Below are 121,896 nucleotides of genomic sequence, written 5' to 3'. Positions count from 1 at the left end.
AAAGAATCTGCCTGCAATGCCGAAGACGTGGGCCCGATCCCTGGGCAACCCACTCCAGTATTCTTGCCTGGAGAATTCCACGGGCTGAGCCTAGCGGGCTACAGTCCACGGGGTTGCAGAGTCGGATGCGACTTTCACATTGACTTTCCACTAAGGAGAAGGAGGATTTAGCTTTCTTCGCTACCCTGTCTTCATTAGACACTGGCATTCAGCCTGCTTGCATATCTTTCCCCAGGGGGCCTCCCTAAAGCCGTTTTAAAAGGCTCTCGGGCGGCAGGTCACAGCAAGCTTCCCGGCATCTCACCTAGGCTGTGAAGCTCCACGCCGGGTGAAGCCACAAGGCCCCCGGAAGCTAGCCGGGCCGGGGGCGTTCCCTCTCCATCCTCCACCCACTACGCCTTTCCAGCGTTCCGGCCTCTACGGCTAGGCCAGAAAAGAGGCGGAACTCCCTGATCTGGAGGCGGTTTCCTCGCCGGATTGAAAAGCGGCGTGCACCAAGTGTCGCGGGAGCAGCACCTCGGTCCCCTGCTCCCGCGACATGGCCTTCAACTTTGGTACTCCGTCTGGCACTTCAGGTACCGCTGCAGCCACCGCGGCTCCCGCGGGTGAGTGACTGCCCCGGACTTCTCCCGGCGAGGAGGGGAGGTCTTCGGTCCGGCCCTTCCGTCCGAGAGACTCTTCGGTTTGGGAATCCTGGGGTCTCTTGCCCGCGCGGAGACTTTGGGGGCTTCGGAAAAGGGCGGGCGGCAGCCGAGCGGGCGACGGCGGCTCCTGAGGAGGCCGCGGGAGGAAAGGGGGCCCAACCCGGTGCTCGCGCGCGCGGGTGGGGCCCCGCAGGCCCCTCTCCTCCTAGGGTTCGTTTCCCGCCATCCGGTAGTCGGGCTCGGAGAGACCCGAGGCGGCTTCTCTCACTCTTTGCCAGAGACCCGTCCTCCCTCCCCTCCCCGCCGCAGCCTCCGGGACTTGCGCGAACTCGTCGCGGGTTTCCCGCTGCTGGGTTCGGCGAGGATCCGGCTGGGGAGCGTGAAGCGCTGCCCTGCGGCTCCCTCGGCCCTGGCCCTTTAGCTCCTCGCTGCGGGACTGCAGGCTCCTGCCCCTTCCTCCTATCCCCGCCTCCTCGGCTTTCTTAACTCAGGTTGGAACAAAGTCAGGGTTTGTCTTTGTTCACTTCTGTGAAACCTCCTGCAGACTCTTCTAATCCTTATCTTGCTTTCTTTTTCTTCTTTTTTCTTCCCTCTCTCTCCCTTTAAAATTGTTTGTTTCTTTGCCTGCACGCCTATCAGGATTTGGTGGGCTTGAGACTGCCAACTCCACCGCCAGTGGGTTTAATTTTGGGGGTTTCGGATTAACTGCTAATCCTGCAGTGAACTTTAATATTGGGAATTTCGGTGTTTCTACCACCTCGGCGACTCCGTTCAATTTTGGTAACAGTCTGGCAAGTGCAGGTAGATATGCGGGTCGTCTGTGTAACGAATGTTGGGAGCTGGAGTCCAAGAATATTTTATGGTTCCAGAGTTTGAGAAAGAACAGCGACTTGTCTAATAAGGAAAGGAAAATCATTTCCTAACGTCGAATAAAAAACATTTGTATTAAGTTTTGACTCGTAAAAGATTTGGTTTGGGGAAGTCTTGCAAGTTATTATATAATATTCCTTTGTTAAATTTGCATTTGATTGAGTAGAATGTACCTTCCGAGTGATATGAAATTGGAGTGGATTTTTATTCTGAGTGGAATACGTCTTCCAAATTATTAAGTATCTCTTTTCAAAATATAAGTTCAACAGTCAGGCCCGTTTTCCTGGAATTCTTGGACTCCAGCAGTCATTTTTTTCCCATTTTTCCTGCATCTTTCATTGGAATTTCATTTGTCACTGTGTTTCCTGAGAGAAACAAATCTTATACGAACAGCAGCAACCTGTCTTGGTTTTTAATCTGTATAATAATAATAATGTCTTTCTTTAATAAACTAAGGAGATTAGGATACATTTCTGTAAGGTAATGTAATTATAGTAACAGTCCCCAGTTCTTTACTGGATTTTTTGAGAAAGGACCAGAGCAGTTTATTTTCACATAGCACTGACTTCTAAAATGTAGGCTAGACATCTTTGCACTAAGAAAGATAATTTTGAAGATTTTGTATCTATATGGATCATTTGAAGCTCATTGAAACTTCTGCAAAACACAAACTTTGTGTGTCTATATATATGAAAAAATTTTAAGTAGGTCTCTGTACCTTGCATACAATGACTCTATAGAAAAGTCTTATTCTTCAGCTGCTCGTATATGAATTTATTGTTCATATTCTCTAACATATGCCACTTATGCCCATGCCAATTATATGCATTTGGTAATCATGATTTATTCCCTAAGACCTATTTGGAAGTCTGGCATTTTGTGCAGTCACTTGTTACTGCAATGTGAATATGACCTTGGCATTTGATTTGAAAACATTTTGAAGAATACTTGAGTATTCCAAAGATTAAACAATCCGTTATCATTAAGGTGTATTTAAAGTGATCACATATCATTGTTGTTTGGTATGTTTACTTTTCCTTCTTTGCTTAAAATTGGCACTGGGTAAAACAGAAACATTATTCTGAAATTTGTGTTTCCGAACAAATCCACCCAGCTCGTAACTCAACAGCAATGAATAAACCAGTTGGTATTTGCTTGATTTCATGTTCATTTGGAGTTGTCACTGTTAAATTTTGAGTTGTGATAACTGGTTTAACTATTTTTACATACGTTCATTAACTTAGTCTTCAGCAAAGGATTGATTGAAATTCTTGTTTACTTTTTAAATTTTATGTCCTGGCAGATCCATTATTATTAATAAATATTTTTCATATTATGGAGCATGTTAAGATACCAGTGCTTTTATCGTATAGCCAATTCAGACTATATCTTAGTTTTTCTGTGACACTTAGAAGTAATGAAAAAGATTAGGAACAATATTTAGTATTTTAGGTGATTTTTATCAAAATGTTTGCAGTTTGCAGTACCACAGTAGAATCTACAAGTAAATAGAGTATTTGGTTGTGCCTGGATGCAACATGTAGTCTACTCTTCAATAATTTTCCCAGTCGGAATCATATGATGACTATCAATGAGCTGTGGGTTTTTTTCCTTTTTGTATCTCTTATATTACAATATTAATGAATCTCTGCTCTTATGCCAGAAATATATGAGATTGAATATTAGAATCCCAGAAAGTCTGCAGTATAACTCAGAGAGGACTAATGGTTCAAACATCTGTCTTAAAAGTCTTTTCCGGCATCTCACTGGTAATCAAAGACTGACAGTAAGGGGAGAAAAAGCAATTTTAGATTGGCTAGCATTTCACTCCACTCATATGTCAAGTTGCATCGGTAAAGATTAATTTTGTCTTTAGATTTATCTGAAAATGAAATTTGTGTATCTGTCAGTTCCCAAACTGTGGTGCAGGGTCTGGTGATGGCTCTGTTCTCCTTTGAAGCCACTACCGCCTTTGATTTTTTTTTCCCTTATTTCTTCAAGAAGTAACATTCTTGTATAAAAGTCATTATATTGGTATATTTAATTTGAAAAGTTGATTAGTCTTGATGGAGACCAAGTAGAAATGTAAGTTAGAATATAAATTAATCCACCAAAACCAAGGTTGCAAACTGGCAACACAGTCTACCGATACGATGTTTATCACACTGTCTTAAAAATATTTGAATTAGTTGCAAAAAAATCAGTTGAATCTGGGTTTAAAATTATGTAAATTTCACATTAAAAAATTAAAATTTTCTATTTCTCTTGGGGAAAATGGGAATATATAACACTACTCAACTACCATTCTCCTGTAGCAGTCATCTGCTGAAATTTAGGAACTGCTGCCATTTAAAAAAAACTGTACACCTTGATCACTTCCACCAGTCAGTAAACACTCAGCCTATTTCATTAATATTAACAACCTGTGTCTTGTCGACATTTGAATTTGCAACCCCTGCTCTAAAAGTACATAGTCATTTTAGTGTGTACACAAACACTAACTAAATAGGCTTAACATGTTTTCTTAGCCATAACTTAATCTCCTCTGTAGTTGAAAGGTATATATTACATTGTGGCAAATACTTACATAATTTGGAAAGGAAATTACCTCGTATGTATTCAAAAATTCTTCATTTCTATTTTATTTATGCTTTTTTAATTAGGTGGGTTTGGAGGATTTGGGACAACGTCTACCACAGCGGGTTCTGCATTCAGCTTTTCTACTCCAGCTAACACAGGCACTACTGGTAAGAAGATATCTTATATCATTTGTAGAAGAAAATGAGCTACAGATCAGATATCTTTTTTAACTTGAAATTGCTAATTTTTCATTCAAAGGATTCTTTGGTAGTACTCAGAACAAAGGTTTTGGATTTGGGACTGGTTTTGGCACGACAACTGGAACTAGTACTGGCTTAGGTACTGGTCTGGGGACTGGACTTGGATTTGGAGGATTTAATACGCAGCAGCAGCAACAGCAGCAACAGACTAGTAAGTACAGGAGGTTTTCATTTTCAGATATGAAACCATAACAATGTAGATGATATTATTTAGTGCACTGTTCAAAACATTTGAGTAGATAACCTTTTTGGGGGGAGGAGTTATAAATATCGTATTCCACAGGATTCCAAAAGTTTCTTCTCATGTTCAAATATAATGATAGCAACTGAGGAAAAGACAGATTGGCCTGATTATGATTGTAAGACCTCTGTGTTTAGTGTCATTCTATTAAAGTTTTTGTTGTTGGTAAAAATAACACAGGTATGTAAAGCTGCACAGAAATAGAGCTTCATGAATTGTTTATAAGATGAATGACCTTTGTAACCACTGCCCATGTCAGGAGATGGACCCTAACCAGCCACTTCAGAAACCTTCCACATTCTTCTCCTAGTCATTTCCCCATCAAAGGAAATAGCTTTGCCTTTTATGTTGATCACTTCTTTACTTTTCTTTATGGTTTTGTTACTCAAGTGTGTGAACAGTATTGTTCACTTTGATTTGTCTTAAATCTCTGTAAGTCCTCCTTTTTAGTTTTCTTTTTTATTTTTCAATTTGTTGATGAAATCAGATCATTTGTCCTATAGAGGTTGACAGGACTTTATGATTGCATTCCTTTTGTATAGTTAACATACCTTTATCCTTTGTATTTCTTGTAAATTGGGTTGGATCTAAGGGATTATTTATATTGATCATTCAGTTTTTTATTTTTTTGCAAGACTACTTTATAAATAGTATTGTATTATTTTATCAAGAGGCATATAATGTCTGATTGTCTCTATTTTTTGTGATATTACCAGCAGCCATTGGTGATGATTACCAAGATCCATTAATTCGTTAGGGGTTGCCAAATGGTATTATTCCAACTGTGTGCTTCCTTTTCCATTTATTTGTTGAAATACTCCTGTAAAGAGAAACTTCTCCTCATCTACTATTTGAATAATTATTTCCCTTTATTCCTAACTTTCAAAATAAAGATTTGGTTCCCTATCCTTCTCCAAAGGTAACCTTTTTTTTTAATGTCAGGAACTGAAGTATTTAAATTATTTGATATTTTTCAGTCCATTGCTGTTTTCTGTTTTGATGTTTAAATTGTTCCATCTTTAGCCGGTGTAAGCCTCGTCAGGTTGGTTCCCAAGTCATGTTGGTACACAAGTGTAGCATTAGTCTTTGATAGCTTCCTTACTAGCTGGCATGGCAGTATGTTCCAGGGTTATCTTGTATGTATGTATGTATGGTTATATGCTTAGTCGCTCAGTTGTGTCTGACTCTTTGCAACCCTATGGACTGTAGCCCACCAGGCTCCTCTGTATGTGAAATTCTCCAAGCAAGGATACTGGAGTGGGTAGCCATTCCTTTCTCCAGGAAATCTTCTCCTGCATTGTAGGCAGATTCTTTACAACTGAGCCACCAGGGAAGCCCTTTGTCTTGTATGGATTAGTATATTTAATTATCACAAGAACTCTATGAAATAGAACTCTAGATCCAGAGAGGTAACTGAGAGAATTGTGCCTTGTCCATACGTCTTCTGAGATGTTGTACCGGAAAACAGATTCAGATTTCTTGACTTCCTCTCTAATGCTCTGTTTGCTTTTCTGAAGTTCGCTACCTCCTAAAATCACTTCTATTTCATTTTTCTTAGGTGACTCCATTGATTGGCTAGAATTCGCCCTACTCAGTCATTGAAGCTTAGTAACTTATTAAACATGAATTTTAAGAATTATTAACCAATAAAATGAAGAAAATAGAATTTTTTATTCTTATGTTACAAGAAAGTAATATACCTTTCTTACTCTCCTCCTGCAATAATAGAAAGTTAGATGGAAATCCAGATAGTTAAGAAGAAAGGGAAGATGAAGTTTTTTCTTTGTTTCTTGGCATGAAGTCTCTTCAACTATGTTATTATAGTTACGCTTATTTGTCTTTGGAAAAATGGGAGTTTGAATCTGGTGCTGTTTATTTTCAGAATGGAAAGGGCTCATTCTCCTCTACGTGTGTGTTGTTATTTCAAGACTCTGGGTATATAACGTATATATACTGGGTTTATAAGGTTGCTCATAGTCTATAAGGAGAGAGAATAACAAACTTTCAATTAGATTGTCTAATAAACATTCAGTTATAAAAAAGTATATGTGTGAAAGCAGTAAAATACACCATACACAGTGCTTTGGAATGTAAAGGAATAGTCTACTCTTAAGGGACTTAGATGGTTGGTCAGAAAAGGGTATTCTAGGCAGAGGGACTAACATTGACAAAGGCATGAATGCCTGGCACAGTGTGGTGAGTTTGGGACCTGCTGTTGTAAGAAGTTTGAGTTTACTCTGCAAAGACTGTGAAACTTTTGCGTCATTTTTAAAAACTCCTGTTTGTACGAGGCGCTTGGTGTCTGATTATGCTGTCTCTGATATGCCTAATCTCAGTTATCTGCTGAGTTCCTGGACAGTACTTCTTATTCATTGAGCACTTTGGCAGCTGGCTCTGAGTTTTGCTGCTCAGTCAGTAAAGCATCTGCCTGCAGTGCAGGAGACCTGGATTCAATTCCTGGATAGGAAAGTTCCCCTGGAGAAGGAAATGGCAACTCACTCCAGTGTTCTTGCCTGGAGAATCCCAGGGACAGGGGCACAGGCTATAATTTATGGGATCTCAAGAGTTGGACACCACTTAGCTCTATCTTCTGAGTTTTGCTTTTCGACTTGTGCTGTCAATCTGAGTTATTTTAGCATTCACATACCTATGTACTCAGGCAGTCATACCAACTTTTTATTCCGAAGACCTCCATTTCACTTTAGCCACAATTCTTACCTTGGACTTTGGCAACATCTGAAACTGTTCTAGTTCCATAATTCACTAATGTAAACATCCCACAACCTTTGCTCTTTAGGCCTACCTTGTCAGGTACTTTCAACATAGCTGTTCTTGGACCTTGTTTTGATTTTTAGACCTCTGACACTTTCTGCACTTCAATCAGCTCCTTCACTGTTCTTTCTAACTAGCTTGAGTCCTTGTCCTTCCATTTCAGTCACTCTTACCAAGATGCTAAACTTCCTTATCCTTGTATCACGTTTCCCTGAAAGAACAACCTGAAGCCTGTGTAAGCCCAGTATCTATGTAGATAACCTCTTGAGAAAATCATACAGTACAGGAAATGGAATAGTACCTCTGAATTCTTAATCACCAACCCAAGTTGGGCCCTCAACATTCCTTGGTAATCCTGTGAGGTTTCTATTTTCAGATTATTCTCCTGCTTTCCATAAGTTATTTTCAACCTTAATTCTCTTCAAATCTCAAATTCTCTGTTTTCACTTATAGCAGATGGCCTTGACCTCTACTTCAAAGAGAAAACAGAAGCCCTCATTGTAATTCCTTCAGCTGCCCATTGCCAGAGCTAGTCTATCTATCTCCCTCTGTATCCATTCTTTTCTCTTTTCGCCTGTGGATCTCATATCCTCCCACCTTCTGGGGCCCCTTGTGCTGTGGATTATTTTTCCCAGCAGCCCCTTGTCCCATTCCACCTCTTACTCCCCACCAAAAAAAAGTCTTCAGCTTCTCTATCCAAGGATTATTCTCATCCACATTTAAACAGTCTGAAATTTCTTTTTTTTCTTTTAACAGTGAAAACAAAACAACTTTTATTTCACATCTCACTTCAGCTATTGCTGCCTATCACTCTCTTCTCTCCTTCATAATCTACTTGGAACAGATGTGAAAGAATGGGATCCCCTGCTGCTATCTTCTGTTACCTCTTAGACTATACTGTTTGGTTTCTAAATTCTTTCTTTACCCAGTCAAGTGTGTGTGTTAGTTGATGAGTTGTGTCTGACTCTTTGCAACCTCCTGGACTGTAACCCACCAGGTTCCTCTGTCCATGGAATTCTTCAGGCAGTAATACTGGAGTGGGTATTATATCCCCTTCTTCAGGGGACCTTCCTGACCCAGCAGTCGAACCCTGGTCTCCCACATTGCAGGCAGATTCTTTGCCATCTGAGCCATCAGGGAAGCACAGTCAAGTAATTAAGGTCACTAACCTCTCAAATCCACTGAACATCCACTGTTCTTAAATTGTGAAAAAGTCTAACATACAAAAATAGAATAGTAAAATGACCCCATGGTCTACCAAATAGATTGAACAAAAATCAGAATCTACCACATTTGCTTTCTCTGTCTCCTCTCTCCTCGTCTGTTTTTTTTTTTTTTAATTGCTGAAGTACTTTAAAGCAAACCACAAACATATCATTTCACCCTTATTTTACTGCATTACTGTACTTTTCTCTTTAAAACCGTGGAGTCATTCCAACTCACAACTCCTTTGTATCATCTAATACCCAGGCCTTAATCAGATTTCCCCTTATGTCTCAGTAAAGGTTTCTTCAGTTAGCTTGTTGAAATCATGATCCAAAGTCACACATTTACTTTCTTGTTATGTCTGTTAGTATAGAGAATTCTTCTTAGTATAGTTTCTTACTTAAGATTTCTTTCTTTTTTTTTTTTAACCTGGCTCATGAATTGTTGAAGAAATTGAACCAGTTGTGCTGTGAAATATCCCCTATTCTAGATTTCTTTGTTTCCTTGTAGACTCATTTAACTTTATGCCCCATATTTCTGGTGAATGAAGTTAGCTTTTAAGTAATAAAGAGTTAAGTTTGACTTTTTAGCATGAATACTCTGCAGGTGGTGCTGTGTGCCTCCTGTTAAGTGGCTGTCTCCTTTAGAGATGCTGAGATTGACCAGTTGGTTCAGGTGGTGAGAGCTAATCTATAAAGTTCCCCATCAGTCTTTAACCTAATTGTTTCATTAACTGATGGTCATTACCTCAATCAGTTACTTTATTAGGAGTTGCAGAATGGTGACTTTCTAATTCTGCCCTGTCTTCCACACTGAAATTCTTCTGTACTGAAATTCTTCTGTAAAAGGAGTTTTTCTTCATCCCTTTCCCCCCCAAGACTGCTTGGTCACCCTGAAATAGAATTTGTATAGGAAAGGCATAATAAAGTTTTAATTGATAGTATTTGTAAGAAGTCGTTGGTTCTTGATTATTTTCAGTGGTGTCCAAGGAGTTGAGAGTTTTCTAAATTTTTTACTTTTACTTTTAAAAATTATCATTTTGAATGCATGAGATTAATAAATTGAATATGTTTGAGTGGGTTACATTCATTATTCTTTTTGATGCTAAGATTGTCACATTTTTGGCCTCTGTGAGCCCTCAGCTTCAGTGGGAGTCTGGTCTTTTTTTCCTCCTACCTTGTTGTTTAGTAGTCCATATTCATTTTGCCAGCTCATCTTGCCCTCTTCTTTGACACATAGGTTGCGCATGCTGTTATTCCTTGCTGCTACCCCTGGCCTGGCTGACTACTTCTTTTAGACCTCAGCTGAAGTTCTAATGGAATAGCCTTCTCTTGACCCTCCTGCCCCAGGCTTGATTAGCTGCCTCATTAGGATTCTCAGAGCCTCTACTTCTTTGAGGCATTTATCACAACTGTGAATATTTGTTTGATATGCTCAGTTTGTTTAAAGAACCAGTCTTGTTTACCACCATATCCTTAGTTTCTGCCTCTCTGTCTGACACTTAGGAAGTATTCAATAAATATTTGTTGAATGAATACATGGTGCAAGAATAAATGAATGTATTAACATATATGTATGATATATAAAACCAGGAGACTGTATTGTCAGGAAATCTAAGGGAGAATAGTTTTTCAAGGAGGATATGTATTCCATGAAAGCTGAAGGTTTTCAATAGCATGAGGGCCCTGCCCTGAAAAGATAGAATGGTGTGAGAAGTCTATTATGGTAAGGCTTTGAAAGAATCTATTAGATATTGTTATTTGTGTTTCTCAAATGCCTGCTCGCTAGTGCACTCTGAGTAGACTAGTATGGTTGGAATCCAATGTAAAGTGTAGATTAGTACAGATGATAGTTTGCTAATCTTACTCAAAAACTGAGGATGATAAAGCCTGGGAATTTTTTGTTGGAGGTTATAGTAAATCAGTATTCAAGTCTTCTGGCTTCTAGTCCATTTCGTAACCATTTTCATAAATGCCTATTTGGGAATTAATAATACTCATGTGGAAAGTAACAGCAGCCTCTTTAGCCCTGTAGAAGCCCCATTGGCCTTGTGGTACTTACAATCTTTAGAGCTGAAAGAAAACTTAAATGTCATCCAATATAGTGGTCCTAAAACTTGGGTCATTTTGGTATTCATGATTTTTCGTTTATCTACTTACTATTTGTATTATTGTTAAATAATTTTCTTTAAATCAGTTTACTTTTACACATTAAATGTGTTTATTTTCAAAGAAAAGTTAATACTACTGCTATAAATGGAAAACCAGTATCACTTGATATAAAGAAACAATAATTGAACTTAAGTCCACAGGAAATATAATAGTTTAATTCTAGCTTGATACCTTTGCTTAAGCTCTTGAGTCTTAGATTTGTTCTCCCCTTTGTTAAAAAGTGAGATAAGCAGATGATATGAGATGACAGTTTATATATATAATTAATTAAAGAAGTTTTTGTTGTATGATTTACTGCATTTAGTGATTCCACTATTGCTTGACATCTATAGTTTCATGTACCAAGGTTATTTACTTATCTAGCACTCTGGAAATACTGATCTAACAACTCAGCCCTTCTTTAAATTGTAACACGGGGTAAGTGACTTGTCTAAAGTTACCCAGCCAGCTAAAGCTTTAGCTTAGGATTTGTCCATTTGTTGATTTTTTTTCCACTATATATTTCTTTGCATTAAGAAAAGGAAATTGTTTATTAAGCTGATATTACATAATATTGATATAATTATTCTTTTTGCTTATTTTGTGTCCTCCAATTTGTATATATTGTATAAATATAACAGTAAATGTCATTTAAAAAATAATTCTGCAACTTCACAGACTTTAACCTTTTTTGGTGTGGGTCTAGTAATATCATGAATCTAATTTGTGTCTAATGGAACTGGTTGCATTAAGATGATATTAGACATGCCAGTTTGACATTATAAAGATTGTCCTAGTATATTAGTTTTCTATTATTGCCGTAGCTAAATGTCACAAGCTTTGTAACTTAAAACATACTACTTACAGTTCTGGAGATCAGAAAACCAGAAATAAGCTTCCCTGAGCTAAAATCAAGGCACTGAGAAGACTACATTACTTCTGGAGGCTCTAGGAGAGAATCCATTCCCTTGCCTTGTCCAGCTTCTGGAGTCCACATTCCTTGGCTCATAGCTCCTTTCCCCATTTTCAAAGGTAGCAGCATAGCATCTGCAAATCTCACTTTGACTCTGACCTTCCTCTCCCTTTTAAGGATGCTTACATTATGTTGAACTCACTGATAATCCAGGATGGTCTCAGCTTAATTAATTGAATCATATCTGCAAAGTCCCTTTCTCTGTGCAAGGTAACATATTTACAGGTTCTGGGGATTAAGATGTGGATCTTTTGGGGCAAGGTGGTAGGGTTTATTTTGCTAACTATATCTAGGATCTGAATTGATTGATTTAAAAAACTAATTTGGGGGTAAATTTTTAGCGTTAGGTGGTCTCTTCAGTCAGCCTACACAAGCTCCTGCTCAGTCCAACCAGCTGATAAATACCGCAAGTGCCCTTTCTGCTCCAACACTACTGGGAGATGAGAGAGATGCTATTTTGGCAAAATGGAATCAACTACAAGCCTTCTGGGGAACAGGAAAAGGATATTTCAACAATAACATTCCACCCGTGGAATTCACACTAGAAAATCCCTTTTGCCGGTTTAAGGTATCGATACTGCTTTTGATCATCACTTGAAGAGTGTATGAGAGAATGTGATATTTGGATTAAAATAGTACTAAGGAAACAATTGCTTGGTTTTTAGTACTTGTTGAACATGGTACAGTAACACTTTTGTTTTAAAAGTACAGAAATATGAAATTGAGTAATTTCTTATGTATGTGTGATTGAGATGACTAGGATATGACTGAAGAAAAGTGTGACTAGAGTGTCGTTTATAACAGGAAAAAATGTTAAATGGTCTGGTTGGCACCTATAAAGGGGAGACCCAAAACTAGAAGTTAGCTGGATGTGAAAGCCGTTACAACAATATGGTCCATTTTCTTTGTTCTGATTCCATGCCTATCAAACAACTTTCTTGTTTGAATTTAACTTCTTAGACATTCTGCTCATCAGTGAGAGTATTTAGGTCAGCTTGGTGATGTATTTTTCCATAAAAAATTAACATATTACAATTCAGTTTATGTGGCAATCTGAGGAAATTTTAATTTCACTCTCTAGGTTAATGTTGTTCCTGGGTAAGAAAGTTTTTCTTTATAATGGGATGGGAGAGCCTGGTGGGCTGCTGTCTATGGAGTTGCATAGAGTTGGACACGACTGAAGCGACTTAGCGGCAGCAGCAGCAGAGCACAGATTGGTGGAAAGAATCATTACATATTTCCATTTTCTTCAAGTTTTGTTGGCCTGTGTCAGCCTCTTAAACCTAATCATTGTGTATATACGCTGGTGTTTGGAATTGCAAGGCTGAAAATTAGACCTTTGAACATGGCTAAACAACAAAAAGGGACCAACCTATCTTGTTAGAGAATATCTCTGTCTCATCACTCTGCAAAAAGAAAGTATGTCTTTGGAGTGTATATTGAAATTTTAATACTAAGAGGTACGTAGTAGACATAGGTTGAATATAACAATTTGATTTTTTTCTTTGATAATTGCTATATTAATATACATATGGTAAAATGCATAATGAAGTAATCTAAAGTGAGTTTAGATTCTTTTTTAAAAATTGCATTATAAATGACAAAAGAGAAAGACTTCTGTCTAAAAGAATAATCTTTAAAAAAGTATAGTTTGTCATATTTAATAAATTATATAAACAGCTAACCTGTTCTATATTACATGAAACCATAAAATAATGTAGACATTCTTTGTAGCATTTATAAGTTGATGGTGTTATTATGGTACTTTAAAAGTATTTATTTAGTAAACCATTTCTTTATATATCTTTAAACTTTGCTTAAAATTCCATTAGTCAGATAGTAAAAAGTAAGTTACATTTTGATCCATGACTTTGGCAGTCATTTTTATGGCATGCACAGTTGTTTCCACAGTGTTCAGAAACACCCAACAATGGGTATCAGTTTTTCAGAGGAGAAAGCTATTTAGTTACTCTGTAGGAGAGAAAACCTTAATTTCATTCTCTATGTTATTCTTGGGTAAGAAAGTTTCTCTTTGTAATCTTGTGACCTCCTAGGGCACAGAGTGGTGGAAAGAATCATTACATAGTTCCTTCATTACCAGACATTAAGCTATTTTTCCCATTTTAGCTGATAGTAAGCTGTTAATATTAAACATGAGATCTGTACATGTTTTTGATATTGTTTTGTCATTCCACAGGCTGTAGGTTATAGTTGCATGCCCAATAATAAAGATGAAGATGGGCTAGTGGTTTTAGTTTTCAACAAAAAAGAAACAGATATTCGAAGCCAGCAACAGCAATTGGTAGAATCATTGCATAAAGTTTTGGGAGGAAACCAGACCCTTACTGTAAACGTAGAGGGTATTAAAACATTGCCAGATGATCAGTAAGTATACATTAAATGTTCTGTATGTTTCTGTGTACCTTGGTTCAAAGAGAGTGATCAACACAACAGAAAGTGTTTTTGTTGTTAAAGCACAAATTAAATCTCAAAGCAGAATGTTATTTCTCAGCTAGTGATTCTTCAGTATTTATAGAACCATTTATTTAAAAGTCTTTTTCTTAATCTTGGGTTTCTTATTAGATGCTGATAATTTCTTAGATTTTTCATTTAGAAACAGGAGGAAACATTAATCGTGGCTGTGTGCAAATCAGGGGCCACAAAGATGTTACTGCAATGTTTTAACTGATTACTGTTCATATTCATTCATGGATAAATGTTATTAACTTCCCTTGTCCTATGTATAATTGTCATACTTAGTGGCAAGACATTTGCTTTAGAATATTTTGGGTTAGAAGAATTATTAGTGAGATATAATAACTGAAATCAGACTTTGCTTTTTGTTCTATAAGTTGCAATAAAGCAAGTTTCAACAGAATTTCCAAAGTACTTCTTGATTTTGGTGAGGAAAAAAAATTAAAATAGAACTTGCAGCTAAACATACCTTTACAGATAATATCTTATTTGTCTGTCTCATTTCTGAATTCAGCTAGCACCCTTCTAAAATCACATACTGCATTAATATTTGTGGCTGTGAGTTATATGCTCCATATTTTATAACTTGGTTATCTTTCCCCCAGGACAGAAGTTGTCATTTATGTTGTTGAGCGTTCTCCAAATGGTACTTCAAGAAGAGTTCCAGCTACAACACTATATGCCCATTTTGAACAAACCAATATTAAAACACAATTGCAGCAACTTGGTGTAACCCTTTCTATGACTAGAACAGAGCTTTCTCCTGCACAGATCAAACAGCTTTTACAGAATCCTCCTGCTGGTATGTCTCCAGAGTCATGGGGTTGAGGAAATGAAAAGTTTAGAAATTCATGCTTCCTCTATTTTGGAAGCTGTTGCTTGGTTATTAATGTTGATGAAACCAGTGTCAGCCTATCATGTCTTGCTTATTTGGGACATAGATTTAAATGTTCTTATTGTACTTATTTATTTAATTTTTTGTATTGTATAGCTAATTGTGTTTGTTAGAAATTTTGTTGGGCAGTGATGAACTAAAGAAAAATAGCCCATAATCCATCTACCCAAAGGTAATTCAGTCTTAATATTTTATTTTTGTCTCAGTCAGTTCAGTTCAGTTACTCAGTCGTGTCTGACTCTTTGCGACCCCATGAATCGCAGCATGCCAGGCCTCCCTGTCCATCACCAACTCCTGGAGTTCATTCAGACTCACATCCATCGAGTCAGTGATGCCATCCAGCCATCTCATCCTCTGTCGTCCCCTTCTCCTCCTGCCCTCAATCCCTCCCAGCATCAGAGTCTTTTTCAATGAGTCAGCTCTTCGCATGAGGTGGCCAAAGTATTGGAGTTTCAGCTTTAGCATCATTCCTTCCAAAGAACACAGAGGGCTGATCTTTATGAACTGGTTGGATCTCCTTACAGTCCAAAGGAGTATTTTTGTCTAGCTTCTCTCTTATTTTAACTGAGTATTCAAGTAAAACCTGAATTTGTTTTCACTGTAAAAGATTCTAGATGGCATATCTCAATTAACTGAGTGACAGATCTTTACCTCTCTTCCGCAGAAGTAACTACTATTAATAATTTATTGAACTTTATCAATCCTTTGTCTGTGATTTTAATGTAAGCATTTATGATATTTATATATAAAGTCCTTGAAAAAGGAATTCTGAACTACACATTTATTACAACCTGCCTTTCTGCTTATAGTATTCCTTAATGCTTTCCATGTCAGTACATAAAGATAAATCTTACTCTTTTTTAAAAACTGCGTGTAATACTGTGGATATACCTTACTGTATTTAACCTCTAGGCTATTTCTACCTTTGCACTATTATAAACTATGTAACAGTTAACCTCCTTGTATACTTGTCTTAAAATGCACAGGAATGTATTTTCTTTTAGAATAGATTGCTGGTAGTGAAATTTTCAAGTTAAGATTATGCGTACAGTCAGCCCTCTGTGTCCAGGGGCTCCACATCTGCAGGTTCCACATCTGCACCTTCAACTAACCACAGGTCCAAAACAGCAAATACATTTTAGGAAGTTCCAAAAAACAAAACTTGAATTGCCATACCTTGGCAGCTATTTTCATAGCATTTCATTGTATTAGGTATTGTAAGTAACCCACAAGTGATTTGAAGTGTATGGTAGGATGGGTATAGGTTATATGCAAATGTTATTAATACTGTACTCTTTCTTACCAGGGACTTGAGCATTCCCAGGGAGTGGGGTGGGTCCTGAACGCCACCCTCTGCAGATATCAGAGGGTCGGCAGTACTTCATGTATTGTTGTTAGGTACTGCGAAATTGCCCTCCAGAGCAAGATCAGCCATTTACATTCATAATAGGAATGTGTTACTTTTCCTCACATTTTTTATTTTTCTAATGTTTTCTCATTCTCCTCTATTTTTGCCAACAATGGAGATAATCAGTCTTTTTAATTTTTCCACTCTTGGCAACAAGTTAATACTTACTTTCATTTGCATTTCCCTATTATTAAAGTTGACCAGCTTTTTGTATATTAGCCACATTTATAATATTTGTGAATTACCTATTCATGTTCTTTGCCCATTTTCTATTAAATTTTTTGTCTTTGTGATTTAGAGGATCCCTTCCTATATTCTGGAGATTAATCTATTATTCTATTATAGATACTTGCTTTTGAGGTACTTTTTTTTTTTAAGCTGTATCCTACAAAACAATTTTTTATTCTTGTTATGGTCATATTTGACAATCATTTTTCATTATAGATTTTAGGTTTTGTGTCTCCCTTTAGGAGGGCCTTTCCCATACAAATATTATAAAAATGGGAAATAGTTCCTTTTAGAAAAAATATATCTTTTTTCTGGTAGGTGTTGATCCTATTATCTGGGAACAAGCCAAAGTGGATAACCCTGATTCTGAAAAGTAAGTGTATCTTCATCTTGTTTTTATATACAAACTAATATTTACTACCAGGGAAGCAGATGCAAGCTGTTAACTATAATTCTTACATTTAAAGTGAGTTTATAAAAAAAATTAAAAAGTGAGTTTATCTTCCTTTTCATTCTTTTTTAAAGAATTTTGATTATAATTAGGATGCATTGTGTGGTGAAAAGATTAAAATCTGAGTCATAATGCCCTAATTATATATTTGCATTTAATACTGCAGTTTTTGACCACGCTGTATTTCTTCACTCATAAAATTAAGTTGGATGAAATCTCTGTGGTGTAACACTTGATTTCATAGTCATAGATCTGCCTTTTAACTCTAGAAATGTGAATTACAGGAATGTTATTATGAAAACCTTACTGTGTATTTTGTAATAATATAGGCTTTGGTCTGAAAATTGACCATTTGTGTTTCTTCAGGTTAATTCCTGTGCCAATGGTGGGTTTCAAAGAACTTCTTCGAAGACTGAAGGTTCAAGATCAGATGACTAAGCAACATCAGACCAGATTAGATGTAAGAATCTAGCTTCCTTCTCTGGCCCTAGGAGTGGTAGAGGGGTTACAGACCCTTGTTCTTACCATGTGTTTTAGTTACTGTTTTGTCTTATGAGAAACATTATAGTGTATACTACGAATTAACAATTATACTTTTACACAACTTATTTATTTATAGAGCCTCCAAAAATCATGTAAATCTGATTTAACAGTGAGTTTAGAATTGTTGACTTTAGCAAATAAATTAGACATGGATTCTTTGGCTGGAATTGAAAAGATTATTTTATTGAACACTTTTATTTATGGGGCCTTATCAAAATCAGGGCTACAATTAAGATTGTATTGTCATAGTACATTATAATAATAGGTTAATGAAGTAAATTTTAAATTAATGAATGCTTAAATCTTAACATTTTTAAAGTACACTTTTGTAATCAAATGCCTAAAGGTTATAGAGGTCACTTCCAAGTCCTCTTATGTGGAACTCCTAATTAGATATTCATTCAGACTGTATTTGAGTAATGAAGTGCTTCTGTTTTATGAAGCAATCCATTTTTTGTAGCTCGCTCTGATTGATGCTGGTTCTCTTTCTTACATTGATTTAAAATCTGTCTTACTATAATTTATATCCATTTTCTCAGGCATGCTTTGTAGGTAACCACTATGTTCCTATGACATCCCTAAGATGTCATTCCTAAAATCCCTTAGTATTTTCTCTGGCTAAAGATTCCAACATGGTTTTTGAATGATACATGATACCCAGGCCATATTTTAGACTCAGTCAGTTCAGTTCAGTCGCTCAGTCCTGTCCAACTCTTTGCAACCCCATGAATCACAGCATGCCAGGCCTGCCTATACCAACTCCCGGAGTTCACCCAAACTCATGTGCATCAAGTCGGTGATGCCATCCAGCCATCTCATCCTCTGTTATCCCCTTCTCCTCCTGCCCTGAATCCCTCCCAGCATCAGAGTCTTTTCCAATGAGTCAACTCTTCGCATGAGGTTACCAAAGTATTGGAGTTTCAGCCTCAGCATCAGTCCTTCCAGTGAACACCCAGGACTAGTATCCTAACTTTAGGATGGACTGGTTGGATCTCCTTGCAGTCCAAGGGATTCTCAAGAGTCTTCTCCAACACCACAGTACAAAAGCATCAATTCTTCAGCACTCAGCTTTCTTCACAGTCCAACTCTCACATCCATGCATGACCACTGGAAAAACCAGAGCCTTGACTAGACTGACCTTTGTTGGCAAAATAATATCTCTGCTTTTGAATATGCTATCTAGGTTGGTCATAACTTTTCTTCCAAGGAGTAAGTGTCTTTTAATTTTATGGCTGCAGTCACCATCTGCAGTGATTTTGGAGCCCCCAAAAATAAAGTCTGACACTGTTTCCACTGTTTCCCCTTCTATTTCCCATGAAGTGATGTGACCAGATGCCATGATCTTCATTTTCTGAATGTTGAGCTTTAAACCAACTTTTTTACTCTCCTCTTCAGTTTCTGCCATAAGGGTGGCGTCATCTGCATATCTGAGGTTACTGATATTTCTCCCAGCAATCTTGATTCCACCTTGTGCTTCATCCAGCCTGGCATTTCTCATGATGTACTCTCCATATAAGTTAAATAAGCAGGGTGACAATATACAGCCTTGACGTACTCCTTTTTCCTATTTGGAACCAGTCTGTTGTTCCATGTCCAGTTCTAACTGTTGCTTCCTGACCTGCATATAGGTTTCTCAAGAGGCAGGTCAGGTGGTCTGGTATTCCCATCTCTTTCAGAATTTTCCACAGTTTATTGTGATCCACACAGTCAAAGGCTTTGGATAAAGCAGAAATAGATGTTTTTCTGGAACTCTCACTTTTTTGATGATCCAGCGGATGTCGGCAATTTGATCTCTGGTTCCTCTGCCTTTTCTAAAACCAGCTTGAACATCTGGAAGTTCACGGTTCACGTATTGCTGAAGCCTGGACAATTTTGAGCACTACTTTGCTCGCGTGTGAGATGAGTGCAATTGTGCGGTAGTTTGAGCATTCTTTGGCATTGCCTTTCTTTGGGATTGGAATAAAAACGGACCTTTTCCAGTCCTGTGGCCCCTGCTGAGTTTTCCAAATTTGCTGGCATATTGGGTGCAGCACTTTCACAGCATCATCTTTCAGGATTTGAAATAGCTCCACTGGAATTCCATCACCTCCACTAGCTTTGTTCGTAGTGATGCTTTCTAAGGCCCACTTGACTTCACATTCCAGGATGTCTGGCTCTAGCTGAGTGATCACACCATTGTGATTATCTTGGTCGTGAAGATCATTTTTGTACAGTTAACTTCTGTGTATTCTTGCCACCTTTTCTTAATACCTTGTGTTTCTGTTAGGTCCATACCATTTCTGTCCTTTATCGAGCCCATCTTTGCATGAAATATTCCCTTGGTATCTCTAGTTTTCTTGAAGAGATCTCTAGTCTTTCCCATTGTGTTGTTTTCCTCTATTTCTTTGCATTGATCGCTGAGGAAGGCTTTCTTATCTCTTCTTGCTATTCTTTGGAACTCTGCATTCAAATGGGAATATCTTTCCTTTTCTCCTTTGCTTTTTGCTTGTCTTCATTTCATAGCTATTTTTAAGGCCTCCTCAGACAGCCATTTTGCTTTTTTGCATTTCTTTTCCATGGGATGGTCTTGATCCCTGTCTCCTGTACAATGTCACGAACCTCCATCTGTAGTTCATCAGGCACTCTCAGATCTAGTCCCTTAAATCTATTTCTCACTTCCACTGTATAATCATAAAGGATTTGATTTAGGTCATACCTGAATGGTCTAGTGGTTTTCCCTACTTTCTTCAATTTAAGTCTGAATTTGGCAACAGGGAGTTCATGATCTGAGCCACAGTCAGCTCCCAGTCTTGTTTTTGCTGATTGTATAGAGCTTCTTCATCTTTGGCTGGAGAAGGGAATGGCAAACCAATTCAGTATTCTTGCCTTGAGAACCCCATGAACAGTATGAAAAGGCAAAATGATAGGATACTGAAAAGGGAACTCCCCAGGTCGGTAGGTGCCCAATACGCTATAGGAGATCAGTGGAGAAATAACTCCAGAAAGAATGAAGGGATAGAGCCAAAGCAAAAACAGTACCCAGTTGTGGATGTGACTGGTGATAGAAGCAAAGTCCAGTGCTTTAAAGAGCAATATTGCATACGATCCTGGAATGTCAGGTCCATGAATCAAGGCAAATTGGAAGTGGTCAAACAGGAGATGGCAAGAGCGAATGTTGACTTTCTAGGAATCAGCCAATTAAAATGGACTGGAATGGGTGAATTTAACTCAGATGACCATTATATCCACTACTGCGGGCAGGACTCCCTTAGAAGAAATGGAGTAGCCATCATGGTCAACAAAAGAGTCTGAAATGCAGTACTCGGATGCAATCTCAAAAACGACAGAATGATCTCTGTTCATTTCCAAGGCAAACCATTCAATATCACAGTGATCCAAGTCTATGCCCCAACCAGTAATGCTGAAGAAGCTGAAGTTGAATGGTTCTATGAAGACCTACAAGACTTTTTAGAACTAACACCCAAAAAAGATGTCCTTTTCATTATAGGGGTCTGGAATGCAAAAGTAGGAAGTCAAGAAACACCTGGGGTAACAGGCAAATTTGGCCGTGGAGTACAGAATGAAGCAGGGCAAAGGCTAATAGAGTTTTGCCAAGAGAATGCACTGGTCATAGCAAACACCCTCTTCCATCAACACAAGAGAAGACTCTACACATGGACATCACCAGATGGTCACCACTAGAAATCAGATTATCTTAGACTAGGTACACTGAATTTATTGGCATCACTTTTAAAATGAGTTGTGCATAGTACTATAAATGGGGTGTGACCAAAGTTCTTGAAAGTAAGGACAGAGAAGCTATTATTTGTGCTTATTTTTGTCAGTTTTGCTAGAAGTTTATCAACTTTATTCATCTTTTCAAAGAACAAGTTCTTCGTTTTATTGATTTTTTTTCTAGTTTTCTGTTTACTAATAGTAATAAATTTATAAATTTTTGGTTTTATAAATGTTGGCTCTTAACCATTTCCTTTATTCTACTTGCTTTGGGTTTATTTTTCTCTTCTTTTGCTACTTTCTTAAGGTAGCAGCTTAGGGTATTGAGACTTTTACTAAAGGCATTTGATGATATTAATTTTCTTCTAAGTACTGCTTTACCTGAATCCCCCAAAATTTGATAATGTTGTATTTGTCATCTTTGATTCATTAAAAAAAATTTTTATTCTGTTATCTAGTCTAACTCTGTTATGGTCGGAGAACTTTTATATCATTTCAGTTCTTTTAACTTTGTAAAGGTTTTAATCCATAGGCCTATGAAAAGAATGTGTGTTCTGCTATTCTTGAAGTCTTCTGTTGGTGTCAGTGAGATCCATTTGATAGATTGCTCAGTTCTTCTAAGTTCTTATTGATTTTTCTACTAAATGTTTATTTTTTAATTAATCTGTTTATTTTTGGTTGTGCTGAGTCTTCACTGCTGCATGGGCTTCCCCAGTTGTAGAGAGCACGGGCTACTCTCTAGTTTTGCAGTATGTGGACTTCTCATTGCAGTGGCTTCTCTTGTGGGGCACAGGCTTAACAGTTGTGGGGCACAGGCTTGGTTGCTCCATGGAATGTGGGCTTTTTTCAGATCAGGGATCAAACCCATGTCTCCTGCATTGGCAAGCCGATTCTTAACCACTGCACCACCAGGGAAGCCCTACAAGTTCAGTTTGAAGAGGAGCGTTGAAGTCTCCAGCTCTAGTTATGGATATGTCTTTTCTCCTTTCACACATTTTAGAAGGTTTGCTGTTAGGTACATATGTATCTAGGATTGTTAAATTTTCTTGGCATATACCATAATGTTCCTCTTTATGCTGAGCAATTATCTTTGCTTGTAAGTCAGCTTTCTCTGCTATTAAATAAAGCCACTCTAGCTTTCTTTTGACTAGTGATCTTGTATCTTTTCCATCCTTTTACTTTTAACTTACCTTTATCATGTTTGAAGTAAGTTTTTTGTAGATAGCATAAAATTTAGATTTAGGCCTACAATCTTACTGTTAACTGTTCGCTCTGTTTTTCTTTCCTCTTTCGTCTTTTTTGTTTTGTTCTGGGTTATTTGGACATTTTTTAGTATTCTGTTTTAATGTATTGTCATTTCACCTATTATTTGTTTTAGTCATTGGTTGAGTGTAGATCTCATTGGGGTGTGTGGTGATGATTTTGTCCCCCAGGACACATTTGGCAGTATCCAGAGACATGTTCGGTTGTTACAGCTGGGCGAGGGTGGTGGTTGTGGTCGTGATGGTGGTGTGTGCTACAGTTACCTAGCAGGTAGAAGCCAGGATTCTGGTAAACATCCTACAGTGTACAGAACAGTACCACTGCAATGAAGAATTATCTGGCCCAAATTAATAGTGTTAAAAGTGAGAAACTCTTCTCTGTATACCATAATGTATCTCCTTGCACCAGAGGTATGGGTTTTTCTTGGAGTTATCAGCATGATGCCCACTTCTAGGTTTTAGCCTGTGTTGAAACCAAACTGAGGGCAAAATAATGGTAAACTCATCACTAGTTCAGTGGTACTTCAAATTCAGAGTCCTCAGATGGTTGCCCGTGCGTTCTGTTCATTTTACATCTATTTTCAACAGGAAAGAGAGAGCGGCACCTATCTAGTCATTTGGTCTAGAATCAAAATTGTTCATATCATTTGTCAGTTTTTCTGATGGACTGCATATCTTTTCTTTTTGAATTTCAAGAGTTCATCTTTTATTCCAGATTTTAATCCGTCGTCTAACATTTTAAAAATCTCCTACTTTTCTTATTTCTCTGCTAATTCTGTCTGTAGTGTCCATAGTTGAAGACTTTTATTTTGTTGTTATTTACAATGCTGTGTTCTCCTGTACAGCAAAGTGATTCAGTTTTTTAAAATATATATTTATATATATATTCTTTTTCATATTCTTTTCCATTTTGGTGTATCGCAGGATATTAAATATAGTTCCCTGTGCCATAAGTAGGGTCTTGTTGTTTATGAAAATCTTAATTTTAATGTAATGATAGCCTTTTTTTTTGGCCTTGTGTTTTCTTTTTTGGGGAATTTTCTTAAGAAATCATTCCTCATCCAAGGTCATTAGAGTCTGCAGTTTTTTTCCTATTATTGTAGAGTTTAACCTTTCACAGTTAAGTCTTCTGTCCTCATGGAATTCACTTTATATATACTATATGATATGAACTTGCTCTAAATAGTAGCTTATTTTTTCCAGTGTTATCCACAGAACACAGATACTTTCCTCAATGATTTATCAAAGCATTTACCAAACCAGGTTCCCATATATATGTGATATAGTCCGTTCTTAAATCAGTTTCACGTTTTTTCTACTCTTACAGGTTTGCAAAATATTTTAAAGATATGTGGTGGAGTGAATCTCTAGCCTTTGTTCTTTTCACACTTTTAAAGCTCTTTATGGATCTTAATTCTTCTATAACTGTTTTAAAATTGAGTGTCAAAATGCTAGAATTTTAGTTGGAATTGCATTAAATATATAATTGAATCTTAGTAATATTGTTATTCCATTATGAACATGTTCCGTTTCTCATTGAAGTCTCTTGTGTCTTGTAATAGTTTTAAAATAAATTTTAAAAAGCATAGGCATTTTTTCTTGGTTAATTTCTAGATTGTTTTAGTGTTTGTCAATAAATACTGTGAGTGGTAACATTTCTGTTTTTTCTTACTATTGCTGCTATAGAATAATAATTACTCTTGTTGTCTAGAAGCCCTGCAAACTTTTCAAAATTGGGATGGAGAGGGTACCTGGGTTACATAATACACAATTTGGTTACCTAATTGTGTCCCTTCCACATGGCCTGGCATTGAAGTTTCCTTAAAAGGTGACATGTGTAGGTAAACTTGCTAAAATATGTCTTGTACAGTCTTCTTACACTCTTACTTATAACATCTCAATATAAGCCAGTGTCACAGAATGATTATGATAGGAACAATCATAATGGGGTTAATTTTGATCGGGAAGCTTTAATGAACTAGGATTTTAACTAATTCTGTAAGGTTAAGACTTTCATAAGGTAGAACAGTAGGATTTTAGGCCAAGCAAAGAACAAATTAACTATCTGCAGAGACATAAAAATGTCTCAGTTGTGTGATTAATATCCTTCCTTTCTCCCTCCACCCTGAGCGTCTCTCTCCATAGTATTCTGTTAAACTTACTCTTGGACCGTGTACTATACAGGGCTTCCTTGGTGGTTCATACAGTAAAGAATCCACCTGCAATGCAGGAGACTTCGGTTTGATCCCTGGGTTGGGAAGATGCCCTGGAGGAGGGCATGGCAACTCACTCCAGTATGCTTGCCTGGAGAATCCCCATGGACAGAGGTGCCTGGCGGGCTACAGTCTGCAGCGTTGCAAACAGTCAGACAGGACCGAGCAACTAAGCACAGTGTATACTATCCTGTCTTCAAGTAATTAGATTTAATTGTCTCTTAAGGCTCCTGCATGTTACTTTATAGATCTCAACTTTTATACTTTCATGGCCTGGTTGTTTGCTCTATTCCATAATATTCAAATTCCTTAATTACTTCCGAAGAATATGTTTTATTATTCTGTACACTTTGCCTCATCACTAAAGTTCCTGGAGCTCTAAAGAAATTTTTGAATGGTATGTTTTAACTTCTGGATGTACAAAAGTGGAAGAAATACAAAAGTAGGTTTAAAAGAGTTTATATTTTGAGAGATGAATCTCAGGCTCATCTTTTGCATGTAGTGAACGTAATAAATAGTTGTGATACTTTACCTTAAAAAATTGTTTTAAACAGATAATATCTGAAGATATTGGTGAATTACAGAAGAATCAAACTACAACCATGGCCAAAATTGCACAATATAAGAGGAAACTTATGGACCTTTCCCACAGAACTTTACAGGTAGTGATTTGGATTTTTTTTCTCCCAATATTTATAAGACTATATACATGATGGAAGTGCTAAATATGGATTTTTGCAATAGGCAAAAAAGACTAAAAGGAAATAATAATAGTCTGAAAGTACCTAACTTTCTCATTAAAACTTAGAACTCTGAGGTGAGATCTCCGGAGAGGATTGGGTGAAGAGAGGGAAAATATTCTAAAACTTGCATTTTATTGAGAGGGTGGGAGGAAAGCAGTGAAAACATGAGTCATCTTTATGAGGTAGCAAAAGTATGCATCAGATCATTAATATCTAGTTTTCATAAAAATAACAAGTATAACCATTAATGAATGAAAAGCAACAAAAGAACTTGGAAATTAACAAGGAAATAAAAGAATGAATTACCAGCTTGAAATTTATCATGAAATTGAAATTATCATGAAAACAAACATATAGCAGAAATTTGGACGAAAATTTAAAGCCTTAAAGAACTTCATTTTTTAAAGATACAAGATGCAAAAAGTAGAGAACTTAGTACTCAAGAAAAAATATTATCTAGATAAGCCAAAAGGAACCAGTAAGAGGGGAATAAAGATGACGTGGGATGAGTGAAGCAGAAAAAAATAAATCATAGTAGAAAGAATAAGTTGAAGAGCTGTTTCTTTAAAAAGAAATGGCTAAATTAGCAGTACAGTTTAAAATGGCTAAATATGAATCTGAAGAAGGAAAAAAAGACTCATCTCATGAGCCTAAAGACAGAAAAGAAAAATTAGAAGTAAGAAAGGAGATAATACCACATATATACACAAGAAAATAAGAAAATACTACAGTGGAATTCAGGGCAATAAATTTAGATGTTAGATGATTTTTTAGCAAAATGGAAATTATTAAAATTGACCTGCAGAAAAAAAATCTTAAATAGACAAACACCATAGAAGCAATTAGGGAAGTTTTAAAGATCCAACAGTGGAAAAAGCACAAAGGTCAAATAGATTCGTTTGTCTAAACATTAATGAGCTAATTCTAAAGTTACTTTATTTCAGACAAAAAGAAAAATATGGCTGTTTTTTTCAAGTTTGAGATATAATTCATATACCATACAATTCACCTATTTGATTTTTAGTATATTCACAACTTTGTACAACCATCACCACAATCAAGTTTTAGAACATCTGCATCACTTTAAATTAAAAATGCCATACCCATAAGCAGCAACTCCCCATTTCATCCTAAACCCCCTAGCTGTAGGCAACAACTTTGCATTTCTATTGATTTGCCTATTTTTGAACACTTCTTGTAAATGAAATCATAAAATATGTGGTGTTTTTTGACTGGCTTCCTCAGCATAATATTTTCAGTGTTCATTCATGTTGTAGCATGTAACAGTACTTCCTTTTTATTGCTGAATAATATTTCCATTATATGATCAACAGATTTTATCTCTTCATCAATCGATGAACATTTTGGTTGTTTAAACTTTTTGGCTATTCTGAATAATGTTCCTATTAACACTTGTGTACAAGTGTTTGTGTGGATGTATGCTTTTGTTTCTCTTGGGATGCATAAACCGAGGATGGCAATTGCTTGGTAATGTGTACCTCTGTGTTCAGCCTTTTCAATAACCAAATTATTTTTCCAGAGCAGCTGCAGCATTTTATATCAGTTTTTAGTATCCCAAAATAAAAATTTATAAACAGATCATTCTAATATAGGTACAGATTATGCTAAGTAAAACAAACCAGACTGAAAGGCTATATATAATTCCATTTATATGATACAATGCAAAAGGCACAGTGAGAGGTATGTAATAGATCAGTAGTTGCTAGGAGCAGGCGGTAAGGGAGAGGAGACTACAAGGAGCAGGAGGGAACTTTTTGGGCGATAGAAGTGTTCTATAACTTGATTGTGGTGATGGTAACCTGTGTTCATCAAAATACATAGAACTGTACTGCTAAGAAGAGTGAATTTTGTTGTATGTGAATTATAACTCAGTAAATGTGACGAAAGAAAACAAGTGCAGAAAACCTAAGTGAAATATAAGAGAATCCAGCTATTATCAAATTCTAAAGGAGTGTAATTTTTTTCTTAAAGGAATATAATATACTTTGACTAAGGTTAATTTCAGGAATGGGAGGTTGGTTCTGTAACAGGATCTATGAACATGATTTATTCTAGCAACACATGGAAAGAAAATACGTAAGTTTTTGTAAATAAGCAGGGTAATTAAACTAGTATAAAACAATGAAAAGAGATCATCTCTTTGCTGATGATATGACTGTGTATCTAGAAAACCCAAGGAAATAAACAATAGAATTAATGTGGTAAGATGGCTAAATATGAGATTTTTAGTGTTTCTTTATACTAAATCAGTGTCAGTGTTTTAAAAATCAATGTTTCTTTATACTATTAAGGGAAATGAGTATTCCTTTCATTATCATGAAAAAACTGTAAAGTACTTAGGAATAAATTTGTGAGGAAAGTATACAATCTGAATTAAAGTTTTCACAGATTAAACCATATTCTTAGATGAGAAAATACCTACTTTATAAATTGTAAGAGTGAATTACAGCTTTAAAAAAACTGATTAAAATCTTTACGTACATAAGGATAACTTTTGAGAATAGATTCAGGAAAACAAAAAAATACTGTAGCGGACTTGGCTTTATCAAATTTTAGAAACTATTTTAAAGTTCTTGTAATCAAATTAGCATGAGCTTGGTGTAAGATTGGACATGAAGATCCACAGAACAGAATAGAGAATCCAGAAATAGGTGCATGTTGTATCTTAATATGAAAAAGGTGATATTTCAATTCAGTGGGTTTAGTTAATAAATAATGCTAGAGTAATTGTCCATCCATCTGGAAAATTTGACCACTGTATCACACCATGTACCAATTAGCTCCAGGTTCTTCTGTCCACGAGGATTCTTCAGACAAGAATACTGGAGTGTATTGCTATCCCGTCCTCCAAGGGATCTTCCCAACCCAGGGATCAAACTTGGGTCTTCCGCATTGCAGGCAGATTCTTTACCATCTGAGCCACCAGGGAAGCCCATATACAAAAACAAAGTATTAAAGACTTAACTCTTAAGAAATTTATGAAGCTACATGAACAACCTAGGGATTGAAGAGACATGCAGCCAGAAAGCCAGAAGCTGTAAAAAAACAAAATTGACTTAACAAAAATATTGTATAGCAAAAGAAAACAGAAGCCATTTGTCAGTGGTCAAGTGATTTTAGAAAAAGAAAATTGTGAATTTGCAAACAGCACTGATTTTAGTTGTAAATATTTGTATCTTACAAAGTGCTACATTTTGACCCCTAAAGCCCCAATTGAAATACAGGCAAATGTGTAAAGACAATTCACAGAAGGGCAGATGTGAAATAGTTCTTAACTGATGGATGATGGTCCTTCAGCATTCAAGGTGGGGGTGGAATCCCCTGGTGGTCCAGTGGTTAAAGCTCCCCACTTCCCCTGCAGGGAATCTGGGTTCAATCCCTGGTCAAGGAACTAAGATCCTAACTGATCCCAGAAGTCAAGTGGCCAAGAAAGAAAAAGCAATCAACGGGATGCAGACTTTAAAAAAGAAAAACCGTGTGATGCTTCAGTGCTCGCTCTCCCATCAGATGGGAGAGAATTCAGATGTCGTTACCTGTTGCTGACAGGAATGTGTGGAAAAGGGTAGTCTTATGTGTCTTATGAATATTTAAGTTACTAGGATATTTGGGAAAGCAATTTAGCAGCTTCTGAAGACTGAATACACCTACCTTTAAACCCAGCAATCTCGAATTCATGGCAGTCTATACCAGTAAATAAAGATATATACACAGACAAAACTGTTTATTATAGCATTGTTCAGAGTGTCAAAACTAGAAACTATATATCCCCCTCGATATAAGAATACTTAAGTAAATTATTGGCTAATCATGAAAATTATGTAGTCATTGAAAGTAAATTCACGTAACTTGCCTAATAAGAATGGGCAAACAATTCAAATCTTGAACTGTTATGATTCTAACTATTCTTAGTGTATTTAGCTAATTTCTTCCAACAGTTGATGTGTAATAAAATTACCTGCATAAATGAAAAGAGATAATTCTATTGTTTTTGTTGGGCTTTCTTTGTGTAGGTCCTAATCAAACAGGAAATTCAGAGGAAGAGTGGGTATGCCATCCAAGCTGATGAAGAGCAGTTGCGAGTTCAGCTAGATACAATTCAGGGTGAACTAAATGCCCCTACTCAGTTTAAGGTAAGACTATAAAGCTAGAATTTGTTTCAGGTGGCTCAGAAGAGAAATGTTACTTGTTCTTTAAGTACGTGTTTTTTTTTTAATTAAAACTTGCTTTCTAAAGTAGACTCTTAATCATGATGTTCTGGGTGTGTATTAATTCTATGATTGTATTAATGTTTCAAATAAGGTACAAAAGGAGAATTGAAACACCTTTAATTAGAGTAGTATCCATCCTTTTAAAACATTCTCTTAGAAATGGTTGCTGTTGTGAGCAGTTCTAATTCAACTCAGTATTATTTTTAAGGGCCGACTAAATGAACTGATGTCCCAAATCAGGATGCAGAATCACTTTGGAGCAGTCAAATCTGAAGAAAGATATTACATAGATGCAGATCTGTTACGAGAAATCAAGCAGGTAAGTTTTCCACTAGAGTGCACTTTTTAAAAGGTGAATTCACATCCATAAGGATGGCTATTATCCAAAACAAAACACCCTCCAGAGAATAACACGTGTAGAGGATGTAAAGAAAATGGAACTGTCATGCATTGCTAGTGGCAATGTAAAATGATATACACAGGCACTGTGAAAAATGCTTCCTTAAAATATTAAATATAGAATTACAATACAGTCCCGCAATTCTGCTTCTGGGTTATGTACCTGTAAGAATTGAACGTAGTGACTCAGATATTTGCATGCCCATGTTCATAGCAGTATTATTCTCAGTAGCCAGAGTGGAAGCAATCCAGGTGTCCACAGATGGATAAGTAGACAAAATATGGTATATGTATGTATACAATGGAATATTAGCCTTAAAAAGGCAGGCAGTTTATACACACACACATCCACATCATGGATGAACTTTGAAGACATTATGTGAAATAAGCCAGTTATTTGAAAGGACAAAAGTTGTGTGATTCCATTTATTTGGTGTACCCAAGAGTAGAATGGTAGTTGCTGAAGGGGGTGTTACTGATCCTATCAGCCTTCAGGGGACCTGGGTGGAGGCTGCAGGAGCCAAGACCTCAGACCACTTGTCTAAGCCTCACTTCTATGAAAACGTTAGGAAGTACTACTCTAGCTTACTTTCATTAGTATAAATACAGATTGGTTTAATCAAAGCTGTCCATCCATCCAGCAACTGTCTAAAAACATATATTAAGATGGCAAACTTTGTGGAACATATTAGATAGGACTAATTGGCATGGCCTGAGGATTTTAGGTAGTTATAAATGTCCTTATTTATCTAATTTTATTATGTGTTTTAGAATGAATATTGCTGTTTTATGCAACTAGAAACTAGTTTGGCTCCTGGGTTCTCAAAGAGTATCAGTTCAGTCGCTCAGTCGTGTCCAGTTCTTTGCGACCTATCAACTGCAGCACGCCAGGCCTCCCTGTCCATCACCAACTCCCAGAGTTTACCCAAACTCATGTCCACTGAGTCAGTGATGCCATCCAGCCATCTCATCCTCTGTCGTCCCCTTCTCCTCCTGCCCTCAATCTTTCCCAACATCAAGGTCTTTTCAAATGAGTCAGCTCTTCGCATGAGGTGGCCAAAGTACTGGAGTTTCAGCTTCAACATCAGTCTTTTCAATGAACACTCAGGACTGATCTCTTTCAGGATGGACTGGTTGGATCTCCGTGCAGTCCAAGGGACTCTCAAGAGTCTTCTCCAACACAATTCAAAAGCATCAATTCTTCGGTGCTCAGCTTTCTTTATAGTCCAACTCTCACATCCATAACATGACCACTGGAAAAACCATAGCCTTGACTAGACGGACGTTTGTTGGCAAAGTAATGTCTCTGCTTTTTAATATGCTGTCTAGGTTGGTCATAACTTTCCTTCCAAGGAGTAAGCATCTTTTAATTTATACATATACCTGATTATATTCATATTTACAATTAACTGAGAACAATTCCAACATATTAGAATAACTATGAGTTTATGTATGCAATAAAATTGCGAATAATATAAACACCTGAATTGTTAGCAATAGTAGTTATCACCGTTATCATCCGTTTATACTTTGTACTTAAAAACATGGAAATTCTCAGAATGATTATTTTGTTAATCTATATTTGAGTACCTTCTTGCATTGTTTTAATATAACTGGTTTTCTATCAAAGGTTGATAAATCTAAAAATCTGCATCTTTTGTAAAATGTTATATTTATTACATATTTGATTTTGTTTTTCACAGTATTTAACTGTATTTAAAAGTGTTAGCAAAAGATACAGTGCAGATTTTTAAAATATGCATATGAGAGCGACTGAGTCCTGTATTGCTAGTAAAATAATGAAAAATAGCCTTTTTCTTGTAAGCAGCTTGCAATTTAATAGAGAAATACATTGATATTTTTTTGATTCTTTCTAGCATTTGAAACAACAACAGGAAGGCCTTAGCCACTTGATCAGCATCATAAAAGATGACTTAGAAGATATCAAGTTGGTAGAACATGGATTGAATGAAACCATCCACATCAGAGGTGGTATCTTCAGTTGACAGCTCACAAACTTGTGTTAAAGGTTTGTGAAATACATCTTCCTGTTACATCAGGCCTTCTTTAAAAATGAAACTGACCACATGGGGCGTGGGGGGAACAATCCTCTCTCCTGACTTGGTTTTGGAGAAGGTTACTGAAAAATTATTATTCATCAAATCTGAAATAACAGTCACCTCACTGCTCTTCAGAGCTAGCCTTTGAAAGATTTATATCTAAAAGCTGTAATTACTTTAAAAGAGAAATACATAATTACCAAAAATATTTACTATTGTACGTTTTTACAACAGCATTGTTCTTAGAAATAATCAATGTTTAATGATTATTCTCCATTGAGCCTGTACTCTGCTTTCCATAGCAAGTAAATATGAAATGTCTACTTTGCACATAACAAAATAAACTGTATAATTACTTGGCTGCTGGAGATTTGTACTTCAGAATGTAAATGTCAGTTTTTATATTTGTGAATTCATCTGTGGGAGGAGTAAAAAAAATCCAAGAGTATTTAATGATTAATGTGGTTTTCTTTTCATTCTATAAAGATTGAATATATATTTTTATATTATTTTACTTGTTTGGAATTTACAGAACACACATAAGCAATTAGGATATAACAGAAGAATTACATTTTATCATTTTTGCACTGTTTTTTGTTTTTTAAACCTCTTTATTTCTAAAAAATATGAAAACAAATAAATTCTTGATTATAATTACTTTTTATATAATTCTGTCTGGTGCTTTATTTGGTTCTGGGAGAAAGATGATTCGTGTTCATACAAGTATTAAATCATAATCACAACTCAGGTATTTCAGTTTTAACCTGGTTTTAAGTCTGACTTCACCTTCAAAGTGAAGGGCTTCCCTTGTGGCTCAGCTGGTAAAGAATCTGCCTGCAATGTGGGACACCTGGGTTTGATCCCTGGGTTGGGAAGGTCCCCTGGAGAAGGGAAAGGCTACCCACTCCAGTATTCTGGCCTGGAGAATTCCAAGGACTACAGTCCATGGGGTTGCCAAAGAGTTGGACACAACTTGAGACTTTCACTTCACCCTCAATACTGATGTATTTTGACCAGGGTACAGCAAATAGAAATTACTTCATATATCATCTAGGATAAAGAATTCTCTAATACATCATTAGTATCTGAAAACACTGGAAAATCTAAATTAGACATGGTAATATGCAATAGTGATTCTTTAAAACCAGGTAATTTAAGCAATTTCTCTGACTACACATGGCATATCTCACTGCATCATGTTAGCCCCTCTTGGAATGCTTTCACTCTGCATTTCTGCATCATGCTTTGGGTTATGATGAGAGGTGTCATAAACAGCCTATGAACCCTGCCACTGTGTTACTATGAGGATGGCGAGGAGTGTGGTGTGCTGTGTATCCAGAGGCCCCCTCTGAGATACCACTGGAGGAATCTGTCCAGATGCAGACTAGCTAACAGTTGTGTAGGAGACACAAACAAGGCTCGTGGGCTGTTTCTTCTAACACCTCTTTCTCATCCTTGTAGCCAAAGGTGAAAGGAGTTTGCCCCTCTGCACGCCCTCTTACTGTAGAAGAACTGGTGATTTAACAAATGAGAATTGCTCCTCAGTGAGCAACATCTCTGTTGGGACAGATGGCTAACCATGCTCACCTCTCTAGCCTTTAGTTTTCTGTGCTGTCATATTCTTAATTTCTAATTTTACAAGCCCTAAACAGGGCTCAGGGTCTGTGTTGTAAAGACAGGTCCAGTTAGCCTCCCAAGTTTGGATTCCGCTGGTGACTGCATGTGTAAGGCAGGCTACAGGCCTTGTTCATGCAGCTGGTTAGCTAGATAAGCAGCCCTGGTCTGTACCTGACTTGTGCTCCAAGCAAATAATCAAGTTCTAGATTTGGATGGAAATCAGACTAACTTTGGCCTCGGGACTAAGTTGTGCTCTCCAGCACAATTTATATAAGTTCTGTGAACTGCATAATGGTTCTTGTGGATAGTTCACTCAAAATTCTCAACATGAAAACCCTTAACACCTAGTTTAGACTTCATGACGTTTTTCTGTATCTCTGAAAATGGCCTAAGTTCTTTCTGAAACATTGGTACTGTAAACAAGTGTCACTTATCAAAGCCCATGCCTAAATCTGTTACCATTCAACCACTCTTTTTCTTGGGGAAAAGAGCACCTTACTGTTCTTACCTCATCCTCCTTTCTTAGCCCACATATTCATTTAGTACTGTCTGCCTTCCTAGGTTAATATGAGGTTCAAGTTAGGGACTACGTATGTGAAATACTTAGTAAACTGTTGTGTTTGTAAAAATATAAAGTGTTCATATATAGAAGGAAAATGAGACTGAAAGAATATACTATTTGAAGTCAAAGTCTGATCCTTTAAAGATGAGTAAAACACCTTTAAAATTCTAATTCAGGAATTAAATTCATGTTAACCACTAGCATTATTGATATTTTAGTATTGAGAGAGTCATTTCATAGGCAGGTTGCTAAGTCTAGGGGTCCCCAAGGAGAGAGGGGTCTGGAATTCTCAAGGAGGAAGAAAGAACAAACTTTTTTTCCCTCTACATTCTTTAGGATTATATAACAATAATGTATCCTGCCTGAGGACAGTCTCTGGATCAAACCTGACTAAACCTGTTATCTTAAAATGTAAATTATCGGAGTAGGTCTGGTGAGGTCTTTACAACCTCCAGACATTCTTTTGATTCACTGGAGAGTATATAACTCCATTTAACACTAGCAAGCGGGTACTCTTTCTGCCCCCTTCTGATGCCTATGTCAGAAGCTTTCTCTATCTCCTTTATACTTTAATAAAACTTTATTACACAAAAGCTCTGAGCGATCAAGCCTTGTTTCTGGCCCCAGATTGAATTCTTCTCCTCTGGAGGCCAAGAATCCCGGTGTCTTTTCGCGGTTTAGCAACAACCTTTCAATATCTGGCAATTCTACTGAAATTAAAGGTCTTTTATTGAATTAAAAGTATACAGTTTTTTTACAATCATAAAATTAATACAGAAATAAGTAAAAAACTAATTTTATGATATCTCGGTTTACTACCAGATTGCTAAGTGAATAACATTCACATTTTATCAACTGAATGTTGACCAACAAGTGAAAAATACATCATTCCTTTTGATGATTTCTGTGGGATGCCTGTAGTTGTATTTCAAGTACAACGTAAAGTACAAGTAAAGAATGTATCAGACTACAGAGCGACCGAGATTTATACTGATGAAAATGATGAATGTCCCACACTGGGGAAGGAGCATTTTGCCAGAAGATGCAGAAGGATGGCTTTTGGGACCTGGAACTGGAACTGCTGGAGCTGGAGCTGTTAATGAGAACACACAGTCACTGACACAACGTCATTTTGAGTATCACATTTCATCCACTGACACCATATTTCCTGAATATATGAACAGACAAGTTAGATTAGAAACATACATGAAGTACTTCTAACCAGGACAGCTTTAAATACAGTTCATTACAAACTGGGGGATATATTTTCATATATATCATCAAGGTGTGTTGATCTAAGTTTTATCCAGGTTTCCACAGCCTTTTTAGTATTTAAGTAGACAAAAGTAATTTTTCGTTGTTCAAGTTCACTAGGATTTCTTGGCAATTGAAAAATTTCATTTTCTGTATATAAAAGATAAAATTTAATGCTGTGTCTTACCTATTTTGAGTAAAATGGTATATTTCATATGTATATTCTACCAGTATACAATGGAATATAGCTGCATTTTTTAAAACACTAAGCCCTGCAAGCTGATTTAAAGAAAAAAAAAAAAAAAACTTTTCCCTTTATACATAAAACACTACTCTGGAGAAAACCACTTCCCTTCCATCTGAACTAGCAGAGAGAGGTTCAGTAGAGTCCAGCCATCCGGGATGGTCTGATTCACACTGCCCTTAATGCAGACATCTGACTTTTGACTGTGTTCTGGTTTAGACTACCAGGGAAGACTGGAAATACCCAGATGGGCTCACCATTCACATTTCATAAGTGAAACCGTGGAAATATTATAAAACCTTCAAATCATAAATGTATTTGCTTGCCATAATCATAAACATGCAGTTATGGGAAAATGGACAGGCAGATGCACTCCCGCATTAGTTTGTTACTAGAGAGCAGTGGTTCTCAAGGGCCTACTAAGGCAGTCTGCAAGCTTGTCAGGATATTTTTTGATTATCACAGCAGTGGGGTATAGAAGTAGAAGACCAGTATCCATGCTGTGGACAGTCTTGCACAATGAAAAACTGACCCACTCCACATAAATTTCAAATGCACTGCTAGACATATATGTAAATTAAAAATGTATTTATATCCAGGACCTGTTTTACATATAAGCAAAATATATTCGGATAGTTTTAAGAAACATTAGTTTCTATATAATAAGTTTAGATTATTAGTTTAGTATCTAATTAGTTTCTACCTAATAAGCCTACAGTATTTCTTCACTTTCATTTTTCTTATATAGAATAGCTTCCAGGTTTCTCTTAAATCCAAATTTATTTGTGTAATTAAATACAATCGTATGACTACTTCATTATGTAGAATAATCTAGGCATTTATTTACATACTGAAATGTTTATAATTTTGTTATATCATTAGGACATTACTTGATTTTTTTTATGGGTGCAAGTGGGTCTTATCTAAGAATTTTATTTCAGAATACCTTTATAAAATATTTGTTCTAAAAGAACTGGGTTGATAGAGTTGAGAACCATTGCTTGAAAAAGCAGTCTCTATATACAGTTGAAAATCACTGCTTAAGAAACAAAATCAAGTTGCCCCCACCATTTGCACATACAAGTATTTGGATGCGACATATTCTGTTAGGATGCTTTAAACTCGAGATTGGTGTCTTTTTTTAAAAAAACTTTCTCAGTTTTTGTATATTGCAGAAACAGACATTATCAACTAAGGAAAAGAAATATTTCTTACTAGGCTGGTTGATATCTTGGCTTTTGTCTTCTAAAATAGAAACAGGGGTTCAGTTAATTGCATTGTACACCAAAGAGAAAAAAATTTCATTCAATGATTAAGCAAACTTGGTTATCTCTGGGTATGGGACTAAAGGGCAGGATAGACTTACAGGTATTGGGGGAGGGTCTAAGTTTACTCATTTGCATGCTTTGAAATTTTTTTACAATGTTTGTGTGTTTCCATTTTAAAAAGTTAAAATCTTGTTTATAGAAAAGTCTTTTTTACATATTAACCTCAGATTCCCAAGTGCAACTATAGCACCTACCATTTACTGAATGCTTACTGTGTCACACACTGACAAAATACTTAACGTACATTAACGCTTTTACTTCTTACAGCCCTAGTAGGTAGTAGAGTTATCCATATTATACAGATTTCCCCAAAAGTTGCATAAAATCACAACTTTTATGCTTGGTAATCAATGGGAGCAATACCTGCTTTCAAAGCCTCTGCTCTTAATTACTATGCTATTCCAACTCCGAGTGTGTTAAAATATTGCAATATTGCCATATTTTGATGGCTCTGAAGCCAAATGCCAATTCTAGAAGCTCAGATTAGAGGTGTATTTTCTGTAACTACATCCAGCTGGGAGACAAGTGTCATGCAACAGAAAATGAACAAAACTTGAGAAGTTTGGGTCTTGATTGTCTCGTTCTAGCCTTTTACAGGTTCCTTAACTTCCCTATATTCCATGTTTTCATCTCTGAAATGGTGACAGTACTTCTCTTATTGGATTATATGAGATTCTGTGTAAATGTTTTGACATCACCTTTTAAAAAGCCTGCACTATAACAGTTTTCTAAGAAAGGGCACAATACAAAACAGTCCTAGCAAAACTGAGCGGCTTATTGCTGGAGGGCATGGAGAGTGCAGTAAGGAGGGCAGAAAGCATGTCCCACGCTGTGCAGGGCTCACATACCCCTACTCAATGCTGCCATTCCTGTGACTACAGATTCCCTCAGTAGCCTGCTCACCTGGAGAAACCTGCCCCTTCTGGAATGGACAGGCGCAGATGGAGGTCCACTGCCCCAGCTTCAGGTCAGCTGCCTTTGTCTCTGCCTGACCCAGGGAGCCCTAAGAGCAGTCCACTGCTCACACTGAAAGGAGTCCTCAGCGCCTCCCCTGTGGCTTGCAGACTGGATGTCAAGCTGTACAGCTCAAGTGTCCAGACCCCTTAAGATGGAGCTCAGTGAGCGATTACAGTAAAGGACTCAGAACCCCATGGTGCCTCCACCCCCACATACATAAAAGAATTTTATAAAAAGAATTTACCAGGTTTTTCATCCGGTTGTAACGTTTTTATTCCTAAATGAGAAAAAGATTTATTATTCAGATAATAATAAAGGCAACTACCATTTACTATTTTAACCCACCATTTGTTTTATCAGTGCTTTATCTCATTAGGACTTTAATCCTAAGTTAGGACTTTAGTCCTGCAAGACAGAAGCTTTCCTTGTTTTACAGATGCAGAAGCAGAGGTCCAGAAAAGTGAAATAACTTATACAAAGTTACCAAGAGGAAAATGGCAGAGGAGAGACTTCATGAAGTTGGGTCTGTCTACACAGACCATGTGCATCCCCAAACCTTGCTAAGCAACTGCCTTTCAAAACCTAATGTGCCAAGTAAGGTGCCAATGAGAGTACTATGCAAACTCAGGTCCAGCGAGCTGAAGAGATGTAAACAAAGTGTGCCATCAATGTCATTAAAGGTTCACTTCAAAGCTGTGGCCAAGTAAGTTCAATCATTCAAATCTGGGTGAATATAAAAGTGTTGCTGGAACCTCTCTCTCTGGGTCACAGTGAACTGAATGGCTGGTTCCTGCCCACAGCATGCAGTACCCAAAGGCAGCAATGTTAAGCAAAGCTCAGTGCTGTGTGGATGGATGCCATTTAGCAGATGCCAGAAATCTAATTTCCTTAACAGATGATCATTCCGTAATAACAAAACCTACCAAAAATTATTTTCAAAACACCTTATGAATTCAAAAGAAAGGATTTATAAGCACTGGATAGGGGCTTGCACCCTGAGATTCTGTGTTTTCATAGGCCTTACAGGTATCTCCATAAGGCAACATATGTGTGTTAGTCACATTTGAAAGATGACAATTCTTAGGCATACAGAAGTTTTGTTATGTCCGTAGTTCTCTGGTAAAATACTAGATCATGTCTTTATTTTTTTTAAACCTTTTCCTTGTCTTCTCCTTGTCTCAGAGATAAAAATTAAGTTTGAGAGCCTTTTAATATTTTTTCCTCCCCTATCAGCATAAGTTCTGAGGTCCTTCTGACTTGACAGGAGTTACACTGTTCAGTTTCTCCGGCCATAGATACTCAAGGCCCCTCACAAGCCTTGCGTTCAGCAATAGCCTCACACTTTTTAATATACTTGTTTTCATGGTTATATCTTAAAGGTAGGTTAAATATGCATGATAAATATAATGGAAAAACACTTGAGGAACCATACATTTTAAGAAACTGGTTCTTGGTCATAGCAGCTTTCCTGGTGGCTCAGACAGTAAAGAATCTGCCTGTAATGCAGGAGACTGGGGTTCGGTCCCTGGGCCAGAAAGATTCACTGGAGAAGGGAATGGCTACCCACTTGAGACTCCCACGGACTGCAAGGAAATCAAACCAGTCAATCCTAAAGGAAATCAACTCTGAACATTCACTGGAAGGACTGATGCTGAAGCTGAAGCTCCAATACTCTGGCTACCTGATACGGAGCCAACTCACTGGAAAAGACCCTGATGCTGGGAAAGATTAAGAGCAGGAGGAGAAGGGGTGACAGCATCACCAACTTGATGGACGTTGAGTTTGAGCAAACTCCGGGAAAGAGTGAAGGACAGAGCAGCCTGGCACACTGTAGTTCACAGGGCCACAAAGAGCAGGACATGACTTAGCGACTGAACAACAATTTGGTTATAAGAACCTAAATCTTTCGCTCATGTGATCTTGCGCAAAGTACTTAGCCTCCCTGCATATGTAATGGTGACAATTATATCTATACTTCCCAGACTGGCAGTCTCCTCTCCAGCATGCCTAACATTGCTTACCAGGTAGTGAAAAAGATTCTGGAATTTTCATTCCTAAATGAGAAAGAAATTTTCAGTGACTTGCAGATTGTTCCAGTAAGTACAATTTTCAAACTCCTTCTTGTCTCATGAACTCAAGTGATACATGCACCAGAGAGCCCACCTGCACTGTAGTTTCTGGCTTTTACTTACAAAGCTCTGGCTACATGGACCCTCACTGTGCAAATCTATGCCAGACTCAGAAAAGCCTTCTGTCATGGTGCCTCACTAAGTCTGCCTCTGTGCCAGGAGAATACTATGCTTAGTTACCTGCAGATCCTAGGTGCCGAGATGCTTTTATTAACAGCCAAAGCTAACAATCAGCTTTTGCATAAAGTCGAAGTTTCTACTAAATACCTTTAGCTTTGGAATCTAAGGCTGGACTGCATGCATCCAGGTTGTAGCAGCCTGCCTTCTGCCTGCCCCCAACAGAGCTAACTGTCCTGCTCTGAGAATGCACACACACTAGGGAGGAAAGGCACTTTCCTACTCTCTTCTCCAGCTAAAATTTTGTAGAAAGACAGGCAGGAAGGAGGCTGTAAGGGAAATATTAATGACTAGTTGTCTCATGACAATATTCTCTTTAATACCCAGAGGAATCCTTCTCTTCTCATACTTGGACCAAGAGTGTAAATAAAGCTGTCTTACCAGGTATCTGGGTGGCTTCCTGGCTTTTCGTACCTGAAGACAGAAATGAATACTGGTTAATGTTAATCAACTATCTTGCGTTGTTAATACTCCCTTTTGGGTATACCAGCCCCCATCTCCAAGACTTAAAAAGCGGGGGGTGGGGGTGGGAAACAGTAACAATAAAAACTCCTTTTAATTGCTCTTCATTCTCAGACTGGACAAAGCCCAAACTCCTGATGCGGGACTTCAAGGACTTCACGATCTAGCCAACCTTGTCTTCATAAGGCAATCTGAGTACACCAGCTTTTGAATGAAACAGTACTGGGTCTAAGACTCTGCTTGGTTTAGTTCTATTGTCATTACAGTTATTAGCTCTCTGACTGGGCAGGCTTAATCTCTGACTGGGCAGGCTTAATAAATCCCTGACCTTCAGTTCCTTATTTATGCAAAAGAAACACCTTGCACGTTTGTAGTAAGTGATGATTATAAAAGTGCTAAATACATTATTACATGGAACATAAGCAGCTCTCAATAACTAGAGTTCCTCTGTTGTGGCTTAACTTATTCCTCAAACTCTACATGTCCAGTAATGTCCTTAATTCTAGGAGTCCTCGTATCTCCTTCTAACCTTGCAGCTAGTCTCAGAGAGTAAATAAAAGATCACTTACCAGGAAAGACAGTGGATGCCTGGCTTTTCACTTCTAAAGATGAGAATAGGAACTATGTAATGATAAATGCAGTAAGCTTGAAAATTAACCTTATATAACTATTCACAAGTGAGAGATGACCCATTCCCAAAGTTTTAAGAGTTTTCGGTAAAAACGAAGGAGATTTAGCACACTGGTGCCTAACTTACAGAGAGAATTATGGCCAGTGATCCAGGCACTTTCTAGATAAAGTGAAATCTCTCTTATTGATTTATATTTTTTAGACTCTGACCTATATTTGTCATGATTAATTTTTTAAATAAAATTTCTTGATTATATAAGTAATATAATTATAGATAATTTAGAAAAATATAGGAGTTTATTAAAAATTACTCATAATCCCAGATATCAGAGCTGCTGCTGCTTAGCTGCTTCAGTCGTGTCTGACTCTGTGCAACCCCATAGACGGCAGCCCACCAGCCTCCCCCGTCCCTGGGATTCCCTAGGCAAGAACACTGGAGTGGGTTGCCATTTCCTTCTCCAGATATCAGAGCTATTCATTCTTAATACTGGTACATTTCCTTCTTGTCTCTTTGCTATAATATATGTATATGTGTATATGCTACATACATTTTCATTACTTTTTCATCAATTTTACTGAGATATAACTGACATAAAACACTGTATAAGTTTAAGGTGTGCAACATAATGGCCTGAGTTACATACATTGTGGCATGATTACCACAATAAGTTTAACATCCAGCATCTCATATAAATACCAAAAAAGAAATTTTTTTTCCCTTGTGACAAGAACTCTTAGGATCTACTCTTTTAACAACTTTCAAATACACTACACAGCTGTTAACTATAATCATGTTGTACATTATATTCCTTGTACTTATTTATCTTATAAATGGAAGTTTGTTCGACACTGTAAAATAAATTTGACATTATATTCCATATGCTGTTTTTATCCTTTTTTAAAATTTTTATTGGAGTATAACTGACTTATTAGCTTCAGAAGTACAGTGAAGTGAATCTGTTATACATACACCTATGTCCACTCTTTCTTAGATTATTTTCCCATTAAGGCCATTACACAGTATTGAATATAGAGTTTGTTTTTATCCTGTGATTTTTACTGTCACTGTATTGTGAGTACTTTCTCTTATCTTTAGGCTTCTCTGGTGGCACAGTGGTAAAGAATCTGCCTACTAAGGCAGGAGATATGAGTTCGATCCCCTGAAAAAAGAAATGACAACCCACTCCACGTATTCTTGCTTGAGAAATCCCATGGACAGAGGTGGGCTGCAGTCCATGGAGTGACAAAGAGTCGGACACAACTCAGGGATTAAACAACAGCAACATATCTTCAGATATTTTTTGAAAACATGATTTTTAAATTGGTTAGTGTTTCATAATAAGAATGTAAATTATTTAACAATGTCCAACTGTTGGATACTAAGTTTATTTATAAGTTTTTGCTACTATAACACTGTACAAACATGTCTATACATATTTTGTACACAAACTTTTATGTTTATTTCCTTAGGACAAATATCTAAAAGTGTTACAGCTAGGTTAAAACGTATGGACATTTTTTAAGACTAGTGATACAAATTATTGGAATTGTCCTCCAGAGAAGTTTGAATTTATAATCTCACCAGTAATTTATGAGCATGGTTGTGTCCCAGGATCGTTGAAGAATATTATTTTTAAAAAGACCAAAAAACTTGGGAATGAGTCATACTTTAGAATTTACTAAATATCAAATGGATACAGCTAATAGCAACTATATATATATATAAATGATTATATACACACACATATATATATTTTGGCATATATTTACATATGTGTGTGTATGTATATATATAATCATTTTAATTTAGGAAAAAATGTCATTTTTATGCCCCTGATGAACACCCTAGGTTACAAGAGTTTGTGAAACAATTAATCACACCTTCCTCTATCCATGTAACAGCTAGTACAAAGCAAAAAATAATAGGTTCTCTAGAACTCATTCCACATGTGCCGTCTCTAGCTGTCCTACTGGGATGCCCTACAGATTGACAGCAGCAGACAGAGAGCTGCTGCACCATCCTTATCAAGAAGGGCACCTGGAGCTCAGGAGGGGCTCTGATACATCAAACTCATAAGCTAAAGGTGGGTTCTGCCTTCTTCCCACTTTTCCTTACCATTCTATGCCCACCTGCTCCCACCCCTAAGGAAGTTGGCCTGCAAATCTAAGTAAGTTCCCAGAGTTTATGAAAATGTCTTACCAGGGTTTTCCAGCTTCTGGTTTTCCTCACCTAAGTTACAAAAAGAAACTCATCAGTTTCAAAAATAGACCAAAGTAACTGGGAGTTATCACAGTTACAGCACAAATACTTTAAAGTAAAATGGCCATAAAGATCCACTTGATATCCAGTAAACTAATGCTACTAAATTTAAGAGTCAGCTACAAACTAAACACAGTTGGCTAATAGGACTGGAACAGTCCTCTGGCCCCTTCTACCAAGAAAAACTGTTACATACAGCAAGTCTTCTAGCAATCTCCACAAGGCAGAAAAACGTCTGTCTTGAAGAGGTAGCTGAAGTCCCTGTGAAGGGACCAGTAAAACCTGTGGCTGCCTGAGCCAATAAGAAGTGTTACTAAGCAAGTCCTCAGATGCATTGAAATGCTTCACTCAAGGACAGGAAGTACTTTCCAAACGTCAAGTAACCTGCATACTTAAGCAACGACTAGAAACTTTTCTCTCTTCACACGGTAGCCACATGGGCCAAACATGTCATAAAGGAACTTAGATACAAAGAAGTGACCTGAGCCATATCACCATAAGTGGAAACTTAGCGGGGGACGGGGCGGGCGGCGGGGGGGGAGGGGAGTGGCGCATCTACACCCAGACGTTTTAGTCAAATGATGCCAAACACTAGCTTATTTAAGAAAGGCAAAAACACTAACTTTTTATACTTTCATCTGGATGTCTGGTGTCACACAGGCTAACCTCAATGACTTAATATAGAGCTCTATCTATTAAGAGACCTTGGACCTGTCAAGAGTGCCTAGCTCTTTGGGTCCCACCAACCTCACTCCCACATTGTTCAGATCTCCAGAGAACCCACCCTCTCATTTGAAGGGAGGTAAATTTCCCCAGAATAGATTATCTTCCCCACTTCAAACCTGCCAAGTTACTCCTTCATAGGTGCAAAGAACTCCTTTTCTTCAGCTAAGAACTGAATTTGCTGAACAGGAAAGAGCTATTAAACACCCATGTATGGGTTATTTTTAAAAATTAGAGCATACTTACCAGGGTTGTAGACAGGTTGAAAATAGTCTAAAATACAAACATGCTTTCATTACATAGTACTATACTCAGAAGTGAATGTCAGGTTCAGTCTATTTTTACATGCTTATTAATTATAAAGATTTGAGTTGGCTTACATTCAAGACACAAAATATGGCAATATGAGAAATATAAAATTTCAATCTTGGAAACAAATGGTTACAGATTCATTTTAATTATGTGAAGAAGAATCCACAGAAAAACTAGCCAGGAAGATAGGCAGAAATGGACCCTTATTTTTCAAACTTTTTAAACAAAGAAATCTTCAAATAGGATCCATCCAAAGTATGTACCAGCCCAAGGCATTTTCTGGCAACTTCAGTTAAAATCTGTTGAGTCTAATTTGATGATGTTGTTCCTGAACATTCTTAGAATTTCTATTTACCTTTCCAAATCTTTCCCATGGTCCTCTAAGAAAGATTATTTTTGTTATATTCTCCTATTTTCCTCTGAGAAAGCAGACCAAGTTGCCATTTTGTCCCCCCGTGTCTTTCCCCCTGAGCCATATTCACTCCATTCCTTCTTCAGTCTCCCAAATATTACTTCCCAAGATGCCAAAACATAGGAACATGAGTCTAACTGTGCATAGGAGTCATGTAGGGGTTTTCAGGAGCCTTAAGCTCCTGTGATGGACTAGGGTCAGAGCTGGCAGAGTCCTGGCATGCCCAAGGCAAATGCAGTGTTTGAGAGAACAGCCACAGGCAAAGCTGGGGTAGGGTTAAGGTGGATCCCTGCACCCTCCCCCTGAGAAGGTAAGAGAGGCAGCACAACTCTGCCTTGAGAGAGCAAAGGCTGACAGCGTGACAGTATAGTGGGGTGGCTCTGACCTATTCAGGGAGAAATAACACTGATAAAATTCCCATTACAGAGATAACACTTTAAAACATATCTTACCCATGTTCTCAACACAACTTTCAGTTTTTAGTCCTGAAACACAAAGATAAAGTTTTATTAGTTAGACACAATCTACCCTATTAAAAACTTCAAATTGGTCTGTTGCTACTGTAATCTAATCTGTCAGCTCCGAGTCTATCAGACTTATAACTTAGTGGGAAGTAAATTACATTTTTGTTTCACAGTATAGTCACTAAAGAGCAGTAGATCCAGATACAACACCTATCTTTTCTGGAATTCAGTTTCCTCATTTATGTCTTTTTTGGGAGACTGCTTCAAATAACCTCCAGAATCCCATCCAAAGGTAATAATAACACTGATTAGTCTGAAAAAATTAGCAGAAAATTTATCTGTTTAACCCTCTCTTCTGGGATTTCTTTGGAAGGAATGATGCTAAAGCTGAAACTCCGGTACTTTGGCCACCTCATGCGAATAGTTGACTCATTGGAAAAGACTTTGATGCTGGGAGGGATTGGGGGCAGGAGGAGGAGGGGACGACAGAGGATGAGATGGCTGGATGGCATCACTGACTTGATGGACGTGAATCTGAGTGAACTCCAGGAGTTGGTGATGGACAGGGAGGCCTGGCGTGCTGCGATTCATGGGGTCGCAAAGAGTTGGACACGACTGAGCAACTGAACTCAACTGAACCCTCTCTTCAGATACTAAATAGCCTCAACAGTTAACCTATCCCTTTACTATGACAATTTGTACCCAGTGGAGAAAAAGAATCTCAATCAGAGCTCCAGATCCTGGAATGTATGAACAGACATCCTGTGCATTCACATAGACAGATGCAGTTGATGTGCCCCAGAACAGTGATCCTCGCGTGAGGAAATGCGCCATCTTCTGGAGAGCAGGAACATGAAATCGAATGGTACGTGTGGATAGGCCCGCGAGCCTCTTGCTCATGATGCCCTAGAAAGAGTCACCAGCAAGTGCTACACTGACTCCTCTGAGACTTGACATGAAGGGGGAATCTGCCAGCTTGCCCAACAAAGGCTAAGCCAAGAAATTCAGCGAAAGGGTGTTTAGTTTTAGTGCCAGCATGAGTCATGGAAGGCTTCCCAGACACCACAAGAAGGTCTAGATGTCATATGTTCTCTTAGTCTGGTTAGCTCACACACCTCATCTGGAACTTCAACTCCCTGAGGATGAACCTCTCAATCTAAGATGCGGGTGTGAAACACCTGGCTTCACTATGAGACATGATCACTGATAACTGCTCTCAGATCCTGCTCCATTTATGGAGTTTCAACAAGAATCCAGGTGGCTTGGTCCAGTTTCTACCGGCCCAGGAAATCTATAAGAATCTGGATGGTACCCTGAGGCCAACCTTGGTGTTTGGCTATACAAGAAACTTTTTTCTATGTAGAGGATCGTGTCATCTGCAAACAGTGAGAGTTTTACTTCTTCTTTTCTAATTTGGATTCTTCTTCTTTCTTTTTCTGCTTTAATTGCTGTGGCCAAAACTTCCAAAACTATGTTGAATAGTAGTGGTGAAAGTGGGCACCTGTGTCTTGTTCCTGACTTTAGGGGAAATGCTTTCAATTTTTCACCATTGAGGATAATGTTTGCTGTGGGTTTGTCATATATAGCTTTTATTATGTTGAGGTATGTTCCCTCTATTCCTGCTTTCTGAAGAGTTTTTATCATAAATGGATGCTGAATTTTGTCAAAGGCTTTCTCTGCATCTATTGAGATAATCATATGGCTTTTATTTTTCAATTTGTTAATGTGGTGAATTACATTGATTGATTTGTGGATATTGAAGAATCCTTGTATCCCTGGGATAAAGCCAACTTGGTCATGGTGTATGATCTTTTTAATGTGTTGTTGGATTCTGATTGCTAGAATTTTGTTAAGGATTTTTTGCATCTATGTTCATCAGTGATATTGGCCTGTAGTTTTCTTTTTTTGTGGCATCTTTGTCAGGTTTTGGTATTGGGGTGATGGTGGCTTCATAGAATGAGTTTGGAAGTTTCCCTTCCTCTGCAATTTTCTGGAAGAGTTTGAGTAGGATAGGTGTTAGCTATTCTATAAATTTTTGGTAGAATTCAGCTGTGAAGCAATCTGGACCTGGGCTTTTGTTTGCTGAAGATTTCTGATTACAGTTTCAATTTCCGTGCTTGTGATGGGTCTGTTAAGATTTTCTATTTCTCCCTGGTTCAGTTTTGGAAAGTTGTACTTTTCTAAGAATTTTTCCATTTCTTCCAAGTTGTCCACTTTATTAGCATATAATTGCTGATAGTAGTCTCTTATGATCCTTTGTATTTCTGTGTTGTCTGTTGTGATCTCTCCATTTTCATTTCTAATTTTATTGATTTTATTTTTCTCCCTGTGTTTCTTGATGGTCTGGCTAATGGTCTGTCAGTTTTATTTATCCTCTCAAAGAACCAGCTTTTAGCTTTGTTGATTTTTGCTATGGTCTCTTTTATTTCCTTTGCATTTATTTCTGCCCTAATTTTTAAGATTTCTTTCCTTCTACTAACCCTGGGGTTCTTCATTTCTTCCTTTTCTAGTTGCTTTAAGTGTAGAGTTAGGTTATTTATTTGACTTTTTTCTTGTTTCTTGAGGTATGCCTGTATTGCTGAACTTTCCCCTTAGCACTGCTTTTACAGTATCCCACAGGTTTTGGGTTGTTTTTTCATTTTCATTCATTTCTATGCATATTTTGATTTCTTTTTTGATTTCTTCTGTGATTTGTTGGTTATTCAGCAGCGTGTTGTTCAGCCTCCATATGTTGGAATTTTTAATAGTTTGTCTCCTGTAATTGAGATCTAATCTTACTGCACTGTGGTCAGAAAAGATGCTTGGAATGATTTTAATTGTTTTGAATTTACCAAGGCTAGATTTATGGCCCAGGATATGATCTATCCTGGAGAAGGTTCCATGTGTGCTTGAGAAAAAGATGAAATTCATTGTTTTGGGGTGAAATGTCCTATAGATATCAATTAGGTCTAACTGGTCTAATGTATCATTTAAAGTTTGCGTTTCTTTGTTGATTTTCTGTTTAGTTGATCTGTCCATAGGTGTGAGTAGGACATTAAAGTCTCCCACTATTATTGTGTTATTGTTAATTTCCCCTTTCATACTTGTTAGCATTTGTCTTACATATTGTGGTGCTCCTATGTTGGATGCATATATATTTATAATTGTTATATCTTCTTCTTGGACTGACCCTTTGATCATTATGTAGTGTCCTTCTTTTTTCACAGCCTTTGTTTTAAAGTCTATTTTATCTGATATGAGTATTGCTACTCCTGCTTTCTTTTGGTCTCTATTTGCGTGGAATATCTTTTTCCAGCCCTTCACTTTCAGCCTGTATGTGTCCCCTGTTTTGAGGTGGGTCTCTTATAGACAACATATATAGGGGTCTTGTTTTTGTATCCATTCAGCCAGTCTTTGTCTTTTGGTTGAGGCATTCAACCCATTTACGTTTAAGGTAATTATTAATAAGTATGATCCCGCTGCCATTTACTTTATTGCTTTGGGTTTGAGTTTATACACCCTTTTTGTGTTTCCTGTCTAGAGAAGATCCTTTAGCATTTGCTGGAGAGCTGGTTTGGTGGTGCTGAATTCTCTTAGCTTTTGCTTGTCTGTAAAGCTTTTGATTTCTCCTTCATATTTGAATGAGTAATCAATGAATATAGTAAAGTTGCAGGATATAAAATCAACACACAGAAATCCCTTGCATTCCTATACACTAATAATGAGAAAATAGAAAGAGAAATTAAAGAAACAATTCCATTCACCATTGCAACAAAAAGAATTAAATACTTAGGAATATATCTACCTAAAGAAACTAAAGACCTAGAAAACTATAAAACACTGGTGAAAGAAATCAAAGAGGACACTAATAGATGGAGAAATATACCATGTTCATGGATCGGAAGAATCAATATAGTGAAAATGAGTATAAAAGTAATCTATAGATTCAATGCAATCCCTATCAAGCTACCAATGGTATTTTTCACAGAGCTAGAACAAATAATTTCACAATTTGTATGGAAATACAAAAAACCTTGAATAGCCAAAGCAATCTTGAGAAAGAAGAATGGAACTGGAGGAATCAACCTGCCTGACTTCAGGCTCTATTACAAAGCCACAATCATGAAGACAGTATGGTACTGGCACAAAGACAGAAATATAGATCAATAGAACAAAACAGAAAGCCCAGAGATAAATCCACACACCTATGGACACCTTATCTTTGACAAAGGAGGTAAGAATATACAACAGAGAAAAGAATCTCTTTAACAAGTGGTGCTGGGAAAACTGGTCAACCACTTGTAAAAGAATGAAACTAGAACACTTTCTAACACCATACACAAAAATAAACTCAAAATGGATTAAAGATCTAAACGTAAGACCAGAAACTATAAAACTCTTAGAAGAGAACATAGGCAAAACACTCTCTAATATAAATCACAGTAGGATCCTCTATGACCCACCTCCCAGAATATTGGAAATAAAAGCAAAAATAAACAAATGGGACCTAATTAAAATTAAAAGCTTCTGCACAACAAAGGAAACAATAAGCAAGGTGAAAAGACAGCCTTCAGAATGGCAGAAAATAATAGCAAATGAAGCAACTGACAAACAACTAATCTCAAAAATATACAAGCAACTCCTGCAGCTCAATTCCAGAAAAATAAATGACCCAATCAAAAAATGGGCCAAAGAACTAAACAGACATTTCTCCAAAGAAGACATACAGCTGGTTAACAAACACATGAAAAGATGCTCAACATCACTCATTATCAGAGAAATGCAAATCAAAACCACAATGAGGTACCATTTCACACCAGTCAGAATGGCTGCGATCCAAAAGTCTACAAGCAATAAATGCTGGAGAGGGCGTGGAGAAAAGGGAACCCTCTTACACTGTTGGTGGAAATGCAAACTAGTAGAGCCACTATGGAGAACAGTGTGGAGATTCCTTAAAAAACTGGAAATAGAACTGCCTTATGACCCAGCAATCCCACTGCTGGGCATACACACCGAGGAAACCAGAACTGAAAGAGACACATGTACCCCAATGTTCATCACAGCACTGTTTATAATAGCCAGGACATGGAAGCAACCTAGATGTCCATCAGCAGATGAATGGATAAGAAAGCCGTGGTACATATACACAATGGAGTATTACTCAGCCATTAAAAAGAATACATTTGAATCAGTTCTAATGAGGTGGATGAAACTGGAGCCTATTATAGAGAGTGAAGTAAGCCAGAAAGAAAAACACCAATATAGTATACTAACACATATATATGGAATTTAGAAAGACGGTAACAATAACCCTGTATGTGAGACAGCAAAAGAGACACAGATGTATAGAACAGTCTTTTAGACTCTGTGGGAGAGGAAGAGGGTGGGATGATTTGGGAGAATGGCATTGAAACATGTATAATATCATATATGAAACGAATTGCCAGTCCAAGTTTGATGCATGATACTGGATGCTTGGGGCTGGTGCACTGAGACAACCCAGAGGGATGGTACAGGGAGGGAAGAGGGAGTGGGGTTCAGGATGGGGAACAAGTGTATACCTGTGGCGGATTCATGTTCATGTATGGCAAAAACCAATACAATATTGTAATTAACCTCCAATTAAATAAATTTATATTTTAAAAAAATCTGGATAGCTCCTTCCCCTTTTTGATGGCTTAGCATAGAGATGGCTCAACAAGTCCAAGAATGCTCAACAAAACAGACTAACGCCAGCCACTGGAGTCCCGAGGCTCTTCCTTTCTAACAAAGTTACTTTTCGAGTCAGAGAATGTTGACATTCCTTGCCCTGATTGCTCTATTAACACATAGAGTATATTTATATATTTAGTCTGGTCCCTTGCTATAGAAACACTGTCCAAAATGCCAGATGATCTATGATCAGCCTGTTCAGTAAAACAATGAGAGTTCAGAGGATGATGTATGCACTACTACTTCTCTTATTAGTTTTCTTCCAGTAAATCATATTATACCTACACTGTAAGGTACATGAAATCTCAAAGCTATGACTTCCTACCAGGAATTTATTAATTAAGTTTCTTTTATTCATTTATTCACTGCTTACTGATCTCTGAATGGGTGCCAGGGCCAGACACCTTTCTAGACTCTTGGGGTAGGTCTTAGGTCAGTGAAGGAAAAAGTAAAAAAACAACAACAACAAAAACACTGCTCTTTAGACGTTTTCATTCAAGTAGCAGAATCATATATAATCCTAAGTATCATATATATAAGTATAAGTATCATATAAGTATCATATATAATCCACAGGTGAATTTGCCGCTACTGCCTCACTCCCCTTGTGAGCTGCCAGTCTGCTTCTAAAGGTGCTGGACCACAATCTTTTCTGTTGTCTCTGATGATACCTTCTTCCAAGCTGCAATTTTTTCCTCAGTCCTGTTCAAATGCAACAAATAGGCTCTTTTGGCCACACAATTCATACCAATTGCTATCTCTAAACTTTATTTATATGTGAATTCTCTATCATGAAATACATACACACACACTCATTCAGATTTAGCATTGCTGAGGTATTTATGGATGTGCAGTGATCTAGTTTAGGGGTGCCAGCTTCTTTCTGCTTAATGGTTAAGTTCTCCCAAGTAGATAATTTATTCCAGAGTCATCTTGTCATAACTATTCTACATCAAATTTACGTTTCTCTGCTCACACTCAGAACATGTTGAGCTTCTTGCTCACATCAGTCCACGCTGGTGCAGCATTTTCCAGTCTGTTCCTCATTAGTCTCAGAGACAGACCACGAGAAAAGTATTCTGTAATCAAATAGTTTAGGAAAAGTCACATTCTACATCACCTACTTAGAAATTCACATTGTAGTAGGTTGGTACAAAAGTAATTGCAGTTTTGGATTGTGAATTTTCAATCATTATTACTAGGCTCAAAGACATTTTTGTTAATCAAAATAGCAACCATTACAATAACATTTTTGCCAACGAGAAATAAGTTTGTCTATTACTGCAGCATAAAAATCCACACTTCTGGATTCAGTAAACTCTTCTGCCTCTTTTTGGTTGTGGAAGTGCTTTGCCTGCAAAATGTTGTTGAGATGCGTGAAGAAGTGGTGGTCAGTTGGCGAGAGGGCAGGTGAATATGGCAGATGAATATGGCAGATGAGGCAAGACTACATAGCGCAACTCATTCAACTTTTGAAGCACTGACTGTGCGACACTTGGTCAGGCATTGTCATGGAGAAGAACTGAGCCCTTTCTGTCGACCAGTTCTGGCTGCAGGCGCTGCAGTTTTCAGTGCATCTCATCAATTTGCTGAGTCTACTTCTCAGTTATAGTGGTTTTGCCAGGATTGAGAAAGCGGTAGTGGATCATACTGGCAGCAGACCATGAACAGTGACCATGACCTTTTTTTGGTGCAAGTTTGGCTTTGGGCAGTGTTTTGGAGCTTCTTAGTCCAACCACTGAGTTGGCTGTCACCGGCTGTCATATAAAGTCTACTTTACATCACACGTCACAACCCGATTGAGAAACGGTTCGTTGTTGCATAGAATAAGAGAAGACAACACCTCAAAATTACAATATTTTGATTTGCGGTCAGCTCATGACTCAACCACTTATCGAGCTTTTTTACCTTTCCAGTTTGCTTTAAATGCCAAATGACTGTAAGATGGTCATTGAATTCTTCTGCAACTTCTCATGTAGCTGTTAAAAGGATCAGCTTCAATGATTGCTCTCAATTGGTCGTTGTCAACTTCTGATGGCTGGCCATTACACTCATCTTCAAGGCTCTCCTTTGCAAAACTTCTTGAACCACCACTGCACTGTATGTTCGTTAGCAGTTCCTGGACCAAATGCATTGCTGAAGTTGCAAACTGTCTCTGCTGCTTTACGACCCATTTTGAACTTGAATAAAAAAATCACTCAAATTTGCATCTTGTCTAACATCATTTCCCTACTCTAAAATAAATATAAAACAAGCAGCAAATAATAAGTCATTAGCAAAAAAACATAAAGTGAGAAATGTGCATTAAAATGATGTATAACATAACCACATTTATTTACATATTTCAACATCAAATGTTCAACAATGTAAAACCACAATTACTTTTGCATCAACCTAAAACATCATCTGAGAAATCTCACAGTAATAAACTGTTTAACTCTGTTCACTCTGCATGTCCGACACTTACTTCACCATAAAACAGAAATTTGCTAACATTCTACAGAACCAGTGTTTCAGAGCTCAGCTTTGGACAAATGCTGAGTGTGTTGATAGCCTCATAGGCAAGAAATCCAGAAAAATGTGTTCCAATGTTGAGGCTGACTTTGTTAGTGTAACCTCAGGCAAGGCATCTAACCTCTCAATTTCTAGATTTCCCATTGGTAAATGCTGGTAATTACAGGCTCTCCTAGGCTTGCTTTAGGTTTCTCTCAGTATCTCTAAGTATAAAACGTGAATGAAAGCACTCTGTACAAGCTTAAATAATACAGTTTTAAATCTTACTTTTGGTGTCTCTTCAAGCATTTAATTTCCATCTCATGCATATTCTTAAATAATATTTATTCTTAAATAGTAATTTTATGGCCAAGTTCCTCTTATCTACAGTCTAATTTGTACTGTGATCCACAGCTAAGTGTCAACTATCTCCCCTCCTGTAGGAAGTTATCCTCAATTTGGCCTTCTCTCATTTCTCCTCTCTTTACTCCTTTGGTCATTTGTTGGGAAATTCTGCCGCTCCTCTGGTATGCAGTTCTCCAAGGGCACAGACCTTATCTTCAGTACCTGGCCCATAGCAAGAATTCAGTTTAAAACTGAGCTGAATCCTAGATTGTTCCATTTTTAAGAATTAGATCATCCTGTTTTCAGTTATAGTACCCACAAAACTGGGGGAGCCTACCACATATTTATCCCTGGCGAAGGAATTGGCAACCCACTCCAGTAATCTTGCCTGGAAAATTCCATGGACAGACGAGCCCGGTGGGGTACAGTCTATGGAGTTGAAAAAAGTCAGACACGACTAAGCAACTGAACACACATACCCCACGTGTTTATAATTCATCTACAGTCCTCTCAATCCAACTGCAGTTTTCAAATGGGGTCATTTTAAACGATAATTAATGTAGCCTGATTACACAGCTGACATTCTACTTTTATCAGGTCTTCTAAGAAAACAGTACAAAAGAGGCTTCAGTTCAGTTCAGTTCAGTCGCTCAGTCATGTCTGACTCTTTGCGACCCCATGAATCACAGCATGCCAGGCCTCCCTGTCCATCACCAACTCCCAGAGTTCACTCAAACTCATATCCATCGAGTCGGTGATGCCATCCAGCCATCTCATCCTCTGTCGTCCCCTCCTCCTCCTGCCCCAAATCCCTCCCAGCATCAGAGTCTTTTCCCATGAGTCAACTCTTCGCATGAGGTGGCCAAAGTACTGGAGTTTCAGCTTCAGCATCAGTCCTTCCAATGAACACCCAGGACTGACCTCCTTTAGGATGGACTGGTTGGATCTCCATGCAGTCCAAGGGACTCTCAAGAATCTTCTCCAACACCACAGTTCAAAAGCATCAATTCTTCGGTGCTCAGCTTTCTTCAGAGTCCAACTCTCACATCCATACATGACCACAGGAAAAACCATAGCCTTGACTAGACGGACCTTTGTTGGCAAAGTAATGTCTCTGCTTTTGAATATGCTATCTAGGTTGGTCATAACTTTTCTTCCAAGGAGTAAGCGTCTTTTAACTTCATGGCTGCAATCACCATCTGCAGTGATTTTGGAGCCCCCCAAAATAAAGTCTGACACTGTTTCCACTGTTTCCCCATCTATTTGCCATTAAGTGATGGGACCAGGTGCCATGATCTTTGTTTTCTGAATGTTGAGCTTTAAGCCAACTTTTTTGCTCTCCTCTTTCACTTTCATCAAGAAGCTTTTTAGCTCCTCTTCACTTTCTGCCATAAGGGTGGTGTCATCTGCATATCTGAGGTTATTGATATTTCTCCCAGAAATCTTGACTCCAGCTGTGCTTCTTCCAGCCCAGTGTTTCTCATGATGTATTTCTGCATAGAAGTTAAATAAGCAGGGGGACAATATACAGCCTTGACGTACTCCTTTTCCTATTTGGAACCCGTCTGTTGTTCCATGTCCAGTTCTAACTGTTGCTTCCTGACATGCATATAGGTTTCTCAAGAGGCAGGTTAAGTGGTCTGGTATTCCCATCTCTTTCAGAATTTTCCACAGTTTATTATGATCCACACAGTCAAAGGCTTTGGCATAGTCAATAAAGCAGAAATAGAGGTTTTTCCTGGAATGCTCTTGTTTTTCCATGATCCAGCAGATGTTGGCAATTTGATCTCTGGTTCCTCTGCCTTTTCTAAAACCAGCTTGAACATCTGGAAGTTCACAGTTCACATATTGCTGAAGCCTGGCTTGGACAATTTTGAGCATTGCTTTACTAGCGTGTGCGATGAATGCAATTGTGCGGTACCTGTGGCAGTTTTCCCATAAGGATGGATCTAGTGTTTGTTACCACTAGTGAAGTGAAGTGAAGTCGCTCAGTCGTGTCCGACTCTTTGTGACCCCGTGGACTGTAGCCCACCAGGCTCCTCTGTTCATGGGATTCTCCAGGCAAGAATACTGGAGTGGGTTGCCATTTCCTTCTCCAGGGGATCTTCCTGACCCAGGGATCAAACCCAGGTCTCCTGCACTGCAGGCAGATGCTTTAACCTCTGAGCCACCTCACTCCTATATCCTTGGATTAATACGAGTATCTCTTTGACTACCAGGAATTATTTTCTCCACTTTCAACCAACTGAACTATTTTCTTTGGCTAACTAGTTCTTGTCAGGCCCACAAACGTTTTATCTTGGAAATCACAAACAAGTTTAATACAGGACTGTGTTAGCACACTAAATTTAGCACAGCATAATTTTTAAATCACTTTTAGAAACGTTGCCTTTTTTCATCCAGAGTTATTTTCAGTTACAGTAGAACAAGGTTCTAACTACATCCTCCTGGCTGAGCTTTTAAAACCCCTGGTTATCATCCTTCATAGTGTTTCAAACAGCCTAGCTTTAATGATCACTTCAGGCTGTTTTCAATCCTGAGTTTCCATTAGTTATCTCCAGATGGCAGCAGAGGACATCAGTTGAGACTCCAGTTTAGAGGTAAAAGTGAAGTTGCTCAGTTGTGTCCGACTCCTTACGACCCCATGGACTGTAGCCCGCCAGGCTCCTCTGTCCATGGGGGTTCTCCATGCAGGAATATTGGAGTGGGTGGAACATGCCCTCCTCCAGGGGATCTCCCCTATCCAAGGATCGAACCCAGGTCTCCCACATTACAAGCGGATTCTGTACCATCTGGGCCACCAGGGAAGATAAAGCAATACAATCAAATGCAGGGGCCTGACTTTGTCAGAGCTCTCCAAACAGTATACATGTGAGCCTCCAAAAAGGTTTTTCCCTTGTAGCTGGTTTGAAGATTAACTTGCTGTACGACCTCTGGCTAACTTTCTGGGAAGGCCCTCAGAAGTTTGCCCATTCTCTTCCCCTTTCCTCACACTGGGCTAGTAACACACTAGCCCATGTAGGTCTGAGTGCTGGCTCATTCTGGATCAACCCGATGGCTCCACCCCTTTTATCGTAATCATACTCACAAACGTGAACTCTGTGCGCTCCACTGCCCACCTCTGTCCTTCAACCAGATACCAGGTTTGGCCTACTGTAGCTATTGTAGCCAGGGCTTCTGTATAACCAATGCCTCTCCAAACAGCCTTTGGCTGAATGCACCACTGAAAGTGGTATCATTTTGTCAGCCCAGCTGCAACTGGGTTTCTGGCCATAACATGCTGGTAAAATTGAACAGGTTCTGGGGTGGAGAACACAGGTCCTGATTTGTAGTGTTTGCTGATGTCCATGGTATAACTCTCAACCATGGCCAATTTCAAGCCACTGTGATGTACTGGGGAACTGGGAAGAGAGAAATGCCCACAGTTAGCAACCATGAGCTGCTTGAGGGGCTTGGTTTTGGTCAGGTTCGATGCATGTTCGGTGAAGGAAATGGGCACTTTTCCTCTCAACATAAATTTGCTCACTCCAGCCTTCATCTGTCCCTCAAGGAGAACAGTTGTCTTATTTCCAACTCAGGATCAGAACTAGAGTGAGGCAAAAAAAGGTATGTAAAGTGCAAAATTTACGGAAGCACTCATTCTCTGGATCATGCAGGTGCAAATGGTGCATGTATATGACCCTAAGCATGAAGACTTCCTTAAAGTCTTCCTTTTGTGCCCCAGGGATCTCAATGGTTACACAACTTCTGCCATTAAGTCAAAAGTGGACCAGCTTCCTCCCTACTCCATCCTCCAGGTATAGTATCTCACCAGCACTTCTCTGTTCTTTTTTTTTATCTCATAACGTGCTGCACATTTGAGTTTCGGTCTAAACTTCTATCCCACTTCCAAGGCCCTACTTCAGTACTTTCTCTGCTTGATAAGCAGCCATAGTTTTGGGTTCAGCTAGACAATCACATTCATGAGACCCCAAAGGCATCCCCTCACCAGTTTACTTGGTTTTGTAGGCAGAGAACAGAGCATACTACTTCAGAGTGACATGGGATATAAACCTTCAACACAAGTCCTCACAGCAGTCCAGGGCTGTTCTTCAGTCCCCAGAATGACAGCTCAGGTACAAGACGACGAGATTACACAGGTGGGTACAGGACCCATCCTAGTTTAGTATCCTCATGCCACATACAGAAGACAACATCTCTCACATCAGTTAGTCCATGAGTGCACTCCAGCACTCAGCAAGAAGAATACTTCAGTACATCACACCACATTCAGGAATGCCCAAAGCTATGGCTTCCCTCCAGTTATTTATACTTCATTCACAATCTCTCAGCTCATGCACTCTAGCAATCAAGGGTTATGTTTACCATTAGGCAGCGTTGCATGGTTACACAGCTGTCATTCCCTCTGTAGTAGATTACAGAGAAATAGTGCTAGAAGATCATCAAGAGGCTATTTTCATAGGATGAAGGAGAAAGGGTTTTGTTAACCCTTTACTCATATACAACAAGGCACAGTATCATAAAATTTCAGAATGCTGGGGATAAGAAAATATCTAGAAACTCCCAGAGGAAAAAACGGGTCTCACTCAAAGTTTCAGTGATGAAAATGGCTTCACATTCTTTAACAGCAACATCAGAAAGTAAAAGATAGTGGAGGAATATCTCCAAAATTCCAAGAAAAATAATTCCCAAAACAGAAATACAAATCTACAAACTATTATTCAAGTCTTTAAAGATAGATTTTTAAGATGTACAAAGTCTTAGAAAATTTGCCTGTCTCTTTCCTCAGAAAGCTTCTGAAGAATCTCTACCCCTTCCAAAGTAAGGAGTAATTCAAGAAAGAGGAACAAATTCAAGATATAGGGGATTCTTCATAGGGCAGAAGCAAAAGTAAGTCTCAGAACAGCAGTGAGGAGAGATTTCAGGATATTTTCACAAAGCAGGATGATGGAGTACAAGGAGGGTGGGGAGAGTATCTGATATGCCTAAATTTTATTCAAGGAGGGTGGGTGGAGGGAGAGTATCTGATACGCCTAAATTTTATTAAGAGAAGATGTGCATTTTTAACAGTTCAGGGGGTGAATTACTGATGGCATGTAAAAAACTAAGGAAACAAAAAATCATACAACTAGTAACTCTGGAGTAAAAGAAGTACTTAAAAAGAAAAGGTAGCAGTCTTGTCTACTCTGGGAGAATGGGAAGGGAAAATGCACAAATATTGAGAAGGGTGATGTTTATCAGATACTTTTAATTTACTGACCTAACAGCTATTTCTTATTCCCTTCTCCCCTGCCTCCTCACACAATAGAGGCTGGAAAAGCTAATTACCCCTTTGCAAGATTTTCTTGTAGTTCAGCTCAGTTCAGTCGCTCAGTCGTGTCTGACTCTTTGCAACCCCATGAATCACAGCACGCCAGGCCTCCCTGTCCAGAGTTCACCCAAACTCATGTCCATTGAGCTGGTGATGCCATCCAGCTGTCCCATCCTCTGTCGTCCCCTTCTCCTCCTGCCCTCAATCTTTCCCAGCATCAGGGAATGAGTCAGCAGATGACCAAGTAGCTGTTCCAGTCAATAACACACAATCTGGTGAAATCTACCTGGAGTTTCTGGGGAAGCTTTACCCTCTTGGTTAAACAGGCAGATTTGGCCGCCATCCTCCTTTCCCTTCATTTCATCTTGGACATGGACTGATGCCTATATCTGCCAACAGTCACACTGAAAACACGAATCAACAAATTCAATATGCTAAAGTTGGTGGGCAAGAAACAAAGAGTCTGAGTTACTCATGATGTAGCTGAGTTCCTGTACCAACTCTGGACAGCCCACCTGCAGTTTTTTGATTAAACGAGAGCCACCAGGCAGGTTTTCTGTTACAACTGAATGCTATAAAGAACTCCTAATTAATGTAGGGTATATTAGGGCTAAATATTTATTCTCTATAAGTACTGGGAAGTCAATAAATAATGTCTAACATTTTTAAATCAAGAAAAACATGCTGAAGCATGTTATTTACTTAGAAACATGCAGTAAGTATCTAAAAAATAGTTAAAAAACAAAAAGGGTGCCACTGAGGAGTGGGAATTGGGTTTAGAAAGGGGTAGGCAGGGCTAGGGCTATTTTTCACTGTAAGCCTTATATGAAGGGTTCTGAACCAGACACTTCTCTGTTGTGGGGGCTGTCTGCGAATAGTTCGGCAGTGCTCTTTGGCCTACACCCACTAGACGGTGCTAGCACACGGAGATGGTGCAACAATTAAAAATGTTTCCAACTACGGTCAACTGATCCTCCCAGACAAAACTGCTCCTGGTTGAGAACTATTACCTTATATTACTATTTTACTTTTTAAATTTTCAATAATACTGTATGATTTTGATAAAACTAAATTATGGATAAAGAAACTAATGGTATGAAAAGAGCTAGACAGGAGACCACCAATGACTTTTCTCCCTTCAAGACTCCCACTTTCCTTTCTGACTTCTCCCTGGGCCTGAGACTCCCTCTTCCCGTCCTAGACACACACAGACAGAACAGAGACACTTACCACCTAGAAATGCACACTCATAGTGGCTGCAGGTCTTGTTTGTGCTCTGAAGGATAAGGTTATTGCCAGCCTCATCCTGTGACACATGAAAAACCTCATTCAGAGGTATTAAAACAATTCTTTCACTTTCTTTATGAAAAAATTTTTCAACAGCAACTCCAAAACATGTTTTGATGGTTAACAGAACATGTTGGCCATCAGCAGCTTGAGGTTTGGATGAATATGCCAAGGTGAAATGGCCAAGTCGGGCTTGGTTCAGCTCTCCAAATGTAAATGAAGTATTCAGCCTTACGCTGTACACCACGTTTTTGTAACTGTTCTCACAAGATCTTCTCAGCAACTGCAGGGCTTTTGTCAGATAAAAATGGAAAGCTTTGAACTGGAAGCCATAGACATAATCTTTTCGAGACTGGCCAGCCATTTCCATAGCTTCATTGAACAGATGGTAAAAGGAAGACTGCTCTTGAGCTTCAGAAATATAGGCCATCAGGGCTATACCATAGTTATCCTTGAAATTCACAGGGAGAAAGAGCTGAGGCTTCCGAGCTTCCCACCTGGCTTCTGCATTTTCCCACACATCTTCTAAGAGCTGGAGGCTTGCTTTTTCCTCCTTGAACAGTTGAGGAACATATTTGATTTCCATCCGGTTAGCACATTTCAGGTATTCATCATCAAATGCATTATGTGCCATATCTAACATTTCAGCTTTTACCTGCAAAGGAAAAGGAAATTAGTACTCATGAAATACAAATATTTAGTGTATATCATTTTCTCTCAATTTTCTGCAAAGAATCCTGCATCCTCTCAAACCTTGCCAAGACTCTCTTCCTTGCTCACAATGAACTTCTGATATCTTTTTATATAGGAAGTATATTCCACTGTTAGTGATAACTTCTCCCAGCTGTGACATATTTACATGAAAGAGTAAACGGCAAGTATAAGCATGACCATGCCTGTAAGTCATTCATCTGAACCCTGTAGTACAGAGGAAAGAAAATGAGTGTGAAAAAAAGAAATGGGTGGCAGTCCTGGCTCTGAAAGATATTCTTAAGCTTGATTTCCTCAACCACTCAAGACTATTGAGTGAATCTGAAATACCCTGTGTGAAACACTTTACTAGATAGATACACACATAAAGGCAAATATTACCCCTTTTTCTTTGAGGACACCGCTCCTTTTTCTGTATGGTTTGGCTAGGACTAATTCTGCATCTTCAGCCCCTATTATAAGTAATGATGCTGGCTTAAAAACCAGAGCACTCCCAGATAAACAAAAGGCTTTCTTTTCCTTCAACCATACGCTCTAAGGATAATATTGGCTTGGGGAAGCCAATAGTTATCCTTTTAGTCCCTTGAAGAATCCTGTCTGCAAATAAAGCCAACAAAGAAAGGTTTGTAGAGCTTAGAGGTGAAGAGAGATGAGGTCCTGATAACATTACTTAAGGCCTGAGTCTAGCATTACCTGAAAGCTGTATTTTGCTTCGGTTGTTAGAAACAGTAAATTCCCTATTCATCTGGGCTTTTTGTTCTATGCAACTGGAAAAGGACTAAGCATCTTTAAATGATACACATAACATAAGAAGTACGGTAGTGTAGTATACGTAACACTAGCTTTGAGCCAGAGAGATCTGGGTTCTAATTCCATTTCTGTTACTAACTAGGTACTGATTACGTATGGCACTTGACATTTTTGAGCTTCAACAGCTCTAAGGGAATACTTCTTAGACTCCTTTGCATGTCCAGCATATTCCAATTGGCAATTAAAGGTCACAGTTTCTCAAGGCTATTTATTTTCCAAATCTCAAGTCTACCCTTAGGCAATGATGTAAGACCCATAGTTTCAATGATCATCTGAATATCTCTGACGTGTTGTGTAAGTCCAAGATCTATATATCAACTACATAATTAATAACTCCATTTGACTTCTGTATATCAACTGCCTGCTTAATAATTTCACTTGAGGTGCTCAAAGATCCTTCAAACAAAACAATCTAAAAGCAAGGCCAAACTTACAACCCTACTGTCTATAGCTGGCATCAAAACCTAGTCCTTACATAAAACCATCCATTCATTGGTGAAATTTTCTTAGATTTCTCCTTCTCACTCATGCCCTGCACTCCTAAGGCCTAAAAAAAACTTCTCCAGAGTGCTTTCTGTGTGTGCAGCACTAAGTGTTCATATATATTAACTCATTTAATCTTCATGGTAACCCTATGATGTAGGTTCAGTTCAGTTCAGTCACTCAGTTGTGTCCAACTCTGCAACCCCGTGGACTGCAGCACACCAGGCCTCTCTGTCCATCACCAACTCCTGAAGCTTACTCAAACTCATGCCCATCAAGTCAGTGATCCCATCCAACTATTTTATCCTTTGTTGTCCCCTTCTCCTGCCTTCAATCTTTCCCAGCATCAGGGGCTTTTCCAGTGAGTTAGTTCTTCGCATCAGCTGGCCAAAGTACTGGAGTTTCAGCTTCAGCATCAGTCCTTTCAATGATTCAGGACTGATTTCCTTTAGGATAGACTGGCTGGCTCTTCTTGCAGTCCAAGGGACTCTCAAGAGTCTTCTCCAACACCACAGTTCAAAAGCATCAATTCTTTGGCACTCAGCTTTATTTATAGTCCAACTTCATATCCATAGGTAGGTAGGTACTATTATTAGTCCCTCTTTTAAAATGAGGAAACTACGGCAGGGAGACTAACTTGTATGGAATTCAGATTTGAACCCAGGCAATCTGGCTCCAGAGTCTGTTCCTTAACCAAAATATGTTTCTGATGATAAAGACCACTGAGATTTCTATAGTACTTAAAAAAAAAAGAATTTAACTTTGTCTTTATAACAACACTTATGAAAACTCTGGAATAAAACTCATAACACCATCTTACAAGCAGTGCTAGTAGGAACTGTACTGACATCAGAAACTGTCTGATTACCAGGCACAAAATATTCTACTGGGAAAGTCACTGAGACCCCTGAAATTCTAGGTCCGTAGGTCAGTTTCTTGAAGTGGGAATTTGAGCTTTAATAGATCAAATCATTGCCATCTCCTAGCCAAGAAATGCACTTTCCTCCACAGCACAAAATGTACCAGAGTGCATCCTGGGCACCAATGTCTAATTTATCTTCAAGACTTCAACATATTATAAGACATCATGCCCTGAAACCACCTCCCACATTCCTTACATCATATCCAAGAGTTGATCCACTATGTTCCTGTCTTTCCCCTGTGCCTCTAACCAGTCTCCACATGTCTAATTTTAGACTTCAAGTCTTTCTGGCCCAAAGCCACAGCTGATTGTGTGTTCTGAACAGTGAGTACCTTGAGCAGTGAAAAAGCCCACAAATGCCACCACCATTCAGGGAAAACTGAATGGACATTAAGGAACAGGTACAAAGGCTACTAATTATATTTTCTTCCTGAGTTATCCACCGAAACAAGGCTATATGGATGAAGCTTAATTACCAAAAATTTATTACAAAAATGTAAAAATGATTTTAAAAGATATCAGTTAAATTATGAAACATTCATAAATAAACACATAAAAATTATGTTGCAGAAAAATATTAAAAAGGCAAATCAAAATCACAGTGAGATGCCACCTCATATCCATTAGGATGGATATAAAGATAGGGAAAACAGCAAATGTAGGCAATGATATAGAGAAACTGAATTCTCATACACTGCTGTGTAAGTAACACAAAATGTGGAAAACAATTTGGCCGTTCCTCACAATGTTAAACCATTGAGCCACCATATGACCCAGCAATTATATACTTCTGGTATAAACCCAAGAGAACTGAAAATATATATATTCACACAAATATATGTTCACACAAAAATCTGTCTGCAAAAGTTTGTGGCAGGACTATTCATTCATAAGTCCTGAATGAGGAAATGGCAACTCACTCCAGCAGTCTTGCTTAGAAAATCCCATGGACAGAGGAGCCTGGGAGCTCCAGTCCATGGGGTCACAAAGAGTTGGACAGGACTGTGCATGCATACTCACATTCATTCATAAGAATCAAAAAGTGGGGTCAACTCAAATGCCCAACAATTAATGAATGCATAACCAAAATGTGGCCTAACCATGCAATGTAATATTACTATACTACAAAAAAGAACAAAGTACTAATATACACTGCAACATGTACGAAGCTTGAAAATGTTATGCTAAAAGAAGCCACCGAGAAGGCCAGATATTGTATGATTCCATTCAGATGAAATGTCCAGAATCTGCAAATTCATAGAGACAAAGCAGATTAGTGGATCTCAGGGGATATAGGCAAGAGGGAATTGGAACTGACTGCTAACAGCTACAGGGCTTCTTTTGGGGGTGACAGGAATCCTATAATGAGATAAAGTGATGATGGTTGCACAACATAGTGAATATATGACAATCACTGAACTATACACTTTAAAATGGTATCTTTTTATATGAGAATTACACTTCAATTTTTTAAAAGTCACACTGCAAAACAGGTAACAGAATATACAATGATTCTATAAACAATATTTCAGATTATTAAACTCAAAATGGATTAAGTTTTTAAGAATTTAACACATTTTAAAGAAGGTGCTTCAGATCAGTGGACAAATACTCAGTAGTGCTGTGAAAGCTAACAATGTGGGGGAAAAAAATCAATAAGATACCTGGCTCATATTTTACATAAAAACATGTTACAGAATGTTTAAAGATTCAATTGTAAAAAATAAAATCATGAAAGTTCTATCAGAATAAAAAGAATGCTGAATGGGAGAAAATAGCCACTATATAAAACATGGGAAGCAAGTAGACATCGCACTGTCAACGTATATGAAGAAAAACACATGTTTTTAGAATATCCGATGCCACGGACAGACACCTGTAGCAGAGTATTAACTTAAAAAGGTAAAAAAAAAACCACTATATGTAGTATGAATCTATCTTGTAAATTACAAACATGAATACATAGAAAAAAGCTGAGAAGCCTACACACCAACAGATTAAGACTCATTCCCTCTGGGTGGAAAACTGTGGATGATTTTTACTTTCCTCCCTTTGTCTACTTTTAATTTTTAATTTTTTACAGTTAACATGTATCAGTGTGTAAAAGGTAAGATCTAAAAAACAAACATTTAAAAAAACTAACATTATTATTATATCTGTCCTCATTTCTATCATCAACCCACACAAATGCCTCAGGCAACCTTATACCAAGAGTTCCCGTTCCAATGACCACATGCTTCCCATTCCTAACATTACCTGGAGGATGTCCATTAGAATCATAGATGCCAACAGCACGGTGACCATTTCAAAATGTCCTGTCTTCATTTTACTCTTCTAAATTAAAATGAAAGAATTCCAATTTAGTAGAAGTTTAGAGAAGTAGAACAGGATGACACACATGATATACATTTTTTCATTCTGGGTAAGAGTGGGTATCATGATGGTTAGGAAGTGATTATGAATAAATTCCCAATGGCTGAAAGGGTCATTAGATTTTGTCTGGTGATCTAACACCTTCATTCTACACATGAGGAAACAAAAGCTCAGAAAACTTCAGATATTTGCTCAGGATTAAATCTGTCAATTTCCGTTCTCCTTTAGACATGTTGTCTCTCCCAACAACAGTCACTGATAGTCAATTATTCTTCCTCCCTCTCAATCTCCCCTCATCATACACAGGAAAACACAAACTGAACAACAAAAAAAAGAAAGAAAAACACAACACCATTGCAGATTGGTTTCCTAGCTCCCTGTCTCCAAGAATTCTCCAGGAGTTAGTATCCACACACATTCATTCTTCATCCTCTCTACAAACCAAGTGACACCCATTTGGTAGGATGGAGACAGGTAGTGGTAAAAACCAGAAGGTTATCTGGGGTGTTCTCTTCCTCCCAAATATTCACATTTAAGAGAAGCCAAGGATAAACAAGCATCCTGAATAACTTGCTGAAAGCAGGAATGAGAATAAGAAGGTGAACAGGAAGCAACTCTGGTAAGATTATATAACTCTACTGGCTGTGTGCCCAATATTCATCCCAACATTCATGAGACAGAAGCAGGTAAACAGGAGGGTAAGAGGCCATCAAGGGCTGAAGGTGTCCCAGAATCACTAACTGATTCAATTAATTAAAGGCTGCTTTTCGGCTTTTTCTACATACCTAAAACAAAGTTGACATGGCTGGAACTGAACTGAAATCTCTTTTTCATCCTACCAATCACCATATTCTGGCACCTGAAAGTGGGGATGAACAGCACAAGGGAAAGAAGATAGTCTTCCCTTTGGCCCCAGAATACCATCTTTATTCACAAGCAGTCTCTTTCATTAAAGATATTAAAAGATAGCACAAAAATGTCACTTCTGTGTTAATCATCCCTTTAGAAAAGAGATTTTGAAAATAACACTTGACAGATAACTGTTACAAGACAAGCTCTGAATGAGGATTTTCTTGAAAAATCTTCACTTCCGTAGTCTAAATGTAAATAAGTCAAAATGTTTACCTGGCTTTTCTGCCTGTGGAGTTTTAAATGATGCTAGGTCTCACTGTTTCCCCACTCTCTCAGTTGTGGTGAGGGTGTCTTCAGGATAGGAGGTTGTTGACACTGAGAGCTGAAAAGGGAATGCTTTTCTTTTTATAAACATCCCCAGCAGTAGCTTGGCAGTGGCACATTACCTCATTTGTGTTCTGCTATTTATATCTGGCCCCCACACTATCCCTTGGAATCACCACAGTTAACACATGAAATCTCCAAGAGGCTTGTAAAGCCACAGCAATTCCCTCCAACCATACAGCATGTTCAGTCTGAGCCCTCAGATCTGAGCTTCTCAGAGAGTGATCACACTTCCCATTCCTAACCTTTTGACCCTTTGATTCTGAGATGTCAAGCTAAAGCAAGGATTTTACCCTCGCTAGATGGTTCACATAACTCAGAGGACTTCCTGTGTTAATCACCGGCAACGGTGATGGCTATCACCATTCACTCAACCGGCTTACTGTATTTTAGGTATTGTGCCAGGTGCTGGGATGCACAAGGAAAACAAATCCAAAAAGCACTCAAACTAACAAAAGATGTGAAACTTATCCAGAATACATGTTAAGAACCTTAAGTACAAAGCCCAGTGAGAGCACTAAGAAGGGAAGGACTTGGCAGTATCTGCAACTATAGCTCTCATTTGAGTAAAGTACACCTAGTAAATACATTGACTGCAATGTTGAAGACCATATGTTATTTGTTTTTCTCTCCCTGACATTTCTTGGCATAATGCCCTCAAGAGCCATCCACGTTGTTACAAATGGCATTATTTCATTCTTTTTATGGCTGAGTAATATTATATTATATATGTACCATATCTTCTTAATCCACCTAACCGTCCATGGACACTTAAGTTGCTTCCGTATCTTCCTCTTGTTCAGTCGTTCAGTCCTGTCCAACTCTTTGAGACCCCATGGACTGCAGCACACCAGGCTTCCCTGTCCTTCACCATCTCTCAGAGTTTGCTCAAACTCACGTTCATTGAGTTGGCGATGCCATCCAACCATCTCGTCCTCTGTTGTCCCCTTCTCTTCCTGCCTTCAATTTTTCCCAGCATGTAAATAATGCCATTCAGAACATGAAAGTACAGAAATCTTTTCAACAGTTTTAATTTTCTTTGAGTTAATACTCAGAAGTGGAATTGTTAGATCATTTGTTGTCACTGTTGCTGTTCAGTCACTAAGTCATGTTCAACTCTTTGTGACCCCATGGATTACAGCACACCAAGCTCCTCTGTCCTCCAATATCTCGCAGAGTTTGCTCAAACTCATGTCCACTGAGTCGATGATGCTATCTAACCATCTCATCCTCTGTCACTCTCTTCTCTTTTGCTTTCAGTCTTTCCCAGCATCAGGGTCATTTCCAATGAGTTGGCTCTTGCATCAGGTGGCCAAATTATCAGGGTTTCAGCTTCAGCATCATTCCTTCCAGTGAAGATTCAGGGTTGATTTCCTCTAGGATTGACTGGTTTGATCTCCTTGCTGTCCAAGGGACTCTCAAGAATCTTCTCCAGCACCACAATGCAAAAGCATCAGTTCTCTTGTGTTCAGTCTCCTTTATGGTCCAACTCTCATATCCATACATGACTACTGGAAAAACCATAGTTTTAACTATACAGACCTTTGTCAGCAAAGTGATATTTCTGTTTTTTAATATGCTATCTAGGTTTATCATAGCTTTCCTTCCAAGGAGCAAGCATCTTTGAATTTTACAACTGCAGTCACCCTCCACAGTGATTTTGGAGCCCAAGAAAACACAATTCTGTTTTTCATTTTTTGAAGAACTCCCCATATTTCTCATAGCGAATGCACCAACTTGGATTCCCATCAAGAGTGCATAAACATTTCTTTTTCTTCACATTCTCCAATATTTGTTGTCTTTTTAAATAATAGCCATTGTCATAGGTGTGAGGTGATAGTTCATTGTGGTTTTGATGTGTATTTCCCTGATGATTAGTGATATTGATCTTTCCACGTGTCTGCTGGCCATTTGCGTATATTATTTGAAAAAATCTCTCTTCAGGTCTTCTGTTCATTTTTATATGCATTATTTCTGATTGAGTTGTTATGAGTTCTTTACAACGTTTGGATATTAACCCTTTATCATATGTATGATTTGCAAATATTTTCCACCATTCAGGTTGTATTTTCATTTTTAGATGCTTTCCTTTCCCGAGCAGAAACTCCTTAGTTTAGCTGAGTACCATTTTTTGATTTTTGCTTTTACTGCCTTTGCTTTTGGTGTCAAATTCAAAAAATCACTGTTAAGACCAATGCCAAGGAGTTTACCACTTATGTTTCCTCTAGGAGTTTTACGGTTCAGGTCTTACATTCAAGTCTTTAATACGTTTTGAGTTAATTTTTGTGTATGATGTGAGAGAGTGGTCTGATTTCATTTTTTGCATGTGCATATTCAGCTTATTTAACTTATATGCAGAGTACATCATGAGAAATGCTGGACTGGAAGAAACACAAGCTGGAATCAAGATTGTCGGGAGAAATATCAATAACCTCAGTTATGCAGATGACACCGCCCTTATGGCAGAAAGTGAAGAGGAACTAAAAAGCCTCTTGATGAAAGTGAAAGTGGAGAGTGAAAAAGTTGGCCTAAAGCTCAACATTCAGAAAACGAAGATCATGGCATCTGGTCCCATCACTTCATGGGAAATAGAGGGGGAAACAGCGGAAACAGCATCAGACTTTATTTTTTTTGGCTCCAAAATCACTGCAGATGGTGACTGGGGCCATGAAATTAAAAGACGCTTACTCCTTGGAAAAAAAGTTATGACCAACCTAGATAGTATATTCAAAAGCAGAGACATTACTTTGTCGACTAAGGTCCGTCTAGTCAAGGCTATGGTTTTTCCTGTGGTCATGTATGGATGTGAGAGTTGGACTCTGAAGAAAGCTGAGCGCCGAAGAATTGATGCTTTTGAACTGTGGTGTTGGAGAAGACTCTTGAGAGTCCCTTGGACTGCAAGGAGATCCAACCAGTCCATTCTGAAGGAGATCTGCCCTGAGATTTCTTTGGAAGGAACGATGCTAAAGCTGAAACTCCAGTACTTTGGCCACCTCATGCGAAGAGTTGACTCATTGGAAAAGACTCTGATGCTGGGAGGGATTGGGGGCAGGAGGAGAAGGGGATGACAGAGGATGAGATGGCTGGATGGCATCACTGACTCGATGGACGTGAGTCTGAGTGAACTCCAGGAGTTGGTGATGGACAGGGAGGCCTGGCGTCCTGCGATTCATGGGGTCGCAAAGAGTCGGACACGGCTGATCGACTGAACTGAACTGATTCAGCTTTCCCAACGCCATTTACTGAAGAGATTCCTTTCCCCATTGTATATTGGCTTCTTTGTTGTAAGTTAATTGACCATATATGCATGGGTTTATTTCTGGGCTTGCCATTCTAGTTCACTGATCTATGTGTCTGTTTCTATGTCAATACCACACTGTTTTGATTACTATGCATGTGTGTTAGTCGCTCAGACATGCCCAACTCTTTGCAACCCCATGGACTGCAGCCCACCAGGCTCCTCTGTCCATGGGATTCTCCAGGCAAGTATACTGGAGTGGGTTGCCATTTCCTTCTCCATTTGATTACTACAGCTTTATAATAAAGTTTGGATTGTGGCACATAATACTTTAAGCTTTGTTCTTCTTTCTCAAGATTGCTTTGGCTGTTTGAAGGTTTATGTGGTCCCCTCAAAATTTTGGGTTTCACTGGTGGCTCAGATAGTAACGAGTCCACTTGCAATGCAATGGGTTCAATCCCTGAGTCAGGAAGATCCTCTAGAGAAGGGGATGGTAACCCACTCCAGTATTTCTAGCTGGAGAATTCCATGGACAGAGGAGGCTGCAAGGCTACACAGTACATGGAGTCACAGAGTTGGACAAGACTGAGTGACTAACGCTTACTTACTAAACAAGTTTTAGAATTTTTTTTTGGTCCTATTTTGTGGAAAATGCCATTGGAATTTTCAAATGGATTGCACTGAACCTATAGATTGCTTTGAGTAGTATAGACATTTTAACAATATGGATTCTTCTAGTCCCTGAGCATTGAATATCTTTCTATTCATCTGAGTCTTCATCTTCTCTCATCGCCTTGATTAAATTTATTCACACTTTATTATTTTTGGTGAACTATAAATGAGATTATTTTTCTTTATTTTTCTTTCTGATAGTTATCGGTGCATTGAAACGTTAAGAAATTTCTGTGTATTGATTCTGTGTCCTGCAACTTCACTGAATTTATTAGTTCTAGTTTTTGGAGGAATCTTTAGGACTTTCTGTATATAGTATTATGTCATCTGCAAACAGAGACAGTTTTACTTCTTCCTTTCCAATTCAGATGATTTAATTTCTTTCTCTTGCTGGACTGCTCTAATTAGGACTCCCAATACAATGCTGAGTAAGTGTCTAGAGTGGCCATCCTGGTCTTGCACCTGATTTTAGGTGAAAAGCTTTCAGCTTTTCATCACTGAGCATATTAGCTATAGATCCATCACAGACAACCCTTACTACATGGAGGTACATTCCCTTTATACTTTATTGAGAACTTTTTTTTTTAATCAAAATGGGTGTGAAATTTTGTTAAGTGCTTTTTCTACATCTGTTGTGATGATCACATGATTTTTATCTTTCACTTTTTTAATCTGCAGTATTTCACTGACTGATTTGTCTCTCTGAATTATCCCTGCATCCCTGGAATGAATTCCACTTGATAATGGTGTATAATACTTTTAATGCATTGTTGAACTCAGTTTGCTAATACTTTGTTAAGGATTTTTACATCTATGTTCATCAGGGATATTAGTCTGAAATTTTCATTTTTTGTGTGTCTTTGTCTGGATTTAGTATCAGGCTAAGAATGCCCTTATAAAATGAGTTATGAACTCAGATGTGTTTCCTCTTCTATTTCTTGGAAAAGTCTCAGAAGGACTGGTGTTAATTCTTTTTCAAATACTTGGTAGAATTTGTCATTGAAACCATCTGGACTTTTATTTGGGGCAAGTGTTTAATTACTGATTCAATCTGCTTACTAATAATCAGTCTGTTCTGATTTTTTGTTTCTTCCTGATTCACTGCTGGAAGGTTGTTACTAGGAATTTATCCATTTCTTCTAGGTTGCCCAAATTATTAGCATATACTTTATTTGAAGCAGTCTCTCACACTTCAGTTCAGTCATTCAGTCGTGTCTGACTCTTTGAAACCCCATGGACTGTAGCACGCCAGGCTTCCCTGTCCATCACCAACTCTTGAAGCTTACTCAAACTTAAGTCCATCAAATCGGTGATGCCATCCAATCATCTTATCCTCTGTCGTCCCCTTCTTTCTCTGCCTTCAATTTTTCCCAGCATCAGGGTCTTTTCCAATGAGTCAGTTCTTCACATCAAGTGGCCAAAGTATTTGGAGTTTCAGCTTCAGCATCAGTCCTTCCAACGAATATTCAGGACTGATGCTGGAGCAGCCATGAGAGATACCCCACGCCAAAGGTAAGAGAAACCCAAGTAAGATGGTAGGTGTTGCAAGAGGGCATCAGAGGGCAGACATAATGAAACCATACTCACAGAAAACTAGTCAATCTAATCACACTACGACCACAGCCTTGTCTAACTCAAAGAAACTAAGCCATGCCCACGGGGCAACCCAAGACGGGCGGGTCATGGTGGAGAGGTCTGACAGAATGTGGTCCACTGGAGAAGGGAATGGCAAACCACTTCAGTATTCTTGCCTTGAGAACCCCATGAACAGTATGAAAAGGCAAAATGATAGGATACTGAAAGAGGAACTCCCCAGGTCAGTAGGTGCCCAACACGCTACTGGAGATCAGTGGAGAAATAACTCCAGAAAGAATGAAGGGATGCAGCCAAAGCAAAAACAATACCCAGCTGTGGAGGTGACTGGGGATAGAAGCAAGGTCCGATGCTGTAAAGAGCAATATTGCATAGGAACCTGGAATGTCAGGTCCATGAATCAAGGCAAATTGGTCAAACAAGAGATGGCAAGAGTGAACATCGACATTCTAGGAATCAGCAAACTAAAATGGACTGGAATGGGTGAATTTAACTCAGATGACCATTATATCTACTACTGCAGGCAGGAATCCCTCAGAAGAAATGGAGTAGCCATCATGGTCAACAAGAGTCTGAAATGCAGTACTTGGATGCAATCTCAAAAATGACAGAATGATCTCTGTTCGTTTCCAAGGCAAACCATTCAGTATCACAGTAATCGAAGTCTATGCCCCAACCAGTAATGCTGAAGAAGCTGAAGTTGTACGGTTCTATGAAGAACTACAAGATCTTTTAGAACTAACACCCAAAAAAGACGTCCTTTTCATTCTAGGGGACTGGAATGCTAAAGTAGGAAGTCAAGAAACACCCGAAGTAACAGGCAAATTTGGCCTTGGAATGTGGAATGAAGCAGGGCAAAGACTAATAAAGTTTTGCCAAGAAAATGCACTGGTCATAGCAAAACACCCTCTTCCAACAACACAAGAGAAAACTCTACACGTGGACATCACCAGATGGTCAACAACGAAATCAGACTGATTATATTCTTTGCAGCCAAAGATGGAGAAGCTCTATACAGTCAACAAAAACAAGACCAGGAGCTGACTGTGGCTCAGATCATGAATGGAGCTGACAATGGCTCCTTATTACCAAATTCAGACTTAAACTGAAGAAAGTAGGGAAAACCGCTAGACCATTCAGGTATGACCTAAATCAAATCCCTTATGATTATACAGTGGAAGTAAGAAATAGATTTAATGGACTAGATCTGATAGATAGAGTGCCTGATGAACTATGGAATGAGGTTCATGACACTGTACAGGAGACAGGGATCAAGACCATCCCCATGGAAAAGAAATGCAAAAAAGCAAAATGGCTGTCTGGGGAGGCCTTACAAATAGCTGTGAAAAGAAGAGAGGTGAAAAGCAAAGGAGAAAAGGAAAGATATAAGCATCTGAATGCAGAGTTCCAAAGAATAGCAAGAAGATATAAGAAAGCTTTCTTCAGTGATCAATGCAAAGAAATAGAGGAAAAGAACAGAATGGGAAAGACTAGAGATCTCTTCAAGAAAATTAGAGATACCAAGGGAACATTTCATGCAAAGATGAGCTCGATAAAGGACAGAAATGGTATGGACCAAACAGAAGCAGAAGATATTAAGAAGAGGTGGCAAGAATACACAGAAGAACTGTACAAAAAAGATCTTCATGACCCAGATAATCATGATGATGTGATCACTCATCTAGAGCCGACATCCTGGAATGCAAAGTCAAGTGGGCCTTAGAAAGCATCACTACGAACAAAGCTAGTGGAAGTGATGGAATTCCAGTTGAGCTATTTCAAATCCTGAAAGATGATGCTGTGAAAATGCTGCACGTAATATGCCAGCAAATTTGGAAAACTCAGCAGTGGCCACAGGACTGGAAAAGGTCACTTTTCATTCCAATCCCGAAGAAAGACAATAACAAAGAATGCTCAAACTACCGCACAATTGCACTCATCTCACATGCTAGTAAAGTAATGCTCAAAATTGTCCAAGCCAGGCTTCAGCAATACGTGAACTGTGAACTTCCTGATGTTCAAGCTGGTTTTAGAAAAGACAGAGGAACCAGAGATCAAATTGCCAATATGTGTTGGATCATCAAAAAAGCAAGAGAGTTCCAGAAAAACATCTATTTCTGCTTTATTGACTATGCCAAAGCCTTTGACTGTGTGGATCACAATCAACTGTGGAAAATTCTGAGAGAGATGGGAATACCAGACCACCTGACCTGCCTCTTAAGAAATCTGTATGCAGGTCAGGAAGCAGCAATTAGAACTGGACATGGAACAACAGACTGGTTCCAAATAGGAAAAGGAGTACGTCAATGCTGTTTATTGTCACCCTGCTTATTTAACTTCTATGCAGAGTACATCATGAGAAACGCTGGACTGGAAGAAACACAAGCTGGAATCAAGATTGCTGGGAGAAATATCAATAACCTCAGATATGCAGATGACACCACCCTTATGGCAGAAAGTGAAGAGGAACTAAAAAGCCTCTTGATGAAAGCAAAAGTGGAGAATGAAAAAGTTGGCCTAAAGCTCAACATTCAGAAAACGAAGATCATGGCATCCGGTCCCATCACTTCATGGGAAATAGATGGGGAAACAGTGGAAACAGTGTCAGACTTTATTTTTTTTGGCTCCAAAATCACTGCAGATGGTGACTGGAGCCATGAAATTAAAAGACGGTTACTCCTTGGAAGAAAAGTTATGACCAACCTAGATAGTATATTCAAAAGCAGAGACATTACTTTGTCGACTAAGGTCCGTCTAGTCAAGGCTATGGTTTTTCCTGTGGTCATGTATGGATGTGAGAGTTAGACTGTGAAGAAGGCTGAGTGCCGAAGAATTGATGCTTTTGAACTGTGGTGTTGGAGAAGATTCTTGAGAGTCCCTTGGACTGCAAGGAGATCCAACCAGTCCATTCTGAAGGAGATCAGCCCTGGGATTTCTTTGGAAGGAATGATGCAAAAGCTGAAACTCCAGTACTTTGGCCACCTCGTGCGAAGAGTTGACTCATTGGAAAAGACTCTGATGCTGGGAGGGATTGGGGGCAGGAGGAGAAGGGGATGACAGAGGATGAGATGGCTGGATGGCATCACTGACTTGATGGACTTAAGTCTGAATGAACTCCGGGAGTTGGTGATGGACAGGGAGGCCTGGCGTCCTGCGATTCATGGGGTTGCAAAGAGTCGGACACGACTGAGCGACTGAACTGAACTGAACTGATGTCCTTTAGGATTAACTGGTTTGATCTCCCTGCAGTCCAAGGGACTCTCAAGAGTCTTCTCTAACGCCACAGTTCAAAAGCATCAATTCTTCAGTGTTCAGCTTTCTTTATGGTCCAACTCTCACATCCATACATGACTACTGGAAAAACCACAGCTTAGACTAGATGGACCACTGTCGGCAAAATAATGTCTCTGCTTTTTAATATGCTGTCTAGTTTGGTCACAGCTTTTCTTCCAAAGAAAAGCTTTTCTTCCAAGTCTCTGATGATGCTTTATATTTCTGTGATATCATCTGTAATGTCTTCTCTTGTTTCTGGTTTTGAGTTCTCTTTTTTCAGTGAGTCTAGTTAAAGATTTATCCATTTTGCTTATTTAACAAAAGAGCTTTTGATTTCATTCAGCTTCTCTATTGTGTTTCTTTTCATTTATTTCTAGTATGAATTTTGCTATTTTCTTCCTTCTAACTTTGGGCTTTATTTATTCTCCTGTTTCTAGTTCCTTGAGATGTAAAGTCAGGTTGCTTGAAATTTTCCTTGCTTCTTGCAGTAGGCATTTATCACTATGAACTTTCCTCTTAGAACTGCTTTTACTGTATCCCACAAATTTTGGTATATGGCCATTTTTGTTTGTCTCAAGGTATTTTTTTTATTTTGCTTTCAATTTTTTCTTTGACCTACTGACTATACAGGCATATGCTTTTTAATCTTTCAGTTCAGTTCAGTTACTCAGTCGGGTCCAACTCTTTGAAACCCCATGGACTGCAGCAAGCCAGGCTTCCCTGTCCATCACCAACTCTTGGAGCTTACTCAAACTCATGTCCATCGAGTCAGTGATGCCATCCAACCATCTCATCCTCTGTCCCCTTCCCCTCCTACATTCAATCTTTCCCAGCATCAGGGTCTTTCCCAGTGAGTCAGATCTTCACATCAGGTGGCCAAAGTACTGCAGTTTCAGCTTCAGCATGAGTCCTTAAAATGAATATTCAGGACTGAGTTCCTTTAGGATTGACTGGTTTGATCTCCTTGCAGTTCAAGGGACTCTCAAGAATCTTCTTCAACACCACAGTTCAAAAGCATCAATTTGGCACTCAGCTTTCTTTATGGTCCAACTCTCACATCCATAACAAGACTACTGGAAAAACCATAGTTTTGACTAGATGGGCCTTTGTTGGCAAAGTAATGTCTCGGCTTTTTAATATGATGTTTAAGTTGGTCATAGCTTTTCTTCCAAGGAGCATGCATCTTTCAATTTCATGGCTGCAGTTACCATCTGCAGTGATTTTGGAGCCCAAGAAAATAAAGTCTGTCACTGTTTCTATTGTTTCCCCATCTATTTGCCATGAAGTGATGGGACTGGATGCCATGATCTTAGTTTTTTGAATGTTGAGTTTTAAGCCAGATTTTTCAGTCTTTCACTTTCATCAAGAGGGTCTTCAGTTCCTCTTCACTTTCTGCCCTAAGGACTTAATCTTTACATATTTATAAATTTCCTAGTTTTCTTCTTGTAACTGATTTCTAGTTTCATGCCACTGTGATTAGAAAAGATGCTTAATATGATTTCAATTTTCTTAAAATTTTAAATTTTGTGGTCTAACATATAATCTATCCTAGAGAATGTTCCATATACACTTGAGAAAAATGAGTATTCTACTGCTTTCAGGTGGCATGTCCTATATATTTCTGTTAAGTCTATGTCATTTAAGGCCAATGTTCCCTTATTCATTATCTGTCTAAATGATCTATCCACTGATATAAGTGGGATATTAAAGTCCCCTACTATTATTGTACTGCTATCTATTTCTTCCTTTAGGCCTATTAATATTTGCTTTATATATTTAGGTCCTCCTATATTGGCTGCTTCCCTGGTGGTTCAGATGGTAAAGAATCCGCCTACAATGTGGGAGCCCTGGATTTGATTCCTGGGCTGGGAAGATCCCCTGAAGAGGGCATGGTAACCCACTCCAGTTCTCTTTCCTGGAGAATGCCCATGGACAGAGAAGCCTGGTGGGCTACAGTCCATGGGGTCGCAAAGAGTTGTACACAACTGAGCAACTAAGCACCGAGCATACTGGGTGCATAAACATTTACAAATGTTATGTCGTCTTGTTCAACTGAACACTTTATCACTACATGATCTTGTCTGTTTTGTATATTTTATCTGATATAAGTGTTACTGAACACAAGTTTGCATGCCATATGCACAGTGAGGCCAAATGATATCAGAACATCAGATGCACAGGGGCTTCAGGTGGGAGCAGTGCCAGGTCCCAGGCCAGGGCTCTGTTGCAAGCCTGGTAGGCAGCTGGACGTGAGCCACAGCCTTGTGTACCACATTTAATGGAGTCAGCTTGCCCAGTGCCACCCACCCTGTGCTACCACTGTGGCCCCCTAGCCTGGCCTGGCCAAGAAGTCCCTGATTCCCACTGGGCTGTCTGCAAGGACAGCTATGACAGGAAGGTGAAGCAGGCAGTGGGGAGAAGGCAAGGAGGTGGCATGCCCCTGTGCCCACTTGGCCAATAAGACCCTAACCTGCAGGTATACCTGCCACTAGAATAGGGGTGAAGTAGCACACAGCTGTTAGCTTGCAAGAGATAACACATGGTGGTTAGAGGACCCGTTCCACCAACAGTCAGCCAAACAGTGATTCTGGGATAGAGACTGTGGAGAGAGGCGAATTGCAGCCTTCTCCCAGGCCCTTGGGGCCAGCAGGTGAGCTGGGAAGGCTGAGAGACAGGTTGAGGGCTGTGTCTTGCAGAGCTCCAGAGCCCTCACAACAGCCACCAACTGGCTGGACCAGGCCTGGAAGCAGCAGTGAATCTCTCCCCAATCCTCACCTCTACAACCTAACAGTGGTAGCAATCTCCATGGGTCATAAGCCATGAAGGCCTCAGATCCTCTCCTGCTTAAATGAAAAGCCTGAGAGCTGGCTGGGTCCCAGGTGCCTTGCCCCCTAAGTGATAGTGACTGAGCAGAGTCTGGGAACCTGGCCCTGAGCATTCTGCCAGCTGAGATCTGCCTCTTCAGCCAGACCAGAGACTGGCAAAAGGACCCAGGCTGGGTGTTGGATGAATGCTCCCAGGCAGGTCCCACATAGGGACCCCCTCCTTTTAGCCAGGACCTGGACCTTGGAGGGCAGAAGTTGAGCATTGGGACCTCACTCTTTCTTGCCAGAACGAAGAATACCACTTGCTTCATTGGAGATTTACAAGAACATGGTAACGTGACCTCTAGAACAAAGGATCTGACACCAAGAAGTCTGAAACAACTAATAATACCCCCTCCCTCATCTTTCCTATAAAAGGCTTTTGCCAAAAGTTTTGGGGAGCTCAGGATTTTTTTCAAGGAATAAGCCACTCATTTCTGTGTATGGCTCTGCAATAAACCTTTCTGTGCTCCAAATTCCAACATTTTGGTGTTGTTTCACCTCCCTGCGCATTGGACATGTAGACTTGCATCCAGTAACATAAGTATAGTTATTCCAACTTTCTTTTGGCTTCTATTTGCATGGAATATCTTTTCTCCATCCTTCTACTTTCAGTTTGTGTGTGTCTTTAGGTATCGAGTCTTTTGTAGGCAGCATATAGATGGGTCTTGTTTTTGTATCCATTCAACCACTCTACATCTTTTGATTGGAAAATTTAGTTCATTTTACATTTAAAGTGTTAACTGGAAGATATGTCCTTATTGTCATTTTGTTAAATGTTTTCTGACTGTTCTGTAGTTCCTCTCTTCCTTCTTCTTTTGCTCTCTTCCTCTGTGGTTGATGATTTTCTTTAGTGGTTATCTTATATTCATTTCTCATTTCCTTTTATTTATCTAGTATAGGTTTTTGATTTGTGGTATCAGGAAGCTTACATTAAAAAAACTTATAACAGTCCATTTTAAGTTGATAACTTAACTTTGAAAGCATTCAAAGTTCTACATTTTTATTCTTTCATTCTCCACATTTTATGTTTTTGATGTTACATTTTACATCTTTTAATTGTGTGTATTCTTTAACTAATTACAGCAGTTACAGTTATTTTTACTACTTTTGTCTTTTAACCTTCACACAAGTTTAACAGTGACTCATCTACTACCTTTACCATACAGCCATACGTCACCTTACTCAACTTTGGTTTATTGTGCTTCACATTGTGCTGCCTTTTTTTTTTTTTTTACAAATCAAAGGTTTGTGGTAACCTTGCCCAGACAAAGTCTGTAGGTGCTATTTTTTCAAACAGCATTTGCTAACTTCATGTCTCTGTGTCACATTTTGGTTAATTCTTGAAAATTTTCTAACTTTTTATTACATCATGTTGATCTGTGATCAGTGGTCTTTGATGTTACTACTATCAGTTCAGTTCAGTTCCGTCACTCAGTCGTGTCCGACTCTTTGCGACCCCATGAATCGCAGCACACCAGGCCTCCCTGTCCATCACCAGCTCCCGGAGTTCATTTAGACTCACGCCCATCGAGTCAGTGATGCCATCCAGCAATCTCATCCTCTGTCGTCCCCTTCTCCTCCTGCCCCCAATCCTTCCCAGCATCAGAGTCTTTTCCAATGAGTCAACTCTTCGCATGAGGTGGCCAAAGTACTGGAGTTTCAGCTTTTGCATCATTCCTTCCAAAGAAATCCCAGGGCTGATCTCCTTCAGAATGGATTGGTTGGATCTCCTTGCAGTCCAAGGGACTCTCAAGAGTCTTCTCCAACACCACACTTCAAAAGCATCAATTCTTCGGCACTCAGCCTTCTTCACAGTCCAACTCTCACATACTGCTTGCTTAAGGTTCAGATAATGATTAGCATAAAAAGCCTCTTGATGAAAGTGAAAGAAGAGAGTGAAAAAGTTGGCTTAAAGCTCAACATTCAGAAAACGAAGATCATGGCATCCGGTCCCATCACTTCATGGGAAATAGGTGGGGAAACAGTGGAAACAAAGTCTCAGACTTTATTTTGGGGGGCTCCAAAATCACTGCAGATGGTGACTGGAGCCATGAAATTAAAAGACGCTTACTCCTTGGAAGAAAAGTTATGACCAACCTAGATAGCATACTGAAAAGCAGGGACATTACTTTGCCAACAAAGGTCCGTCTAGTCAAGGCTATGGTTTTTCCTGTGGTCATGTATGGATGTGAGAGTTGGACTCTGAAGAAGGCTGAGCACCAAAGAATTGATGCTTTTGAACTGTGGTGTTGGAGAAGACTCTTGAGAGTCCCTTGGACTGCAAGGAGATCCAACCAGTCCATTCTGAAGGAGATCAGCCCTGGGATTTCTTTGGAAGGAATGATGCTAAAGCTGAAACTCCAGTACTTTGGCCACCTCATGCGAAATGTTGACTCATTGGAAAAGACTTTGATGCTGGGAGGGATTCGGGGCAGGAGGAGAAGGGGATGACAGAGGATGAGATGGCTGGATGGCATCACTGACTCGATGGGCGTGAGTCTGAGTGAACTCCGGGAGCTGGTGATGGACAGGGAGGCCTGGCGTGCTTCAATTCACGGGGTCGCAAAGAGTCGGACACGACTGAGCGACTGAACTGATTTTTAAATTAACGTATGCACACTGTTTTTTTAGGCTTAATCCTACTGCATACTTAACAGTCTAAAGCATAAAATAAATATATCTTTTATATGCACTGGGAAATCAAAAATTCACGTGACTTGCTTTATTGTGGTAACTTGGAATCAAGTTAACAGTGTCTCTGAGGTATGCCCATATGTTTACCTTTAGCAGTGAGTTTTATACTTTCATATGTTTTGTTGTTATTAACTAGCATCCTTTCTTTTCAGCTTAAGTAAGTCCCTTTAACATTTCTTGTAATGCTGGTTTAGTGAGTGATGCACTCCTTTGGCTTTTGCTTGTCTGGAGAACTCTTTCTCTCCTTCAGTTCTGAATGATAACTTTGCAGGCAGAGTATTCTTGGTTGTAGGTTTTTTTTTTCCTTTCCTTGCCACTCCTTTCTGGTTTGCAAAGTCACTGCTGAAGAAAATCTGCTGGTCTTATGGAGGTTCCCTTATACATAACAAGTTGTTTTGCTCTCGCTGCTTTTAAGATTCTCTCCTTGTCTTTAACTTTTGACATTTTAATTATAATGAGTCTTGTGGGTCTCTTTAGGTTCATCTTATTTGGAACTCTTTTAGCTTCCTGGATGTAGACGTCTGCTTCCTTCCCCAGGTTAGTTTCAATCATCATTTATCCAAGTAATTTTTCTCCCGTTTTTCTCTCTCCTGTCCTTCTGGTGCTCCTATAATACAAATGGTAGGCACTTGATGTATCCCCAAAGTTCTTTATGCTATCTTCACTTCTTTACTACTTTGATTTGGTGAGTTCTTCTATCCTGTCTTTGAGCTCACTCACCCTTTGTTCTGTTTCACCTAATCTTCTGTTGAATCCCACTAATGTATTTTCCAGTTTGGTTGCTGTACTCTTCAGTTCTATGACTTCTGTTTGGAATTTTTAAATATTTTCTAATCTCTTTGATAAAGTTCTCACTGTATTCACCCATTCCTCTTCTGAGTTCAGGGAGCATTTTTATGATTATCACTTTGAACTTTTTATCAGGTTAATTACTTGTCTCTATTTTATTAAGTTTTTTTTGCAGTTTTATCTTGTTCATTTGGAACATGCTTCTCTGTTTCTTCACTTTGCTTGACTTTCTGTCAGTTTCTATGCATTTGATGAAACAGCTGCCTCTGCCAGTCCTGCAGGGTTGGCCCTGTACAGGAGACAAACCTTATCATTCAGCTCTGCCCTGGTACTCTTAGTTGTTTCTCAACACCACTGTGATTATCCAAGCAGCCTATTTTATTTTTAATAGCTGAGGGAGAATCAAGATCAGTTAGTGTTCCAAAGGGCAAGATCTCACTCAGCATCTAAGTTTAGCCTGATTAGAACCCAGACTCTCACGCAGCAGCTTTTATAAATACAAATAAACAGTTTTGTCAGACCACAAGTACAAGCCTTGCTGGCCCCCAGAGTCAAGTGATCTGGAGGTACCCCCTAGGCAGCTGTCATAAAGATCAGGGCTCCAGATGAGTATGTAGGCTCCTTTCGGTGAGAGACCAGTTAAGCTGTGGCATGGTAAAGGGAGGGAAGAAAGATGGTATTCCCCAGCCCACATCACCTGAGAGCACCTCTGTAGCCTCTGGAAGTGTTTCATACCTGAGATTTGCCCTATGGCCAAAGCTCCAGGACTGGCAAGCAGGACTCTTTCGCAGAAAGACTAGGGGAATGCTTTAGTCCACTGTCTGTGCAGTGACCTGGGAGCGGTAGCCTTCCAAGAACTGTATCTCTGATAGTTACAGTCCTGGGGGACCCAGGAACGTCCCTGGCTACCAGAAAATCAAGGGATATTTCCTGGGCAGCAGCTACAAAAACCAGAGTACCAGATGCAAAAACTGGTATACCAGATATTTATAAGCGCTCCCTTTCAAGAGATGCTGACATTCACGAGTCTAGCAGGAGAAGAGAAAGATAATGCCTCCCCTTCAAGGTCTAAGGTTTACAGTTAGCTTATATATGTTTAATTAGAAACCTGTCCCTCGGGGTACAGCAATAATAAGCTAATATTGGCCTTTTTCACAGAAAGATTGAGCTCCTAAGTCTGCTACCTCCTGCTGTGCCCTGGGGGTGATTACTGTTTAAGAACTCTTTGGTTACAGTCTCATGGAGCCTACAAGCTAAGCCTGGCTGGCCACCGGAACCAAGTGATTAGAGGTGTCTCCTGGCAGCATCTGAAAAAATTAGGGCACCAGAGAAGGATATAAGCTTCTTTCTGAAAGATACCAGCAAGCTGGAACAAGGTAGAGGGAGAGTGCAAAGATGCAGTCCACCTGCCTCCATACCCTGAAAACAGCTCTATAAGCCCCTATAAGTATGCCCAATCAGAAGTCTGTCCCTCCAGCCAAAGCTCCTGGACAAGCAAATAGACCTCTTTCTCAGAAGGACTAGAAGTGTGTTTCAGTCTGCTCTCCGTGTAGTGCCATAGGAGTGGTAGTCTTTCAAGAAATGAAATCTCCAACTGTTACAGTCTCATGAAACCCAGGAACACAAGTCTTCTTGGCCTCCAAAGCCAGGTGATCCCCCAAGTGGCAGCTGCAAAAACTGGGTCACCAGATATAAAAATGAAGCAACAGATGTGTACATAACCTCCTGAGAAATACTGGTGCTCTGGACTGCAGCAAAGCAAGAACACAAAGATGGCACCCACTGGCTAGAGTGATTGCTGTTGTTTAGTCACTAAGTCATGTCCAGCTCTTTGTGACCCCATGGACTGTAACCCACCAGGATCCTCTGTCCATGGGATTTTCTAGGCAAGAATATTGAAGTGGGTTGCACGTCATTCTCCAGGGGATCTTCCCAACCCAGGGATCAAACTTAAGTCTCCTGCATTGGCAGGCCGTTTCTTTGTCACTGAACACCAGGGAAACCCAGCTACAGTGAAGCAGAGTACAAGAATGGAACATACCAAAGAGGAAAAAAAAACACATTTTTTTTAAGAGTTGGGGAAGGAAGTCCTAGGAATCCAGTGGTTAAGACTTCACCTTCCAATACAGGAGGTATGGGTTTGATCCCTGATCAGGGAGCTAAGATCCCACATTCTTTGCAGTCAAAAACCCAAAACAGAAACAATACTGTAACAAATTCAAAAAGACTTTAAAAACAATGGTCCACACAAGAAAATCTTTAAAGAAAAAAGATTTGGGGGAGATGGTACCCACTGGTTTTAGTAAGGCAAAAATGGATTGTGAAAAATGGTACCCAGTGACTACAGCATAAAGATGACACCCATTGGAAGCAGGAAAATAAAGAAATAGTGGCACCTGTGGGTTTTAGCAAGGCAGAGCGAGGGCATGATGAAAGCACCCATTAGCCTCCTTCCCAGGAGAATACTCCAGCAGGCCTTTGCCCCTCAGACCAATTACTCTAAAATTAACAAACAAGTCTTTTATACATAAATCTGGATGCTTTTCAAAGGGCTCCTTCTGCACTGCTCCCTGGAGCAGATGAGTCTGCACACAGGCCCCTTAAGACTGTACCTCAGTTTGTCACAGCCCCACCAGTCTTATATGTGAGCCCTGCTAGTCTTTAAACCCAAGTGTTTTGAGGGCTTGTCTCTCAGGTAACTGTCTTTAAAGTTGGGGTACCCAATGTGACATAAGAACCCTTTACTCCCCAGGGCAAAATTCCAAGTTATGAACTACCTTCCAACTGTGGGTTGCAGCACCAGAGTTGGGAGTTTATGGCAAGATTCTGCCACAGTCTTTCCTACCCATTTAGAAGTGGCCTCCTTCACATTTGTCTGATGTGAAGAATTATTCCACCAGTTTTTAGTTTTTCCCTAGAAGCAACTATTTTATACATGGCTGTAGATTTGGCATACCCCTGGGAGAAGGTGAGTTCAGGATCTTCTTATATCACTATCTTGAACCAGAATCTCCAATTTTTGACTCTATTTCATTCATCCATCCACCCATTCAACAAATATATGAATCTTCACAATGTTCCAGGCACTGGTTTAAGTAATGCAGGTATATCAGTGAACAAAACAGACATCGTGCCCTTGTCAAATGCATATTCTTGTGGGAGGGGACAAACAACTGCCGGGAGCCGCCATGGGAGATCCCACCCATGACAAGGTCATGTGGAAGAGAACTGTTAAGTAAGGCTTCAGAACTCAAGGGGCTCCCTAGGCTTTCTCGAGCATCTACCCCAAAACCAGAATCTGTCTGTTTTACTGTTTCATGACTTTCACCAACTCCTCTGACATTAACAGGGGGCTAACCCTGACCACCTTTCTCTGGAGAAAATCAACTTAGGGCTCTAGCTAATAAGTCTCCTGGACAGGAGAGGAATATTTCAAATCAAACCCCCTCTATTAGCTTTCTAGCTTGCTTGGCAGGTTATCCAGACTCCTGCAGCTATGCATACAATTATTTACAGCCTCCCAACTGTGAGAAGCACGGAAAGCCTAAAACATAGAGCCTCTGAAAGAGTTAAAAGTTATTAGAGTAGTGCTAGTGCTGATGTAGGATTTCATTATTGGGCCAATGCTTGTTGCTAAGTACCCATATCTCTTATCCACTGTGCACCTGGGAATGCATTAGTTAACATAGTGAGAATGCTAGAAAAACAAGTGTAGCCTTGAATTTAACCATATCAGACTTTTGAGCTAATTGGTTCTTTCTTGTAACTCACTGCACCTTTGCTCTGTGAAAAACGTAACTCTGTTTGGCATTTTCTGAGCTGACATAGATTAGAAATATAAAGAAAAAACACTTTGAGGGAAAATAAGTTTTCTGGTTGAGCGGCCTTTATCAAAAACCCACTGAGATGTTATGGGGAGGGAGGTGGGAGGGGGGTTCATGTTTGGGAACACATGTAAGAATTAAAGATTTTAAAATTAAAAAAAAAAAAGTTAGGAAAAAAAAAAAAAAGAGGGTCATAGGTCTGGCGGCGGCAGCATGGCGGCGGGGGCGGCTGAGGCAGCGGCGGCGGTGGTGGAGGTCGGCTCAGCTGGGCAGTTTGAGGAACTGCTGCGCCTCAGAGCCAAGTCCCTTCTTGTGGTCCATTTCTGGGCACCATGGGCTCCTCAGTGCGCGCAGATGAATGGCGTGATGGCCGAGCTCGCCAAAGAGCACCCACAAGCCTCATTCGTGAAGTTGGAAGCGGAAGCTGTTCCTGAAGTATCTGAGAAATATGAAATTAGTTCTGTTCCCACCTTTCTGTTTTTCAAGAATTCTCAGAAAATCGACCGATTAGATGGTGCCCATGCCCCAGAGTTGACCAAAAAGGTTCAGCGACACGCGTCTAGTGGCTCCTTTCTCGCCCAGTGGTAGTGAGCACCCGAAGGAGGACCTCAGCCTCCGCCTGAAGAAGTTAACCCACGCCGCCCCCTGCATGCTGTTCATGAAGGGGACGCCTCAGGAGCCGCGCTGCGGTTTCAGCAAGCAGATGGTGGAAATTCTTAACAAACATAATATTCAGTTTAGCAGTTTCGACATCTTCTCAGATGAAGAAGTTCGTCAGGGCCTCAAAACCTATTCCAATTGGCCCACCTATCCCCAGCTCTATGTTTCTGGAGAGCTCATAGGAGGACTTGATATAATCAAGGAGCTAGAAGCATCTAAAGAACTAGATACGATTTGCCCCAAAGCCCCCAAGTTAGAGGAAAGGCTCAAAGTACTGACAAATAAAGCTTCTGTGATGCTCTTTATGAAAGGAAACAAACAGGAAGCTAAGTGTGGCTTCAGCAGACAGATTTTGGAAATACTAAATAGTACTGGGATTGAATATGAGACATTTGATATATTGGAGGATGAAGAAGTTCGGCAAGGATTAAAAGCTTACTCCAATTGGCCGACGTACCCTCAGCTGTATGTGAAGGGGGAGCTTGTCGGAGGACTGGACATCGTTAAGGAATTGAAAGAAAATGGGGAGTTGCTGCCTATACTGAAAGGAGAAAATTAGTGAATGGTAGACTTGGTGCCCACCCACTGCAGGAAGGCTTCCTTCAGCGGAGCAGTTCGTGGTTTAGTCCTCAGAAACGGACCAGGAGGAGAAAACGCTCATCCTCAGTTACGCTTTGTATATTTCACAAGGCTGTGCTAAATAACGTATGTGACCTTTTTTCCACCAAAATTAGAACACAATAAACATCTTCAAGTTCAATTAAAAATAAAAAATTTAAAAAAAAAAAAGAGGGTCATAAAATGTTCACAGGCCTCCAAGGCCAGAAGATACTGTACACAACATCTTTTGTGGAAAAGGTATGCAGAAAAATCCTGGTTTCGATAAGGGCAATACTGCTGGAATGTTTGGGCTGACTCTGTATGACCTTGCATCTTTCATTTCCCTCTATGTATAAGGCAAGGTATAAAAGTACCTTTTGAAAAATAAAGCTTTTGGGCCTCGCAGAAGCTTGGTCACCCCGTGTTTTTTCTTCTATCTATCTTTCTTTCTCTCTCCCTCTCCCTCTCTTTTTCAGGCTGATCCCTTGGAGCATGGGGGCTCCCTGCATTCACTTACCTGCCCGGGTTTCTAACACCTGAATGGGAAGACTTTCTGCGTCTTCACTCCCTTGGGAGACCGGGAGGGCATCTGTGGCCTCCATGAACAGGGCAAACTTCCTGTCTTGAAGTTTTATTGGTTCTCTATGTAAACCAAGGAATATCAGCCTCTTTCTCTCCTCTATTTTCTTATCTACAACATTCTTATCTATCTCTCTCTCTCTCAATCAATCGCCGACGCCGTTTGGGTTTCCCTGGATCCTGCAGGGGCTGGACCCCAGCGAATAACAACTAAAAGAATTATGAAAGTATGTTAGAATATAGTAATTGTTATTTTTTAAAAAACGTAATACAAAAGAGACTGGCTTCCATGGGGAGTCTGCCATTTAAATCGGATGGTTTGGGGGATGAAAACATGATATATAAGCAAAGACTTGAAGGAGATGAGGGAGATCAGCCGTGAAGACTATGGTTGAAGAGTGGTCAGGAGGAGGAAATACAAGAGGCTGATGCGGCTGGAATAGAAGAGTCGTAGGTAAGGAAGAGCTGTGGAGATAAGGTCAGCAAGGTAAGGGTGGGAGTGGGAAGATAAGAGTTTGTAGGCTATTATAAGAATCTCAGATCTTATTCTAAGAGAAAGGGAGTAAATCACAAGGTTTGAATGGAAGTATGACAAGATTTGACTTATTTTTTAAGATGATGACCCCCTGGCTGTTCTTCTAAGAATAGTCTGTAGGGTGAAAGCCAACCAGTTTACAGGTTAGTATGGCAAAGAGTCGGACACGACTGAGCGACTGAACTGAACTGAACTGAACTGATGATAATGAAAGCAGAGACTATGGTGGCTTGAACCAAGACGGTAGGAGTAAAGGTGGTGAGGTTGTGACTGAATTCTTAGCATAATGCTTTGAAATCCATCCACGTTGTTGCACACATCAACAACTCTAAAACTAACTACAGTGATGGTTCCACAATTCTGTGAATAAACCAAAGACCACTGAATTAGATACTTTTTGTTTTATTATTATTTTGGCTGCATCATTGGGGCATTAGTTCCTCGACCAGGGACTGAATCTGGGCCCTCAGCGGTGAGAGTGCAGAGTCCTAACCACTGATCCACCAGGGAACTCCCTGAATCATATACTTTAAATACATGACATTATTAATATATGGTATCTGAAGTGAATCTCAGTAAAGCTGTTCTTTAAAAGAGGAATGACCTACTGATACATACAACATGGATGAATCTCAAAAGCATTGTACTAAGAAGTTAGTCACATATGTATGACAGTTACTATATAACAGTTACTATATTCTAACATACTTTCATAATTATTTATTTTAGTAGTTGTTTGTCCCCTCCCACAAGAATATGAATTTGACAAGGGCACGATGTCTGTTTTGTTCACTGATATACCTGACAAAGCTACATACTGTATGATAACATTTAGTTGACATTCTAGAAAACAAAGAAATGTAGTGACAGAAAGCAGTGACTGCCAGAGCCTTTGACAAGGAGACTGACTACAAACATTTTGGGGTAATGAAATGTTTTATATCATGATAGTATTTGGTGGTTGCACAATAATATATACATTTGTTGTGGGTCATTGTACATTAAAGTTGATGAATTTTATTAAATAGCAACAACCTCACCCACATACTCCTTGGAATGTCTTCATGTACCTCCAGAGTTGTATGTATCCCAATTGAAGACTACTACCGGAAAGCACCTGAATGATGCAATGGTCAAAGGAAGAGGCTTGAAAGAGCTAGGAAATCCAAAGGAGCTCAGGGTTGTGGTCAGATAAGGCAAAGTACATGTAACTTAGAGACTGGAGGCCAACGCAAGATACTACAGCAGAGAATGGAAATTATCACCGTCCAAAGACCAGCAGGATAAGACACGTCAGGAAAGGTCAGAGACCACTAGAGGGCAGCAACAGAACAGGTCACCTCTACCCACACAGGCAGGACTTCGCTTGCTCTTGGGAAGGACAGAGTTTCCCAGGTGCTGCTAGTGGTAAAGAACCCACCTGTCAATGCAGGGGATGTAAGAGACATGGGGTCCATCCAGAAGATTCTCTGTAGGAGGACATGGCAACCCACTCCAGTATTCTTACCTGGAGAATCCCAAGGACAGAGGGGCCTGGCAGGCTACAGTCCGTAGGGTCACAAAGAGTCCGACATGACTGAAGTGACTTAACAAAGCATGAGAAAGACAAAAGGGAAAACGAAAAAAAAATTCTGAATTTAACTAATTTTTTTTACTTAAAGTAGACTGCTTCAACTCACAAGTAACTAAATTTTAACTGGCAGGATTAATGTTCTATCATTAATGGACATGAAAGTGAAAGTCACTCAGTTGTCAAGAATACTGGAATGGGTAGCCATTCCTTTCTCCAGGAGATCTTCCCAACCCAGGGACTGAACCCAGGTCTCTCGAACTGTACGTGGATTCTTTCCTGTCTGAGTCACCAGGGATGCCTCAATGGACATGAGAATTTGTAAATTATGTGTATTTCCAATATAGATAAATAAGTTTCCTTTTTGCATATGGTTCCCACATACATTGTGGCACCCTGCTACTGGGGAAAACTTTAGCCTGGTCTCTGCTAGCATAAGCGGTTGGTATGGTCTCCAGAAATGATGACATTTAACTGCTGGTTTAATGAGTTAGTATTTTCTACAGATTGTTGGGTGCCCTGTTGGTAAATCCCCCCATCAATATAGTATATCCCTCCCAGTACAGTCTCCTAGCACTGAGGATTCTAAACAACAATCTCTATGTCCTCTCACCTGTACTCAATGTTCCTACCACAAACTCTAGATAAGCTTTCTTGGCCTTGTTGGGCATCTTCTTATAAAAGACTAGAGCTATAGGCCCCAAGGGAAACCTAGGAATTCCATCACAACCTTGACTTTGTGGAAAACTGGAGAGAAGGAACCTTCGTCTGTTCCCTACCCGTCCTGTTACTTTGCTATTACCAACTTATTGCTTGGGTGGTCTCATGTTATACATGATGCTTTTCTAAAAGACCTTGAAAACAGCCCAGTTTGCCCAAGGAGAGGCAAAAGAAAACAATCACTACTGAGCTAAGATTCCAGAAACTTGTTTCTAAACTCCTACACCAGCCTTTTCCAGAGTTTCAGTCAGAGGAGCCAGGACACAAGATTCTGATCTTTTCCCCTTCTTTTCTGTTTTACTCTTCTTCTCCCAATTCCTATTAGGGGTACTTTCTACATGCTATTTCTTCCTCCTTTATCCTATGAACCTCTCTGTTCTGGCGTTTTCTGCCTTTCCTTCCCTTGGACTATTAATGATTTAATCTTAAAGGTGTTTGGAGAACAGACAGAACATAATTTATAGAGGGAATGAAAGCATATTTAGTATTTTCACAACAATCCAAAACACTACCCCATAACATTCACTATTAAATTATTAAAATACATTATTCTATTTGTAGACATGTCTCTGTTGGTAAATTTTAAGCCCCTAGGCTTTAATTCTCAACTTTTTTTCCGACTGCAATGAGACCCATTCTTATCAAGGAAAATGGATTCCTATGACAATGATCTCAAAGTGTTTATATGTATGTGTGGAGTACGTTTAATTACATTTTTTCAAATGCCTTCAGAATACTTTCACATGTCCCTCATGATGCTGTAACTTATCTTTGAATCTCTTAGCATGCTCCTAGTATACGTCTTTTACACTATGAGTATTTCAAAAATGTTTATGAAACAAGGAAAGAGAGGGAACAGGAAACAGAGGGAAGAAAGAATTAGTAGCCTTACTGAGCTTAAGATTTCGAGGATAAATATTAGTAGGAACAGTATTAGCATCTACAGACACTAAGGGCAACAATTTAGATTCTGCAACAAAATTTAAGGTGCCCACTTCCTTGGGGAAGACGTTTTACTCATACGGACTTTCCAGTAAAAGTGGTAAGATATCTTGGTTTTGGTAACCTGGGCTTTCAATTTCAGCTTCAGTGAACAGTTAGATGAACTATGACTTGAAACCATATACTTCATCAGTTCAGTTCAGTCGCTCAGTTGTGTCCGACTTTGCAACCCCATGAACCGCAGCATGCCAGGCCTCCCTGTCCATCACCAACTCCCGGAGTTTACTCATCATGTCCTTTGAGTCGGTGATGCCATCCAACCATCTCATCCTCTGTTGTTCCCTTCTCCTCCTGCTTTCAATCCTTCCCAGCATCAGAGTCTTTTCAAATGAGTTGGTCTTTATAGTCCAACTCTCACATCCATACATGACCACTGGAAAAACCATAGCTTTGACTAGATGGACCTTTGTTGGCAAAGTAATCTCTCTGCTTTTTAATATATTGTCTAGGTTTGTCATAACTTTTCTTCCAAGGAGCAAGCATCTTTTAATTTCATGGCTGCAGTCACCATCTGCAGTGATTTTGGAGCCCCCCAAAATAAAGTCTGTCACTGATTCCACTGTTTCCACATCTATTTGCTATGAAGTTATGGGACCACATGCCATGATCTTAGTTTTCTGAATGTTGAGATTTAAGCCAGCTTTTTCACTCTCCTCTTTCACTTTCATCAAGAGGTTCTTCAGTTCTTCTTTGCTTTCTGCCATAAGTGTGGTGTTATCTGCATATCTGAGATTATTGATATTTCTCCTGGCAAACTTGATTCCAGCTTGTGCTTCATCCAGTCCAGCATGTCTCATGATGTACTCTGCATATAAATTAAACAAGCAGGGTGACAATATACAGCCTTGATGTACTCCTTTCCCAATTTGGAACCAGTCTGTTGTTCCATGTCTGGTTCTAACTGTTGTTTCTTCACCTGCATACAGATTTCTCAGGAGGCAGGTAAAGTCATCTGGTATTCCCATCTCTCTAAGAATTTTCCACAGTTTGTTGTGATCCACACAGTCAAAGGCTTTGGCATAGTCCATAAAGCAAAAGTAGATGTTTTTCTGAAATTCTCTTGCTTTTTTGATGATCCAACACATGTTGGCAATTTGATCTCTGGTTCCTCCACCTTTTCTAAATCCAGCTTGAACGTCTGGAAGTTCACGGTTCATGTACTGTTTGTTGAAACCTCACTTGGAAAATTTTGAGCATTTTTTGCTAGCATGTGAGATGAGTGAGATTACGCGGTAGTTTGAGCATTCTTTGGCATTGCCTTTCTTTGGGACTGGAATGAAAACTGACCTTTTCCAGTCCTGTGGCCACTGCTGAGTTTTCCAAATTTGCTGGCATATTGAGTGCACCACTTTCACAGCATCATCTTTTAGGATTTGAAATAGCTCTACTGGAATTCCATTACCTCCACTAGCTTTGTTGGTAGTAATGTTTCCCTAAGGCCCACTTGACTTTGCATTCCAGGATGTCTGGCTCTATACTTCATTTACTATTTATCAATACCTGTTACACAGACAAACTCAGTCACAAGTTCACATACAACACTATGTTTCAGACCATAGAGTTCAATGTCATGCTCTAATAATAGTAAAATTAACTTTATTTTCTTCACTATTATGATAGGAGCACTTTCAAGTTGGAAACACTAAGCTATATGGTGACCATTTTCCTACAAGCTAGGAGGAGGCTAAAGCCAAGTGAAATCATGACTGTCGTTAGTTAGCCTGTTATCAGTTCAGTCACTCAGTCATGTCTGTCTCTTTGCCACCCCATGGACTGCAACACACCAGGCTTCCCTATCCATCAGCAACTCCTGAGCTTGCTCAAACTCATGTCCATTGAGTCAGTGATGTCATCCAACCATCTCATCCTCTGTCATCCCATTCTCCCACCTTCAATCTTTTCCAGCATCAGGGTCTTTTCCAATGAGTCAGTTCTCTGCATCAGGTGGCCAAAGTATTGAAGCTTCAGTTTCAGCATCAGTCCTTCCAATGAATATTCAGGACTGATTTCCTTTAGGATTGACAGGTTTGATCTCCTTGCTGACCAAGGGACTCTCAAGAGTCTTCTTCAACACCGCAGTTTAAAAGCATCAGTTCTTTGACACTCAGCTTTCTTTATAGTCCAATTCTCACATCCATACATGACTACTGGAAAAACCATAGCTTTGTCTAGATGGACCTTTGTAGGCAAAGTAATGTCTTTGCTTTTCAATATGCTGTCTAGTTTGATCATAGCTTTTCTTCCAAGGAGCAAGAGTCTTTTAACCTGTTATAGTCTTACAAATCTCTTTTGCAGTACTAGTTTTCACCCAAGGAACTTTTTTTATTACACTGAATTATTTTTTTTACTATTAAGCAGTCATCTGATTAGTTAAATATAATAATTTGGTTGGTGCCAAAAAATCTCGACGAAGAATATGAAGTTATTAGCAATTCTCTATTATGTGGAATAAAGCTCCACAGTCCAACCCACAATCACCATGGAAACGGAGCATCTGACACTACTGTGGCGTAATTTTTTTTTAAAAATCTATTTAGAGAATCATTTTATTGAGTACCCCAAATGTTCTAGGCAGACAATCACTCAACCAAGTATGAATGAACACATGGTAACTCTTGAGGATTTACTTTCTCATATGCTAACCTCTGATCTGGATAGTAAACCAGCTCTGAGGAAAATAAAAAAGATGTATGACAATTCCCCCTTGCATTCCTTTTAGAAGATGTCTAACCCTTGAAAATCAAGATTCTGGGGCAATGGACTATAAATGGAACTTTTAAGAACAATGTTGACACTAAGGTAGAAACACAAAAACTGAAATATGCTATTAGTAACACTGCAGATTCCCTTGAGCTCATGAAGCACTTCAAAAGAATAAGAAAAGGTGTGGTTCAGTTGATAAAGAGTCCACCTGCAGTGGAGACCTGGGGTCAATCCCTGGGTTGGGAAGATCCCCTGAAGAAGGGAAAGGCTACCCACTCCAGTATTCTGGCCTGGAGAATTCCATGGTGTTGAAAAGAGTTGGACACGACTGAGCAACTTTCACTTCCCATCGATAATCTAGGAAATGACACTCAAAAGAAACTCTAGAAAAAGGAGATGTAAGAACACAGCACACAAGAGTCAACTACAGCAGAATTCTTCTCCAGAGAAGGGTCCATTCCTGAGGGACTGACTGATTACACTGGCAATCCAGAGATTATTGTGAGGTTCCTTGTATCCATATGATTCAGCAAAAGTAATCATTCATTTATTCATCCACTAAAATACTTTCTCAAAAAAAAACCTGAGGTGTCACCATGTGCCAGACTACAGAGTTCAATGTCAAGGTTCTAATATTTGTAAGGTAACTTAATTTTCTTCACCATGGTGAGAGAAACATTCCTAAGTGGGAAGCACTGAGTTACCTGATGATGATTCGCCTAGGAGCTGGATGGAAACTAAGGCCAAGTGAACGTGACATCTCTATACCTCCCTCTGCCTCTGACTGGGTAACCTGAACCTTAAAGTGAACACAAGTTTACCCAAACAAGTGACTCATATTTACTGTGTACTATGTGTTAAGTCAGGTGATGGATATTAACATTTTTAAAGAGTCCTTGGCCTCAGGACACTGTCTGGTGATGGTAACAGATGTTAGATGAATAAATTTGGGGACACAATTATCACTAGGAAGAAAAAGAGAAGTTTGATAGAAAGAGTTTTTCTTACAAATATATAATATGGTTTCCCTCCAAAGGATATCCTTATAACTATCCTTTCTTCTGACACATGGATTTCTAAGTGTTTATTACTAAAGGCCTTATAGAGTTAAATTTTATCCAAGTAATACTTACATATAACTTAAACATCAAATATTTCAGAGGGTGTGTAATGATAAACAACAGCCTGTGCCTCATTTGTTCCCAGAAATAAACACTTCCGTATCCAGTTCTTCTGTTTATACTATTAGCATTTGCCTATACCACTTCCATGGGCTTCCCTGATAGCTCAGTTGGTAAAGAATCTGCCTGCAGTGCAGGAGACCCCAGTTCAATTCCTGCATCAGGAAGATCTGCTGGAGAAGGGATAGGCTACCCACTCTAGTATTCTTGGGCTTCTCTCGTGGCTCAGCTGGTAAAGAAACCACCTGCAATGTGGGAGAGCTGGGGTCAATCCCTGGGTTGGGAAGATCCCCTGGAGAAGGGAAAGGCTACCCACTCCAGTATTCTGGCCTGGAGGATTCCATGGACTGTGTAGTCCAAGGGAGTGCAAAGAGTCGGACACGACTGAGTGACTTTCACATACCACTTCTATACTACTAGTTTATTAGCTCCAAAGTACAGTACATACAGACTTTTAAGTTGTGAACTTTCAAAGATGTGAACATCCATTTGCATGACCAGTCACATAAATTAGCTCATGTGTCTGCCACACACTGTGAAGTGCATACATCCTCTACAAATGGGTGGGACTTTGTGACTTTACAGGACTCTGTGGGGTTTCCTAAGTGGGGCAGTGGTAAAGAATCTGCCTGCCAATGCAGAAGACGCAGGTTCAATCCCTGGGTCAGGAAGAGCCCGTGGTGTAGGAAATGGCAACCCACTCCAGAATTCTTGCCTGGAAAATTCCATGGACAGAGGAGCCTAGAGGGCTACAGTCCATGGGTTCGCCAAGAGTCAGACATGACTGAATGACTAAGCATGCATGCACAGTATTGCATAGAGTACAGTATTTTTATTTCAAACCCAGAATGTCCAGAAGCAAATGTAAAAGCAGCAGTGATACAGCTGGTACTGCTAAACACACACACACACACACACACACACACACACACACAGACCAAGAGACAACAATGGAAACAAAAGTGAAAATAATTGAGAGAGTGAAAAGATGGTAGATGTCACTCTACCATCTACATGAATTATCCAACCATCAGTATGAGTCTAAAGAACAGGACAAGATCATGAACATATGAAGTCAGCTGTGCTGATGATGTCAACAATAATATCAAAGCATACAAAAGTGATGGAGGAAACGGAGAAACTTTTCAGTGTGTGGATGCAGGATCAGCATCAGCATTGAGTCCTGCTCAGCTTAATGCTGATTCAAGAGAAAGCTAAAAGCCTTTTTGAAGACTTGAAGAAGAAACATGGTAAGGAATCAGAAGGTGCATCTTTTAATGCTAGCCACGGCCCAGGTGGCACTAGTGGTAAAAAAAAAAAAAAAATTAAAAAAACCCACTTGCCAATGCAGGAGATAAAAGAGAATGTGTGCTCAATCCCTGGGTTGGGAAGATCTCCTGGAGGAGTGCATGGCAACTGACTCCAATATTCTTGCCTGGAGAATCCCATGGACAAAAGAAACTGGCAGGCTATAGTCCATAGGGTTGCAAAGAGTCAGACACGACTGAAGGGATTTAGCACACGTGCATGGCTGGTTTTATCAGTTCAAGGCTAGAGCCAACCTTCGCAGTGTGGAAGCGATAAGTGACAGGAACAACCCTGTGACAATTCTGAGCGGGCTATGACATCTACAAACCCATAGAAAATATTGACTTTGCTTGGCATGAGGTTATGGCCATCACTGCAGTGGAGTTTGGAAGAATCTGCTCACAGTCTGTTCCCAATTTTCGTGGATTTGAGAAGACAATGAGGAGTCCGAAGAGGTCTTTATCAATTTAGTGATCCTCAGCTGGAGCTAGATCTGCCAAAGGACAGCTTCACTGAATGCCCTGCTGTGCAACACGAGGAGTTTGCTAATAAAGACTTGATGGGATTGGGAGGCCCAGAGAAAGGACGAAAAGAGACAAGAGGAAGAAGAAGTAAGTAACTAAGAAACTGAAAAAAAAACATGACACAGGAAATAGCCAGGGGATGTTCTTTATCTGAGGAGGCATGGGACCTGAACATGGAACAGTACAGAAAGGCTGCAGGAGCTATTCAGAATGCAAACCAGTGTGATCATGTCATCTATGATGAGGAAAAAGAGCTACTCCCCAGACATCACTGGATTGTTTATTCAAGAGGGTAGCAGTGTTAGTTGCTCAGTCGTGTCCAACTCTTTGGGACCCCATGGACTGTAGCCTGCCAGTCTCCTGTGTCCGTGGGATTCTCCAGGCAAGAATAGTGGAGTGGACTGCCATTCCCTTCTCCAGAGGATCTTCCCAACCCAGGGATCGAACCCTGGTCTCCTGCACGGCAGGCAAATTCTTTACCATTTAAGCTACAGAGAAGACCATTCAAGAGAGTAGAGAGAATTGAATCCAGCAGGGAACCACAACCTGTGCATCAGTGTCAGGTGTGAGTGAAACTGCAGCATCAGACTTTATTTCCATCACCAGTCACATTCACAACTAGGCGCTGTTTTCATTTTGGCTCAGGCTCTTTATTCTTTCTGGAGCTATTTCTCTACTCTTCTCCAATAGCATATTGGGCACATATCAACCTGGGAAGCTCATCTTTCAGTGTCATATCTTTTTGCCTTTTCATACTGTTCATGGGGTTCTGAAGGCAAGAATACCGAAGTAGTTTGCCACTGCCTTCTCCAGTGGACTACATTTTGTCAAAACTCGCCACTATGACCCATCCACCTTGGGTCATACATGTCTTGAGCCTACACGGCATGGCTCATAGTTTCATTGAGTAAGATAAGGCTATGATCCAAGATCTTAATGACCCAGGTAATCACGATGCTGTGATCACTCACCTAGAGACAGACATCCTGGAGTGTGAAGTCAACTGGGCCTTAGGAAGCATTACTACGAACAAAGCTAGTGGAGGTGATGGAATTTCAGTTGAGCTATTTCAAATCCTAAAAGATGATGCTGTGAAAGTGCTGCACTCAATATTTCAGCAAACTGGAAAACTCACCAGTGGCCACAGGAATAGAAAAGGTCACTTTTCATTCCAATCCCAAAGAACAGCAATGCCAAAGAATGTTCAAACTACCACACAACTGCCCTCATCTCAAACGTTAGCAAAGTAATACTGAAAACTTTCCAAGTGAGGTTTCAACAGTACATGAACCGTGAACTTACAGTTGTTCAAGCTGAATTTAGAAAAGGCAGACACACCAGAGATCAAATTGCCAACATCCATTGGATCATCAAAAAAGCAAGAGAATTTCAGGAAAACATCTGCTTCATTGACTATGCTAAAGCCTTTGACTGTGTGGATCACAACAAACTATGGAAAATTCTTCAAGAGATGGGAATACCAGACCACTTTACCTGCCTCCTGAGAAATCTGTATGCAGGTGAAGAAACAACAGTTAGAACCAGACATGGAACAATAGACTAGTTCCAAATTGGGAAAGAAGTACGTTAAGGCTGTATATTGTCACCATGTTTATTTAACTTACATGCAGAGTACATCATGCAAAATGCCAGACTGGATGAAGCACAAGCTGGACTCAAGATTGCCAGGAGAAATATCAATAACCATAGATATGCAGATGATACCACTCTTATGACAGAAAGTGAAGAGGAACTGAAGAGCCTCTTAAAGAAAGTGAGAGGAGAGGGAAAAAGCTGGCTTAAAAGTCAACATTCCGAAAACTAAGATCATGGCATCTAGACCCATCACTTCATGGCAAACAGACGGGGAATCAATGGGAACAGTGACAAATTTTATTTTTGGGGCTCCAAAATCACTGCAGATGGTGACTGCAACCATGAAATTGAAAGACGCTTGCTCCTTGGAAGAAAAGCTATGACCAACCTAGACAGCATATTAAAAAGCAGAGACATTACTTGGCCAACAAAGGTCTGTATAGTCAAAGCTATGGTTTTTCTTGCTGGACCATAAAGAAAGTTGAGTGCCAAAGAATTGGTGCTTCTGAAGTGTGGTGTTGGAGAAGACTCTTGCGAGTCTCCTGGACAGCAAGGAGATCAAATATGTCAATTCTAAAGGAAATCAGTCCTGAATATTCATTGGAAGGACTGATATTCATTGGAAGTTCCAATTCTTTGGCCACCTGATGTGAAGAACTGACTCATTGGAAAAGACCAAGATGCTGGGAAAGACTGAAGGCAGGAGAAGAAGGGGACGACAGAGGATGAGATGGTTGGATGAGCACCGTCTTGAAGGACATGAGTTTAAGCAAGCTCTGGGAGTTGGTGATGGTCAGGGAAACCTGGTGTGCTTCAGTCCATGGAATCACAACAAGACACAACTGAGCAACTGAAGTGAACTGAAATTTTAAAATTTTTGAGAAGCTGAAGCAGTAGCTATATTTTCCATCTGCATTTTTCTCCATACAATATAAAATTGATTAAAGATTTAGAAAGAAAAAAAGCTTTTAAATCGGATGGGGAAAAAAGCTGTTTTCATTCACTTATCAGCTGTACAATGTGCAAAATGGCATGGGGCCTTGTGGATTCAGGACACAAACAAGGCCAAATAAGATCTGGATTTACTGATTGGAAAATTCTGTGCAAGTTACACATTCCTAAATAATAACGGGTAAAAGGAATAATAATTTTTACTTTCAGTCCTATACCTTTCTTTTATAAATGCATAGAAGAATACTATTTTAAAAGGTGAAAATTTTATGTAACACAAAGAACACAGAAAAATTCTGTCCCTAGGCATGGCTAATGTTGTAATCAAGAGTTTAGTTAATAACTTTTTTTTCTCAAAGCTGGAAACTCCCATAAAGCAACTACTGTTGGAACATCATTTAAACTTAAAAGAAAACTGAAGATAACTTACCACTTTTTAATTTAAGCTTCCTCTCTTCTGCAAGAGAAAATCTTTTTTTTTCTTTAAAAAAAAAAAAGGGAATCAAAACTAAAAGGGGTATTCCCTTAGGAAGTCAAGAGTGTTAATGATTACATGAATAGGTCTGGTAGCTTTCTTCTATGTGACTCATTCTTTTTAAGGGCTCCAGGGGAGAATCCATTTCTTTTCTCATTCAGATTGTTGGCAGATTTCCATTCCTTGCTGATGTAGGACTGAAATCCCTGTTTCCATGGTTGTCAGTTGAGAGCTATTCCCAGTTTCTAGAGGATGTCACACTCCTTGGTTGAAGGTGAAGTCACTCAGGCGTGTCCGACTCTTTGCAACCCCGTGGACTGTAGCCTACCAGGCTCCTCCATCCATGGGATTCTCCAGGCAAGAATACTGGAGTGGGTTGCCATTTCCTTCTCCAGGGGATCTTCCCGACCCAGGGATTGAACCCAGGTCTCCCGAAATGGAGGCAGATGCTTTAACCTCTGAGCCACCAGGGAAGCCAACTTGGTTGGTGGCCCCCTTTCTCCATCTTCAAAGCCAACAACAGGAGATGAAGTCCCTCACACACTGGAGTCCTCGCTTCCTCATCTTTTGTTGTATCTTTCTGAATGTTCTGTCTTCCTCTTTTATTCTTAAGCACCCATATGATTACACTGGTCCCACTTAATGAATGCCTGTATATATTTTAAGGTCCATAACCTTAATTCCAATTGCAACTTTCCTTTTGCGAAGTAAAATATTCACAGCTTCAAAAGCTTAGAGCATGGACATTCGTGGAGTGCATGGGGTATTATTCTGCTTACCATATTAGCCAAATGGTGTGGCAGACTTGAACGCAGGGGAGAGTGCCCTGGAAAACAGTGGTTTTTAGATAGAGCTGGAGACAAGGTTCAAGATGGAAATTTAGTAGGAAACTAAGCAGAAGTTTCAAAAAAAGGGATTTTTTAGAGCTAACATATGATTCAGCAATCCCACTTCTGAGCAAATATCAGGAAAAAATAAAAACTCTAACTCAAAAAGATACACACATCCCAATGTTGATAACATCACTATTTACAATAACCAACACATGAAAGCAACGTTAAGTGTTCATCAACAAATGGATAAAGATGTGCAATGGAGTATTACTCAGTTATACAAATGAATGAAACAGTGTCATTTGCAGCAACATGGATGACCTAGACAAAGCCATACTAAATCAGTCAAAGACAAATATATATCACTTACCTGTGGAATCTAAAAAGTAATACAAATGAATCTATAAAACAGAAACAGACTCACAAAGAATACAAACTTATGGTTAACAAAAGGAAAAGGAAGGAGGAGGAGGGACAAATTAGGAATATGGGATTAAGAGATATACATTACTATATATAAAATATATAAGCAATAAGGATTTACTGTGTAACACAGGAAGCAATATTCATTATCTGTAACAACTTATAATGGAAAATAATCTGAAAATACATATACATAACTGAATCACTCTTCTCTATACCTGAAACTAACAAAATATTGTAATGCAACTAAGTTGCTGTTGATTAGTCTCTAAATCATGTTGGACTCTTTTAGGACTCCATGAACAGTCACAGGCCAGGCTCCTCTGTCTATGGGATTACCCAGGCAAGAATACCGGAGTGGGTTGCCATTTCCTTCTCCAGGAGATCTTCCTGACTCAGGGATCAAAGCTGCATCTCCTGCATTGGCAGGAGGATTCTTTACAACTGAGCCATACTTCAATTAAAAAAAAAAGAGAGACATTTTTATGAAAGAGAAAACAGTTGACCTTCAAGGACCACAAAGAAATCAAGCTATGTAAGACATAAAAGGAGTCTTTTGAACTTGGTTATGTAAGAATAACCAATACCTTATGACAGCTCCACAAGAGAAAGAACTTGACATCAGCAGGTTAAATAGAAAATGGGAAAAAGGATGGGATCCTTACTAAAAGGATGAAATGATGATGATGGTGATGGTGGTGGTGGTTAGCCCACTAGTGCTGCCGTAACAGACAGTACACACTGGGTGGCCTAAATGACAGAAATTCACTTTCACACAGTCCTGGAGGCTGGAAGTTCAAGATCAAGGTGTCAACAGGTTTTGTTTCTTTTGAGGCCTCTCTCCTTGGCTTGCAGATGGCCACTTTTTTCTCTGCATCCTCACGGGGCCTTTTTCTTTGTGCACTTGCCGCTGGTGTCTCTTTCTTTTCTTGCAAGGACACTGTTCCCACTGGATTAGGGCCTCTACTCTTATAACCTCATTTAACCTCAATTAAAGGCCTGATCTCCAAATATAGTCACAATGGGGTTTAGGGCTTCAAGCTATTTATAGAAATTATGAGGGGATGCAACTCAGCTTATAACTGTGAAGATGACAATGATGACAACAATGACGGCTGCTGACATTTATGAAGTGCTAACTGTATGCCAGGTATAGTATTAAACACTTCACATGTATTGTCATTTGATTCTCAAAGAAACCCTATGAAGGGCCATTATTTCTTTCATTTTATCATGTGAAAAGCTGAAGCAAAATCATACAAGGGGCAGAGCTTAAATTTGAACCTTAGTCTTTCAGCTTAAATCCATGTTTTCAAACATCATGCTATGTCTGCTTTTATACAGCTGTAATGGAAAGGAAACAAATAAGACAGCATCCAGGTGAGAATATGAAAATGAAGCAGGTTTTTGTTTTTTCCTTTGCTTTGGTCTTGTTTTTACTAGCCCAAAGCTAAGAATAGCTTGAAAAACAAGGTTATATACTAAATAGAAAAAAGTCCAGAGAAAAAGGGAGCAGCTGAAGACAGAATCTACGGTTCCACTTTTAGCTTCTGCCCTGATCCTGATAAAAACTGAAAAATAAAACTTATATTGCACAGCTAGGTAAATCATTCTCTCTACAAGTAATTCTTAACTACCTATCATGTGACAGGCACTGTACAAGAATCTCGTAATAGTGAGCAAAATCTAAACTTACAGTCTAGAGGAGAAGGCAGTACTAATTAAATAATCAGAAGAGATTATATAATAATAAACTGAGGTAAGTGCTATGAGTGAAAAGAATATACTTCTAAGGGAACACATAATAAAAGAACCGGTTATAGATGATAGAGGGTGTAGTACTAAAGGCTACTCTAAAAAGAGAGTTAATATTCGGCTCAAAGCAGAAGGATGAGTAATATGTGCAACGGGGAAGGGGACGGGTAATATTCTGGGCACAGGGAAGAGCGAGGCAAAGGCCCTGAGAGATGTGTGGGAGGACTATGGCATACTTGAGGAACTGAAAGGAGGTTAGCACGGCTGGTGTTAAACTAACAAAGGGCAGAATAGCGGAAGATGAAGCTGGGAAGGCAGGCAGGGCTATAATACCGAATTTGGTCTTAATCTTAAAGGCTGCTGGAATATTTTAAGAGTATCACAGAGACTCAAGATTAGATCTGCCTTTAAAAAGTCCCTCTGGCTCCACTGTAAAAAACAGATTAGGAGGAATAGAGAACGGATGAAGACTGATCAATTAAAAGACTACTGCAGACTCCCATGTTTCGAGCTTGCACAACTGGTTGTTAACTGATGACTGATGGTGCCATACACTCAGATTAGGTACACTGTAGAAGGAAAGATTTTAGGAGTTTGGTTCTGGATACATTTAGTTTGAGGTGCCTCTTAATTACTCAAATACAGGTGGCTGAATAGGCAGTTTATATACAGGTCAAAACTAACAGGTCTAGATTAGAAACATAATTTGGGAACAACTGATGTATATATGCATAATTATTGAAGCATGACCATTGACTATAATGCCTAAGATATAGCTAGTGATACAGAAGACACAGGATAGAAAGTGATAAAAGATTGCCTAGGTCTTAATCTTGAAGATATATACAACATTTAATTAATAGGGAGAAGACAATGAGCCTGCAAAGTAGGAACAGCAAGAGAGACAGGAGGAAAATCCTGAGTACAGGATCACAGAAACCAAAGGAAGACAGTATCAAGGAGGAGGGGTTCAAAAGTATGAAATGCTGCTGATAGACACCAGTTCACGAACTACCAGAGTGGAAAGAGAACTTAGAAATCGTTCAGTGCCCCACTATCTTCCAAATTATGGAATTAAGATTCAGGTAATATGGTAGTTAACCAGTAGAATCTAGATTAAACTCGTAATTCCTAATGCCTAGGCCAATACTCTTTTCATACACTTATTTGCATGATGACCATTACTTGACTTAGCTTTCCTTTTTTTAATTAAATCACCTCTACTACTTTCGTCGTTCACCAAACCTCTGGCTACTTCTGAAGCTTCTCTAAGTCAATAAATCATAATCCATTCTAAAAGAAGCCTTCACTAAACATTAAATTAGAACGTTGATTGATCTGGCTCTGCAGCCAGAAAATAAGTCGCCCCCCACTCCTTTACTCCTCCCCCATTCACTCACTCCCGCCACAACCACTAAAGCTGTCACACCAGCGTCTCAGCACAGCATCTTCCACTCTGCATTCAAAGCAAAGACCGATTAACTGGGAAACTACTGGAAGAGAGAACTGGAACCTAACACTTTGATTATCAAGTTGGCATACTCAGTTATCCTCTCTTGTCCAGGTAAAATGAAAGCTTCAGCCCCAGAGAAATAAAAGGAAGAGGGCAAAAAGGAAGGAAAGGGTGCAAAACAATAATAATACTGTTTTGCATATTTGCAAGTTGCTAAGAAAGCTGCTAAATGAGTAGGCCAAACAACTAACTGAGGGAGCACAGTTCCACCCATCAGCAGAAAATTGGATTAAAGACTTGCTGAGCATGGCCCTGCCCACCAGAGCAAGACCCAGTTTTTCCCAGCCAGTCCCTCCCATCAGGAAGCTTGCACAAGCTTCTTAACCTCATTTATCAGAGGGCAGACAGAAGAAGCAAGAACTACAGTCCCATGGCCTCCAGAACAAAAACCACAATGACAGAAAACTAACCAAAATGATACCATGGATCCCAGCTTTATGTAACTCAATGAAACTATGAGCCATACCGTACATGGACACGCAAGACTGACAGGTCATGCTGGAGAGTGCTGTCAAAATGTAGTCTGCTGGAGAAGGAAATGGCAAACCACTTCAGTATTCTTTCCTTGAGAACCCCATGAACAGTATGAAAAGGCAAAAAGATATGACACTGGAAGATGAGCCCCCCAGGACGATAGGTGTCCAATATGCTATTTGGGAAGAGCAGAGAAACAGCTCCAGAAAGAATGAAGAGATTGAGCCAAAAGAGAAACGACAGCTAGTTGTGGATATGTCTGGTAGTGAAAGTAAAGTCCAATACTGACAATACTGTATAGGAACCTGGAATGTTAGGTCCAAGAATCAAGGTAAACTGGATGAAGTCAAGCAGGAGATGGTAAGAAAGAACATCAATATTTGAGGAATCAGTGAAAAGGTGAATTTAATTCTGAAGACCATTATATCTACTACTGTGGGCAAGAATCCCTTAGAATCTTAAGAAATGGAGTAGTCCTCACAGTCAACAAGAGTCCAAAATGCAGTACTTCGGTGCAATCTCAAAAACAACAGTATAATCTCAGTTTATTTCCAAGGCAAACCAGTCAACATCACAGTAGTCCAAGTCTATGCCCCAACCACCAGTGCTGAAGCAGCTGAAACAGAATGGTTCTATGAAGACTCCCAACACCTTCTAGAACTAACACCAAAAAAAAAGATGTCCTTTTCATGACAGGGGATTAGAATGCAAAAGTAGGAAGTCAAGAGATACCTGGAGCAACAGGAAAGTTTGAACTTGGAGTACAAAATGAAGCAGGACAAAGGCTAACAGAGTTTTGCCAAGAGAACACACTGGTCATAGCAAACACCCTTTCCAACAACACATGAGACAACTCTACACATGGGCAACACCAGATGGTCAATACTGAAATCAGACTGATTACATTCTTTGCCGCCGAAGATGGAAAAGCTCTATAGAGGCAGCAAAAACAAGACCAGAAGCTGACTATGGCTCAGATCATGAACTCCTTGTTGCAAATTCAGACTTAAATTGAAGAAAGTAGGGAAAACCACTAGACCATTCAGTTATGACCCTAAATGAAATCCCTTATGATTATACAGTGGAAGTGACAAATAGATTCAAGAGACTAGATCTGATAGACAGTGCCTGGAAAAACTATGGACAGAGGATTGTGACACTGTACAGGAGGTGGTAACCAAAACCATACCCCACAAAAAGAAATGAAACAAGGCAAAATGGTTGTCTGAGGAGGCCTTACAAATAGCTGAGAAAATAACAGAAGGTAAAGACAAAAGAGAAAAGGAAAGATATACCCATTTGAATGCAGAGTTCCAAAGAATAACATGGACATATAAAAAAGCCTTCCTCAGTGATCAATGCAAAGAAATAGAGGAAAAGAGCAGAATGGGAAAGACTAGAGATCTCTTCAAGAAAACCAGAAATACCAAGGGAATATTTCATGCAACGATGGGCACAATAAAGGACAGAAATGATATGGACCTAACAGAAGCAGAAGATATTAAGAAGAGGTGGTAAGAATACACAGAAGAACTGTACAAAAAAGATCTTCATGACCCAGATAATCATGATGGTGTGATCACTCACCTACTGACAGACATCCTGGAATGTCAAGTGGGCCTTAGGAAGCATCACTATGAACAAAGCTAGTGGAGGTGATGGAATTCCAGTTGAGCTATTTCAAATCCTGAAAAATAATGCTGTGAAAGTGCTGCACTCAATATGCCAGCAAATTTGGAAAACTCAGCAGTGGCCACAGGACTGGAAAAGTTTCATTCCAATCCTAAAGAAGGGTAATGCCAAAGAATGTTCAAACTACTGTACAATTTCACATGCTAGCAATGTAATTGCTCAAAATCTTCAAGCTAGGATTCAACAGTACGTGAATCAAGAACTTCCAAATGCACAAGCTAGATTTAGAAAAGGCAGAGGAACCAGAGATCAAATTGCTGACATCTGCTGGATCACAGGAAAAGTAAGAAAATTCCAGAAAAACATCTACTTCGGCTTCACTGACTACACTAAAGCCTTTAACTGTGTAGATCACAACAAACTGAAAAATTCTTAACAAGATGGGAATAACAGGCCACACTACCTACTCCTGAGTAACTTTTACACAGGTCAAGATGCAACAATCAGAACCAGACATAGAACAATGGACTGGTTCAAAACTGAGAAAGGAATACATCAAGGCTGTATATTGTCACCCTGCTTATTTAACAGGGTGTATGTATGCATATGTATAATGTATACATACATGATGTACATGCAGAGTACATCATGCAAAATGCCAGGCTGGATGACTCACAAGCTGGAATCAAGATTGCTGGGAGAAACATCAACAACCTCAGATATACAGATGACACCACTCTAAAGTGAAAGAAAAAAGTGAAAGTGAAAAGGAACTAAAGAGCCCTTCATGAGGGCAAAAAGAGGAGATGAAAAAGCTAACTTGAAACTCAACATTAAAAAACAAAGATTATGACACCCAATCTCATCACTTCATGGCAAACAGATGGGGGAAAAAATGCGAAGTGACACACTTTTATTTTTTGAACTCCAAAATCACTGCAGACAGTGACTGCAGCCATGAAATTAAAAGACGCTTGCTTCTTGGAAGGAAAGATATAACAAACCAAGACAATGTATTAAAAAGCAAAGACATCACTTTGCCGACAAAGGACCATATAGTCAAAGCTACGGTTTTTCCAGTAGTCATGTATTGGTGCGAGAGCTGGACCATAAAGCAGCCTGAAAGCTGAAGAACTGATGCTTTCAAACTGTGGTGCTGGAGAAGACTCTTACAGTCCCTTAGACAGCAAGGAGATCAAACCAGTCAATCCTAAAGGAAATCAACCCTGAATATTTATTAGAAGGACTGAAGTGGAAGCTCCAATACTTTGGCCACCTGATATGAAGAACTGACTCATTGGTAAAGACCCTGATGCTGGAAAAGATTGAGGGCACATGGAGAAGGGGACGACAGAGGATGAGATGGTTGGATGGCATCACTGACTCAAAGGACATGAGTTTGAGTAAACTCCGGGAGATAGTGAAGGATGAGGAAGCCTGGCATGCTGCAGTCCATGGGGTCGCAAAGAGTCAGACACAACTTAGGGAATGAACAAGATTGTATCTTAAAATTTTTCATTGCAAGGAAAAAAAACTATATATTATGGCGATATTTACTAGACTTATTTTGGTGATCATTTTGCAGTGTATACAAATACCAAATCATTATGTCTTATACTTCAAATCTTGACTTATTCTCACACATACACCTCATGCAAGGCAAATAAATAGGATATAAAAGATAAATCAGACAAGGTTATTTTCCCAGATAAAACCTCTCAAAAAACAATCACCACCATCATTTTAACATCTATAGGAAAGTAGGTTCTGATTTCCTAACCAATGTGCCATCAGCAATCCTTTTGCTAACTTTATAAATGTTAGTGATATACACTTAACTCATATTTAGCTATCGGTTTATTCTGTGTCCCTCATCCCTCTCTGTCAGACATGCACAAACACAGTAGTTCTCCACTTCATATTTATATAGTTTACTTGTCTATTCTCTTAAGTATATCCCTTTGCCCTTAACGCTACTGAACCTCACACTAATCTATTTCTCTAAATTGCCACAGTCACTGAGTATTTTAGTTATCCACATAATCTGGAATGTCCTGAATATGTAATGAGCGTACTGAGTGGCAAGTAAAAGACATTTCTTTTTCCCTAAAGGGGGAAAAAAGTCAATTGAGAACAACTGAGAATATAAGCAAAAAGCCACTTAATTCTAAGTTTTTAGAGAAATAAGAAAGGTACAACTCACAATCTTTAAATTTAAAATCAAGAAATGTCTTTTTCCAAGAAGTAACTTTTTAAAAACAAAAAAATTCAATTCCATATTACAATCAATTAAAAAGGATGAGGAAGATGGAGAGATGAACAAATTCTGAAATAAAAGCAAGAGAAAGAGAAGGGAAGATAGTTCAAAAATTAAAAGAACTTTGGACTTTCCAAAGCAAATATTTGCTATGAAGTTCTTTCCTTGCACCATGAGCACAAAGCTAACAGAGAAAAGTCACTATTGCTGCTGTTTACAAATTTTAATTCAAAACAAAGGGGGAAAGTTACTTCTGCAGCAACGATTATGTGCCTGCTGCATCTGAATGTGTATATTAACAGGCAGAAAATTCCTACTCTCTTTTTTCACCTTTTAAATAGTTTCTCTTGGCCCAGGGTGAAAGACAGAAATGAATTTCTTTAAACATACACATCAGCATGATTAATTCTTAGAACTATGAAAGTCAGTGAAACCATAAGTATTAACATATATATTTTACCAACTTTCAATTTCACTCAAAGATAAAATCTTTTCTTCAAAGCAGTATGTTCCCTGGGGAAATCTCCACCTCTAGAAGTTACAGGAAGCTCTAGTTCAGTCTCTACCTTATCTGGTAACCAGACTCAAGTAAAATTCATCAAAGGTCCTATCTACAGTACTCCACATGTCATAATCTTTCTTTTTTAAGAATACAAACAAAATTTACAATACCATATGTAAAATAGATAGCCAATAGGAATTTGTTGTATGACTCAGGAAACTCAAACAGGGGCTTTGTGACAATCTAGAAGGGTGGGATGGGAGGGAGATGGGAGGGAGGTTCAGGAGGGAGGGGACATGGGTGTACCTATGGCTGATTGTTGTTGATGTATGACAGAAAACCACAACATTCTATAATGCAATTATCCTTCAACTAAAAAAAGAGAATACAAACAACGCCATTGTTATTACAAGTTGGGGTTTTTAAAATATAAATAATCTCAACTCTAAGATGAAAAGGCATTTATACTAACTAAAGCATTCATGAGAGCCACAGCAGAAGCTCTTGGCTAAATTCTAAATGAAATTTGGTTCTACTTAATCTTATGGTACAGAATCCACCTTGTTCTTATGAGCAATTAGCATCCTGTTCATAAAGGTGTCCTGTCCAATATCTCAGAAGGGATTCCCTAAGTTTCCAACACAGCTGTTATCCATAATTGTCAGCATATCACAAGAAGCTTCTGAAGAGAGAAAAGAACACTGCCACAGAACAGCTTTGAATATTATGAATAAAAATCAAAATGGGCTGTTATCACTGTTTAAGAAGAAACTCTTTTCTGAAGGTTTAAAACAAACAAACAAACAAAAAAACCCTTAGTAGCGGAGACTGCCTCAGGGGAAGACACTGTGGGTTTTTTTGCATGTCTGAATGATTTTTAAACCACGTGTGTATATATACACATGCATATATATCACAATGAAAGCCAGTATAACACAATGGATTTCTGGAGCCAGAATACCTCAGTTCAAATACCATCTCATCCACCTTCTAGCTATGTGATCACTTACTAACCATGTGACACTGGATGTGTTTCTTCTCTGTATCCAATTTCATCACCTGTCAAATGGTGATAATAATAGTTCCCCTCACTGGGTTGAGAAGAATCATTGAGCTAATAGATAGAGTCTGGTGCACAGTAGGCACCATGTAAATATTAAGATATCGCTATTTATAACTTTTGGAGTTAATTTTAGACTTATAGAAAGTTGCAAAAATATTCTTAGGATAAAGGTAAGGAAAGGTATCCTTATCTCATCACTTCCCTTCCCCTAATGCTAACATCTTATATTCAGTTCAGTTCAGTTGAGTCGCTCAGTCGTGTCCGACTCTTTGTGACCACATAAATCGCAGCACGCCAGGCATCCCTGTCCTTCACCAACCCCCAGAGTTCACTCAGACTCATGTCCATTGAGTCAGTGATGCCATCAGGCATCTCAACATCTTATATTACCATACCACAATTTTCAAGAACAGGAAACAAACACTGGTATAATTTTGTTAACAAAATGACAGATTTTAAATTCTACCAATGCTTCCACTAACATTCTTTTTCTAAGATCCCGTCCAGGACCCATACTAAGTCACTTATTTGTACTTAGTTTCCAAATGTGAGAGCTTCTCTTGGCAGACACAAACTTAACCCATGATCAAAGTAAATATCACTAGTCATAAAACATATCAACAATGTAAGTTCCTTGATATCATACACTAAAAAGGACATAAAAGCATTTGGTTGTTTTCTTGCCAAAAATGCATAACTTCATTCCAGTTATGAGAAAATAGAAGATAAGCCAAAATTGAGAAGCATTCTATAAAATAACTGATAAGTATGCTTCACAAGTATCACTATTATTTAACTTTTTAAAAATTAAAAGTGAATTATCTTTTAATTTAGTAAATAAATTTCACTTCAGTTCAGTTCAGTCACTCAGTCGTGTCCGATTCTGCGACCCCATGAATCGCAGCACGCCAGGCCTCCCTGTCCATCACCAACTACCGGAGTTCACTCAGACTCACGCCCATCAAGTCAGTGATGCCATCCAGCCATCTCATCCTCGGTTGTCCCCTTCTCCACCTGCCCCCAATTCCTCCTAGTATCAGAGTCTTTTCCAATGAGTCAACTATTCGCACGAGGTGGCCAAAGTACTGGAGTTTCAGCTTTTGCATCATTCCTTCCAAAGAAAACCCAGGGCTGATCTCCTTCAGAGTAGACTGGTTGGATCTCCTTGCAGTCCAAGGGACTCTCAAGAGTCTTCTCCAACACCACAGTTCAAAAGCATCAATTCTTCAGTGCTCAGCCTTCTTCACAGTCCAACTCTCACATCCATACATGACTACTGGAAAAACCATAGCCTTGACTAGATGGACATTAGTCGGCAAAGTAATGTCTCTGCTTTTTAATATATTATCTAGGTTGGTCATAACTTTTCTTCCAAGGAGTAACCGTCTTTTAATTTCATGGCTACAATCACCATCTGCAGTGATTTTGGAGCCCCCAAAAATAAAGTCTGACACTGTTTCCACTGTTTCCCCGTCTACTTCCCATAAAGTGATGGGACCGGATGCCATGATCTTCGTTTTCTGAATGTTGAGCTTTAAGCCAACTTTTTCACTCTCCTCTTTTACTTTCACTAAGAGGCTTTTTAGTTCCTCTTCACTTTCTGCCATAAGGGTGGTGTCATCTGCATGTCTGAGGTTATTGACATTTCTCCCAGCAATCTTGATTCCAGCTTGTATTTCTTCCAGTCCAGCATTTCTCATGATGTACTCTGCATATAAGTTAAATAAGCAGGGTGACAATATACAGCCTTGACGTACTCCTTTTCCTATTTGGAACCCGTCTGTTGTGCCATGTCCACTTCTAACTGTTGCTTCCTGACCTGCATACAGATTTCTCAAGAGGCAGGTCAGGTGGTCTGGTATTCCCATCTCTTTCAGAATTTTCCACAGTTGATTGTGATCCACACAGTCAAAGCCTTTGGCATAGTCAATAAAGCAGAAATAGATGTTTTTCTGGAACTCTCTTGCTTTTTGATGATTCAGCAGATGTTGGCAATTTGATCTCTGGTTCCTCTGTCTTTTCTAAAACCAGCTTGAACAACTAGAAGTTCATGGTTCATGTATTGCTGAAGCCTGGCTTGGAGAATTTTGAGCATCACTTTACTAGCATGTGAGATGAGTGCAATTGTACGGTAGTTTGAGCATTCTTTGGCATTGCCTTTCTTTGGGATTGGAATAAAAACGGACCTTTTCCAGTCCTGTGGCCACTGCTGAGTTTTCCAAATTTGCTGGCATATTACGTGCAGCATTTTCACAGCATCATCTTTCAGGATTTGAAATAGCTCAACTGGAATTCCATCACCTCCACTAGCTTTGTTCGTAGTGATGCTTTCTAAGGCCCACTTGACTTTGAGTTCCAGGATGTCTGGCTCTAGATGAGTAATCACACCATCCTGATTATCCAGGTCATGAAGATCTCTTTTGTACAGTTCCTCTGTGTATTCTTGCCACTTCTTAATATCTTCTGCTTCTGTTAGTCCCATACCATTTCTGTCCTTTATCGAGCCCATCTTTGCATGAAATGTTCCCTTGGTATCTCTAATTTTCTTGAAGAGATCTCTAGTCTTTCCCATTCTGTTCTTTTCCTCTATTTCTTTGCATTGATCACTGAAGAAGGCTTTCTTATCTCTTCTTGCTATTCTTTGGAACTCTGCATTCAGATGCTTATATCTTTCCTTTTCTCCTTTGCCTTTTGCTTCTCTTCTTTTCACAGCTATTTGTAAGGCCTCCCCAGGCAGCCATTTTGCTTTTTTGCATTTCTTTTCCATGGACATGGTCTTGATCCCTGTCTCCTGTACAATGTCACGAACCTACATCCATAGTTCATCAGGCACTCTATCTGTTAGATCTTGGCCCTTAAATCTATTTCTCACCTCCACTGTATAATCATAAGGGATTTGATTTAGGTCATACCTGAATGGTCTAGCGGTTTTCCTTACTTTCTTCAATTTAAGTCTGAATTTGGTAATAAGGAGTTCATGATCTGAGCCACAGTCAGCTCCTGGTCTTGTTTTTGTTGACTGGATAGAGCTTCTCCATCTTTGGCTGCAGAGAATATAATCAATCTGATTTCGGTGTTGACCATCTGGTGATGTCCATGTGTACAGTCTTCTCTTGTGTTGTTGGAAGAGGGTGTTTGCTATGACCAGTGCATTTTCTTGGCAAAACTTTATTAGTCTTTGCCCTGCTTCATTCCGCATTCCAAGGCCAAATTTACCTGTTACTTCGGGTGTTTCTTGACTTCCTACTTTTGCATTCCAGTCCCCTAGAATGAAAAGGACATCTTTTTTGGGTGTTAGTTCTAAAAGGTCTTGTAGGTCTTCATAGAACCGTTCAACTTCAGCTTCTTCAGCGTTCTGGTTGGGGCATAGACTTGAATTACTGTGATTTTGAAAGGTTTGCCTTGGAGACGAACAGAGATCATTCTGTTGTTTTTGAGATTGCATCCAAGTACTGCATTTCAGACTCTTTTGTTGACCATGATGGCTACTCCATTTCTTCTGAGGGATTCCTGCCCGCAATAGTAGATATAATGGTCATCTGAGTTAAATTCACCCATTCCAGTCCATTTTAGTTTGCTGATTCCTAGAATGTTGACGTTCACTCTTGCCATCTCTTGTTTGACCACTTCCAATTTGCCTTGATTCATGGACCTGACATTCCACGTTCCTATTGCTTTTTACAGCATCGGACCTTGCTTCTATCACCAGTCACCTCCACAACTGGGTATTGTTTTTGCTTTGGCTCCATCCCTTCATTCTTTCTGGAGTTATTTCTCCACTGATCTCCAGTAGCGTGTTGGGCACCTACTGACCTGGGGAGTTCCTCTTTCAGTATCCTATCATTTTGCCTTTTCATACTGTTCATGGGGTTCTCAAGGCAAGAATACTGAAGTGTTTGCCATTCCTTTCTCCAGTGGACCACATTCTGTCAGACCTCTCCACCATGACCTGCCCATCTTGGGTTGTCCCATGGGCATGGCTGAGTTTCATTGAGTTAGACAAGGCTGTGGTCCTAGTGTGATTAGATAGATTAGTTTTCTGTGAGTATGATTTCAGTGTGTCTGCATAAATAAACTCAAAATGAATTAAAGATCTAAATGTAAGACCAGAAACTATAAAACTCCTAAAGGAAAACATAGGCAAAACACTGACATAAATCACAGCACGATCCTCTGTGATCCACCTCCTAGAGTAATGGAAATAAAAGCAAAAATAAACAAATGGGACCTAATTAAACTTAAAAGCTTTTGCATAACAAAGGAAACTATAAGCAAGGTGAAAAGACAGGCTTCAGAATGGGAGAAAATAATAGGAAATGAAGCAACTGTCAAAGAATTAGTCTCAAAAATATACAAACAGCTCATGCAGCTCAATACCAGAAAAATAAATGACCCAATCAAAAATGCGCCGAAGAACTAAACAGACATTTCTCCAAAGAAGACATACAGAGGGCTAACAAACATGAAAAAAATCTCAACATCACTCATTATCAGACAAATGCAAATCAAAACCAAAATGAGGTACCATCTCGTAACTGTCAGAATGGCTGCTATCGAAAAGTCTATAAACAGTAAATGCTGGAGAGGGTGTGGAGAAAAGGGAACCCTCTGCTGGTAGGAATGCAAATTAGTACAGCCACCATGGAGAATAGTCTGGAGATTCCTTAAAAAACTGAAAATAGAACTGCCACACTACCCAGCAATCCCACTGCTGGGGCCTACACACTGAGGAAACCAGAAATGAAAGAGACACGTGTACCCCAGTGTTCATCACAGCACTGTTTACAATAGCTAGGACATGGAAGCAACCTAGATGTCCATCGGCAGATGAATGGATAAGAAAGTTGTGGTACTTATACACAATGGAATATTACTCAGCTATTAATAAGAACACATTTGAATCCGTTCTAATGAGGTGGATGAAACTGGAGCCTATTATACAGAGTGAAGTAAGTCAAAAAGAAAAACACCAATACAGTATATTAACTCATATATATGGAATTTAGAAAGATGGTAACAACAACCCTATATGCGAGACAGCAAAAGAGACATAGATATAAAGAACAGACTTTTGGACTTCGTGGGAGAAGGAGAGGGTGGGATGATTTGAGAGAACAGCACTAAAACATGTATATTGCCATATGTGAAACAGATCACCAGTCCAAGTGTGATGCATGAAACAGGGCACTCAAAGCTGGTGCACTGGGACAACCCAGAGGGATGGGATGGGGAGGGAGGCGGGAAGGGGGTTTGGGATAGGAGACACATGTACACCCGTGGCTGATTCATGTCAATGTATGGCAAAAGCCACCACAATATTGTAAAGCAATTAGTCTCCAATTAAAAATAATCAATTAATTTTAAAAAAGAATACAGGCTTCTTCCCTTTTTCTCTTTCCTTGGAATAAGCCAAGTTTTCTAATGGTTACTACTACTAGTCATGATGGGAAAATAAGAGTAAAAACATTACTAACAAAGGTTAAGTTTTAAGAAGTCACAATAATCATTCTCCTGGTATTCAATGAAATATAAATTTAACGGGGTTCTAGACTTTCTCACAGAGAAGGCAATGTCACCCCACTCCAGTACTCTTGCCTGGAAAATCCCATGGATGGAAGAGCATGGTGGGCCGCAGTCCATGGGGTCGCTAAGAGTCGGACATGACTGAGCGACTTCACTTTCACTTTTCACTTTCATGCACTGGAGAAGGAAATGGCAACCCACTCCAATGTTCTTGCCTGGAGAATCCCAGGGACGGGGGAGCCTCATGGGCTGCCGTCTATGGGGTCGCACAGAGTCGGACATGACTGAAGCGACTTAGCAGCAGCAGACTTTCTCAAGGTTTTCTGATTTCTCTCACCAGAAACCTCAGATTCTATTTATATCCTGAATTGTTCCATACTTAGTCCTCTACTCCAATACTCTTGAACTTTTTATTTTCTAGGGAGGTCTGGATCTGGAGTTACACCGTCAAACCTCTGAGGTTGCCTTTCACTTCCCCGTTTCGTCACAGAAGAAAGAATCCAAGTAGGCTTTTTCACTGCTGCTGTCCTCTGAATCTAGTACTTATTAAATGTGTTAAATGACTCGGGAAGAGTTACATAATTTGTGGGATGTAACTCTTTTAAACCACCTTTGAAAAGAAGATACTGGTGCTCTTACAGAATTACTGCAAGGACTAGGGAGACACTAGGTGCAATACCTGGCACATGGCAGGCGCCCAACAAATGATGATATTTACCATGGTCCCCATCACCACCCTGCTGCCTCCAGCTGGCACAGGTGCAAGGTTGAGAGGGAGGAAACCAGAGCTGAGGAGCGAGCTGTTTCCCACACCACACCTCTTACTGTTCACCTACCCACACAGTAAAAGACTACAGAAGCAAGAATCATGGAAAGTAAGCTAGATTACTTTTGTTGGCTTTTTATTAAAAAGGGAAATAGCATTCAGCATAATCTATAAAATAAAAACAATACACAGCCTATTAAATATTTTTAAGTGTTGTTCTTGTTCTGACTCCAAGACATCCATTTATTCTAAGTATCAAGATAATGTAAGAAATAAAATATCTGCACTAAAAAAGGTCCTTCCAGTTCTTTTTTCACATTCCTCAATATATTTCCTATTTAAAACATTACATTTAAAATTTAAATTGGCAAGCCATGTGTACTGAAATACTTCTTACAAATCACCATTTTAGATATCCTATTTCTAAACAACACAAACAAATCCAGTGCAACTTCATACCTTACATACATAGCTCCTCTAACATTCGCGTGCAGGACTTATCTCTCCAGGCAAGACCTTTTCATGCACACTCTTTCCAACTAGCTCTGAAATAATATCTGCCAGATCTGTTCTTTCCTCTCCTTCAGCTTTTCTGACTAGCAGAAAACCTCAACTAATGATAATAAGGGAGGCCACCGCACAATTTTTCTTCCTCTTATTGAATCCAGCTTCTTTCAGTTAGTTGTTTGTAAAGTTGCTCATCGCTAATCTCTCACATGTTTCTATCCCCTAACAATAAGCATGTTGTTTTCCAACTTGGAAAATTAACATGAACGTCCACATTGACCTGGCAGTTGTAGATTGCAGTCATTTTCCAGGCGGCCAATTTAAGGCCATAAATAGAGATGCCTTTGTTGTGAGAAAAACGATTTCTTTGACGTTTATGGTGATGCTGAAGCTGCTTTATACAACCCCCTGCTCCTGGCTCAAATAGCAGCAAACATTCTGTGAGGAGTACAGAGGACATGGAAAAGAGGGTTGATAATCTGTTCAGTGAGATAACAGACCTTCTCTGTCTCCTAAATTTTAACATATGAGGTCTTAAAATCATATCTAAAATTCTAAAGGAAAGCAATTCACTTTCAAACCCATGTTCTTTGTTTCCTTCTAAATTATTGTGAAAACAAACTAAGTAGTTTCTGACACTTAACTATACTTTTAAAATCAACTTGGCAAAAAGTAACATTCCAAGGCAAGTAAGTTTGGTTCTACATAAAACAAACAGGTTGAAAAAAGTGAATAATGGTTGTTATTTCATAACTCTTCCTTCCTCAAAGGTAAACATTAAATTTCCTTTTCAGAATGGTAGATTGAAATCTTATTTCAAAGAAAATTAAAGAGTTACAGTTTAATAAATCACCTGTAGCTTAGCTGTTCCAGGAAACCCTCTCCTTTGCAATAAATCTAATTAAGACCATGGGAAGCCATCCAACTCCAGGAACAAGATACAGGTAGCCTGTGCCTGATCAGCACAAAAAGGCACAGGTAAAAAGCAAAATAAACTGAACTGACAGTAACTTTGAAATCTTCAATCCCTGAAAGCTAAAAGCTCATTTTTTTTTCTTTCTGTGCTCATCTTTCAGAGTACCAATAACTGTCTCTCCTTTAACATCAGAAATTTGGTAGAATTCAGTCATCTTTCACGCAAGGTGCATCAGGTTCTGATTCTTTCTATCGTTCTGAAAAGGAGAGGAAAAACAGATAGCTAGCAGTGGGTCAGTTGGGTCAGTATGGAGATGGAGGACACTGAAAACTGGCCCTTCTTCTGTGCATGTATTTGAGACTGCAATGTTTGGGGCAGTGCATATCACAGATGAAATCATCCTTATGAAATGTGAATTCTTGTACATCTCATTCACAAATACCAGATTACATTACACTACATTTTGAAAATCTCTTATGTCAAAGTCCCAGAAGGAGACTAAGTATAAGCTCAGAAAAATCCTTTTCAAAATTCATTATCTCTGTGGAATGCTTTCAAATAACAATAAAATATACACTACTCCTTAATGCCACAATGATTTTTTTATTGTCTATACCATTTTTCCCCAAATACAGCCTTGCCCAGTTCCTAATAGCTGCCTTGAATATAGCCAGCAGGATCTTCTGATTTCTGGAAAAGGTATTTATTAATGTTAAAGGAAAATCACAGAAGTAGAATTCCATTAAGGGTTTCTGAAAAAACCCACTGGCACCTCCCTAAATGCCGTAATCCCTCTATAAAAAAGCATCAGGTTTTGTACTACTGTACTTTTAAGAGTTAAAGACTCTACATCAATCTGTTCAACCTATTCACATTATTTTAGGTGCCTATTACATGTGTGGCAACCTCTACCCTAGGAGTGAGTCATCTGCCTTCTATAAACTCAAACCAGCAGAATTCTGTTACATTATGCATGCATGGTAAGTCACTTCAGTCATGTCTGACTCTGTGCGACCCTATGGACTGCAGCCGGCCAGGCTCCACTGTGCACGGGATTCTCAGGCAAGAATTCTGGAGTGAGGTGCTGTGCCATCCTCCAGGGATCTTTCTGATCCAGGGATGGAACCTGAGTCTAACCTGCATTGGCAGGTGGGTCCTTTACCACTAGCGCCACCTGGGAATCCCTCTGTTACATTATACTGCTTTATAATAAATGAGAACTGTTCCATTCCTAACCCACTTTTCATTAATTTAACTAGCAAAACAGTCTTGATTAATTTTTTCTGCAAATAATATGTTATTCAAAGACTTAATGAATGCTGAGTTGGGAATTATTTTTAAACGCCTTGCACTAATCTCTCCCCATTTGAAAACTTTAAAACTCTATATTAGTTGCATAATTGAGAATCATAACTAAAACTTCATATGAATCACAGATTATAACTGTTAAGCTGCAAAGGGTTTTCAAAATTAATTATAAGAACTAAATTCAGGGATTCTTCAAATTCAGAGGGAAACTTGTTTGAATGGATGAAATTTAAAATAGTTCAATTACAGAAACAACAAAAAAATTGCAAACACTACTAAAACCAGAGAGAATGAAGTTTAATCTTTGTCCTGCTTAATCAAAGACAAAACATAATGAGATAAAACAGCTTAGTGAAGAAAGAACAAAAGGACTAGGAAGATTTAGAAAAGTTCATAAAACAAACTAAAAAAAATTTAAAAAGCACAGTATCTCTTCTTCCCTCCATCCCCATCTTTATTCAAAATATAATATCAAGGTAGTATAATATGCTAAATGAATAACTAGACAAGTAAAGTCCATGTTCACGGTCAGGAGGGGCAGCCATGAGGAGATACCCCTGGTCCAAGGTAAAGAGCAGCAGGTGCGCTTTGCTTGAGCAGCCGTGAAGAGATACCGCACGTTCAAGGTAAGAAAAACCCAAGTAAGAGGGTAGGTGTTGTGAGAGGGCAGCAACAGAGGTCAGACACACTGAAACCATACTCACAGAAAACTAGCCAATCTGATCACATGGACCACAGCCTGGTCTAACTCAATGAAACTAAGCCATGCCCTGTGGGGCCACCCAAGACGGTCATGGTGGAGACGTCTGACAGAATGTGGTCCACTGGAGAAGGAAATGGGAAACCACTTCAGTACTCTTGCCTTGAGAACCCCATGAACAGTATGAAAAGGCAAAATGATAGGATACTGAAAGAGGAACTCCCCAGGTCAGTAGGTGCCAAATATGCTACTGGAGATCAGTGGAGAAATAACTCCAGAAAGAATGAAGGGATGGAGCCAAAGCAAAAACAATACCCAGTTGTGGAGGTGACTGGTGATAGAAGCAAGGTCCGATGCTGTAAAGAGCAATACTGCATAGGAACCTGGAATGTCAGGTCCATGAATCAAGGCAAATTGGAAGTGGTCAAACAAGAGATGGCAAGAGTGAACGTCAACATTCTAGGAATCAGCAAACTAAAATGGACTGGAATGGGTGAATTTAACTCAGATGACCATTATATCTACTACTGCAGGCAGGATCCCTCAGAAGAAATGGAGTAGCCATCATGGTCAACAAAAGAGTCTGAAATGCAGTACTTGGATGCAATCTCAAAAACAACAGAATGATCTCTGTGCGTTTCCAAGGCAAACCATTCAATATCACAGTAATTCAAGTCTATGCCCCAACCAGTAACACTGAAGGAGCTGAAGTTGAATGGTTCAATGAAGACCTACAAGACCTTTTAGAACTAACACCCAAAAAAGATGTCCTTTTCATTACAGGGGACTGGAATGCGAAAGTAGGAAGTCAACAAACACCTGGGTGACAGGCAAATTTGGCCTTGGAATACGGAATGAAGC

At 39.2% G+C, this 121,896-nt stretch overlaps 3 protein-coding genes across 3 annotated transcripts; 2 read left to right on the top strand and 1 right to left on the bottom strand.

Moving 5' to 3' along the window:
* The first annotated feature begins 527 nt into the window (after positions 1-527).
* Positions 528-32,906, top strand: NUP54 (nucleoporin 54). Its single transcript, XM_068975214.1, has 12 exons — positions 528-605; positions 4,178-4,261; positions 4,353-4,505; positions 12,038-12,264; positions 13,894-14,081; positions 14,777-14,973; positions 17,021-17,075; positions 17,520-17,613; positions 25,440-25,547; positions 29,660-29,779; positions 30,066-30,176; positions 32,134-32,906. The coding sequence occupies exons 1-12, from the start codon at positions 539-541 to the stop codon at positions 32,260-32,262; spliced, it is 1,533 nt and encodes a 510-aa protein (XP_068831315.1). The 5' UTR covers positions 528-538; the 3' UTR covers positions 32,263-32,906.
* Positions 32,907-35,457: 2,551 nt separating this feature from the next.
* ART3 (ADP-ribosyltransferase 3 (inactive)) lies at positions 35,458-67,474 on the bottom strand. Its single transcript, XM_068975342.1, has 12 exons — positions 67,399-67,474; positions 66,157-66,234; positions 60,918-61,629; positions 45,836-45,868; positions 44,906-44,932; positions 43,877-43,906; positions 41,616-41,648; positions 40,966-40,998; positions 40,300-40,332; positions 38,523-38,555; positions 37,209-37,238; positions 35,458-35,588 (listed from the first exon to the last, which is right to left on the bottom strand). Exons 2-12 carry the CDS (start codon positions 66,223-66,225, stop codon positions 35,458-35,460), a joined length of 1,164 nt encoding a protein of 387 aa, XP_068831443.1. The 5' UTR covers positions 66,226-66,234; positions 67,399-67,474.
* Positions 67,475-86,672: 19,198 nt separating this feature from the next.
* On the top strand, positions 86,673-87,845 carry LOC138082109 (glutaredoxin-3-like). Its single transcript, XM_068975359.1, is given in 2 exon segments — positions 86,673-87,029; positions 87,031-87,845. Coding segments are annotated over 2 exon segments (1,005 nt in total). The 3' UTR covers positions 87,679-87,845.
* Positions 87,846-121,896: the final 34,051 nt, after the last annotated feature.

Source organism: Capricornis sumatraensis, chromosome 7, assembly GCF_032405125.1.
Source record: "Capricornis sumatraensis isolate serow.1 chromosome 7, serow.2, whole genome shotgun sequence".
Classification (NCBI taxonomy): domain Eukaryota; kingdom Metazoa; phylum Chordata; class Mammalia; order Artiodactyla; family Bovidae; genus Capricornis; species Capricornis sumatraensis.
Note: the sequence above shows the minus strand (reverse complement) of the source record. Positions and strands in the feature narration are given on the sequence as shown.

Excerpts from the sequence above, each read along its gene's own strand:
- ART3 (XM_068975342.1), bottom strand. The coding sequence starts at position 66,225 with ATGAAGACAGGACATTTTGAAATGGTCACCGTGCTGTTGGCATCTATG. Across the intron at positions 43,907-44,905 it reads TCAACCTGTCTACAACCCTG|GTGAGGAAAACCAGAAGCTG; the intron begins GTAAGTATGCTC and ends TTTGTAACTTAG. Across the intron at positions 38,556-40,299 it reads AGAATCTTTTTCACTACCTG|GAATAAAAACGTTACAACCG; the intron begins GTAAGCAATGTT and ends TTTCTCATTTAG.
- NUP54 (XM_068975214.1), top strand. The coding sequence starts at position 539 with ATGGCCTTCAACTTTGGTACTCCGTCTGGCACTTCAGGTACCGCTGCA. Across the intron at positions 14,082-14,776 it reads AAAACATTGCCAGATGATCA|GACAGAAGTTGTCATTTATG; the intron begins GTAAGTATACAT and ends TCTTTCCCCCAG. Across the intron at positions 30,177-32,133 it reads TGTTACGAGAAATCAAGCAG|CATTTGAAACAACAACAGGA; the intron begins GTAAGTTTTCCA and ends GATTCTTTCTAG.